Source organism: Myiozetetes cayanensis, unplaced genomic scaffold (assembly GCF_022539395.1).
Source record: "Myiozetetes cayanensis isolate MyiCay16 unplaced genomic scaffold, myiCay2020 scf1, whole genome shotgun sequence".
Classification (NCBI taxonomy): domain Eukaryota; kingdom Metazoa; phylum Chordata; class Aves; order Passeriformes; family Tyrannidae; genus Myiozetetes; species Myiozetetes cayanensis.
In genome coordinates, this window is record NW_026086604.1 from 30,321,929 (window position 1) to 30,466,107 (window position 144,179).

A 144,179-nucleotide genomic window follows, 5' to 3' on the forward strand; every position below is an offset into this window, starting at 1 on the left:
CAGCATTCTCCTGGAGAAACTGCCTGCTCATGGCTTGGATGGGTGCGCTCTTCACTGAGGGAAAACTGGCTGGATGTCCAGGCCCAGAGAATGGAGGTGAATGGAGTTACATCCAGATGGCAAGTGATGTTCTCCAGGGCTCAGTATTGGGGCTGGTACTATTTAACATCTTCATCAATGACCTGGATGAGGGGATTCTGAGTCAGTTTGCAGACGACACCAAGTTAGGCAGCAGTGTCGATGTGCTGGAGGGTAGGAAGGCTCTACAGAGGGATCTGGACAAGCTGAACTGATGGGCTGAGGACAACTCCATGATATTCAACAAGTCCAAGTGCTGGGTCCTGCACTTGAGTCACAATAACCCCATGCAGCGCTTCAGGCTTGGGGCAGAGTGGCTTGAGAGCTGCTCAGCAAAAATGGCCTTGGGGGTCCTGATTGACCATGAGCCAGCAGTGTGCCTAGGTGGCCAAGAAGGCCACCTGTATCTTGGCCTGTATCCAGAACAGGACTAGTGAAGCCATTGTCCTGCTGCACCTGGCACTTGTGAGGCTGCACCTTGACTAGTGTGTTCAGTTCAGGGCCTCTCACTCCAAGAAGGACATTGAGGTGCTAGAGCAAGTCCAGAGAAGGGCAACCAAGCTGGTGAAGGGTCTGGAGTGCAATTCTTACAAGGAGCAACTGAGGGAGCTGTGGTTGTTTAGTCTGGAGGAGATTGAAAGGAGTATCTAGTGAGTTGGAAGTCGGTCTCTTCTGCCATGTCTCAAGTAAAAGGATGAGAGGAAATGGCCTTAAGTTGCACCACAGGAGGTTCAGACTAGATATTAGAAATGTTTTTTTCACTGACAGAGTGGTCAGGTATTGGAATAAGTTGCCCAGGACAGTGGTGGAGTTATTGTCTCTGGAAGTGTTCACACGGCATCAGGATGTGGCACCTGGGAATATGGTTTAGGAGTGATTATGGTAGTGCTACATCAACAGTTGGACTAGATGATCAGGAAGGTCTCTCTCAACCTTTATGATTCTCTCATTCTGTGACAATTTGACTTTCACTTGGGTGGCTGGCAAGTAAAGGGGACTGCTTTCCAAGAGGGTGAGGGAAGTGGGTTGCCTAATAATTAAAGCAATTATCCAGGTTGCTAATTCTGCATGTACCACATATATCAGCAGAGTATTTACAAAAGATTGTAATAAACCTATGTTAAACTTTAAGGTTGTGATCATTATAGTGAACTCAGGCCTACAATTACAACATCAACATTCTGTAGTTTAATTTTTTCTGATTTTGTTGATAAAATACTGAAAAATTGTGCAGCTAATTATACTATGCTAAGAATGTGATCAAGCACTCTCACACTGAGAACTCACTGACAGTGACCGTAAAGTAAGCTAGTATTTAAAACATTATTGATCCCTTTTGTGATGTCAGTATAGACTAAAAATAACAAATTGACACATTTTAAAACCAGTTCTATAACAGTGCTGACAACAAGTTTACTCACTCTCCCGAAACAAAAGCATCAACAGGATTTTGCAATAATAATAGTTTACCTACCTGGTGTTTCCTCATTTCGACGCTGCAATTCAGTCTCAACCTGATCCAAAACCTTTTCCAGTTCATCCAGTATTTTCTTTAGATATTTTATATTATCATGATCCAGCAGCTTAGACTAAATATATACACAGGTTAGTGTTTTAATCATCATACAGAGTTTATATTTTTATCAGAGAATCTTTTACTTAAGATGCTACAGCGTTTATTCATAAAATGTGATTATTTTCTCCATATAGCTGGATACCATTTGGATACTGGTGACAATTCAGATAACAGAAGAAAAACATTAGAGATGCTACATATTGAGGTTTGCCTCACCCTTCAGGGTGCTCAACAGCCCAACACCAGCACTGATGTGTACTTACCTTTGAAGTCAGTAGGACCAGTCCAGTCCTTCAGCACACACATGAAGTGTGTAGCTGATCTGGGGGCAGACTGCTTCATGCCTTGAAGGGTTAAACCACTGCATGACACTACTGGTAATGACAGGTGAAACAAATGTTTACATTGTGACAAGAAAATCTAACACTAGCAAGCTCATAATAAAGTGGTGGAATACAGAGAGCTTCCTTACTTTAAGGCGCTTCTGTTTCGCAATGTAGGCATCTTGAAGATCTGGATTTTCTTCTGCAAGTTTCCTCAGTTCTGATTCTGTGTTACTTATTTGGCCTGATTGGAAAACAAAACAAAACAAAAACAAAACCAACCAAACAAAAACCAAACACAAAATACCACAAAAACCAAAGCAAACAAAAAAAGAAATTACAAATATTAGATATCCAAATGTACTCACAATGCAATCCACAGGGACTGATCAATAGCCTGTGTACAAACATCACACCAAACGGCATCAGCTCCAAGTCAGGACTTAAAAACATCATGTTTTGGAAAACTGAACTGCTGCTTAAATTGATCCCACCACACCTTCAGCTCATCAGTTTGCGATGTCCTCTATAGTGGTGTAAAAATGAGGAAATCTTGTTAATTCTTTTCTCTTATTCAGAAAAAAATATTTTGCTGCCAAAATATGTGCTAAATCCAAAAAATTCTACTACAAAGACATTAGGTCTCTTATGCTTTTGTACCTAAGTTCCTAACACACCTGTCATGCTGTGAAAGTGCAGACAAGCCCACACTGAGATTTACTGAAGGTCACTGCAGGTTGCATGCATAATTTCTAAGCAAAAGCCTAAATACCACTAAATACCTAAATACTATGGTGTTTTCAGTTAGCTAGAATGTGACACCAAAGTATGTGACCCCTTTTGGAAATGTTCGATAAGGACTATGTGGATGTTCTAGATAAACATTCATTACATGACTTAAAGAAGGAATTATGTGAAAAGTTTAAGATAATTTTACTGATTTCTACTACATGTGTATAGCCTTTGCTCTCCTTAAAATGGGACTTTGCTGGAAAATGTCATACTTACAGACCTAGAATACCAAAAGATAGTGAATAATAAGTCTTCTTCTAAAAATAAGTTTTTCTAGTAATAAACTGAGAACAAAAGAATAATTACAGAGCATGAATCACCTCTCACTGGTACTTGGCAATTAAGTTTAGTTCCAATTAAGTCTTATAAATCAAACTGATAAAAATTCTTTCTAGTGAATAATGAACTCACTGTTTTACATATTCACTTCAACTTGACATTGCTGTGAGAGCCATCCTTCAGCATAGTATATGAAGAAATTGAAGGATGTAATCACACAACTAAAATCTTACATATGCAATTACTTGCTTGGATTTGGCACACATAAACATAATACAGAACTGGCTCATGCCTTATTACATCTAGCAGTCTGAAAAAGATTAGCCTTTCAAAACTGAAAACTAAACCATCCAGGAGAAGTTTGAACATGCAAAGGAATTGTTTGGGAACATCCACGAGCTTTTTTAAAAAATGCTTCAAATCAAAAAAGTAGGCTATGCTTTAAGTATAAAAAGGTAAGAAAGTATCCCAATTTAGATGAGTGACAATTTTAGCTCAACCACTATGAACGTGTGCAAACTGACAACAATTTATACCAGCTAGAAGCTAGAGGGTAAGAACACATAAAGTGAGAAATGCAGAAGACAATGTTGTAAAGTGAACCATAATAAAAGAACTGACTATTAACATGTGAAAACAAAAAAAAATATCAACAATGTCTATGAGTGAAGCACAATTGCTCAATAAACAGTTAGTATTCACATTTGGGGGGAAAAAACCCACTAAACCAGACAGTACACTGATGTAGGAGAATAATTAATTTCTTGGACAAATGGGAATGGCTTTAAGTTGAAGGAGGGTATATTTAGATTAGATATTAAGAAGAAATTCTTTACTATGAGGGTGGTGAAGCACTGGAACAGGTTGCTCAGAGAAGCTGTGCATGTTCCATCCCTGGAAGTCTCCAAGGCCAGGCTGGATAGGCCTTGGAGCACCCTGCTCTAGTGGACGGTGTCCCTGCCCATGGCAGCAGGGCTGTAACTACATGATCTTTAAGGTCCCTTCTAACCCAGGCCATTCTATGATTCTATGTTACTTCAGTTACATAATTCATGCAACTATATGGAAAATTAACTGCCTGCCTTTACTTCTGACAACATAAAAGTGTGGTTAAGTTCTCTAATAAGAGAATTGACTTCCCAAAAATTTTAAGGGGGAGGATAACAAAATTTGTTGGAAATAGAATTTCTCAAACTAACACTGTATCACCATTTATGATACCATGAATTTAGTAATAGTATAGCAGTATTACATTTCAAAGTCTCTGCAGTATTTGACTGTTTTCTACGGAGCATTTTAAAATATCATACAAAAAAGTCAACACAATATAAACCACTGACATTGACAAAAAAATCAAAGATCTCAGAATATAACGTAAACAGGGAATCATCATCTAGCCATGTTGTTGGGATTCGATCCTTGTCCTAGAACTACTTAGTACTTTTGTAATACTTAGAAGGAAACATAAAAGCATTAATTAAAAGTTTACCATAGTACAAAAATTAACGCCACAGACACCTCAAAAACAACACTTCCTCTTTCCCATTTTCAAATGATAAGAGACTACACAATCAATAAAAAGTACATGAACAAATCATCAAGGACTGCAACTAAAATTCATAAACTGTGCTCAGTATCTTCTGCTTAAGGTGCATTTAGGAAGATGAATGTAATGCAAAAGCCTACAGATAGACAGTCAGAGCTATACCAGTACATACTACGAATTCTGCTGGTAGCATAGGCTGGAATCATGGAGTCCACTGTTAACTCGGGGTGCAGGATGCAGCCATGTGTGTAGGCATCCATAGGCAAGGAGTCTAAAAGCTCTCTATAGTGCTGTACCCTTGGATAATACATGCTCCCCTCTTCTGGCATTAATCTTGGTACTTCCTCTGCAATACAAAGTTAAAAATAAAGTTAAGAGAAGAAGAACCATGTAACTGACCAAAGTTCCTTCAATGATGTCCAACTGGCACAGATGACAGAGCCACAGTTAGGAAAGCTTCACTTGCTCCCCACTGTAACTCAATACTGTTGTTGCAGCTCAGAGAAATGTATATACACATACTTCATTCTAAAATGTTTTAATAATTCCAATTCCTATGGAGCAACCCACATAAACACATATTTAAGAGTTGTTCAAAACAGAAAAATGGATTCAGCATCTGTTATGTTCTTCTAGGAATAGGCAACCATGACACACAACCCTATAGTGCTCTCACAGTAGGGCACAGCTGAGTTTCCAGGAAATTGTTAAGGCTGAAACATTACTATTGTTGTAATGCTTGCAAAAATTACAGTATAGGAATCCTACTCAAAGCATGGTTAGAAATATTCTGCACACCACTGAGTTTTACCCTGCCTTTGATCTACCTGGGCCCTGACTCCTCCTTTTTTGATTAAAGCCAGCATTAAATACAAATTATGTTCTCTCAACAATCAAGTTTTCTTCAGGCCTTAGAAATCACAACCCTAAGTCCCTGAAATACAAAATGTTGCCATCTTCACACCTATAAAAAATACAGCTCTGCATTTCCTTCAAAAATTGAACTAGTTTTTTTTTTTTTTTTTGGCAATACAGACACAAAGAACTTCAAAAGCCTGCATGTGATCACTTCTGAGGTTTCTCTTCCTACTCTTTTACCTTTTCACTCCATTTTGGCTCCAAAAATAATTTGCTTATTCTACTTTCATTTTTCCATCCAAGTTTATTCTGGAATTAAGAGTGTTTCTTATCTCACAGAGTCTGGACCTGCCCGACAACCACGGTCATGCACCTTTGTTCAACACTTTATTCTTCATGGCAGTGTCACCTCAACGTTAGCATAGCACACTGCTGCTGCCATTCCTGCCTTTCCATCCTTCCTGAAGGGTTAAGGAGGACAGTGGCAGGTTTTACTTGAAAGGGTTGAGAAACTGCTGGAAGGCCTTCAGTTCATTTTAAAGGAACGTGTTTTCAGCCCCCCTGCCAACCATTAGGAGAGCCCATTTATTTTGAGACTCTAAGCATTTTCCGTCCTGAGTGAACCTTCCCGCAGCAACACAGAGCTGCCCCCAGCACTGCTGGCACGCTATGGGGCGAGGGGAAGGATCTCACACCGAAATGCCTGCGGGATTACCATCTACAAACGTCGCTTCCAGGTAATCGATAATCTGCGTCGCCTCACAAATGATGTTTTCCCCATGGATCAGGACAGGTACTTCTCCGGAAGAACTCAGGCGCATGAACCACGGCTCGTTGTGCTCGCTCAGCGGCAGGTTTACATCGTGCTCCTCGCACTTCAGCGCCTTCTCAGCTATTGCCAGCCGCACCTGCAAGGGCACCACGGCTCACCCCGGGGGCAGCACTCCCCGCACGGCCGGACCCGGCCCGCCCCGGCCGCAGCCACGGGCGCCTCCTCCCTCCATGCCCGCACCCCGCTCCCCCGCGGGCGGGCAGGGGCTCTCGGCACGGCGGGAGGGTCGATCCGGGCCCACAGGCCGCCGCCCTGCGCCCCGCCGCGCCCCTCACCTTCTGCGAGGAGAAGGACTGCGTCCAGTGGTACAGCACCAGCGGCGCCATCACGGGCTCGGCTGGGCCCGGCTCGGCTCGGCCCGCGGCGCCGGGCAGGGTGGAGGCTGCGCGGGCAGGAGCGGCGGCCGGGCCCGCCCCGCGCCGATCCGATCCGCTCCGCTCCTGGAAATCAACACAAGGGAATGCCCGGGGGATGCGGAGGACACCACCTCTTCCCCCGCCGCAGCGCTCGGAGGACGACCCTTCCTGAAGGGAAACCGCCCGGAGGACGACCCTTCCTAAGGGGAAACCGCCCGCAAAGCCTTCTACAGCATCCCCTAGGGAAGCGCAAGAAGATGGATGCGCAAGTGGAAAAGGTCACATGGCACTATTTTCCCTTTTATATTTATTTGTTTATTTTCTTGAACAAACGCTTCCACTATGAATTTCAGGGACGTTGGCATCATGTGCTTGGGGAAGAAAAAAAAAATACTACCAGATGACATCCTGAATTGGACCCTCTGGGCATAGATCCTCTACTGAGAAATACGTCATAGCAAGAAGGAACGAAGATTGAGAATAACTTCTTTTGCTTCCTGATGTGTTCTTTCAACCTCAAGAGGGAAGGTTTCTTAATTATTATGTTTTTCTGGACAAAATTATAAAATTGAACAGTTTGGGAGGGCTTTTTTTCAATTTCCCCTGTGTGAAGGTCCTTTCTTAAAAGCATTTGATAATAGCTTCCATCATCAAAAAATGCTTCCTTTTTATCTTACACTGGAGATGGTTTAGAAGATGCAGTTGCTGATAGTATATCCATTAGACACTATCAGCATCATCAGGGAGATTTTAGCAAACTAAAAAAACATGGTGGTATTATAGACTCCAGAATATTGCTCTCTTCATTCTGACTGCTGAATCCCCAATAAAGGCAAGTACTTCAGGCAACCCTGATAACTCACTCCCACGTGCAATTTCTGTGTAACAGATGAACCCCACCAGTAGTATCCCAAAGACCTGAACCAAGTATGTTGAGAGAGACGTCCCAATAACAAGTGCATTTAAGTTTAAGCAAAATTTTTACTAATGTTAAGCAAGGAAATGGATTTAAGTCACAAAGAGACAAGGTAATGGACAAATCTTATAAATAAAAGAGGAAAGAAACAAAAAGCCAGCTTCCAGCCCTGCACTGTTCATGTAAGTGGACATAGGGGCAGGCCGATGCCTTCCCCAGAGACTACTCCATGCTAGAGTCACAAACCAAAATAATCTCTTCGGAAGGTCAGGCATGACAAGAGGCTTCTCACAAATCCCAGCTGACAGCAGTCAATGTGTTACTGATGGTAAATCCTACATTTTTTGGCATTTAATTTAATTGGAATTCTTCAAAAAGTTGGAGAATGTGCTTAGAATGGATAATAAGAAAGCAGTTAATGGAATGAGATAAATACATTACAGCTGGATTTACTTCCCTTTAAGATACATGTCTAAGGTAAGAGTGCTGGAATATGCTCTAATACATTAGCGCTTTAATCTGTGACTCACTGATATATGGATATTCTCACGGGTCCCTGCCTAGGCTGCTATACAGCAGTTCCTCACAGCTAGATCTTACAATAACTCCAGGCAAGGAACTGGGATTTTTTTTTTATTATTATTATTATTATTTACATGCACTAGACACTCTTTCAGGTTTCTGTTTTGCTATTTTTTCCTTAATTTTGCCTTTAAATCAAAATGTTGTCATTTTGTCAGTTACCACATAGACCACTAATCCGATTCTCTTGTTCAGCTAAATAATTTTAATATCACACATGGACTTCTGAGTATGAGTTATGTTTTGTTACCTGGTTTAGATGCCTAGAAAGGCAATGAAAGGTATCTATATTATAGTACAATAAAGAAAAAAGGACCAATGCAAACAATATTTCCTACATCAGACCTGTTCAGTAACAGAACAGCTGCAATCATATTCAGGTGTTTCTTCTTCCTGCAATCTAGTCATCTGTATTGCTACGAAATACAGAAAGGACACTGACCAATTGGAGCAGGTCCAGAAGAGAGCCACCAGGATGATTAGCTGCCTTTCCTCATAGAGTACCTCTCCTATGAGGAAAGGCTAAGAGAATTAGGATTGTTCAGCCTGGAAAAGAGAAAGCTTAGGGGTGACCTAATTGCGGCCTTCAGTACCTGAAGGGAACCTACAAGAAAGAAGGAGAGGGGCTTTTCACAAGAGCATGTAAGACAGTTTACAAGAGCCTGTCAGACTTTTTACAAGAGCAGGACAAGGGGGAATGGATTCAAACTGAAAGAGAGTAGGTTCAGATTATATATTAGGAAAAAATTCTTTACTTTGAGGGTAGTGAGGCACTGGAACAGGCTGCCCAGAGAAGTTGTAGATGCCCCATCCCTGGAGGTGTTCAAGGACAGGCTGGATGGAGCTCTGAGCAACCTGGTCTAGTAGTAGTGTCCCTGCCATCGGCAGTGGGGCTGGTTTAAGATGATCTTTAAGGTCACTTTCAACCCAGGCCATTGTATGATTCCGCGATAAATATCACCCGTATGTCCATGTTAATAGTCCTGGCTTGCTGACAACAGCTCAGCTGAAGGAGGGAGTGCCTGCGGCCGGGCTCTCCCCAGCCCATCAGGCAGCTGTTCTCAAGCCTGACCACACGAGGCCTCCCTATTCCAAAAATACGATGCAAAGAACCTTCTCATTCCAGAGATTATGAAGAAGGGGCTGATTGCTTTTCGTTCACGACGAGCATCCAGCCATCCACCTATGTTTGTTCCCAAGCCCCTCTACCTTCTCATACCTGAAGAAAAGCAAGCAAAAGGCCCAAAATTATGAAAAAGCTCACTGCACGCTGGACAGCCTTGTTCCACGTGCATTTACACAAAGCTTTACACAACTGAAATTAAAGTCTCCATAAAGGCACCTTTAATGCATATGTGTCAGGAATAAAAAAGCAGCATACAGCTGCAAATCTGACTGGCATCTTGCATATGCAAGCAGCCCCCTAGCCCTGCCTGATAAATCATTTTTCCAACCGCACTGATGTTCTTGCCCTATTTGTCTACGTGGCCTCTCTTGGCCACGTAGAGAAATTACACAATTACAAAAAGTACACGATTACAAAAATGTATATATACACAACCCCCTGCAAGTGTTTTTTTTAATGCACATATTTTTACATCATGGAAAGAAAATAACATTTACAGCTAATACTAATAACTAAACAGTACAAAAATCAACTTGTAAACGGTTGTATAAATTGGGTCAAACATCTGGAAATCAGTATTCTGGTAAGCAGTTTTCTTCTTTACTTCACCTTGCACTCCATGATATTGACAAGAAACATTTAGGCCAGATTAAAGTGATTGATGCAATTAAAAATTACTATTTATTTCTAAACAGCTTTCATTGTGCATATTGAAAACCAAGTTTGATTAGACTGCAGGGGCAAAAAAATCTTTTTACTTTTTTCTACGCAGCCAGAGCCATTATAGCTAAAAATTAACTGGATTCTGTTTATGCATCAATAACAGACGCATTGGCTCAGCTCCGAGTGCAGAACTGGCCTAATTGACAGTGATGCAGGAGTTAATACTGGTTGGGAAAGTAAGACCAGTTCTGTTCTGGACCTTCTGTCATCAATAGTTATTGACCAAATTCCAGTAGCAGATGCTGCATTACTGTTGATGATACGAGTCAAAAGAACTTAGCATTGAATTCAGATACACAGCTGAGACTTAATATTGACACAAGAACTATCTTTAATGTGACTGATGAATTAGATATGCAACTATTTAGAAGCTGAGAGCAAAGATACATCTTGATAGTCCCAGCTGAGACCGTCTGTGCCCTAATTTAACTGCATATAAAACCATGGAGGGATGGCAATTTTAGATAACTGACGCATATTCTTGAGAAACATAATTAATGAGCTACCATTTTACATCCAACAAAATGAACTTATAATAGAATTTATTTAGTCATTTTCAAAGTTACTTAATGTATAATACTAGGTTTTATTCTGAGACTTCACAAAAAAATTCTGCCATGTTTTCTCTAAATACTATATTCCAACCTGTTCCATGCAGGAGTTTCATATGTAAACACTGCTTAATAATTAATTTTTCTATATAAAATTCTTAGAAGTTTTATAGAAAGTCTATTTCAAAATAGTCCAGTGATTGCAATGTAACATAAATATTCATTGTTCTAATGCTATATAAATTTCCATAGTTTTGATTATTGGAATGAATTTTCCTGAAATATTAGGCTTTTAAATCACAGAAAGATACTTAATGTATTTACATAAGGTGAGAAAAGTGTAATTTCTTAGCTGTCAACCTTAAAATCTATATATTAACATTAAAGCTTTATCCAGTCTATCACTCCTCAAGCTTTTATAGAAACAACATCTTCATTATAAAATCTAACATATCAGCCTAATTCAAAATATCTAAATCATGTTTTTATAAACTTATCCATGTCTGCTATCACTGTGCACAGGTGTAATATGCTGGCTCACAAACTCAGACCATCGCTGAGCTTTTAGGAACAGTTCTGTATCATCACTTCACGTGCTTCATGTTCCCACGCATTAACTTAGATGACTAACCCATATGAGTGACAACTCTATGAAAAGGCTCTCCTGTGCTCTGTTCCTCTGTGCATAGCATCCAGGTGTTGATTTTTTTATACTGGTTTTAATCTAACAGTGATGACATTTTGTTTGCACAGCACTGTCTGGCACACTGGGTTTTGGCTGCCCCTTAGAATTCACATATTACCACAACACAAAAAATGAACGTTAAAAAGAGTACCTTCCATTGCCTGTGGCCAAAATCAAAGTGTACAACTTAGAGCTAGTAAAATAGATTAGACAGACGCTGAAACAAAGTCCACCAAAGTTAGAGGGGTGATTTGTAGTGACTTCAATGGGTCCTCTCTCAGGTCTTAAGCAGGTTCAAATTCTACATCACACTGCAAAATACAAATATCCAGTAACTAGGATGACAACCAAACACAGAAAGACTTAGGAAATCTAAGGGGTTAAGTGCAATTACAATTTTGTAAATGTCCTCCAAAGTCTCATGCAGTATTTTCTCTGACTGGAAAACAATTTTAAAAGATCTTTCCTGGAAAAAATTATAGAAATCAGATTCTTTCCACCCCTGAAACAAACCCAAAGTTTAATTATTTTCAAAGATTTCTAAAAATCTTTGAAAAGGTTGTGAAAACTTAAAGTTAATTTGGAAATAAGTTTAAACTAAACATTTAATCCTTTTCCAGCCAACTCCTCACAAAAATAGCTTTAATATACTTTAAAGCATAATCATGCACTCTCAAACATTTTCACTGACAAGTAAAAAATTAGCTGCCACTAAGGAAGAGCCATTTCTTTTAACAGCATTAATCATTAAGACAACACAGAAATATAGTTCTCATTTAAATAAGGAAATTGTTTTTTCTTCAGTCTTAATTCTTGCTGTTTGCCCATTACCTTTCTGCAAACTGGACTAAATAACCAAACAGGACCAGGCAAAATATTTCAATTAGTTTCCCTGAAATCTCACTTCACGAGATAGTCAGAAAAATAAAAGTGCTTTGAAAAGCTTAGGTCACCTGCTGTCCCAGAGCACCTTGTGCCAACACAGCAGCAGGAAGGAAGGTTGTTCTGTCCTCGGCCATCCGCGGGCTCCTTACCTCCACAGAAAAATCATGGGGACTGTCTGGGTAACCCAGCTCACGTATTCTTGGGGAGGGGTGGGGGCCTTAAGTGTGGGTAGAATATTTTCTCTTGCTAACATTTTTTCCCCCAATCTAAATTACATAATATATGCATGAGTATTGCATTGTCTTTTCAAATTATAGTACAGCAGAAACAAAAAGGAATTTATAGTGGTCTGTTATGATATATCAATTTATTTATTTACTGAATTTTGAAAAACTGGAGAAATTTTCATTAAGTTCCACTTCTCACAACATCTGTATAAGCCAACTGGAATTTTCATTCCTGATATTTCCCAGTGGAGGGCCCTCCATATGCATGACTTCCTGCACCAGCTCTCATTTCAACGCTTGACAAGGGGAGACTCAGCGTTCCTGTTACACAACTTCCATCCTCTCCAGACAGACATCAGGATACTATTTTATTAGGTCTTCAGATAGATTTAAACAACTTCTCCTGCTTTTCTTCAAATTAACAACATTGCTACTCTGTATTTGATTGATAATTGTTCTTTGAGTTTTCCAGCCTCTTGGCATGTGTTGATGAAAAAGCCCAAAAGAATTGGACTGTTAATTGACAACAATTTGTAACTCCCTAATTTGAGTTCTGATCCAAACAGACTCCACTTTAAATTATTATTTTAGTCTGTACTCTTCTTTCTTAACCATGGTTTAGGTGTTTAAAAGTAAATCACTGTTTATGGTTTAGGTGTTCTGAACACCAAGAATGGTCAAACTCCCTTGTTTTATAGACAAAGGTATTTTGTGGCACCCAGGTATTTTGAATGAAGTTAACTCCAACACAAGCAATGATAATTTAAGAAACTGGGATTCTTTGACTTGATTGTTACAAACTATCTATGCCACTTAAAACCTTAAATTTTGAATGCTTGAAATAAAAGAACAGCAGAATGTAACAGTTGCACAAATTCATTATCAAATATCATGCAAACGCAACATTCACCTAACTTCTCCTGTAAGCAAGACCTTCATTTGTGAAAGTATAAATAGGACAAGATACAGTTTTGGGCAGCAATAGATCTGGGCACTGAATTGCTGTCTATGTTCTTTTGGCACTGACTGAAACATGCTGGCATGATTTTTTCTCAACTGCATAACGTCACTCACAAATAGAGAACAAATTCCAGAACTGCTGCTCTGAAAACATACTTCCCTCTTCACATTTAAAGAAACGTCAATGAGATTTTCTGAAGGAAAAAAGAGGCAGTATATAAGTGCCAGCTGAAGGCAGTAATACTTGCTATTTGACATTTACTGAGTTATCTGAGAAATAAAAAAAAAAACACTATACAGAGAAAGGGATGAATTTAAATCCTGTGTGTGTAACTGATACAAATGAAAGTATGAAGTTGTCTCCATGCCCTGTGCAAGTGCAAGGGAGAAGTGAGGGCAGCAGGCGATGGTATGTGTCTGAAATAACAAACCCTTTCCACTAACACCCTGGCTAATGCACCGGTGTGGAGGCAAAGCCAGAGGAGAGAAGCTGCAGAAGCTGAAGCGAGCTTTTCAGATTTTACAGAGACGCGCAAACTGGAGTGGGGGTGGAGGAGGACGCAAAGCCTTGGCTTAATTCCTGTAGCGTCTTGTCAAGTCCAGTGGTCAGAGCACAAAAGCAGAATTTGACCGGTGTTTTACAGTCCTCAGAGCAAAATAAAGCATTATATATAAAAGTTTAGAAGCTATATTAACACAAGGAAGTGAGACCATTCTCTTGGCCCAGAGGGGATAATCTATCTTTTCAAGATGAAGAAATTAACAGGTTTTTTCTTGGCCTTGGATAATTAAATTTTTCTCTCTTACATGCTAGATAGGCCACTGACACAGACCTTCAAGGCTATCTTACTTCATCTCAATATACTGCCCAAAGTGCAGAAATAACTGGGACTGGAAAAACCTTGCTCTGACTTCACTTTACAATACATTCTAACTCCAGTTTTGACATTCTGTATGACCTAAGCCAGTTGAACAAAGAGCTATTTTTCAGTTCACCTTTCCTCCTCTATAAAAGCTTCATGCTTTAATGGTTCTAAGTCCCTAGGAAACACAAGTTAACATGAAAAGGAAGTCTAACAAGTACACAGTTCGTATCTTGGTGCAGTGTTTTAATACTAGGATTAAATTTGTATTCCCCCTAAACTGCATTTTGTTTGAACTCCCTGGCTTGTGATCCCGTTTCCCCTGGTTTTCTTGATGTCAGCTTCTTCACTGCCGGCAGAAGATCCCTCCGAACTGCAGCTGCATTTGTAAATGTTTCATCAAAGGCTCTGAATGTCTGGTAACCAGCAGACCTGGTGGGTGCTACGAATGTGATCTGGGTCTATCTCGGGGAAGAACAGCATGACCATATTTACTGCCGATGCTATTCTGGGGGCTGTATGACGTGCTTCTCCCCTCTGGCTGAGCAACACTTGCCCATTTGTCTTTCAACACTCACTCGGAGCATGACAGGATGAAATAAAACAAAATTTACTGGTAGCAAGCCTACTTGCATATTGAAGACTTCCATTTTAACAATATGATCATGCAAACACACAGTCTTATTTCAATAATCACGTTAAACAATTTGTACTCTAGGTAGATTAGATTCCTAGGTTACATTAAAAAAAAAAAAAAGATAAATAAAAACTACCCCATAAAATAATTCAAACTAGCATGGGGGCACAAGCTTATTTGTCCCCATAAATGAAATCTTAACTAAGGATGGTGGCACAGTAGTTACAGATCTGCACAACACCTCCAAATGTGGACAACATCTGTGTCTCCCAAAAACTGGGAAAATAGGTGGGAAAATACTGCACTTCATGAAACAATCATGCACATAGGATCACCTCTTCCAAAATCAGGCAAGTAGTTTACAAACTGAAACTCACTCAGTAGCCAGCAGAATGAGCCAGGCACTTCCAGTGACTGCTTAAACCCAACCTAGTGCAAGATCAGTGCAAGACTTTGTAAGAGAAATGAGAGAGGAAAAAAAAGAAAAAAAAACCCACAAATGAAAAACCTAAAAAAATTTCAGATTAAAATGACATGCACATTTTTCACACTTCAAGTGTTATCATTTTACCAATATTAATATAGTTTTTTTAAAAATCTATGAATATACTGCTGATACTATACGGCACAGAAAAGATCACTTTTTTCTTCTTTTAAGCTTATACAAATAAATCTTAAGCACTAAAACTGGATACTGAACTTTTGGGTAGGAAAATCCTGATGTAATAAATTTTTTTAAAAGGCTAACATTTTCTAAATATTTCATTTGGCTCAATCTTTCAAATATGCAATCAGCTGTTAAAGATGAAATCTGATTAAAAGTTTTATTAGACAAAAACTGCAGTCTCAAACATGCAAAACCAAAACCATATCCCTTTATATATGAAAACAAAACTGCAACCCTCAGCTTCTAACTTCAGCATATTGTATAACAGAACCACAGTCTTCCAGCTCTATTAAATTCTTGTTTTCATGGCAGAACCTCATATAAGCAAAAATAGCAGACAGGTAACTGTGTGTGAATTAGCAAAATTTTTGCAGTGTTATGAAACAATGGTATTTCAAAATCAATTTTAGTTCTCAAATCAGCTGAAAAAAAATTTGTACCTAACATAGCCAAATATCACGCAGATTAATGCCACAGAAAAATTTTAAAATTAATAACCTAAAACACAAACTAATGCGATCTCCAAATGGGCTTCACAGCACTGCTGATTTTAGGCATACCTACAAGTGAAAGATTTAATGATAAATACATGCATAACTAAATACAAATGATTATTCTGTAAGTCAATTAAATTTTTTATGCATTCAGACATAATAGAACATCATGTAATTGTTTTTCAAATACACCGTATTATTAGGAAGACATACACTCCATGATTACAGCAGACACTGTCAGAGAAGAGATACTTGTATATTTGGTATGAATCTTAAATTCCACTGTTACATGCTGAATACATGGTATAGCTGGGTTACAAAAACTTAAATAATGGATTATTTTTTATAAACGACCTTTTGTACAAGATCATAAGCTTCTACATAAAAGGAATTTATTTACTATGACAACTGTAGTTACTAAAGGATGATACTTTAAAAAAAGAGCACTAGGAAACCTGGGTTAGACTTCATACCTAGAATTACATGTTTTCTACTAAAAAAAGACAAGATTACTTTTAAACAAAACTAAGGCTCAAAACTCTCCCAGTCACACAGTTTCTCTTTAGAAAAAAATAATGCAAATACTCATTTGTCCAATGTCTTTCTTGTACTTGCCAGAAGCAGAGATATACATAACTTACTCACATGCAGAGCTGCAAACACAATTTCACGTGACTTCACCAAAATAAAAGCATAAAAACTGTAGTGCACCTGCAGAATACAGAGAGAATCACCCAAAATTCTGCACTGGTGGTTGTGCCTTCCAAAGAGCAGAATCTAATCTTCAATCTGAAATAGAAAACTATTTTGCAGCAACATGATATTACATTAAGTGCATTTGCTAAGAAAGTCAGTTTTCAAGATGCAAAAGCGGCTGATACTGTAATCCACATGGCGAACGGGTTTCTTCATCATATAAAAATATCATGACATTATGTTATGAGCACTTAAAAAGCACACAGAACAGAAGCAAGTCAAGAATAAATGAAAACTCATACCAGCTGGGAGGTTTAATTCATTGGTTAGGCTGATTATGATGCACTAACCCTTGCTATATTTTTTCATGTAAAATTAAAAATGCAAATATGTTCAGGTGTTTGACTTGTGTGTTAGCTGTGGTAAGAACAATTTTCTTCCCCTGGACAAATGTTCCTGAATAAGCATAAGAAACTTATCAATAGTGTGCACTTACTTATTAACTCGGGCATAACAAGCATCTGTTTGTCTTTTACTGTTTTATCAAAAATCAGTTAGAGTAAGCCGCATTATCCTCACCAAAGTTTAAGCAGATTGAGGGAGTGGCTTTCTATTAATGGTCTTTGCAGTGCAGCCTGCTTAGCCCCATGGTAGTGTCCTCTAAAGCTCAATTCCTCTATTGCAGACTTTGTTAATAGAAACATATCTCAGAAGTGATTACACTGTGCATAAAAGTATCCATATTCATCATCAAAGAGCAAAACCCTCAGCTTTTGCACCTCTGGTAGCATTTGCCTTTTCTCCATCATCACCTGAAAGAAAACCCCAAAACATTGTCATAATTAGAATGATGATGATTTTCAATTAATTTCACAAGTGGATTCACTCAGAAGAACAGTTAACTAATCATGTGAGGTATAAGAAGCACCAACACTAATTTATTGGTGAAAGGCAACAGCTGTTTGTTCTGCTTCAGCACAGCAAAACAGGAATGTGACAGCCATGGCCAGCAACCTGTCTTTTAAAATTATAAATTTATATCTATTTGCTATTTTAAACTAAAAAAAAAAGGCATTTCCATTTTTATAAGAAAAAAAATAAGTCACAAGACAGACCTCACGTTAAGAAAAATTAGGTATGGATGCAGACAGACATGGCCTCATCCTTATGTCTGATAAAATCTGCCAGATGACATGGATACAGATCACAAGGAACAGCAAGGTCCAGGGAGCAGCTGGAGAGGTGTGATCCCTATAGAAGTTAGCACAGATGCCTTCTTGAGGTGCACTCACCATTGCAAAGGTCTCCTGGTGTGATCCACAGACCTCTGGTCTTCATTGCTGGAGTCAGGAGAGGGAAACCATGGAGCTGGGACTATCTGCCTGATGAAGGAATTCTCTCTGTGAAGGTCTGTAATCACTGGTGATGAAAATGCTAACTAATGAAGGAGGATTTTCAATTAATAGGTGGCCCAAAGCATGGCAAAAGGCCTAGATTTCTGGGAAGATATAAGTGGCTCTCAACAGAGGTATTCAGAAAAATAGCACCATGGTGAGCAGTAAGGCTGCTGAACTTGTTTTCCTATGCTACTAAAGCAGCATAAATGAAAATTATTTAACCTACTAGCTAGTTTACATGAAAATTACCAGAGGAATTAGGATCTCAAAGGCATGACATTCCTACAATTCAAAATAATGCAAAGCCACAAAATACACATCCAGGCAGAAGAGAGATGCTTTGCACACACTAATAAATATTAAACAACCCCAATTCTTACCTGATGTGAGAGCTAATACAAACCCTCCAAACAATTAGAAAAACTTCAATCAGGTCTTGGACCTCCTCAGGCACCTGGAAAATCTGTAGGACATGGCAATGCAGAACTCTAGAGCTTTGGGTGGTGCTGCTAGTTCTTCAAAGCACAGAACAGGATGAAGATGGGGGACTTCAACAACAAAAGGACCTGTTGGGGAGGCACTACAGGGTCATTACAGTAGAGAAACATAGAATCATAGAGTGGTTTGGATAGTAAGGGACCTCAAAGATCATCTCATTCCAAGTACCCTGCCACGTGCAGGGACACCTTCTACTAGACCAGATTGCTCATAGCCCGATCCAACCTGGCCTTGAACATTTCCAGGGACCGGGCATCCACAAACTCTTTGGGCAACCTGTTCTGGTGCCTCGCCACCCTCAAAGTAAAGAATTTTTTCCCTAATATCTAGTCTAAACCTACTCTCTTTCAGTTTGAAATCATTCCCCATTGTCCTGTCACTGCCTGCCCTTTTAAATAGTCTCTGTTTTTCTTGTAGGTTCCCTTCAGGTACTGGAAAGCTGTTGTACAGGGAAAAGTTTTGTAACCAAGCAGATAAGTGACTACATTAAATTTGGAATATCTTTTAGTTTTAATCAATGCGGGGTAAACCAACTAAAACGCAAGACTAAGGGCAACTTGGGTGAAAGATAATGAGAAAATATTATTTGTAATTCCTAGAAAAAGAGAATGGAATTAAAAAAAAAGGTGAACAGTAAAGCTGTCAGCTTTTCTGTCTGCTTTCAATTGCATTAGGGCAATTGTTTGTATAGATGCTCTGCAAACAGAGCAAAGGATTCAGCTTTAAGAGCAAAATAAAAATAAATCTTTTTGCAGGATTATTTTTAAGCTGGATTGGTTCCCTGATCCAAATCACAGCTCACTGAAGAAACAGTTGTGCTGGCAGCACGGAGGGCTGGGGACATGAGAATATCTCAAGCCACTGTCAGCCAAGAGTGCCCTGTAAAAACCACAAGCTTAAGATTTGCTCTCCACTAGGTTATATTTTCTTAAAAACTCCAAACAGAGCAATCTGTTTTCTTAAAGAAATAATGTGAAGGGCATAAACACAAACTACCTTGATGTGAAGGAAAAATGAGTATCACAAGATAAACGACTAAACTGAGAGCTCTTCAATGAAACACTAGAAGGAAGTATATGCAAGTAAAAAGTAGGTCAAATTACTAAAGGATAAATTTTAGGGAAGAGTGTAAGTATGTAGGAGCAAAATCAGAAAGGCCAAATCACAGAATGAATCTTGGTTAGGACTAGAAAAGAAAACTGAGACTGCCCTAGAGGAGGAGGACAAGGAGGGCAAAGGGAAGGGCTGTACCATGGCTCAGTGGGGAGGAAAAGCTCTCAGATGCACCAGTGAGATAAACCAAAATGTTAAAAGCTTTTTTGTTTCAGCCTTCACTAAAAGAGATACTACGTATTTTGATTTCAGCCAAGCTGCTAATGTTCATTAAAGGTGATCAAAGCAAAGCTGTAAGAGACTACACATTGTTTACAGTTACTAAGTAATGTTACTAATTAATAAGTCCCACGCCTGAAGGCTGTATGAAATGCTAAATCTGTACCACATCCTTTAATATTCAATAATCATTAATAACTTTGATCCTGGAAGAGTTCAGTTATTGTATATGCGAATGTGCAAACTGTTAAAAACACAGGAGGACCTGCAATATGGGGTTAAATTTAAAATTAAGTTGGGAACATAATCTTATGGAGGGAAAAAGAGCGTGCTACTGAAAACCTGCTGAGTGAAACTCAACTTCACTAATACAGAGTTGGAAGCAACTATGTAAACAATATTCTGTGGGAAAGGATTAGGACAACAGCAAATCATGCACTGAAGATGAGCTGTTACACATCATTTTGTGTGAAGCAGATTAGAATCATCATACTGCTGATTCCTGGCATGAGTGTAAAAGAATAATGTCATTTAGGAGTCATACAAAATGATGCTACTTTAATATGACACAATATTAACCAAATAGTGTGATTTGTTTTCAAAACTAGAAAAATTAGCAACTACATAACATAACTGGAGAAAGTCCAGACAACAGCAACTGTGACAATCATGAGGTCTAGGTGAAAATAATGAAAGACAGAACCTGCTTGGGCTAAAGGAAAGGGCTCAAGCAAGACAACACAAGCCACCTTCAGACTTAGGAATTTGCTGCAAAGAGGAAAGCCATAAACCTTTCTCATCTTTCCTGAGGAAGCAAGACTTGAACTGCAGCAATTGCAGAATTCCTATCATCATTTAGGAAAAACTTGCTGGGGATAAATCTGATTTTGTATATATTTTCCACCTACATAATTTGAGTGCTAATTTAGAGTAATCATTATGATATGACACTTTTCTTCAAATCAACTGTTATAAAATGAAACACATTTGGAGTTAGGATTTTTTTTAAATGGATCAAGGTATTGTGATGCACTTGTTTTTGTTTTGTAGAGATATATATAAAAACCACACCAATCAACAACACAACTGTAAATGCTGACAAGATCCAGAAGCAGTATTTTTTATTTTTTCCACCATTATAAAATATCCTAATACCTTTATACATCAAAAAAACCCCATAATCATTCCAATATACTGTATTATATTTGTATGGAGAATATTGTCACTCTTAAAATTACTTCAGAGACAAAGGTGATCAACATAAATGCTACATTTCCTTAAAAAGAAAAACAACTGCATTTTTATTTAAAATCTAATTCAGTTGCTTGGAACAATGCTGAAAATAGAAGTCTGGGTACAGAACATACTCATTTTGTTTTCAAGTTAGAAAAGGATCTGTATTTTTGTTTTTATAAGCTTTATCAGCACTTTTGCAAAGAAAATAATAACTATATTCACTGAGTAAGCACAATATCTCTGGAATTAAATATACTGTCTTGCTGGCTAGTTCCCAGCTTCAACTGCAAGGCAGAACTGACACTTACTGATGCATCTAGGAGAGTAGATTCATAGCACAACATTTCTCAAATATTACAGCAAATTTTTTGAAAGAAATAATCCTGTAGAATTATTATTTCCATATTTACACTATCTTATGTGGATTTACAGTATATTAGGGGAAAGTGATATAGAAGTCAGACAACATTATCTGCGTTGAAGTTATACAGAACTATATTTATAAACTTTAATTTAGATTCCAGACATAAAAATAGGCTCATATGGAGCCAGGAGAGACCTATTTGCCTTTGAAATTTCTACACTGTGACTTCTGTTACTACCTTTACTTCTCTATTTTTGCCTCCCACACAGTAGTCCTGTGTGTGAACTCCTCCAATACAATGTGTGCAGCTCATGGAGCTCATCAGCTAAGCATCCTGCCTCCATTCTGCAAAGCACTTGAGAACATTCTTCAGAGCTGTGCTTTATTTGAGCAGAGATATCTTGCAGATGTTTAATTTAAAGCTCATGTGTAGTCCCACTGAAGTAAATGGGATTACTAAAGTACTTAAAGTAATTCCCTGCTGAATCAGGCTTTTAAGGGGTAAGAATAAATGTGCCTAATTTTTATTCATGCATCAGATATCTACAGACTAATAGTTTAAACTCAGCAGTTTTGTATCCAGTTAATGTTAAAGCTCTGGAGTTAGTGTGTCTTCACCTGCTGCATCTACTATTTTTACATAAAACCCCGCAGCAGTTTTTGCATATATACTGTGTCATCAGGCACTTGTGTTTCACATACATACAGTGTTATCAGACCTGGTGCTGTGATGACTTCTTTGTAAATGATAAATAAACTGCATCTGGCCCTTGTATTTTCTGAGTATTACATGTATGAAAGACTTCAGAAAAGAATTCTTGTAATCTAGATTTAAAAAATAGCAGAAGTAATTCTATTTATTTTGAACAAAACTCATTCATATACCTATAACTGCTTACTTCCTCTATCTATGGAGTTGTAGAATAATTTTTAACCTAATACTGGGCAGAAGGAAAAGAAACAAAATCTATGGATCTAAGGTATTTAGCATGCATGCTAAAGATTGCATATGAACATTACTTACACCGCAGCCAGATGGAAACACATACTGGCATGAACTAAAGTTGAGAACTGTCAATGCAAAATCTGCAGGGGAAAAAAAAAACAAACCAACAAACAAAACCCCACAAATAATAAATCTACAACCTTATCAGCAATGAGACACCTGTGATGTCTTACATTATCAAGACCTGGTTGAGTGATGCTAAGAGTTCTCTGCAAAGCACTTCTATTCTCCCATCGATCAAAATTTGTATTTTCAGCAGGGGATAAGAAAAGGCTGTCAGTGATGAATTCATCCTGTCATCAAGTGTCAAGTTCATTCAAATTGATTACTTAATTCTAATGAATACACCTGAAAATATAAACCACATGCAAAATTATCACTGATTTTAGCATCATTTGTGGGTCACTAAAAAAGGAGCCACTGACACATGTGTGATAACAGAAGAAAAATAATACAATTCCTTCCTAACATTTTCATTGTTCATCTCTGGCCCATCTGATCTTGTTGGTTCATCTAATCTAATATTAAAACCTGTAAAATTTAAACCAAGAGGGTAAAACAAAGGACTAATAGGCTGATACCTATTTCATTTATGCAACAATACATCTTCTACTGCACAGATGTAAGGATTTAAAGCAGCCTCAATTAGTTACAGGTTTGGGATACCATAATACACATTAGATCAATAGCTTTAGGAATAAACAATTTATTGTCAAGTAACAATACAGTAACACATATGCATCAGGAGTGCAATTACCCAGGTCATTACAACAGCAAACCCAGTTATTCACTAGTACAACTATTGAGGTGGAAATGACAGGAAATCCAGTAATTCACTGATACCGATACTCAGGTTGGTTAAAGGACTTACACAACTGTGATTATTGTCCAGGCTGTTAGACAGCAGGAGATGGCTGCTTCTTCAGAGAAGCAGCTCAGATCCACAGAGGGGCTAAGAGAATCTCATACTCCCTCAAGAGACTACCTCTTCCACTACCAAGTTGCAGAAGCACTGTCTGGACTTGCTAACCTGTCATCACTCTCCACCTCTGCTCCCCCCTGTGCTGGTTGTGTCCCTGCTGTGCACAGGGTGCCATGTAAGGCAATAGTGGCTTTACACCTCTGTTGTGCACCCAGCACCCAGAAACACCATGTAAAGCAATAGTAGCCCCCCAATAGATAAACCCAATGCTTAACAGCTCCATTTCAAGTGGGACAACTCATGTACTTCATAAAAAACTGCTCATATAATAACATGCAGTTATAAACAGGGGACCTCAATGACTAGTTAATTGTATACCAGTACCAGTTATTATGCATGCTCATTTCCAACAGGTAGTTACACACACCCATATAAAGTATCTCACTCTTCTGAAATCCTGTTGAAATGTGACAGGGTTTTATCTTGTGTCAGAAGTAAGAAAACAGAAAAGAGATATTAATAGAGTAAAAATAGTAAACTCCTCAAAGCATATGTGTTGTCACAACTATTGCTTCCAATCTTTTTCTTGAGTAAGAAATGCAAGAAATGTAAGGCATAAAACCTGATGAGCTCAAGCAATACTCAGAGAATACTGTAGCACATCTTATTCAGCAATTCCACCCACTGCAACCTTTTTGGACTTCCTCTCCATTCTCAATAAAGGTTTTCCAAAACTCTCAAATTGCAGAGAAGGTCTCACTCCTTAACTTCAGAACGCCTTGTCCAAAGATACATTAAAGACTGCATGCTTGTGCTACAGAAACCACATTCCTGTATGGTTTTCTACACTCCAAAACTATGAAATAAAATTCCTGGGGAAAAAAGGGGCATTGACAGCTGCCTCATCTTCTCATCGACAAGTCTTTGACAGTGTCTTTTTTAATTTGTACGTATGTGTCCAAATACGTGCGCAGAGTCTTCTACCTATGCATGTTCAACCAGAACTAGAAATCCCCTTACTGGAACAGAAACAAGGCTTTATAGTACACACTTCTTACGATGAGAAAAGGCAATGGGAGCATGTATCAGTTATGGTGCTCAAATCTCCCCTAGAAAGAATAGAGGTACTTTGGCACTGAACTGTGTAAGCATGGTATAGAAATGTACACAGAACAGTGTGCTGTGAAGCACAAAGTTTGAAAATTTCAAGTTCAAGGGGTATGTTTAATATGGCCAATATTTTAATTCCATTTAAGTCAAAACTGCTTATAACTGGGCTGAATTTGGCATAGATTTCTGAAGCTTAACTGTTTCAACTTCTGATGATTTTTGTTCACATCTTCCATTTACAATTATGTTTCTGCTTTCATTCATTACTACTAACATAGCTATTGCTATTTCCCCACGTTTCCAAATCACCTGTGTCCAGATAGTACCACTCCCCATGACTGACAAGGAGGATTCATGCTTTTAACAAAACCCCCATTGAAGAGGAACATTTTATTTCATATTTTCTTCCAGTCCTGCACTGTAACTGTGAAAGAACAGAAAGCTAAAATGACAGCAGCTTTCAATCCCTTCTCCACTATTCTCTCTACGGTTCCTACTCTTCCATGTTTCTCCTGTCATTTGCCCTTATATTTTTATCTGATTATCAAATATCTGGCAAAGGAGTACTTGGCAGCATTTAGCGCCCATCAGTCACTCGTCCGCCGTGAGGCTGATGGTATAATGAGAGACTCCTTATGAAGTTCCCAGCAGCCTCGATACCATTCACGTTCTGTACACCCCTCATTTCTCCACCCGTGGAACACAGTGAGCTTCGCGTGTGGTTTGGAAAAAAAGCAAAGCACAACTCGGCTCTGCCCTGCACGAACAACTTCAGTTGAAAGCTAGTCTTCAAGATCAGGGACAGTGAAAAGTATATAAAAAAAAAAAAAGGGCAAATAAAGAATCACAAGTAGAACTCGAAAGCCCCCTCATTTTGCCTACGTTGCAGGTGCACCAGCAACCTGTTCGGGAATCCGGGGGACGGGCAGCGTGGAGTAAGGGCAGGGCAGGGCAGGGCAGGGCAGGGCAGGGCAGGGCAGGGCAGGGCAGCCGGAGCGCGGAGTCGCCGCTGCCCCCCGAGCACCGCGGGGGCCCCGGCGCGGCTTTGCGCGCTCCCGGCCTCGCCCCGCCCCGGGACACGCGCGCCCCCGACCACCGGGGGGCACCTTTTCCCGGGAGCGAAGGGCAGGCGGAGACCTCCCCCGGGGGCAGCCGCCTTTGCCCGGTCGCTCCTGGGGGAAAAGCCCACCCTGGCGCAGCGGCAGCCGGCGTAGCTCCCGCCCCGCCCCAGGGGCGCGCACCTGCCCCGCGGCAGCGGCGGCGGCCACACCGGGGGCGGAACCGGGCGGGCACGGAGGGGCGGGCGGGGAGGAGCGGGGGGCGGGCGCCGCTCGCCGCCGCGGGGCTGCGGCTGGGCTGGGCGCGGGCGGCCGGCCGGCGGAGCGCTCGCAGTCGCGGGGAGCGCCGGGGCTGTCGGCGGGCGGGAAAGGAAGGCAGGGCAGGGCAGGCGGAGCAGGGAAGGGAAGGCGGGCGGGAGGCGGCGGCGCCGCCGCGCTCGCCCCGCTGCCCTGGATGACGGGCGGCCGGTTCGACTTCGACGATGGCGGCACCTACTGCGGCGGCTGGGAGGACGGGAAAGCCCACGGGCACGGCATCTGCACCGGGCCCAAGGGGCAGGGCGAGTACGCCGGTTCCTGGTCCCACGGCTTCGAGGTGGCGGGCGGCTACACCTGGCCCAGCGGCAACACCTACCTGGGCTACTGGGCGCAAGGCAAGCGCCACGGTCTGGGCGTGGAGACGAAGGGCAGGTGGATGTACCGCGGCGAGTGGTCTCACGGCTTCAAGGGGCGCTACGGGGTGCGGCAGAGCCTCAGCACGCCGGCCCGCTACGAGGGCACCTGGAGCAACGGGCTGCAGGACGGATACGGCGTGGAGACCTACGGGGACGGAGGTGGGCGCCGGCGGGGGGCGCCCCGCGCGCGGCGGCGCCGGGGGACGGGCGGGCAGCAATGGGGGCGGGGGCGCGCCTGCGTGGGCGCGCCGCGGCAGCGGCCCCTCCTTCCATCCCCGCGCCCTCACCGGGGTCTCTCCCCCTTCCCTTGCCCGAGGCGGTTCGCCCTTCCCCGTGCCGTTCCCTCACCGCCCCCGAGGCCCGGCTGGCGGCCAGGGAGCGCCACAGGTGCCTGGTGGCCGCCCCGCCCCGCTGCGTGAGGAGCCGCCTGGCCCCGGCTGCGCCCCGGGCGGGCTGTGCTGACCGCGCTCGGCGCTTTCTCCCGGCCAGCTGGTAGAAATCCGTATTACGGCCGCCTGCAGGCGGCTTCCCTTGCTCCCCGCCCGCGGTAGCGGTGGCTGGGGCGGCTGCGTCGGGCTCGAGGAGCGGGCAAAGGCAGGCGAGCCCCGCCGCCTCGCCCCCTTCGCACCGCGGCCGGGGGGAAACGGCAAGAACTTAATAACAGAGCCCTTGTGTCGTGCTGCTGTGCGGGCACGGCTGGCTTTGTGCGCTCAGTGCGCTCGGCTGGTAAACAGAAGGCTGAGGGTAGTGGAGTGGGTACGCAGCTTGCGTAAAATCAATGAAACTTGGGTCCACCCTCATGTAATAACACCTATTTTAAACAAAATTCAGGATAGTTCAAAGCATACTGCTCAAAGCACGAGGTGTGTAGTGAAGTTACACAGACCTGCCTCTCACACCCTTCACCACGACAAAGCAAGTGTTCCGGGGCTGAGCTCCCGGTAGGAGTGCGGAGGGAACGGGGTGATCCGTCCTCCTGCCGAAGTCGGGAACGGTCAAGAAGTCAGGGTTCAGTAAGGTCACTGAGGACCGGACCCCACCGGAGCCCTCAGTTACAGTTATTGTCCCTCTGTCACTTCATGCTGTGCACGCATGTAAGCCCAATGCTCTAATTCATGCTTTGCTGCTGTAATGTCGTTGGCATCAGTGTGGAAGTGCCACCTGCAACTTCTGTAGAGTTGCTCTTCAACTTGGAACAGTGGAACAGGTTTGGTAATATTCAGAAAACGAAAAGTACAGGGGGTTTTGCACCTTTCTGTCGCCTTGTTTACGTTTTATACATATTTGTAGCCGTCTGAAAATTGTTTCCTGGTGTGGAAAGTTCTAATGTTCAAAGTCAGCTGAGATGTGTGTTTGTGGATTTAAAAAAAAAAGAAACCACTACCAAAATCAAAGTATGAAAGAGATCAGGATTTTCACTTTCACTATGCAATGCACTTTTCAATTTTTTTATTATATTTGTTTTGGCTAATTAAAAGCAGAAAAGTAGCTGAATTTGCAGTGCCATCTTTTATTTTATTTATTTCAATTTTTAAGTTTTTTTTCGTGGAAAAGTAAATTACCATTCCAGTAAATCTTCTAGAAATTATTTTCTCAAACTTGGATTCTTATTAATAAGTTCTTTTTTTCTTCAGGCTTCTGGTGGATTTTTTAAAAATATGGTACTGGTTATTGGAGGTAAATTCTCTAAATTTTTAGACTTGGATCAGCATATGACGTGTGCAGTTCACACTGTGAGATTTTTAGCCCTATTACCTGAAATCTGTTGTCATAGCCTCATACTTTTGCATGTTGCAGTTCATACGAACAGAGGGTGGGAAGTCCCATTGATTTTAATGAAAGTACTCATGAATGGAGCAGAGCAGTACGTCATAGATGTTTGCAGATGTGTTTTTGTTTTTGTGCTCTGGAAACAATAGCGGTGCTTGCACACCAGAAGAACGTCTGAAATGTTTTTATAAGGCAACCAGATTTACATACGTGTCTTTAACATACTTCAAAGCATTTGCAGGAAAGCTCTCTCTTTATGGTGACTCGAGAATACTGGCAAAGAGAAATAACTTTTTAGACTCTGTCAATTGCCAGTTTGTTTTCAAACTTGCTATAATCCAGGCCTTTCTGCTGCTATTTTTTTCTTTTTTTTTTTTCTTTCCTTAATATGTTATTTTAGAATGCATTAGTGGTATTAGGAGATGTGGTTTAGGGAGGGAGAAGGAAAATAAGCATTGACAGTGTTCCTCAGTGTTTCTGCACACAACACTTTGCACAACATGAGTAATAAATGTCATGCTGTGTTTAGATGCTTAAAATTGTCACTCAGTCTAATCTCTGGGGAGAACACTGTGAGTTATAAACCATGATCCTCCATTCATTGCATGTGATTATGCAGGGCCTCAAAGTGTCCTGTCAGACCGTTCCTGACAGCAGTCTGGATTTTTGTGCCTCCTTTAAACTCCCTAGGTTTGTTGAATCTGTGTGAATCTGCACATCTACCAGAGCTTTTCTTACTCAGGGACTGTGGCCTAATTTGAAGCTTCAGTATGTCTAAATTAGTTTTTTTATCATCCTTCCGACAGTAGCAATAACTGGTTGCGTGGTGGTGTTCCACAGAGGGACATCAGTGGCAAAAACACCATAAGCAGAGGTCATCAGTAGTACGTATGTTCATTGATTTCTGAGAGGTCTTCTTTCCAGGTCTATGAGTCTGAAAAGCATAGGAAAATCTTGATATAACAACGAATTTGTTAAACCCCAGTATATGTTGTAAAGGATAAGAGCAAATGGAGTAGTTAAATGGGTCGGTTTTTTTCACAGTGTTGTTTTAAATTTTAGCTGCAAGTGGGCAATGACATTTATAGTTGTCAGATGTACCAAAGGTGTTTTAGAAGGGATGGCACAATGTAACTCCAAGGAGACAGGTTATGAAATTATATCTTGGAACAACTTGCCAACAAAAAGAAAAGGAAAAAAAAATCTAGTTTTAGTTCTCAGGCTCAAATTGTGAACATCTTTTCAAGGGAACCAATTAAACACCAGATAGATGTTCAATAGAACTTGGGGCTGAATGTTTGAAAGGATAGCAAGCCTAGCTTTTGAAAAATTAGTGGTGAACTACGATATTGTTTTATGGTCAAATACCATTTTAAACTAGATTGTTAATTACACTGTTAATTAAAATTTTAACAGTTGACCCTTATAGGAACTGCTTTTGACCGTCAACTACAGTATAAGGTGAAACAGAATAAGGTGTACTTGTTGATATATCGTTCATATTTATATCTGTATAGAGAGGTAAATATTGCATATGTTTGTAACTTCATATGTGGGAAAAACTTTTTTATCATGTGTTATACATTGATTATTTTTAAACATTGACATACCTTGTCTTGCTCATTTAAAGATTTATGTTTTGGTTTTTTTTTTAACATGGTGATGCAGTTAAAGGCTGATATAGTCAGTCATATTACTGTACAAGTCTCTTGTATCTACATTCTGCCCTCCATATGCCATTAAAATACTTTTCCTTTAAAATATAAGTTGAAAAATAAAGGAAAACAAGTTAGCTTTCCAGCATTAGTATTGGAAGCCTTTCCCTTAATGGATTTGTAATGATAGAAAAGATAATTGTTACTTCCAACACTGTACAAAATTCAATCTAAATATTTGGTGCTTTTTGGGGACCAATTCAGAATGAATCTTCCATTTCCTCTTTGACTATTCTCTCTTTAGAAGAAGCTGGCATTGATTTTATTTCCCCAGTAGAAAGGAAAATTGGACTAGTGAATAGCAGCACATCAATTGTTCTTGTTTTAATGCCCTTATGAGCACTAGTGATTATTTCCATTTCTTTCTAGAGTAGGGGAAAATACAAGTCCTAAATTATTTAAGTATTTTTCAGCTTTCCATGCTTATTAATTAAAATATTAATATGAAAAAGGCTGACCCTTTCTACTTATATAAAATTTTGTACTGAAATAAATTGATTCTGCTTCAAGTCTGACATTCAAATAGCAACATGGAGAGCCATAATTATGAGTTGTTGCTCTAATGTAATATTGTGCTATAATCAAAATTAGACTTAGATTTATTATTTAAAAATTAAATTAAGTGATGCAGAATTTAGAGAGATTCTTATATGTAGCCATAAGTATGTGTAGCCAGATTCTTAGATCCAGCATATCATTGGAATACTAAGGGGATCCCAGGAATAATTAGGGACAAAATGAAGTAATTTATGCTCATAAAATATAAATGTATTTCTGGGAAACGTCTGTTTACTGAAACAAAAAAAATTACAGTGTGGCTGTATATTTGCAGTATTTACAGAATACGTCATACCAGTGCTTTGTGCTCATGTTTCTATTTGTTCTTCCCCATATGCTGAGTTTTTTAAAATAATCATGTTCCTAGATTCAACACCCTTACAACCAGTGCAGCAGTAGGTATCCAGGATACAGAGAATGAGAAAGAAACTAAGAAAGTTGTTTGTTTGTGTCAGCAGCCATCTGTTAAGACAAAAACCTTCCACTTGGTAGAATTTTCTACCAACACAAAATAGTTATGTTGTAGAACCTATCTCGTATTATATAATAAAGAAAACAGACTTAGCAAATTTAATTGCAAATTAACATTGAAATAAAACTTAGAAGAAGAGGTAATTCAATAAAGCACACAACCAAAACAGTATGCTTATACAAAGGAGATTAAATCTCAAAGCCAGTGAGTTTTTAAGATAGATCTAAAACTGCAGATATTTCACAGATATTTTCACAAAAATTTTATCAATCATTTAATTTGACATTTGATGTTCAGTTCTCTGAATAGTTAATAGGTGCTCCAATTGAAGCAGAGCAAAATAAAAAAAGATATTTTAAAGATTGCTTATTCATCCCTCCGTAAGAATAGTCAGATTTTAAATAGCTTTCTTAAAAAAAAAAAAAAAGGCAGCACTTGGTAGGCGAGAGACTTCATTTTGAGGAGCTTAAAGCAGTTTAATGGAAATTTGAGTGGAATTATGCCAGAAAGCGATTATCTTGTATTTGCTAGTTGTGGGGTTCCTGCTACCTTCCTTTGGAACTTCTTGTACAAATGGCTTTCAGACACCAGACACTGGCAAATGTCAAAATGAAAATGCCTTTTGAGAATATAAGAAAAAAATTGTTAGTAGTAATCTGTTAAAGGTGGGGTTTGGTTCAAATGCAGCTTTGGATGGATATCCATGACTTTTCATAACATATACCATGTTGCTCTTTCTTACACTGCTGTTTAAAAATTTTTACGAAAATAGTTGTGGTTAAATATGTTTTATAGAATGTTGAGCAATATTCTGTTTGTTACTGCCTTCTCTTTCTTACATACTGCAGAACAAATGAAAGGCAAAAAAAGGGCTAAAGGATTCATACTTCTGATCACTGTCACAACCTAATGCAGAATGCAGTGCATGTTTATGTACCATATACCAGAAAGTGTTGATTTGAAGATTTCCTAAAGAGAAAGAAGTACCAACGTTTTGTTCTTTCACTTGAGTGCATGCAAAAACTTTAAAAGATATAATTTTACAATAGAGGTTTATATGACCAGATCCAAAGGCCCACGTGAAGACAATTTAGTATATCGTCAAATAGGTCCTGACAAGAAGAGGTCTGTAGCCACCTTAAACCCAGGATAACAGGACATTTACTTCTACTTTCCCTTTCTGTGAGCAACTGGAGGCAAGAGCCATGAGTGTCCTGCTCTCTCCATCCGTTTCTCCCTCCTCAGCTGACTGCATATAATGTGGACCTATTTCTGCTGACCACTTCCCATCAGTCCACCTTAAAAAAATGTAGGAGTCTTGCTTTAGAAGCTTCTCTTTGAGTTTTCCTGGACAGATCCATTCAAAATGCCTATGATTATAGCTACTGTGTCTTAGTTGCCAAAATACATCAGTTCAGCTGTGAAAGTGAACGATTTGCTAAGTGGAAAAATAATTTATAAGAAAAACAAGTAACAAAAGTAGTTTATCTGCTGTGTCATATGCTGTGTTTTTTGCATCACTTCTTACCAGAACCAGAGCCGACAGTGTAGTATTGCCTGTAGCATACTGGATTGTAGAGTGCTAGGTCTTCTACAGCTTCCTGAACTTAACTTCTCCTTATTCCTTTAAAAGGTACATACCAGGGGCAGTGGACAGGAGGGATGCGACATGGATATGGTGTGCGTCAGAGCGTACCCTATGGCATGGCCACTGTGATCCGCTCACCCCTCCGAACATCTCTGGCTTCTCTTCGGAGTGAGCAGAGCAACGGCACTGTTCTGCACGACGTCACCTCAGACAGTCCGGCCGGAACAAGAGGAGGTTTTGTGCTCAATTTTCACAGTGATCCAGAAGCCATGGGCATTAAGAAAAAAGGAGGCTTGTTCAGAAGAGGATCCCTTCTTGGTAGTATAAAACTTAGAAAATCAGAATCTAGGTCATCGATATCTAGCAAACGGAGCTCTGTCAGGAGCGATGCTGCTATGAGCAGAATTAGTTCTAGCGATGCCAACTCTACAATTAGTTTTGGAGACGGTGACTGTGATTATAGCCCTATGGAAGATCATGTCGATGCCACCACTACAGAAGCCTATATGGGTGAATGGAAGAATGACAAGCGCAGTGGTTTTGGTATCAGTGAGCGTTCAAATGGTATGAAATACGAAGGAGAATGGCTGAATAACAGGAGGCATGGGTATGGATGTACCATGTTTCCAGATGGCACCAAAGAAGAGGGAAAATATAAAAATAATGTTTTGGTCCGTGGAATAAGAAAGCAACTTATACCAATACGAAACACAAAAACTAGAGAAAAGGTGGATAGAGCAATAGAGGGTGCACAGCGAGCAGCTGCCATGGCGAGAACCAAAGTGGAAATTGCAACTTCAAGGTATGTTGTCAAATGCAAGGATGTAAAAGTTGACTTTAGTGAATACCTGCTTAGCATTACACATACAAAACTTAGACCTTCAACTCCTTTGAGTAAAGATGTCTGTATATTTTCCATGATATAATGTGAAAGTAAATTTCCATTCTCAGTATGTTTCTGCTTTCGCTCAAGAGCTGCTGTATTATGCCTTTAAACCTGTTTGGAAAAATAAAACTGGTGAGGTAATGTCACAAATTATTGGGGTGACATGAGGCAAAGATTGAATATCTTCCCATAAGCGTGTTCCAATTATGCTTATTGTATAATTGATTTTTTTGGGTAGCATCTGAAAATCACTGAAGTTGCTTAATATTGGGTATCTTAAGATGCATTCTGTTTATCTGAGAGATGTTGCTATGAACAGCATAAGAATAATGGTCGGTGCTGTTGTTCTTAGAGGCTGTTCGTTTGGTTGCCAGGGCAGTATTTGCCAGAAGAGTTCTGTATGAGGACTCTTCCATTTTGGACCATGCTTCTCCTGCATTGTCTGATCATGAGACCACCACTTCAAATAGTGGTGCTTGTCTTCTCCCCATGCCTGTGCCAAGTGTTTGAGATGGGAGAAGTGTATGGGTATTAGCAGTGGTGAAAATGGCCTTTTCACTTTGAACTTGTAAATAACAACCAAGCAAAGTTGTTTGAAATGGAATTGTTACAAATTAAATCAGTATAGACAATTTTAATAGGTTTTATTATTAAGTTTGAGAGCTCTTTAAAAAGCTGTTTTATTTTTAATGCCTTCCAATAACTTTCTGTGGCAGTTTCTCTGTACAGTTTGTTTCCTCAGGCAGTCTTTTTTTGAAATATGCTTTGGATAAAAAAAAAGAGTCCCGAAATGTGCGTGAAAGAAAATCTTCATACTATTTCAGAAAGAGGATGTCACATTACACTTAGAGCTGAACAACTGATTCCTGATTTAGTTTGGTCACTAGTGTGTCCTCAGTGACTATCCTTTTCCTAGCAGTCAAAGGAATACAGAGAATACCAAAACCTGCATAAGTGGAAAAGCTTGAATATATACATGGCTCACAGTGAAAAGTAATTGAGACACTAATGTGAAGAATTCAGCATACTGGTAAAAAACCTTTCTGAGTACTGGTCACCTAAGTAACTAGAGGGTAGCATATACTCAGTTACTTCTATAAATATAGGTAAGGTGAACCCATACAGGCCATTCACTTCAGAGTTGGACTCGATGATCCTTGTGGGAGCCTTCCAACTGAGAATATTCTGTGATTATATGACAGCATACCATGTTAGTAAAGCAGATCAATAATAGGTAGCTGGAAGGAAGTATTGACAGTTCATGTTCTGTCAGTACATAATAAGCCCTAGTTCTGAAAAAAATTGGTGTGATGTGATGTGTGGAAAGGGGGAGTCAATGTAAAACTATTAAAAAATTGTAATCTGAGACCATTAGGTTCCAAGGCAACAGTGTATGCCCTTCCTCTTTAAGAAGGGATATGTCTCTGAAGAGTTGTGTTTGCTTTTCCTTCCCTTCGATTTTAGGTGGAGGACAAAGTTCAAATTACTTCTTTTGGAACAATTCATGAAAACAATGTTTATTTCTTTTCAAAATATGTTTTTGAAAGTGCAGGAACAGAAGGCATCAGTTGTAGAGTGTAGCTGTGATCCTGGGCTGTCTCTCTCTCCCTCTGGTTCCTTAACTGAGAGTCTCTTTGAAACAGCTCCATGACTACCAGTATGGATAGCAAGATGGCAGATTGAGGTTTCCTGTCTTTTGAGTATCCATTGCATTAACTGTACTCACACTGATTCAAAGGCCAAAGACCTGACGAGTCAGGCAATGTCAGGCATGAAGAATGCATTAACTTGACTTGTGAGTGCTTAGATGAGCGTTGACATAACCCTTCCCATCTCTCAAGTTTTCAGAATTACCTTTAGCATCAACGAGTAGGAGCAGGGCCATGGCACTGTGTGAACTGAGGGACTGTCATACTGGCAGAGTCAGTAGCACTGACTGTCTTAAGAGCCAGGTTATCTGGGAGACATTCTAGAGTAGCATTGAGGAAAAAGCGTCCAACAGTTGCTAAATTGTAGGTTGACCGACTTGGTACAGTTTAATGATGGAAGAACTTCTGTCTCACTGAAACTTGAGGACCAGTATTGGTTTGTGACTGCATTTTTTACCAAACTGATATATTAATAGCACATTAATCCTTCAGACAGTAGTATCCTGCAGTGTTTTCTCAGATGAATGTGAGGATGTTGGTCTTGTCTCTTTTTAATGATCACTACTACACAAAATGTCTGGAAGGAGGAGTACCTTTTATCATCTCTCTAATATGTAATACCAAGGTGGTTCTGCCATTATGGCTTAACCTCATTGCATGCTGGCCTGTAAAACATTCTGTTTCAGACTGGGCAGATGTCACCATCAATGTTTGCTTACTGTAGATTTCCATTCCATTAGTGGAAGAACTCTCTACATAGACCTTTTCTCACCCCCAAAACCATCTGATATCCAGGTTTTCATTCCGAAGGGTTAGAAACCTTGACTCTTATCCAGATACCTTCCTTTTCAATGCAGCTTTGAGTTGTGTGCTGTTCTTCCTGTATTATTTACTCCCAAAGTATTTGCTCATCCAAATGAAAACAGGCCATACTCCTCTTCATAGCTCCCTGCTGGTCATGACAGGTTTGGCTGGTAGTTTGACCTATGACAGATGTCCACACAGTCGTCAACAAGACCAACCACTGTTTTGCTTTATATTCCTGATATCTTTTTGTGTCTAAAAGTCTTCCATAATAATCTGTGTACTCTTTCTTTATCTAAAATGGCAGTTTGGTATATAGAAAACTCTAAAAGTTGGGGTAAATAGTGCTTCTCTGAACCTGAATTTACACTGGCTCTCCTAACTTAACTTTTGGGTTTTTGGGACATTTGTGCTGAGGTGTTTTGGAAGGCATAGCAGCATTTCTCAAAAGATACCAGATCACAAAACTGTGGGATGTATAAAAGGCTTCTGTATCAGGGAAATAATTACCAGCCTCTGCTACACAGGTCTAAATTCAAAACAGATTATAAGTTAGCAATGAATAAAAATGCTTTTGAAATTATAGTGCATCTTAATAGTCTTGATTTTGTATTAGAGTTTTACCAGCTGCATTTAAGGAAATGTATCTTGGTGCAAATATAAAAATCCTAGAATTTGAGAAAGTTCAGAACTATGTTCAATATTTTTCCCTTTCAAAATATTAAAAGTTGCTTTTTTAATATCATCATTAGAGGCACTAATTAATTCAAATTTGTCTTTAACACATTGTGCAAAAAGCAGTCAGGTTTGTATGCGTTTTTTGTGTCTTCCTTTCTAAAAAGAAAAGCTGCTTTCTAGAAACTTTTGGTAAATTATTTTCTATACATGTGAAGTGCTTCAAATGCTGGAAGATGTATGTTTGGAAGAGCCCTTTGGAAGATATTTAAAAGCCCCAAATGTCCATTTAACCAAGAGTCAAGTCGAAACTCATTTTGAAGTTATCACACAATTCTCACTTTGGAGGTTTTGAACTTCCTTTTCATTACTGTCATATGTCTCACTCAAAGGAGATATCTCTCTGCAGTTCAATATAAACTGGAGTTATATTGGCGTACTTCTTGCTTAGTATGAAAATCACTCAAGTTCTCATTATAGTGTATTATATTAACTTTGTCTTCATCAATGCTTACAATGGTAAAAACTGTAATGTTTCTGGAATTAATTTTCAGAATTTGAATATAAACTTGCCTTCAATACTCAGTGTTGCTGGATGGTTTTTAAAATACATCAGTCCTGTAAGTAAACATGTAGCACTGGAAGCAGAAGGAATGATGTTTGTTTACGTACAACTCTTCATGTACCAAATTCTTTCAGGAAAGTCAATTTTATGGATGCAGAATTGAGCTCTCAGAGCCAGGCCCTTTTTTTTCTTTTCCCCTCTCCAGATTTTTTTCTAGGTAATGTTCCCCTTAAAAGGTCTTCCCCTTTAAGTGTTGAGTCTCTGAGAAAAAACAAACTCTGCAGGGACACGAAGGGACAAGATGCAAGTAGAGCAAGGGTAAGAAATATGAACCAGAAGATAGTGTGTGGAGGAAAAGGGAGAAAAAAATCTTTCCTTGTTGATAGTTTCCTTATACTTATTGATCTTTCAGGTCATAAAACAAGCAGATTAAACAATGGTAATTTCTTTTTTTATTCTCTTTTCCACGGAAGCTAAATAGTTTTAATTACTTTGAAGTTTTCATTGAGTTTTAAATAATATGTATGTACTCTCATAGTGTGCCACAATAACTTCTGACCACCTTAAAAGCAATATTGTAATGGGCTCTCATTAAATGAGCACCTGAGATTTGGTGAAGGATAATGGCGCCTTTGTGTTAGGCACTACACAAACAAATTAGAGCTAGAGACCTTTCAGTCTGGGAAAATGGTAGTGCCCAACAAATGGAAAGAAACTGGCAAAAGCCTGAGAAAGGATACGAGATCAAGATAACAGTAAAATCAATATCTTGCTGCTAATAATATGGAGCAGTTCCTTGCTGTTAATTAGCTGTCTGTGCTCAGATAGCAGTGACTAACAAGCCTCTAGTCAGGAAGACCTCTTAAACAGAGCACTGTAAGGGATTAACTGCTGTGTTTTCTGCAGCGATTTCTTTTTCAGAGTACCCTTTTTAGACAGCTCAATTTCAAACATGTTTGTGTCTAAATCCACAGATGCTGTGGCTAAGTTTCAGCCTTTATTTTTTTAATAGAAACTACTGAAACTCTGTTTGGGATCCTGTCTCGTGACCAGGCTGCTTTGTTCTGCATCGCTGCAAAGGAGTCTCGAGTTGTTAGAGGTAGATACAGGAGGAAGGTGCTGCAGGATTTACTTGGTAGTGGAGACCCTGTATGCTGATTTCATTTGGGAGCAAACCCACTGCCACAGCGTGGACATTCTTTGGTCCCTGCTCTCTGCTCTCCCTCGCTGTCATAGTGGCTTCCTGGAGCCATTAGCAGGCTTGTGTAATGTTTAGTGGTGATGATGATTCAGAGGACCGCAATTTACCCAGCCTGGTGCTACCCCAGCCTGGGGCACTGGCCTCAAGTCACTGAGCAGCCCCTGCTGCTGAACAGCACGGCTCAGTTCTTCACCTCAGAGCACCCGTGTCCACAATACATCAGTTATTTAACAAACCCTGCTTCTATTTTTCGTCAACTTAATTCCCAGAAAGTTTCAGTAAGCTGTGCTGCACTTGGTGGGGTTATATGAAGCGTGTGGAACTGTCAAGAAGGAGTACTAAATGGTTCAGTAGCCAGTTCCTTTGTTGCGTTCATTGCCGTGCATGACCAGTGTGCTCAGCTTGACCTGAACAAACTGTGATTTCTAGGGAGAGCTGGAATTATATGCATGTGATAGTACAGTTTGTGTCCACGCTAGAAGGCAGCTGCCGGTCATTCCAAATGGCACTGAATTATGTGCACCACACACAGCTTTCCATGATGGATTTAGCTGACTCTACCAATCTCACTTTACTCAAGAAACTAAATTGGTCACTTGCAAGGTTAGTGCCTCACATGCCTTGGAGATGCTTTACTTATTATAGCTGAAATATGAATATTGTGTTTAGGAATAGCATCCAACAAATAACAAAGTTATTCATATAAGACCGGTTGCTTCAGTACAAAGAGCTGCCTTAGGTTCAAAACGAACTTTCATTACTTTGCTGCATAGGCTGTTTGAAGAAAACAGATTAAATGCTCTGGTAAAACTTAAAGGAACTCTTGAGCTAGTATGGATAATAATTTTAATGTTAATTCTGCATTCTTTAGAGGAAACCATATGTTCCTTGAATCCTGTGGGAGTTATACCACTAAGTTCAGTGGGGCACATTTTCACTCAGATTTCACAAAAAGCTAGTTGGTAAAATAATATGATCTTGGACTGTTCCTCAGTTATTTGGTGGGAAATGAATAATACATCTGTTTGAAATATATAAATAATATAAACATTGCTACACAGATTTGATTTCTTTTCTTAGTAATGCAGTAAGATTACATGGCTGAAAATACGCTGAAAATTACTCCTGTGCCATCCCTCAGCTTGAAATTTTAAAAAGCTTCAAGTATTTAACTATTTGATCAAAATACCTTTATCCAAGTATACCTGCTTACAGCTGTAAGTTCAAATAGGGATTTATATTTTTTTAAAAGCAGTTCTGGTGTATATCCAATCTTACCTTGTGTTTGTATTACAAAAGGAATTATTACTCCAGAGTTGCTTTTCTAAGTTCTTTAAGATCAGGAGATTGCTAATATAAGACTGAAAACTTTTTCTACTTTCAGAAAATAAATGAAACAATGCTGCACCACTGCTTTTAAAATAACCTTCTAAGAAAGCCTTTTTTAGTGTACAAACCTCCTTGAAATATTTCTTTGTTCAGATTATAAGTATTTTTTCCAGGTTCCAGAATACTTAATTTAGGAGTTGAGAGAATCTTTGCTGTCAGCAAATGTAGCCAACAGGTGTATATGACAACATTAATCCTTTTTTAATGATACTGAGATACATGAAAAGACTAATATTTTTCTGTAGCCACAGAAGATGAGCTGTTATGCAGATTCTTGCCTGGGTATTTACACAGCATCTTAGTTTTGATCTCTATTACAACAATTGTTCAAAAGCTAAGCCGCAAACAGCATCTGTCTCTACTGACTTTCCGGAGGGTTTCTGTGGTGGAAATAAATATCCATTTAAAAAATCTGGATTGTTTGTACTGGTTAGTCACACATAAACTGTAGTGTAAAATCATTAGACTTAAGTTATTGATTGCTATAAAAATATTCTCAAACCCAAAAAAGATCTATTTCTGGTGTATATAGTACAATATAGTATAGTAGTACTAGTCAGAGCTTGAGTAATTTGATGTTTTGCTCAAAGACTAAATCAATTTATACGGAACCTTCCCAGCTTATTTCTTCAAAGAATAAGAAAATGTACTATCATCTAACTGTAACATTGTTGATCATTATTCTACAGCGTAGGATGTTTCTCACTGAACAACTACAGCAGAATAGTCATTTAAATTATTTAGTTAATGCCCCATACGTTGATCTAATTGTATATTTCCCAAATCATAATGGAATAATTTTCTGAAATTTGGTGTAGTTCAATGGGTAGTGCTGTTTGTTTGAATACTAATTGATCCTTGATAACATGTTATGACTTCTGTTCATTTTTCTGTGATTAATTCGTTTTTCTGTTTTATGTATCTAACAGATCTATGTACACATCTGCATACATACATACATACACTGTCTTGCATTCTTTTGCCTACCTCACTATGATCTTCCTCTTTTAGTACTCCTCTGTTTGTACTTCATGTTTTCTGCTTCTTCGTTCTTCTACAGTTCTTTGCTCTCTTTGTCTGGGGAGGCAGAGGCACAGTCTCTGTGTGGCTGGTGTCCAGGAATAAATTTATCCATACGAGTTTGTCTCTCCTCAAGCCCATGTAAGTGTTTAACATCTAGAACAACCTATTGATAATTGCTTTTGTCCTCTTAAGATCTAGTTTTCCCAGATCTGATGAACAGAATCAGTCTTCCAAGAGCTCATTGATGAGGACATCTCAAAACCACTTACTTCATAAATAAAATTAGGGTTCTTCTGCCTTGCACATCACTCTTACATTTAAATTGAACTTCATTTGCCATTTAAGAGTGATCACTGAGTTTTGTGCAGCCCTTCATTGCAGTTGTCCATCAGACCTCTCTAACACTACCATTCACAAATTCTGCCACTTAGATGTTCACATCTTTTCCCTAGCGTTTATGAATGATGTGGGTTTCAGCCCTGAGCCCTGTGGGTATCCAGTGGTGAACTTTCTCAATTGGGAAAACCAATCATTTAATCTGTCTCATCATATTTTGTTTCTAAACTAATTTTTTGTTCACTTAAGCATTTCTTCTCTTTTTTTAATCTTAATTTCTAAAGAGTTTCTGATGGGTAATGCTATACCTGGGTCCTGTTACATTAAAACTAGGGATTGGTGAGAAAAGACGATATTATTACAGTTCTGTACTTAAAAGCTGGAAATCTCCTTATTAGTATCTGATTCATATGAAATCAGTTAAATGTGAGTTCTCAGTTCTTTTGTTCTATGAGGTTAAGAAGCAAGGCATATCCTTTTATCACTCTCAATCTGGTAGGTAAGGCTTGTTTAGTTACCTTACTACCATAATGTAGCACCTCCACTTAGTGCTTCCCTCAGTTTACTAACGTATATAAGACGAGGGAGAGGTCACTTTGCTACTGCTTTTACATTGCTTTCTGGTTTTGGGGTGAATCATTTCACGGATCTGTCTTTCTCTGAATATTTAGACTGCTTCATAATTAAAGGTGTTGGATCATGTCACTCTTAAAGTTATGCAAAAGGACTTAAAATCAAAATGTGGAAACAAGCGAGACTCAAAAGATTCTCACTGTTGAGGTGGTCTATTGGCAGATGTGGGCATACATCACAGTCCTGGTTTGCTCTTATTTGGAGCTAAGGTTTTGTACCCATTCATGGACAGAAACTTGACTTTCATAAGAAAAAGAGCTAAGACCAAGAAATCTGGGTGATCACTAATGTGAAGTGTCTTCATAGGAACTGAGTCTGTGTGTGTGTTCAGCCCAAGTTTGCTTTTTAATCTACTTCACTTACAGGAGTTTATGATGTCCATTGTATAAGCATCTTAGGAATACCCTGACAACAAAATAATGTCAAGCACTAAGATACAAAAGGTATTTCAGGAATAATAAGGAAACCATCTCTGGAGATGCTGAAAAGACATGTAGATGTGTCACTCGGATGTGGTTCAGTAGTGGACTTGGCAGTACTGTGTGAACTACTGGAGTCAGTCATCACTTCCAACCTAAACAATTCTGTGTTTAGGTTAACCAAAAGTTAAGAGTGCAGATACCTGTTGTGAAATGCTTTGTGAAGATGCAGTGGTGAGCCACCTTAGGCATTGGAAATCTTTTCCTTAGGTCTCCTGCTTGAAGTCCTGTCTTTACCTTAACATATCTTGACCAAGGGCTTATTTTCCATTTTACTAAAAATCCAGTAATTATGCATGTTCTGGAATGTTTGTAAATATTACCATTCATAACATGGTTTTGTGCTTCAGAGAATGGTACATTTTTGGAAATTGCAGATTAGCAACAAAGGTGGGAATGGCATCAGTTCTATAAATATCAACAGAATAGATAAGCTGGTGACTTTTTCTTATTTCAAAAATGTTTGATTTGTGCAAATCTGTTGGAGTAATAGTAGTTTCCAGTGAAGAGGGGCTAGATTCATTGAGAGCTAGATTTCTTGTGCAAAACTAATTCATGTTGGGAGGTCTAATGTTTCCAGGCATTTACAATTTCTTAATAGTGCAATGTGCAGTGTAGAAATATTGGTTTTATATTCCCAATTGATAATGAATTATCAGAAAAAAATCACATTGAAAATGTTACAATCCCAAGTGATGTTTGGTAATACATACTGTATCTGTGAAGAGTGTGGTTTTATTTCCTAATGCAGAGTTTATATCTGTTTCAGAAATTGTTTTTAAGACTGAAATGGGACAGATAAAAATTTTAGTGTATATTTCATAGTCTCAGTATTTAGACCGCCTGCACAAGATCTAGTTATGTTACTTGCTCATAATTGAACTTTCTGCTACTACTTCTTATCAGGAAAAGACCCTCAGCATTTTTAACTCAAAGTCTGTGTCTGTGATATGAACAGAAACGATGCATTTCTGATCGAAAAATTGTTGATGGAGCTCTGGGAATGAACCTTTGTAAGCAGAAGGATTAAAGTAGATAGCATTTAGCTTTTAACTTTGCTGGACTTGTGAACAATGACTGCAGAGAGCAATTGGTCAGAACTTACAGTTCTGAATAAATTCCCCAAGGTGTTTGTGCTAAATTTGATTTGATGTTTTCTTCAAATTTTAGTTCATCATAGTATGCTTTAAATGGCTTTTAAAAGTACACTCATAAGTTCCAACGTTGTAACATAATTGATACAGAATTTGACTTCATCTGCTCCTTGCACTTATGATTAAAACATTATAGAACTGGACATGAAACCTGTATAACAGTTAAGTTGTGAGTTAGCTGCTGACAGATGATATGCTCCATAACACGGTGAATTTTGGCTGTGGATCTTGGTGGTGAGTGAAAAGTATGTTAGAGTTGATGTCTCTTTCAGTGAACATGTAGATTTTTGGTGTTTCCAGCAAGGATGAAGCCAGACTGGAATATTTTTGATATAGAATATTACTAAATTTTGGACCATTATTTGAAAACAAGTCCTCAGAAATGTTGAATTGTGCCCTGGTGTTTGAGTAGGGGTTGCACAAGCATTGGTCTGGTGAAACCTATGAGCTCATTTCCTCATAACAAAAGTTCTTCCATTTATTTGCTATTTCACAGCATATTTAATCAACCCTTTGTAATAATGAAGGCATTTTTGGTTGGCAGTTCAAAGAACATACTGACTGAGTCTTCATAGGTCAGCGTGACAAAACTCAGCTTAAGCTATTGTCAGAAACCTTGCTTGCTTGTTCAAGGTCCCTGACCAGTCAAGAAATTCTGTTATGCTTTCAATGTATCTAATGTGATACTTGAAAAGATACTTTTCTTTGAAAAAGATAATTAATTTGCCTTGAATTTTCTGGTACATGAAAACACATATTTGAGCACATGTATAACCTAACCCTGCTTAATGCATTCAAGAAAATAATTCTGGTTTTGCATAGAAATTCACTTTGCAGAATTAGGGTGACAGTTTCCTATTGGATTATCTGCTTTTATGTGCTCACTGTTAAAACCATTTCATATCATCTCTCTGACTCTGAAACAATTTCTTATCTTTGCATTAGTAAAACAAACTTGCACCTTTGAGATCTTCTTTCGTCTGTTCGTTGACACTGAGTTGTCTCATTTTGCAAGTAAAAGTTTGAAGGGAGGTGGAAACTGAGCCTGCTTAGTTTCAAGTTTTGTACACAACTCTGACATTTCCATCTATTAATAAATGAAACTTGAAAATAAATGAAGACCTTTTAACAGTTAAGTCCATTGTAGTTTGTTTCAGATTACAGTAAGCAGTGGTTTAACTAATTTTTTTCAAGAATATTTGTTGTTTATAAAGATATTTATGTTGTGCTTTTGTTTTCCTATGTTTTCCATGCTTTCTGTTTAAATGTTTTGTTCCTCTCAAAATTAATTTGAAATAGAATATAAGGGGAAAGAAATAGCAAAGTTCTGTTTATATCCCCAATAGTATGCATTGTAAACCCACATTTTTTTAGTTTTCATAGTGGTATTTTTCTGTGGAAGATTTTAAATAAGACACCAAGGTTTTATTACTTAATAAGTATTTAACATTAATGGAGCAACAGTGTGTAAAAAGGAATTGAGAGAACAAATGAAAGTCTTGAGTTTTAGAGCTGTTAGAGAAGTCTGTTAGAATCCCTTTATGGTTGCTTTACTGTCATTTCTCCAAAAAGTTGGGTTTTTTTTCAGAAGAAGTAGAAGTTGCTTCAGGCTTCCCAGGTAGCATAAACTATATGCCACTCAGAATTTACCTACACACTTAGTTTTATATTTTCTTGATTTTCTTGAGTTGTCATCAGCTTGGTTTGCGTTATGAGATTGCTCTTTGAAGTGTTTCTGTGAAAGTTTTCCTTCTTTGTTTTAGTTCTTCTTACAATCTTCTATGTGTAAGTGTCACCCATTCCCAATCCCTGATAAACCTTGCTTAGGAATGGATGCCGTTAAGAACAATTTGAGATACCTTTTCTTATTTTCTAGAAAATGTAAATTCCTTGTCAATATCCCCATGTTTTGACCCTGTTATTGCTATCAGTGTAATGCATTTTCTTCTCTTGGAAAGAAATGCATTAGATGGATTAGCAAAGCACTAAAAATATCTTTGCTTAACCACTAAATTATATAACCATCCGATTTCTGTTGGCTGCTGGTTTCATGCTGTGGTACAGTTTAGAAATCTGCATTTTATGGCACATCAAGGGAAAAAAGTTTTTGGGTAACATCAAATCTTCTTTCAGAATTTCAAATATATCTTTTTTTTGTAAATATCATTCTTCATTCAAAAGATTAAGAGCAGCTTTACTGAAAGCTTCTGATAACTATTGTCACTTGAAAATTTGAAAATGCTGTTGCTTTTATACCATATATTCCTTCTATGTATTGGTCACTTTGGGGTGGTATGTCTGATATTTTCTTTGGGTCTGTTGCTTGTTTTGGCAGGGTAGTATTTTTTAATGAACAGTAATTTAGATCAGATGCACTGCTGAAGGCCATGGTACTCTGAAATAGGATGAGTCATTTTTCTAGAAAGTTCTTTACATGTGCAAGAGAAGATTTGATCACCATGGCCCGCTGTAAAGCTAAATATCACTTTTTTTCTTCCTTGCTATATCATTTGTAATAAAGGATTTTTAGAGTTAATCTATCCCAGAGACCTCTGTACGGAGGGAACAAGAGGGAAATTGTTAATCTTGCCTTAGATTAATTAAATCTTTGTAATATTTCCAGTATTTTTCTCTACATTTACCATGGAGATCTAAAGTGATTTATCTTTTAGTGTGCTACTGCGGTACTTGGCTGTATAAATAGGAGTAGTAGAAAGTTGATGCTGTAACTCACTTTGCACTGGTGAATGAAGAAAAAAGATGCTCAATTTAAACATGTAGATGATTGGCTGAAATGCTCATCATAAATATTTTTGATGAGAAAACTTTGTAGACCGATGGCTGTATTTTATTTCTCTGTGTCCAGAAGATCCTGTATTGCAGTGGAACTGTTGCCTGTGGTCAGGTGCCCTGCAAAAGGGCTGAAAGATTTTGATCTTTGTGAATGTGATAAGACAAGTCCACTTGTATCCTAAGGTCAACCAAGTGTCACCTTAGTCTGCAGTTACATCCTTTCCTGCTGTTTGTTTTTCTATTGTGTAGCTTTAATGAAAAAAAAAAAAAAAAAAAAAGACTTGAATGCCTGAAAAAAGGAAATGATGCCATTAGAGCAATCAATTTGCATGTAAGGGAAAAGACTCCAGTTATAATCAACTGGCTAAAGGGCATGAGAACATCCTGAAAGGTATTTGGGCATCTTTTGTTGGAATACTCTAATATATCCTATTAACTTGTTCGGTCTTTCTCAGAAACAGTGCCTATAGACAGGGGCAAAATAGTGGGTCTTTGTTCAATGCCAAAAACTGCAGTTGTCATAGTGTACAGCATCATCTTCGTGCTCTAGTACTGTTGGTCTTCGATTTGCTCTCACTTAATTCTGTCTGGAATACTTGTCTGCACGTGCTCCATCTCATCTTTTAAATTGTACAGACTTTGGCGTCTTTTCATCAAATGTGTTTTAAATTGCCGAAATGATGGAACCTTGTCTACTTGTCATCATGCAAGTATTAGCAAAATATACTAATAATAAGAGGAGCAATGAGAAGATGATTTCCTGGGGTGTTTGGGTTTTGTGGGGTTTTTTGTTTGTTTGTCTTTTTGTTTGTTTGTTTGTGGGGTTTTTTTAGAATCCTGTTTTCTTTAAATTCAATAAAGTTGTCTTCAAAAGCACTGAGCTGGAAAGAATAAACAAGTTGGGTTTTTTTCCTCTCTCTCTTTTCCCTGTCACTTACCAGGAAAGAAATTACACATTTCTAGTCTTCAAGTCTCTAGTTTCTTCTCAAAAAGAAATAACTAATCTGCCCATGGATGTTGGGGTGAATGTAATTGCTGCTACCCAGTAGAGAGAATGCTGTGGAGGCATTATATCAGTCTCTTCAGCCATTCTGCTGCTGAAATACGGTTTAATATTTATGCCAAAGAAAATAGTCACAGGTCTTATGACAAAAACCCCTGAACTTCGATAAGAGCATTATGTTAAATCTAGTGAATAAGCAGGGACTTCAGGAGCAAGCATATTAAAGTTGAAAGACCTATGTTTTCCAATAGCAAGAAAAAGAGAAGCTTGGCATGATTCAGATTCTGGTATTTCTGAGTGAAAGCAGGAGGATTTCAATAGGGGTCATCCTTGTTGTACACAGAGGGGATTAATAATATTAATATGAGAAAATTATTTTCTTATGAAATTGTTCTGAAATATACCGTCAGAATGAAGTTTTGTGATTTTAATATGAAAATATGCAAATACTTACATTTGATAATGCTTATATTTTGAAATAGCCTGCCCTTTCTTGACCCTGAAGGATACCTTCAAGTTTATTTGATTAATCCTTGAGGTCAGTTATGAAAAAAAAATGACAGTGAGACTATGGTAGTAATGTAAGGTGTTTCTTCTGCTGCTCTTTATGATACCTTTCATTCTAAAGGAATAAGCTGAGTTTCCATGCTCTCATCAGCAACTCATCACTGCTGTTACTTGGCAAATTATGAGGTGTAGAAAAGCTGGAGAGGAGCATACAGCTTGCTGCTCAGTGGGCGTAGAGGGAAAATTGTCAAGAGTTTTTAAAACACCTTACTATTGAAATATTTTCTATGATGTTACTTTTTTAGGAGCAGAGAAAACATCCCTTTCTAAAGTTCTAATCAAAGAACAAGATGGCTAGCTTACAGTCCATTTACCCTATTGCTTTGGAAGATGAAAGTGTGAGCTGAACCTGGCTTTTAATTTGTCCTTTACATAGTCTGTTGGTGAAATATGAAATGTTGACCATGCTGACATCAACAGCAAAACTCCCACTGGTTCCAGTGATAGCAGGGTATCAGTGATGGAACAGTGTTCTTTGTGAGCTGCATGTTTTGTGGGAGTCACAGGCAGTTGAAAGGCCAAAGTTGAGATACTAGAAGTTCCCAGCTGGGCAAAGAAGGGATAATCAAGTACAAAGACTGTTCAGTTACCACTGAAGGAAAGCTTTAGGTTCTCAGTATGCTGCCCACTTCTAATTTCCAGAAAAACTAAAATTGAATTATTTTATGAATTGCAAAGGAACTAATAGTACCTTCTGAGATCGTCTTTCCCCTTTGCCCACAATGAAGCTTCTGTAATGGATCCATATGTCACATTCTGTCTGCCATTACTCATGCTGAATGGTATGCTGTCCCCAAATCTGAGATATGAGTGTGGTACAGCTCAATATGAATAAGGGTGACAGACAGAACTTATTCTAGAAGAATATGTCAGCTCAGTTGCTGAGAAAATCCGTATATCTGGAAGTCATGGTGAGGGTTTACTTTGAAAAGCTTAACTGAGAATATAATTTTGTTTTATTGCTCTACTAGTGAATCTGGTTTCTGCATTTACATGCATGAAAGAAATATTACTAGCAGATTATGTGGTTTGCAGTGGAAATAACTGATTATAGAGGTTGCTGCTTCTTTCTTGTTTTTGTGGTGCAGCTGCTTTTGTGTTACAAAGATCCTCAGTGTAATAGTTAACCAGATGAAAGCATCTTATCAATCATGATTTGTTTCCCTCAGCTTTGCTTGTTCAGCCCATGTTTCTGGAAGGTCATCTGGATACTGGTGCCAAACTTCCCTGGCTGGATGCATGTATCATTTACCTAGTGGCAGGGAAAGATACGTGGCTTTGCTGCATGTGCAGTACAGCACAGGCTTCCAAGGAAGAGAGGGTGCTGAAGCCATTCAGACAGCTGGCTCCCGGCTGTGCTTTTTCCCAAAGGATCTTTAGAAGCGGGTGTGGAATGTGCTGTGAAATTCTGGTAGCGACAGCCAGACAGCCTTGTGGTGGAGGCAGCAGCTCTGGGAAAGGCAATGATCGCGAGTGGGCTGCTGTTACTTCCAGAGTAATTCAGTCAGCAAATCATCTGTGTGTTGCATCTCCGCAGGCGTTTGTCCATCCAAAAGCTAGCCCTAGGTTTGGTGAACTGGCCTAGTGAGCTGCAGGCTCAGGCACAGGCAGGATGATAGTCCAATGGATCTGGTGCACAGCAGAACTTGGTTGTGTGAGTTTGCTTTCCAGGCGTGCCATAAACTTCAATGTGACCTTTCAGCAAATGAGTTATGGTGAGGCACCATGTTAGAAATACCTGACCTGGTACCAAGTACTCTCCTAGGTTTGTATGAAAGAAAGCAGGGGTAGGTGGTGAGTGTACAAGCTCAGATTCTGTCTGAGGCTGTGACCCCCTTGCACTTTCACTGTATTGTGGAAAATCAGTCTTACTTCTCTACAGCTTTTTGCATGAGAACTAGCTCAGGCCCAGGACTGTACTGCTACAACTATACAGCTTCCAGCTCTGGAGCAGACTTGGTTCAGTGTGTCATCATATGTACTCTTCACTCAAGAAGTGTGCACAAACTCTCCCCATATACAAAGGAAGGTACTGCCTATTCTCTAGATGGCATGCTCTAAGAATAAAATCTGATGAATACTGGTGTACCTCTGCAGCATTACAGGCCTTACTGTCTCTACTAAAAAAAGTAGGATATTAACTGAGTGCTTTAGCTAACATGATTAATGGCATTGTGCAATACAGAGTGCGTTTTATTAGAATATATTATCATAATTCCAGAGGGAGCTAAATATGTGACATTCAGTGGATCCTCCTGTATTCAAGAGCTGGCCTTTTGACAGTAGCTGTGCAACACTGTACAGCAGAATCTTGTTAATTCATGCTAATGACTTAAAAACCCATCACAGATTATATGATTTTACAACTTAGCGAGTAAGTGAAACATGAGTACAAAACTTCAGAGGTGCACACTTTAACAGTTTGTTCTCTGGTAATTTATCTTTATAGTAGCAGTTATGCTGTAGACATATTTGTAATAGATGAGTTAATGGACAGTAGCATTATTAATGAAAATATAGATTGTTTCCTGAGATAGTGCTTGAGAACAGCAGCCTGTTATTAAATATCTTCAATGAAATAGGACTAATCTGTGAGTGTGGGACCACTGAAACGGTTCTAAAGGTAACAGCTGTTGGTTTTAATATTCATAAAAATGTTCTCTTCTCATGTGTCTAATGTCATATAGAGTAAATGAAGCTAGAGTTACTTGGGAAAAGAGTTATCCTGACTATCATAGTAATAGTATACAGGTATATATGTAGGTAAAATGTTCATGAAATTTTATCATCAGGCTGAATTACTTCTAGAGAGCTAAACTGCTAGCTTATGCTCATTCTTAAAATAGTCATTCCAAAGCTACAGTCTCATGGAACATCTCATATGTTCCAGTAAATTCCATAGTCTTCAAAATACAGAGTAAATATCTCCATTATGAAAAAACCTGTGATTTTTTATGGCGATTTTATTTTAGTCTATATTGTGTTTCCACTTTAAGTACTATTAAGAATGCAGTTTCATTACTGGAATTGTGTTCTTAAATGAGAAAATAAGACTTTTTCAGTATGCCTTAGAAAATGACAGTGAACCATTTAATATTTGTTGTGCTCTGGGTAAAAGAAGGAGCTGCAGCCTCTCTGTACTGGAATCATCATATGCACTTGTTACTGTGCATTGGTGTGTCAGCAGAGAAGTCTGACTAAATAAGGCAATGCATGAGTAGAGCTTATCAGCGTTTGACAGGAATATAGTCCTCTAACAGCTGATACAGTAGCCCATCTTTTCTGTGCTATCATCGTCTCTCTACACTGCACACAAATGTACGTTTATCGCCTGCTCAGTTGCTGATAGTGCTCAAAACTTAGCCCTCCACCTTTTCTTTTCAGTTAGTTTATTCTGGAAGTAATACAATGAGCTGAAACCCTTAGAAAGCCAAATGTATTTGTATTTTTATTTATATGAAAATGTATGTGGAGTGGTCAGCTTTCAAAGTTCGGGGAAGAAGTACACTGTCCCTTCTGTTTCTTCTCGTACCAGATAGTCTAGAGTGGGTGATTATTGTTTGATAATATAAATAAAAAATATGAAAATTCATGCATTTGTGTGCCCTTATGGTACTACTGTGTGTTAAGCAATGCTTGTAAAAAGTATCCATAATTTCATGAAAGTGAGTCCTGACTGATATTGCCTTCCTCACTCTGAGGGTCTGATACTACTCAAATGAGTGGCTAAGGTCCCAGTGATCTTTCTGGGAATAGTATGACACCTTACATATTTGTAGATGCTTCTAAAAAAAATCCAGAGTAAAATATCTTTAACATTGTTTCAGTATCGATTTCCCTGAGTTTGGTTGTCAGACTTGATCCCTGTGTTGTACAAGAGTTTGGGATTTGATGATTTTATTAATAAAGTTATTAGGCCAATAAATACATTTTAAGATTTGATGGCACCTGGCCTGCTCCAGAATGTCCCCAAACAGTCAAACTGGTGACCTGCAAATGTGTTTTGATACTGGAAGTGGATGTAAATGTCTGTTTTCCTGTTTTCACAACAGTATCGTCAATGTTCACCCCCCGACTTGTTCTCCTGTGTACAGGAAGCTTGCTGAGGAGTGGAGAATGCTTGGCATCATTCTGAGAACATTCAGAAGGTTCAAAGTTTGTTGTGTGGGAACCTCACATTTTGTTAAGTGTTCAACATATGGTATGCAAAATCATTAGAGAAAGACAAAAATTCCCATAGCAGTTTAAGGAAGAGTTTTCTGGTAACAGTCGTGGGAAAGCGGAACAGATAAATCTGAAAAGATACACCACGAGGCTTTTAATTTTGGTTTGTTCTTTACCTTGTTCTTCCTGTTATCTCTTTCCTAAGCTTGGAATGAAGAATCAGGTTTCTTTCCTCCAAAATTTACTTTCCTGTCAGGACAAAGAAGGGACTTCCATCTCAGTCATAGAGAAAATGCTTACCTCTGTACACTCTAGCTAACTTAGTTTCTGGTACACCACTTAGTGTCACAGAAGAATAGAGTACTCTGTTTCCTGATTGGGAATCAGGCTTGCAATCCTGTTGACATAGCATGCACTCTTTGCTTTTCCAAATTTAGTTGTTTTCAAAGTGTCTTTTCACCTTACCTAGTGCAACACTTAAAAAACCCAAACCCCACAATCTTAGTTGAGAAATGCATCTTCTTCAATTCAGTAGCCTGGCTTAAATGTGCTAATGTGAATTCACAGTTCAGGAGCATTGTTGCATGCAGTATATGTAACAGAGATGTCATTCTGTCCTCTGAATCCGTCTCTGATGATGGTACTGAGAGAATAAGCAGTTCATTGGGCTGTTTGCCATGAGGGCACATCAGGAGGGTTCACAGTAGATGTGCTGTGAAATGGACTGTTCACCGTGTGTGTAATAGCTGTTACACATGGCATCATATCTAGCTCCCCTCCAAAATAAGAGCTCTTTTGCAGTGCAAATAGGGACACTTTCAGGCTGCCTTTTTGACACTTCTATGCTGTGCCCAAAATACACTGTTAGTTCTCTGGGATGTGTCTGCAAATCCGCAGTATTGAGCTGGATGCTATATCGTACATCTGTGTGATCTGCATGGAAAGCAATATGATGTGTCCACAGAGACAGGGAAGCTGTATATCCCTGAATTTAAGTGCAGTGACTATGCATGGTAAAGCCGTTCAAATTTTTTAGTCCTTCAGGACTACTTTATTTTGAGGCATTTTATCAATTACTTTTATCTTTTTAATATCTGAAAATGCACTTTGAAAATAATTGTTGTGATAATATTAATTATGCAAAGAAATTCAGCCATCAGGGGCTCTGCAAAATGGGCATTGTAGCACCTGAACATGCTTCTATATAAAAGCAAGTGTTTGCTAAGCTGTATTATTATATTATTAATAATATATTATAATGGCAACTAAACCTTAGTCAATAGTACTTGAACTTTGAAGAATAACATGGTCAATAGCAGTCTTTTAAATTGCTAAATGAGACGATCAGCTTTTCTAGAAACTTAGTTAATGTCTACACTGAAGTTAAGAAATGTACCAGCATCATACATTCTACTGTGTAACTTCTAGTGAGTTATAACTTTAAACTTTTGTTAGGATATTTTAACTTTACTATTCATTAACTATGATTTATCCTTTGGATCATATTATACGTTAACGAAGTGAGTCCCCCATGTGTAATAGATCATCCATTCAGAATTTCCTTCATCAGGTTCCTGTGTTTACTGCTTATCCTGCAACTCCAGAAGCAGAGTCTTTCATGTACAGATGTGACTTCATCTTTTTAAAATGAACATTTTGAAAACTTTCATTATGAAATCTATGAAAAAATTTGATTTATACTTTCAAAACATTAGTTTACATTCCTTTATGTTTTTTTGCATAAAACAAAAAGAAGTTTGATGGGGAAAAAAATAAATACATTTTACCAGCTGCTCAGGCACAATATTAGAATCCCAGAATGATAGAATGGTTTGGGTTGGAAGGGATCTTAAAAATTGTCTATTTCCAACCTACCTGCCATGGTCAGGGATGCCATTCACTAGGTCAGGTTGCTCAAGGCTCCATCCAACCTGGGCTCAAACACTTCTAGGGATGGGGCATCTACAACTTCCCTGGGTAACCTGTTTCAGTGCTTCACCATCCTATAAGTAAAGAATGTCCTCCTAACATCTGATCTAAACCTGCCCTCTTAGTGTTCAAAGCCATTCTACCTTGTCCTTATATAAAGTCCCTTTTCCTCCTTTTTATAAGCCTCCTTAAAGGTTTCTGGAAGGCTGCACTGAGGTCTCCCAAAAGCCTTCTTTTCTATGGGGTGAACAGCCACAACTCTCTCAGCCTGTCTTCGTAGCAGGGGTGCTCCATCCCTCTGGTCATCTTCAAGGCCCATTATTGTCTCTGATTAAACTTCTAAGCTTTTGATGGATGCAGTTTTCAGCACAAATTCTGATTTGGGGCACCAAACCATTTCTCATAGGTGCCTAAGTGCTAGTTTTTCTAACCAGACCTGGGACCTGACGTTTAATATCCTGCTTCATGTATTGCAGACTATGTCTCAGAGTAAAAGAGAGGGACAGGTCCTGGGTGTAATGTCTATGTAGTAAAGAGGCTGAAGTCAGTTTTCTATGTGTAAATCTGTGCTTTTCTGAAGATGAAATTTCTCGAAAAGTATGGGGTATTTTTCTTATTTCCTCCTGCAGATTAGCTTAATTTGAAATATTTTATCTGTTTCTGCTGAAGCTGAAATTGCCAGAATTTTTTTTTTGTGATAAAAATCACAAAATTATATAAATAATTGTCTTCCTTGGAGTAGTTTATATTGTGGACTAACTATTCCAGTATTTTCTGTAAGGGCTGTGAGGGAAAATTATTAAGAAACTTGGGTAGTTCTGTGAAACTCCCTACGGGAGAGGTAGTCTCTCTGAAGAACCTATTGCTTCTAAGAGGAGGAGCAATATTTATCTCTCCTTCGCTATGTAAAGTATGTGAGGTTTGTAAGGGTGGTCTGTAGTGTGCTAATATGGAGGGATACTTTTTCTCTCCTGCGCTCGAGTTACAATATACTAAGCAAATATTTATTAACAGACCTTTCAGGGGCAGTGCAGTGTCAGCAACTCCACTCACACATCCTGGGTAAGTAGGAAGCTTAGTTGCTTCCTGCCCCTCTCACAAACACCACCTTGGTTGCCTCACTGTGTACTAGCACCATACATTAGCTCTTTGCCTCCACTCCCACTGAATAAGCCACAATTAAAGATACTGATATGCATAATATGCTCCTTGTCTCTGATTCTTTCCCTGAGTCTCTGGGAAATTTTTTTAGCACTGGAAACAAATAGCTGCAGCACCATCTAGTAGTTAGACTTGTGGCTATGCCAGTTGCTGCTGGGTCTTGCTAAGTGTATAAAACAATTATTGTAGGGGTTTTTGCTTCTCTGTCGTGGCATTTCCTGCGAGTGTAACAGTTTATTTATAACTACGTCTTTCCCATGGTTTAATCCAGTGCTTTTTCTGCAACATAACATTTTTGGGAGTGAGTCTTTCTTTATAGAGCCTTACTTCCTCACCTGTCTGTTGTAGTCCCTTCCAGTATTGGTGTGTGGTGGCTGGCTGACTTGCAAGTTTTCTCCATTGTAGAGGTTTTAAATAATCAGGGTAACTGGGGAGATGCTTGCTTATATTTTCCTGAATTTTTTAATTTTTAAGGATTCATTGCATTGTCATTCTGTGTTTCTGTCACTATTCCTGTTACCTTATTTGTAGACCCTGGTAAGATTGGTACTGCAATGTGCACCTGTTCCTCTAAATCTTTCTCCTCTTTTGCATCTTGTCCTTTCTTGAAAATGCAGGGTGAGAAGGGGTGAGGGAAAGAAGATCTGCCAAAGGAATTTCTCTTTCAGGGTTGTATTTCACTTTCAAGTTTTTACCTTTGTCACTGTAAGATCATGTGCCTGAAATCTTGGCAATGCAAAAGCCAGAAGTTGTTAAGAATATACTTGGGTGTGGGGGTGACCATTCAGCCTGTCTGCAGCTGGCTCCTCAGTGTCCTTGAACAAGAGGGCTTGAGAGTAGGCTGGATGGATTGTCTTGCTGACAGCAGCCCACTCCTGACTTCCAAGTGTTCTCAAACACAGCTGAGAGTGGGTAGGATGGAAATAATGCAGATAGGAAACATCAGATTGGATGACTTACACGTTTTATACTCTCTCTGTGTATCCAGCAGAGTAGTGGAGTGAGGAACCACTACTGCCATGTGCCATGGTGACACAGTCCCTGCCCTGCCACGGTAGAGCATTTAGACGCCATTATTCCATGGCATACAGTCTTAGGAGCAGCAGGAGAGCAGGAAAAACATTTTTCTCCACTTTTCCGTTCTCTGACTTCCTGAGTGTCAAGTGATGGACAGTAAGTTGTTGCCAGGCAGGAGGGAATTGTGTCTACACACATAGACGAGGCCCTGCCATGTCCTTTGGCCAAGTGCCATGCCATGGCTCAGCTGCACCTGTCCTGATCTGCCCAAAACCAGGAATGGGCTTCAGGCATAACTGACAGGGCTGTGTTTATTCTGGAAGATCTCAATTGTTACACCACAGCCATATCTATATCTATGAGGTTCTGGATGTTTGAGTGCTGCGGCAGATAATGACTTATTTGCATGCAGTTTTTGTGTGACAGCATGAGCACTGTTGATCCCTTTTCCCCTGGGGTGCTTTCATACAGCTATGTTACTGACACTCATGAGTGCTTTGTGTTTGCTCTTTTCTGTAGTGTTTTTTGTTGTGTTTTTTTTTTTAGCTTTTGAAAGTGATTAAACCCTTTGTACATGAATATCCTCGTTATGTTTCTGACATAGTAGTGCTAGCTAGCCTTTTTTTATCCTGCTTTTTCTTAAGGCACTTTGATCATCAGGACTAGTCTGGCATCTTCTTGTAGAGAGATTGCTTTAAGATCTCCTTTACCATTTTTGCTGTACTTGGCTGCATCATTCCTTACTCCATTGAGCTCTCTTCAGGCTAACTAACCCACTCTGCACAGGTTTGCATGTTCTTGTAACTAACTTTAGACCTGTACTTCCTGTATATTGTTGGTAAAGTTTAAAGACTTTTTTGCTGGTTTTTAATAATTTTTTTAGGTAAAAAAAAAAAAAAATTCCTGTCAAAAGCTTTACTGTTCGTGATTCTATTGCAGCACCATATGTTAAGCCCAGTGCTGGGAATGTTTCTTTTCACTGATCTTAGTTTAGTCAGATGTAAAATATATGATATGTGGTGCAGTAAAAACTTGAAAAAAAGCTTACGTGATCTTACCTAGATGTTAGTGCCCTGTGATGTTGCTTTGTGTAGGTCCTGCAATTGCTGTTGCAGCACTGGATTGGGGTTTCTTTACTGATTTCATTTGGGTTTTTTCCCCTGAAATTATGTACATTAATATAAACACAAGTCACATTGCTCTCTGACTTCCTTTTTGAACCAACTGTGCTTGCAATCCCGGCAAGAGAGTGGCTCATCTTCAGACAAAGAGGTGAGCATTGATGTCCACAGAAGAACTCGTCAGTTTGGCCGCTTGTTCTCCTGGTATGTAGGTAGAACAGATTGAAATTTGAAGCAGGCACACCCACAATTCAGGTTTCACACTTCCCGAGCTGGTGTTCTAATTACCAGAAGAGACACAAAGGATGTGCAGGACTACAAACTCTGCCTTTGGCAGTGTTTTCTGAATACTGACCATAAGCCACTCATCTGTATTTAAATGCATGAATTTAGAGCTTAGATTCTTGACAATTTATATGACCTGAAACTTATTATCACACTTGCATAAGTACACATGAGAGAATGGGTTTTGAATATGTCTCTGAGCATTTCCTTTAGGCAAGTTGAAGCTTCCTAATGTTTAAAGTGCTGCCAAGTACCTAATCTGTACATCAGGTTGTCTTCCATTCATTGTGAGAGGATCTAAGTATTATTTCAAAGCGTTCGGATTTTTACTCCTTGTATCTAAACACGGTATTGCTGAGCTTCATAATGCTTTGCTCCTGATCCCTGTGTAGTGTAAATGTGAGCAGTTTAAATATCCCATTTTTCCAAGGCACTTTGAGGATAAACTGTACGTGCAGCAGAGATGGGGTGAAAGTATCCAGTTAAAATAATGAGTGGGTAGATAAGCTTAGTGCCTGCCTGAAAGGCTCAGTACCCAACACAGCTAATGAAGACTCCAGTGTCATTCAGTTTGCTTCAGTGGCTGCTGAACAGTGGCTGCTGAATTAGTTCCTCGCTGTGCTCTTTTCATCTTAATATATCTGAACTGTATGGACAATACTGAAGATGACTGAAATAAACTTCAAGGTGATGAAAGTTACAAGTGTTGAGGTGTTCTTGTGTGCATAGAGAGGAGAGGGGTGCAGACAAGGGGAAAACAGTTGAAGAGCATTGTATTTATACACATTCTTTCCACGTCACACAACAAATAACTCCAAAGAAACTTAAGAAAGCATATTTAAATAATATTTTTAAATAATATTTTTAAATTATCCAGAGCAGTAATAGATAATGTTATGTTGCTACATATGTAATATTTATTTCTTTTAATAAAAAATATTAGTTTAAAATAAGTTAATAATATCATTTAGGGTTTTTTTTAATACATGAATTTTTTCTTTTAATACAAAAATACATTGCTGAAAACAAGCAATTTATATTTTTGATTCATTGCTATTTCACTGGGATTCCTCAGTGAGAGGAATTCACTGTTTTATTCCTCAGTAAGACAAGATTTTCCCTAATAGCTTATGCTACTAAGGAGAATTTTTAATTAAAATCATCCCTTTTTTTTTAATTGGTACTGAATTTCTTGTCCTCACCGATAGGACTAACGTATGATGCTGAATGCAGTGCTATAATACTAAGTAATACAATTTTTCACTATTTTCAGTAGTGAAATCCTCAGTATTTTACTGAAAGAACAAAATACATTGCTGAATTTGAGAATTTTGAGCCAATACTGTTTACATGTGCAAGTAAGAAGAAACGATGCACCCTTCCCCCTTTATTGTTAAGTGGTAAATTGTTGCTATGGTGATGGTTCTTTCCATCTCATCAGCTATAACCTGGTTTTCCACATCAACTGAATAGCTTCAAGCAAAGCATGATCTTTATTTTTTATATATATATCAGTTAATATTGTTTTGCTACATAGTTATTGTCTTGGGACTTAATGTCAGCATCAAGATACAGTGAATATAAGCAAGATAGTTCTAATTTTGCTGCACATAAATCTGTTCACTCATTAAAACAATCTTCATGTAGCTGCCAAGAACTTTCAAGTAGATTTATTAAAGGAAGCTTATTTTTGCTGTATACAGTTGATTATTTTCCTTTCATTATTTCAAAGACTATAAGCTTTTGTGGTAAGTATATGGAAAACTTGGTAAATCTCTGAATAATGTCTCAGTTAAGCAATATGTTGTTTGTTATCTAGGGTGGTGAAAATAGGGTAGTTCTAGTAAAATTTCACAGGGCAGTTTTATTTTCTTGCAGTGTAAATTGATACACGTGGTTCAAATGAAGAGAGATGCCTGCATGGTAGTGAGAGTAAGCCAGATGACCTGTTACGGAGTCACCAAAGGGCAAAACAGATGAATGTGGTCTGAATGTGGTCCTCCTATGCATATACACAATAGATTTGCGTCAAGAAAAAAGGCATAATGAGCGTGTGGGCCACCAAAATATTGCCTTGAAGCAAGAGGCACCTTCTCTTATCACCACCACCAGGTTTTTCAGCAAATGGGCCAGGTGTCATGGCAAGCCTTGGAGCCATAGGTGGGACACTGGTGTGTAGCATGATAAACAGGGATTTTTTAGTAACCTCTTTGAAACTTAAATTGATGCTTTTAAAAGACAATGTTTGTCTAAGGTCACTTATGTATTGCTCATTCCAATCAGTCTTTCCTTTTCATCTAAGATGTGAAGCATTTAAAAATGTAACCATATTCAGTTCTGGTCTGCATTGCTAAACAGCCATATGAGCAGCTCTGTGTTTCTGATTTTACTTGTATTCCAATATATTTAATTTCCTTTTTTTCCTGGGAACTTCTTCTGTCTGCTTTATTCATGCTATTTTAAGTTGTATGTCATGATCAATAAGGGAGCAGGACCGTATCTCTCTGTTAATTACCAGGAAGACCTGAAGAATAGATAAGGTTTCTCAAAGACTGTTCAAATATATAATTTCATGTAAAAGCATCCTTAATTATCATATGCACAAATGCAAATAGTAGTTTCTCTGTTAGTAGTCTTTTTGGATTCTGGATAGGGAAGAGTATTATTCATGTCTCAAATATGGTGCTACCATAAGCAGGCTTCCTTTTAGATGTTTATGACCTATATTTGCAGTGAGGGATGTTTTGCTAAAGAATGTCAAAGTCCATCTCTCAACAGAGCAGTCTCTTAAAGGATATCATGAGAGTTATGGTATAAACATAAATGCACTACCTATGGAGGCAAACTAGGAATTGGATTGATATTTCAAGTAAGAAGGATATCTTTTCACAGTGTGAGTCTAGGGGACAATATCTTGAATTGCTGAACTGCTCAGATTTCTGGGAAGTATGTACTGCAGGACTACCAAAGTATTAATCCTTTTGGCTAAAATAAGTTCACTAAGCATCCTGACAGAAAGTACAGCGTGGAAGTGAGGAATGTCATATTTCCTTCCAGCTGCAGAGGATGAGAAGTAAGTTACTGAGAAAGCATATTGCAAAGTTGCCTGAGCCAAAACAGCCATTACAGGGTTCTTGTAGTAACTGTTTGCTTTGCCCGACTTTATTAGGTAGTATGGTATTTCAGTTGTGAATCTGCTCATCTTAGTTTCATGAGCTGTCTCATTGCTTTATTTCCCCTCACCAAATCTGTAGGATAATGCAATCTGAGCACTTGCAAAAGAATATATCAAACCCTCTGTGGCGTGAAGTCCTTGCACGTATTTCACAATCACACAGAGAGACCAGAGAAAGACTTTGTTGTCATGTACTGATCCTTTTGTTGTTGGGGGAGGGATACAAACAATTCCAGCATTTGGAGCAAACACTGTGGTGAAAGAGAAGCAGCTGTTCCATGTTGTGTTGTTGCATTTTCTTGAGTAATGTTTCCTACAAACCCAGAAATAATTCATCTCTGAACAGGAGTAGAATAACCCAAGGCTTAGTAGCCCCCAGTACCAAAAAGATAGGTGAGTAGTCTTTATACCAAGCTCTTTATGTAGTCAAACTTCTCACTTCCTTACTTCTTTCCCAGAGTCTGTGGTTTCAAGTATGTTTTTAGCTTGTAGTACCAGGAATCAGTACCAAGAATCAGCTGCAAACAAGAGACACGGACTGATCTGAATGCAGGAATGACTGAGACTTGGGGAAGAGAAGATGGTTCCTTTCAGCTATGCTCTTCCTTAGATTTAAACATGCATGAAACCATAGCCTTGCTTTACCTGAATTTTGTTTCCTACTCTGTCCCTTAAAGGGATCTGTTCCCTTTGTTGTATGAGTGTAATCAGGAATTTGATGACCTGGAAAAATGTATTCAGGCAAAATGCCAACCAGAGAAGAGAATCCTCTGAACAGTAGGACTGTGCACATGGGATCTGGTATTTCTTTCTATATTATTTCCCTTTACAGAAGTAGGAAGGGTTTTTCTTAATGCTTCTTGCTGTTGTGTCTGAAACCATGTACACATTTATATGTAACAAAAATAGTTCAATAAAAGGCAAACATAAAATCAAACCCACATTTGCCATGTAAAAGGCCATAAGGTAACTGATCTCAATTCCACTCAGATGTGTGAAAGTGTGCACCGGGTGCCCTGTTTAATTCTACTTGTTTCCTGTAGCCAATATTCTGTTTATTTAACCATTTAATAATTCAAATAACTAATACTAAATTCTTCTGTATGTAGTGGTAAATAGATTTCACGGCTGATACGTAAAAAATATTACTTTTAACCTATAGCTTGGTGGTGTTGAAACAGATTCAAAAATACAGCTACAATAATAAACAAGTTCTGTATGTGAATTTATTGTTTGTGTAAAAAAATTACCAGTTAAAAAAAATTACAGTTTTGATCATCTTAAGGATGAATGTGCTGGCGAGGAGACAGTGCTCTCTCATATAAGGAAAGACAGACAAAGAAACTGTGAATGCTTGATAGAAAATATCTATTTCTATAGATTGAAATGCATAGCTTCAAACAGTTTAAGATGGAAATTATGGTGTTTAAAAATTAAAAAAAAAAACAAACAAACATCACCACCACCACAAAAAAACCCCAAACACATACAGAAACCTCTCCCTTCAGAACCATTTAGAAGAATTGAATTTTGTCTTCTGCCTTAAGTGTCAAGGATGCAGTGTTTTGTGTGAGTGAATGTAGTTCTACCCCTGAACAGAGCCTACCCTTAATGCTTTTCTCGCCTTCGGAATTCACAAAGAAAAAGACAAAAATGGCCCAAATAAAAGGTCATGTGGGTATCAAGGAATTTTCTAAGCTCTGTTGTTTATTGTATATTTTTTTATATTTATTGGTAAAATTTATCTGAGGATACATTTTTCTGATTTGCAGTTTTTATTTTCTTCACCTTGACTCAGGTTTCTCTGCAGATACTCTGAAGTACTTTCATTTCTTCCATCTGTCCACTGTATAGCAGTTTGCTGTTTTCACAGCTTAATCGCTGCTGAACATGTTTTATTTCCTTACTAACCTGTTTGTCTTCTTGCCTTGTAACATTTCTGTTCTCTGACACAAGCCTGACACTGTTAAGAGGCAATACCATTGTTCAGGAAACTTACCTAAACAAGATATGCTTTATTCCTTTTAAGCACTCCGAAAAAAATGTTATCTGAAGGATAACAGAGAAAAAAACTGTTAGACCTTCCATAAATATTTTCATCTGAGATTAGTGGTACTGCTTCTGTGTTCTAAACCTTTTCATCACAGCAAATTTTAAGAGAGAAACACGATTTGCTCAATCGAAAAGCATTATAATAAAGGAAAGAAAAAGTAGTGCTTTAATTTAAAAAAAAAATCTGATTTGGAATAGGTAAAACAACAGACAACATGGAGATTGTTCTCCTTAGCTAAATTACTTTTTAGCTACGTAAAATTTCATATATGTAAAATATTCTGGATTAACTATTCAGAATTCCCTCCTACACTTCCAGGATAACAGTGCCTTTTCCTAGTGTGGTTTGAAAGTGCTTGATGCAGAAAGCAGTTGGCTTCATGGATTTACTCAAACTAACTGTTATATTTTAAATGTAAAATAATCTTATTCTGGAATCATTTTTATGTGTAGAAAGGGACCACTGAAGAGAACAGATGGATAGCATTAGCACTGATTATTATTATACTGTATTAATTGACCCACATAACATACCTTTTTTATTTAGTTTAATTCAAGGAGAGATGGATACCAAACATCTCTATGAAAGAAAAAGTAAGGGTATTTAAGTTTCTGAATTCCGAACTTCACCTTGTCAGAGTTTTTACGGCTTGTGTTAGATGTAATTCATACTCTTTAATGCAGAGATATTGTAGGAGGAAAAGTAATTAGCTGGAGGTGGACTCTTCTTTGCTTAATTATCCCATCTCCAACAGGGCTAAATTCAGCTCTGACATAACACTGGCAAAAATCTCATTCACACAGCAGCAGCACTGCAGTACATCATGCTCCAGTCTCACCAGATGGCATTTCTTCTTCAGGTGTGTGTCACTCAAGGTGTGCAGACACTTCTGACAGGCTAGACAAGGGGAGCTGTTTTGTTTGGTTTTAAATGCAGCATATTTTCTGCACGACACCCAGCTTAGGCTTTTTATTCCTCAATATAGGATAGCAAAGTACAAGATGCATAGAACTTCCATGTAAAAGGATAACCTGAAGGGACCTCCTTATTTCCCTCTCACTGTGAGAGAATGTGGTGGGTATTAAAAATACTTGTTATCAACTCAAACATTCCCAAAACCTTCAAGAATATCCAGAATTCAGACTCCACCCTAATCTATTATTCTCTGTTTCAGATGCCCACAACCAGAGATTCATAAGCTTTAAATGTAATCCACCTTGCAACTAATTCTTTGCTGCGCAAAATAAAAAAGTCAACAGGTTTTTTTTTGTGAGAGAAACTGCATGTTCAGATATTTCATATGGCTGCCCTTATCTGCTGTAATTCACAATATGTGAGGTTGATGACTGAAACTCTGTCTTCTGCAGCAGCTCGTGGCCTCATCAAACCTTAAGCAAGCTCCAGCATTTCTATTGCAAGCAATTAGTGTCCATTAAGTACACCACTGAGAAGACTAATGCCTGACTGCCACAGCAAAATGTCACAGAATAATAAAGCATTAGCAACATACGGATGCTCTTACACCCTGCTGAGGTATAAAAATTTCAGAATGACAGCACCCGTGATGCTCTCAACATGGGCATCAGTAGCTATAGTTACTGCAGGATGGGTCTCATTATTGATCCCAGTTACAGGGAGATAGATGCACTTAATCTGGATTTGCTGGATTTGATATAGCAGCTAGCCCAAGTACCAAGTGCAGTTGAATCTATGCAACATTCCTGGAAGAGGTTTGGTTCTCTGGTCTTTGCCCTTCTTGCTCAACAGGGATCTGCTCCACTGTGCTCAGTGTTCTACCCAACAGCAGCTTATTTGGCATCTTATGGGAGTGTCCTGTGAGTGACGCTCAGGACTGACTGAGAGGGGGCACGTCAACTGTCCTCCAATCAACTGGTACCTCGCTTTTTTCAGGCACTGTCTTTTAGGAATTGGTCTGCACCAATGAGAGATGGGAGTCTTACCCTATCATAATCTGAGGCTTTACCATTGAGGAGTGTGCCTGTGGAAGAATTGGGTCTCATGGCACATGATTAATGTGTCTGGAGATTCAGAAGACTGAGGCACGCATGGATGGTTAACATCAGGGAAGTCATGTCAATTTCTTATTCATGCAGGCTCATCTTCCACATTAATGAGCGACTGCTAAATTCCATGAGAGTACTGTAGTAGACACCAGCCAAAGAGATGAGATTTGTAGAGAGAGGCAAGAAAAAGAGCTTGAATATTTTGACAGTGACTCCAGTTGAGCCTCCAAAGTGGTATGAGTTGTACAGAGGAATTCTGTCAAGTAAAAGCACGCCTAAGGTGAAAGACCTCAAGGCCTGTGAGGAACCTGTACCTCATCTTTCCACAGCTGTTTGGCTGACTGCTATGCCTTGGCTGGCAAGGAATCATCTGTTCATATACAGTGGGATGACACCTTATTCTCATGACAACAAAAAGGTCAATTTTGGTGAAACAAAAGGGCCCACTGTTAGTCCAGTAGCTTTGCAGAAGATATGGGCACAGTGGATATCCTGACCATTCATGGTGTAACGGTGTAGCTTCAGGTGCTCTGGAAGAAGGGGGACCTTTTGGAGCTCATAGTTCCTCAGCATGGAGATTTGGTAGTGTATACTCACCAAAAGAACTGGGACCTCTTACTCTGGACAGTAGGGGAGCAACACATTTGCACTCTAACACAAGACTATACGACTGCTGAAAGAATTGTCCCAGCATTGCAGACAGAGTCTTATGACAGATGTTTCTGGGATGCTGCTGTGGAGTCAGCCTTCCTTTTTCTTTGACACGATTACTGTTTCTGAGACTACCTCGTAGATTTAACAAGAAAGCAGATAACTGTTTTTAACCAACACTAGAAAATATGATCTCTCAGACTCTTATCTTGCCCTGTTCCCTCAAGACTAATTGTTAGGACCTCAGATGGCTGGGTCCTTAAATACAGTTTTTCTTGACCAGTCGATTCAGTTTCTATTTTCCATGCCAGAGACAGCTTTTATTTCTTTACCTTCTCCAAAGACTTTTTTTCTCTGTGAAGTCTTTTTCAAACAAAATTGACCTTGTTGTTTCATGTAAGATCTTCAGATGAGGGTCCTGCTTTCTTGACACTGGGAACTGTGTATTTCCTCAAGGTAGATAAGGCAATTTCTTTCCTGTCCTTAAAAAGTCCAAAGTTCTCCCCATACTGTCTCACTTGTAAGCTGGTAATATTTGATTTTATCATACTGTGTTTAAAGTATAAGACTGATACATTGTTTCTGTCATTTTTACAGAGATAATGTATTATATACCTAAAATTATCAGTAAGGGGTACTGCACCTGGAACTTTTCCATGATGTTCTCACTCTGTAAAATGTATGGTGTATTAAAACAAGGAACCCACTTATTTTTTTACCCAATCAGCCAGGTGGTGAGAGAGAACTGTGTCACAGTGATTCGTGTTGTGACCTGTATGCTTTCTGTCCAGATATAATGGACTTGAACAGCACTGCCATTTGAATTGTTATTCAAACCCATTAAACATGAGTGAAGGGTATAATTTTTCTCCCCAGTGATCACTCTTTTAATGAACTTATAGAGAGGTTGAATTTCTGCACAGTGAAGCTCTGATTAAAGTACATGAAAATCCTAGACCTAAGAATTCCTAAAAGCTTTCTTTGTATGTCTACCCGTTCTGTGCAATTCCAGCTTGATCATCAGGTTGAAATGTAGTTTCCATATTGATCCTTCTAAAAGAGGTCATTTTGTATCCTGTTTTCTCAGTATTTGAATACTCAAAACAGTACTTTGCTACTATACAGGTCAGCCATTCAAGAAAAAGTAAATTGCAAGACTTTATAGCTGGACTCAATTTCACAAGAGTTAGAAAAAAAAAAAGCTAAAAGTAAATTTCGACATATGATGAAGGATCTCCACATAATTTCTTGCAAACTAACCCATTGCAGTACTTCAGCAAGTGTTTCCAGCACTGTACTTTGTGGCAAAAGTTTCCTTTATCTCAGCAGGGCTTTAACTGTAGGTCAGTCTCACAGAGAAAGAAACATTATTTGTTTAATACAATTGCAGAGTAAGTCTCTACTTGTTACCAAATGACTTCTACTTTCCAGTGAGAAATCATATTCCATATGCATCCACTTGCTGCCAAAGCATGCTCCTGAGGGAGTAGCAAGACTCCTATATGGAACAGACCCTCACATTTTCTTAAATAATATCAACTAAACATAATGGGAGCTCACATTCCATGTTCACTAGATATACGCTTCATCAGTAGATCTAGCTGAAATTCTGGGAGTCATTTGTTGAGGGAGAGATTTACATTACTGTTATTATTTTGCTAATCGTGTTAGATGAGTTAATCTTGCAGTGATCATCTTGAATTATCAAATTCTTCAAGAAAGCATGTGTTTACTTTCCCTGTCCTTCCAGTGGCTCTTCAGGTATGTCCTCCATTCCTCCTTAAGCCCCCAGCAATGCAGGCTTCAGCATGACTGAAGCCTTCCTGGTTGATGACCTTTGTATTTCCCAGTGGGATTCGTAAAATAAGATATGTGTTCAGGTGAAGGTGGATCTGTATGGACTCTTTGAAGGACCTTCTTATCTTGGTATACAGCCTGGCAAAATAAGTGGGTTTTTAGGATATTTTAGCCCAGGGAAGAGAAGGGTCCAGGGAGACCCTCTAGCGACCTTCCAGTGCCTAAAAGGGATGTACAGGAAAGATGGAAAGAGACTCCTTATCAAGGAGTGTAGTGGGAAGATGAGGGGGTTCAAACTGAAGATTTAGGTAGGGTATTTTTAAAGTAGATTTAGATTAGGGTATTAGGAAGAAATTCCTTACTGTCAGGGTGATCAGATGCAGTAACAGGTGGCCCAGAGAAGTTATGGATGTTCCCTCCCTAGAAGTATTAAGGGCCAGATTGGATGGGGCTTTGAGCAAACTGGACTAGTGGAAGTGTCCCTGCCCATGGCAGAGGGAATGGAACTAAATGATCTTTAAGATCTTTTCCAATCCGAACCACTCTATGATTCTGTGATTTAAGATAATTCATCGAGCCCACAGGGTTATTCCAGGACACTGGCTGTCCCAGGATTTATCAGCCCTTTCCCTGCCAAGATGCATGGCCTTGACATGGTGAGGCTCTTTTAATGTCCTCAAGAAAAATAGCGGGTGAAAATATGGTACTGTCACTCTCTGGTGTTCAGACCCTCGCAGTTACCACTGGCTGGCAGCGATATGAATTACTGTAGTAGCAGCAGTTACCCCTGTAGTGTTAATTTATTGAAGACATGAAGAGTGCAGAACTTAGATGGGTGTGTATTTAGTAATGCCCAGCACTTCTGGAAAACACTGCCATATGTGTGCAGCACCATTATTCAGTGCAGGCAGAGCAGATCCGGTGCTTCTGGCAAGCTGTGGTAGTCTTGTTATGCAAACAGGAGCAACATGTGGCCTTTCTCTGATTCTCATAAAAGCTCAGATACCTGCGGTTTAGAAAGGTAACTCATTTATAATGTTTTACTAGGAGACTAATTTTTGAGGCTCAGGGGTTGATTGCCAATCCTGATCTCAAGCACAGATCTCAAGACTGGGCTTTAGTAGGAAGAGCTTTTTGGTGGGAGGGGGAGCACATGGTATTGCCTAATAGGAGATTCTTGTCTTACCAGCTGCTCCAGTGTCACAGTCACAAGTGTCAGTAAAACCCATCAATCTTTAGGTAGATGTTGAATAAGTCTGATAAATCCGTGTTTGTGTGAAGGGAGGACAAGGAGACATTAGAACTGATTTTTTGGGGCTTGCTGCCTCCTTCATAGCATGCAGTAGTATTTATGCTTAAATTCTGCTATTAGTGACTCAGAAAAGAGAGCGTTTGGTTTTTAGAGGAGACTGGGAGAGAATGTCAGGGCTTCAGACAAGGCCTGTAGTAAGGAGAAAAAAAAAGGAGCAAACAGACCATGACCAGCTCTGTTCAGAGGGTCTCAAAACAGTAGACTTCATGAGTCTGCAGAAAGTTGTTGCCCTCATGAATGGTTAGTGCCAAATATGTAATACAACAGTGAATCCTCAACCTTACCATGCAGATCTGCATGACTTCAGCAGAACAAAGCAGTCAAGGACCGCTCTAAGCAGGAACAAATAGGCTGCTGTGAACTCTCAGCAGTGTCTGGATGCCACAAAAGCCTTCTGGGCATCTAGGCAAGATCATCAGCCCTATGGGAACCAGCAGAGAGCAACATTCCTGGGTTTTCAGTTTTTCTGGTGATGGTAGGACATGCTGGTTGTTTATTCAAAGTCTGTGTTACTGGCAGCCTTCTAGATAGCTACAGAGGGTGGATATATACATAGATGTTTATTGGAGGGGGTTATGTATATGAGAGAAGATTATTTTGAAGCTGTTAGCTGCATTTGTCATAAACCCAGGTTTTGCACTTCCTTCATGCTGGAGATAGCAAAACCTGTGAAATAGCTGTCAGCTGCCCTATGTCTGAAATGATCTGATGTTATTTTCAATCTGCAGTGCTCTTCAGTTAAGAGGAATTACATGTTTACAGATGGAAGGATCATCAAAGTCTTTCCTTTGCTTGTTGAACCTGTTCAGTCTCTTGATGTTTAATGTATAAAATGAACAGCTTGATTCATGTCTGCCAGCCTGGAGAAAAATCCAATCAGATACAACCAGCCCTACGCTTGAGCACTTGTCTTTTGTGGAGAGCTTATGCCCTTTGTTAATTAAACTGTTCAGTTATAAGGTATCAGTGTTTTCTGTTATTCAGGTATTTCTGTGAATTTTTATAGCAGTTATCTTTAAAAAACTGAAAATGGAAGAACTTATACCAGAATGGTTTGCTAGACGTTTTTCAATTGGTACTATTTTTCTAGACATCTGGCACCTAATCAGGGAACAGTAACGAACCATGTAAAGAAAGATAAGCCAAATTTAGTCTTGGCTCTAAGATTGCTAGGGACACAAAAAGTAAATTTAAACACACATCGTTAATGCCTTTAAAAGGCTGAAAATACTGCATGCATACAATACAGTATTTTTTCCCCACTAGATTTTAAGGACAGTTAAAAAATCCCCATAACATTGATACAGATTATTTGAATGCACATCAATATGTTTGTCATTCAAATAGGTTAATTACATTCTTTCTTTTAATTACAAATGCATAATTGGCACTATTATATGTCATAAAGAATTATTTTGTTTGTCATTATGTTCTAGATAGTGTTTTCATTTTTATTATTTCCTAGATAGTTTTGTGCAATGCACAAAGCCATTTTATGCTTAAACTTTATTCCATGATCAGTGTATCCTTTCTGTTCCCGTTGTTTTGAAGATTTCAATTCCATACTCTTTCTATATTTTGAGAAAATGTCAGAAATAAATGGTTTACAGCTTTTGTAATAAGAGAAAGCCAAATAAGCACCAAGCCACTAAGCGAGTAGTTGGGACCTTTTTCTTAGTATATTTTCCTCCATCAAGCACAGTATTGAAGTCTTTGGATTCAGGTACTGGAACTACAATATAGTAAGTTACAGACTGCCAAAGTCACTTAGGAAAAGCACGAAGCATGCACCTTGAACTATCTATGAATGTGGAGTTTACCTTACACTTTTTGAAGCCAGTAAAACCCACAGAATTTTAAATATTTTGTCAGGTTTTTCCTGTAATTTTCGGTAATGTAATTTTCATGCAACAAGTGTGTTGCAAGTTACATATATTGTTATGTGAAAAGAAATCAGATACTGGGTTTAGATTATGCATTTTACTCTAGAAAACCATTGGTATTCTTTGCTAAAGTATCTCTAACACTGTGGACTTCCTTTTCCTTGAAAATGAAAGTAATTCATAAAAACACCCACATCAACTCTGTATAGGGGAGAGATAAGAAATAGGCATTGTCATGGATGACATTTAACATAATTTTCCTGAATAAGTTTACTGATTAATGGAGCTTCCAAAAGTTTTCTAAGTACAACTATTGTAAAAAAAAAAAAAATCTAAATAATGACATCTGATTTCATATTTTCTGATTATTTTTTTATTGTTTTGAAGTAATTGAAAGTGGTAAAAATCAGAACACTGAAAAATATTAAGATAATGTTTTGAATGGAAAAAACAGTCCATTTTTATGCAAAAAAAAAAAAAAAAAAAGAAAAAGAAAAAAATCCTAGTCTCTTCCTGTAAGCTGTTCTTATTTTTCATCTAGCTGTATCCCTAGGATGATGATTTGTTGTTACTTTTTTATGCTTAGAGCATAGAGTAGTTGCCAGATATTGATGTTGATGATAGCAGTCATCATACCTACCATTTTATTTCATTTGTCCCAGTTGGAGAACAGTTTTTTTAAAAAATTTGTTCTGGGGGAAGAGCAATGCACTAAACATACATTAGAAATTATCTGAGCAAATGATCACAGTGGTCCATGTATTCCCATTTCCTTGAACAGGATTGCCTTCTCTGTGCAGAATCCTTATTACATGGAGTTGTTTTTCCACGAAGCTTGAATTTTATGATGAAGGGAAGAGAAACTTATTTATCTCCTTTTTGTTTGTTTTTTTTTTTTCACTTCACTATGTCATCAGGAGCAGCTGAAGCTCAAGTGTACATCTACATTTTTGGGCTTCCAGCTAGATTCAGAAGATGTCTTCAGTGAAACAATATAATTGGCTTTAGTGATGGGAAACAACAAATTGTTTGCATCTATTCCTTTACCCCTTTCAAAAAGAAACCCCTCCTGTCTGCAGGAATTAATATTATGGGGCCAGGGAACTGGAAGAAAATATTGCTCACTAAGTTGACTTGGTGATAAAATAAGATAGAATATAGTCTGTCCTGTAAAGTAAGGTGGACAAATATCCATTTAGATTTACACTTTTGTCTAGATGTACTTGACATTTAAGAGACAAGAAAAAAGAGTCAGTGAATAACCATGGGCAAAAATGAGCCCTAAGAGCATAGTATATAGAAGTGTATTTTGTCCAAAGTGTAAATTTTCCCACAGGAACACTTGCATTCTGCTTGAAGTGATGCTGCTCATCTTACTGAATTTGAAGACCATGCCATCTTTAAGATACAGCAAAGTGGATGTCAATCTTTTCTAACACCTAACAAGCACTAAGACAAGAGGAAATAACCTCAAGTTGTGAAAGGGGAGGTTTAGACTGGATATTAGAAAAATTTCCTCACCTAAAAGGTTGCCAAGCATCAGAACAGGCTGCCCAGGGAAACGGTTGAGTCACTATTCCTGGTGGGTTTTAAAAGACTTGTAGATGTGGTGCTCAGGGATGTGGTTTAGTGGTGGACTTGGAAGTACTGGATTAATGGTTCAAGTTGATGATCTCAAGGGTCTTTTCCAGCCTAAATGATTCTATTTCTGTGCCAGTGCTACGGTCAAGTACAATCAATATGAAAGCAAAACTCATTCATTCAGACTGCTGACAGAATGGTGGTTAAAACTGAATACATCGTGTGAAGAGCCACATCCTTTATTCAGGGGCAGAATATCTGGCATGCACATAAATAGTGCTAGGCTAGTGGAACACCTAAGGTTGTGGAGAGTACCATGTAAAGCAACTTCTCTAGTGATGCTTAACAGCAATTTAAAACCACTGTCAATTCAGACATCTGCATGTGACCCTTTTTCCAAAGAGATGAACAGGTGTGAGGGCCTGGAAGACAGACTAGGCTAGGGAGATTGAACTGATCTCTCAATTGCTAAAAGTGGATTTTCAGAAATACCTTCTTCTGAGTGTGCTGTCCTTCACCTAAAATCTTTCTGAACTGCTGTGTATATGTGTCTAGTAGGACAGAAATTAGTACCTTGGCACTCCTGAGTTGTTGAGCTGTTCTGGTTTTATTGATATGGACCAGAGAGGTCTAAAGAAGAATGCAAACAGGTTCTGAGTCTTGACTTAAGAAGGCAGCTGATTCCTCAACAAACACATAGATTGATGTTTACTGTTAAGAGGTTTCCTACATTTGTAGGTGCAGCAGGGAACATTCATGCCGACTGCTGCAGCAGTGTAACATCCACACAGTTCAGAGGTCCAAACTGCAAATAGTTCAAGTTACTTATTTTTAATGGAGTAGTGGGTGTCTCCAATGAGATCAGAACCCTTATGTCAGATGTCTAAAATACCTAATGTAAACAGCCCCTAAATCAGCTAATCTCACTTCCTGTAAACAAAGGACTATGTCATTCTTTTCTCAGAAAACGGATTAAAGGAGACATTTATTACAGTGCCTAGTATAATTGCAAAGGCTTAAAAATGTCCATTTTTTTCTCCGTAGATTACACCTATAACATTTTAAGGTTGACTGTGCCCAAATTCAGCTTCTAATTGTTGGACCAGCTAAATCTTTATCTGAAATACTTTTCCCCATTATGTCTTCCCCATCTTCCACTGTCAGATACCCATATGTACAGAGTGGTAAGTGGCTTCTCAGTGTTTCTTCAATAATGAGTAGATAAGAGACTCAAGAAGTTTAAGTCAAAAATCTTGTCTTTTAAGAACCTGAATTATTCTGTGGTGCTGACATTTCTCTTTCCTTCTTGAGATGTAGATGAGCTGGGCATTGTTCCATTAATGGTTTTATGGATGCTGGATTATGTAGTACAGCAAGAACAAATTCCTTAGGTTATACTTGATTTTCATCTCTACATGTGTTAGGACCAAATTAACCCTTCCTTTTGCATCAGTATGTGAGTTTAACCAGCATGATGTCATACTCCTTCTGTGTTATTTTCCATGCCCATCTCCCATATTTGCCTGGTTTTTTGTGTTCCCAGTGTTCTATTTTGGCACACTTAAACACAACGGGGTTTGGAGTTGTTATTATTGAACTTAATGTTACAGTAAACTGTAGATTACAGTAACTTAAGGTTACAGTAAATTGTCCTTGGGCGCTTTTAAGAATTCAGAAGTTGTGTAATCTGCCAACTCTACCATAGTATGTTTTAGCTTGTACTGAGACATTCTAAAAGTAAAATACTAAACCACCAAAAACTAACTCCTAATGTAAAATGCACATATCAACCCTTTTCTTTGATGTCTTCTGCATTAAGCTTTGAAATGTATTAGAAAGTTAGCTTTTAATCCATTTTGATGTACTTTATTAATTCCATGTAATTTATGCTGTTGTTTAATTACATTGCCATAGGGTGCAAAATCAGAAGCCTTGAAAATAGTCCAAGTATGTTAAATCAAGGCAAACTAGATAAGGTATAGGACCCATAATCTTTACATGTGTATGAAGTGTTTGGCACAATACTTTGTTGAAGCGGGATGCCTGGCACAATATACTGCTAGCCTGTAAATCTTTATGGATGTAGACCCAGTTTATTTATGCAGTCATTTATGCCTAAGACTAATATATAGCTTACCAGTCATTATCCCCAGGTTATTTTTTCAAGTACTGAAAACAGGTTGACTGTTTGCCAGTTGTACGGAGTTTCCTCAGTTTTTCAGGAGTCATTAACTGAAGGTTAGCATTTTTTCAGTTCTTGTAATATGAGTTAGGACTGAAAAATATGAGAAATGGATTTAGGCTGTGAAGGAGGAGTTTTCAGAAGCAAAATCCATTAGGCAAGATGATACGGATTGATGTGCCAGCAGTGTTTGCGTAATAGATCTGCTTATGCTTCACTACATCAGACTTCACTGGTAGTACCAAGGTAGTCCAGTTCCTTCATGAAGTCAGTTCATGAAGAAGGAGCGGCTGATTGAGATTAAAATTTAGCAAAGCACAAAGGAGATTGATGAAGTAAAGCACTTAAAATTGAGTTCAGACTCCTTAGTTGAGGACATATATCTCATTTTGTTACTTCAGTCTGTAGTTGAGGAGGACTTCAGGTTTCTCTCTGACATGAAGTTCTTGTATTGCATTATCTGTAAGTCTGTCTTTTTCCTCTCTCTGTTTCTCTCAGAGACTCCCATTTCATGCTGGTATTCAGCAATCTACCCTCACTTCTGAGCTATATTACAGCAGTGAGTTGCTGAGAGTGATGAAGCCAAGAGTTCCTAGGTAGCTCTATATAGTTATGCATTTATGTATTTTTATTCCTACCGAAGCAACATATTGTTTTGCACCCAGTATTATCACTGAAATAAGCTGAGGAGGATGATTAGCACACTTGATAAATGCCACTCTCTTACTTGCAGTGTTAAAAAGTGCAGAGAACCTAAATAATTACTGAGCATTCATTAGCAATGTATATTATCAGAAGAAAATGGAAATAAAATGGGGGCAAGGAGAAAATTAAACTACCAAAGAACTTTGCTTAAAGTTTTCCTCTTCCTCTCAGCTCCTATTTTCCTGGAAATACTATGGATCTCTGTACTAATTTTACCAGAACTCGGTTTTGCAAAATTGAGCATCTGACAGATAGAAACAAATGTGAAAATGTTAGCAAGTTTCATACCTGTAAGAAAACCCCCAACATAGTGTTCTCTGCTTTCTGGAAAAATCACTGCATTTTAGAATTTAGGAAGATGGGATTGATTTTAGAGAATTCCAGTATCAAAAAGGATGTTAATGGATAGTAACTCACAATAGTTAACGTAAACAGACGAACCTGATAGATATCATTAATAAAATATATCTCTGAGAACTTCATGTAGGGTTAGCCTTTACTGATTTTTGATTTTTTTTTTTTTGCTTTACAATGTAGAAATCTGTTAATAAGTAACATTGTAAATATTAATGGTTTAGGATAATTTGATAGGAGCATAATTTGGTTTCATATATTGGGTAAATAGGAAGCAAAATTATTTTTATAATTTTGAGGAATAGGAAACAAGCTCCTGGAAAGCTTTATGCTGGAATTACTGTGTTTAATAGATTCTGAAACATGAAACAGAATAAACATATGTTGCTTACATTTTTAGTTGACTCTGAATGAGGCATCATTACAAGTGCATTGAAGGATACCATGGAAATGCAAAATAATCTGGAGGGTAATGGACAGTTCTAAATGGGTTTTAAATTTAGATAAACATTACATAATGCATTCCAGGCACATGGCATTATATATAAGCATTGTTGCTGCAGAATGGGAGATAATACTGCTTAAGCTCTTCAGCCCTCAGTACTCCTTCTTTGAGTCATTTTTCATATATAAGTAGTTAGAAATCTGATCATAGCATTGCTGAAAGGGGAGACTGCTTGTAAGGAGCCTCCGGCTCTGTGCTTGTAAATTTTGTGTGTAATTAAGAGGATGTGTCCATGTTTACCTACCAAACCAAGCGCAGAAAACAAAGGTCTCAATAGAGACCAGTTGTCCCACAGTCTAGAAAGCTTAAGCTTCTTTCAGAATCAGACCCTGATATGAGTCTGAATACAGTTTCTCACAATACCAAAGTTACTCAGCCATTGGTCCTCCAGCCCTCGCTCGCTGACAACAGAGACTGGTAAATATAGGAACTCCACATCCTGCCACCTGGTACCAAGACTCTGCATGAGCTGTAAGTACAGGTTCCTCTTTAATGTAAGTACAGTTTGATTGCTGACACATGTAATGCTTAATGTAGCCCCTGCCTTGATTGAACTTCCCACCACTGTGGTCTCATTATTGAAGAGATAGGTTGTCCCTGTAAACATGAGTTGGTTTTGGTAAATACTTTAATTTTTATATTGGTTTATTTGAAATCTTTCAAACATGTGCTTGAGACATCATGTGGAATATCAATGGTAGGATGACACTTTCAAGTGGAAAAACACATGGTAATTCAAAAGTTAGTAGTGTGTATTCACTATTACAGTTACTGAGAATGAATTTTTACCAAGAACTGACCTGTGCACATAAAATAAAAAATCATTAAAGGCCCATTCACCTAAATTAAAAAGTCGTTAAAGGTCCTTTGCTGTGGATTGGAACCTGAATGCAGCATTGCAAAGCACGTCACTTGTTTTCTTGTACTGCTTTGCAGTCTGCGTTGCTACCCACTTTCCTGCATAATTTCTGTTTTGCTGCTGAAACTTCAGATCGATCCTTCCTGGAAAGTGTGTGGAACAAAATGAAAAGCCTATTGCAGTCTTTTTCTTGGCTGGGGGAGAGAAAAGGAGACGCTTTTTTTGAGTTTTGCTTTCTACAGTTCTCTTAAAGGTCTCTTGTCATGGCAAAAGATGTAGAGTTCTCTGGGGAAAAAAGTAGAAAGTGTTCATTCAAATATAGGTCATTTTGACATGATATATCATGGACTTAAATTTCCACGAACAATTGCTGATAACAAACAAAACTTCAAGACTTTACAGTGACAAAATTGCTCCAGAAATGAAAGGTAAAGAATGCTTTCCCAAACTGTGTGAAGCATAAATGGAGCAAATGGATTCTATTTCTGCTTTGATAGTTCTCGTTTATAAACAGTGTAGTTCAAAACTAATATATTTCTCCATAGTGTCTGATAATAACAGTCTGATAGTGTGATGGTCAATGCAAGGCAAAATAAAACAAGTACAAACAAAATGTAGTGTCAAGCAGCAGTAGTTGTAAGCAAGTAATTTGAAAAACATACAGACAAATCAAGTGTGGAAGTCAGAATAAAAAGACTCAGGGAATTAAACAGCAACAGAAAAGTTATTTAAATCTGACAGTTAAAAGTAAGTTTGCAAGAAATGAGAAGAAATGTCTGAAGATACATTTGCAAATTGAGATGATAAAAGTACACGTTGCTGAAGTTAGCCAGTAAAGCATCCAAATGCCAAGGTGATAACTAGCAAGCAATGCAAATAATGAAGAGCCTGCATTCACGGGTGAAGCACATTGCTGCTGTTCTGTGGAGAAGGATCATCTCTGCTGCTTTCTCCTTTTCACTTTTGCCATTTGTCATCAGTGATGCTTGTTGAAGAGGCTGTTGGGAAAGCGTCTCATCACTGCCGTGTGCACACACTCCTGTTTGGCTGGTTGAAGGCCTGTTCAGGAGCATAAACACTGTTCTTGTGCCTTACCCTCCTGTGCCTGGTTAGTTCCTCTTGCTGCGTCATCCCTCAGCACAGCACTGAGACTGCTCCAGTGTGTCGCTGGGACATGCCTTGGCAGTGTTCACTTCTGAACAGTCGCTCCTGTTCTGGTCTGCTGGAACTCCTGACTGTGAGGACAAAAGGGGCAGAATAGCAGGAAGTGCAAGTTGAAAAAAAGAGGTGTGAGATAAGGCAGCCAAGGAAAGCTGTGCTCGTTTACCTTCTGTTCCCTTGGCTTCATCCTGTTGTGACTTGCTTTGCCCAGCTTCATGAAACAAAGTTACACGAGCTTTTTACTCATGTCATCTTTAATTCCTTTACTAATTCATACTGTATATTTGAACAGGATGTGTGATTTGCTTCTTGGATATAATAATGTAGAAAATTCACAGGCATCAGTAAATAAATGTATTATCCTGGCAGTATGTTTTCCTGGTGCTGGTCATTCAGTATATTAGGTTTTAAAATGTCTGTTGTAGCAGTAGCAATAGTGTTAGACTATTTTTATATGGGAGTAGTCTGGTTGTTCTTTCATCACAAAAAGATGACCACTGTCTAGTTTATCTATGTGCAGACTACATTATTGTCTCACAAAACAATGTCCCAGTGCTAGGATTGCTTCATTAAGTTTATGCTACATAGACATAATTATGCAGGAGCTAAGAATAGCTCATCTAATTGAAAATAATGATTATAGAGAAAGAACGGGTTTGATAGCTGTTACTAAGCAAGCACATACCATACACCCATTCATGAACTGCACAGAACACATATGGGATTATACGGTGTGTTTGTTTTTATTAACAGTTTCTTTCCCCCATCCTAAGTACAAATTGAAGGTGTTACAGCTTATTTGCTCATTATCTTTTTTTCTCACAGACCTAGAGGGACCTGCAAGAAGGCAGCATAAGCTGGTATTTATCCAGTAAATTATGACAAGATAAGCTTTGAAATAACATTCAACATTTATCCCCGCACACATTTTAGGGAGGATGTAACTTAAATAAATCTTCTCCAGGCACCACAGATGAAACTGTCTATGTGGTTTTTTTATGACTGTGTTTATACTAGTACCCTAAGGGATTAAACATCCTTTTAGAAATGCAAAGTCTGCCGTTCTATTAATCTCTTGATGCTCATTGTGGCTAATGCTAACTTTTAATTCTTGCTTTGTCTAAAACACATAGAACTCTTCTTTATTCCTTGAAAATAAAACTGACTTTTTATGATGAAGTTGTTGAAAGTTTTAATTTATTTGGTTGCTGTTTGTTATTATCACCAGGCACACAGGATAAAAGTTGGTGCTACTGTTGTTCTCTTAACTCAATTTTTTTCTTACTTCAGTGTCAGTTTTCTACTAGAATGTTACAAGAAAAGGGAGGAGATCATGAAATTTAATGTATCTTGTTCAGAAAGGTTATTAATATCTCTAGAGTCTCAAAAAATTCTGCTGGTTTGCCATGTTTAGCTTCCCCTCTGTTTTAACGAACCATTTCATAGCTGTAGGCTATGTGCTAATGCTGTAGAGGCACAGAGAGATCACTGCCATCAGGAATTTTTAAACAGATGACTGTTTGGAAAATGAAGTGGTGAGAGAAGATGGGGCAAACATAGATGCAAACCTGCAGTAACACAACTATCAGTTTGCAAAGTCTGGAATCAGAGGGCTTTGCACAAGCTGTTCTTGAGACTTGGAAGAAATAGCGAAAGGAAAAAAAGAGGAAGCAAAGGGCAGATCGCTTTACCAGAGTATTCCAAACTGTTGTCTTGACTTCTGAAAAGTTACCTTTTCATATTATTTTTGGTTTTGAAATTCAGTGAGTTACAAGAATTTAAAACTGTTAATAAACTGTTGCTTATACAAATGCCTGTTGAAGTGTCAGACACATTTTCCGTGCTATTCCTTTGCAACATGATCTGATTGTGATGTGATTTCCCATATTTTGGGGCCAACATACCTGAATTTTGCCCTTCAAAAGTTTTTTACGTGGCACCCAGCATTGAGCATTAACTTTGAAATGTTGTAAAAGTATTAGCAGTTGAACACCATGCATCCTAGTCTCACAAAAACCTGTTCAGGAGTCAGTGTGGTGTCCCAGTCTGACCTCCTGTACACCTGTGTGCACATTCTGGTAACATGGAATTAAATCCTAACCCCAGATTTCTGTCAGATACTATTTTTTTTTTTTTGTAATTTTAATTATGAGCTTGGGCTGTAGATTGTGTACCTGCAAGTAAGCGTGATTCAAGGATGAGCAGGACTGAAGAGCTGAGAGGAACAGTGGTTTGATTCTGAAATACTTCACTGGTTCACAGTTACAGGTGGGCATAAGAGCTCACTATACAGGATAGTGTATGATAGCTGAGGTCCTTTGCTCTCACATTCTTGATAGAATGGATAAAAGACTCCTCTGCATAAAAACTGTTTTCTACTTTGTACAGAACCGCACATGCAAGAGCTAAAGCTGATGCTGCGGATCAGGCTGCTCAGGCTGCTCGACAGGAATGTGATATTGCAAGAGCAGTTGCCAGAGAACTTTCACCAAATTTCTACCAACCAGGTAACTGTAGACTGGGGGTTTTTGTGGCTAATTGTTTTGTTGCAGTGAAAAGATTTTTTGTTAAGTTAAAGTGTTGATTTCTTTTTGAATGTTGTCATTTAAATGGAAATAATAGTCGTCGCAGTCATGAGCAGTGTACATTGCTAAAGGAGATTTTGCTTTCAGTTTTTAATCATTTGCTAACTATAGCTTTGTATTAAACAGTTGTGTGTTGAAAAGTACCAAGTGTATAACTTTGCCTCAAATTAATAGTTTACTCAGGACAGTGTCAAAGATAGACTTCAGAGAACATAAATCAACAGAAATTTTGGTTAATTTTAAAATGCTTTTATTAGTGGAAAGATCCTTAGCTTTTTTACTGTCCAGTGGAATCCTCAACAATCTGGGTGAGCTAAGGTCTGAATTTTGGTGAAAAGTTGCTATCAAAAGAAGCAAAGCTGGTTTTGCTTTATTTTTCTGCTCCCTTTCCATGAGGCTAATATTTTTGAGTGCTGCTCTTTAGCTTAAGATTGAATTGATAAAATGGAACTCCATTTGCCAATTTAATGTCTTTTCATGTCTGCCCTTTCTTTCACCTGTCAAATTGATTGAGTCATATCTTGTTATTACTTTTCAAGGACCTGCCAGCACTTGTATGCTAATATAGGTTATAGCTCTGAGATTCATTTTCACTTACTGTCATCTTCTGCGTATCCTTGTTTCAGACATAGCCTGTTTATTCTTAAATGTGCCCATGTAGTGAATGCAGGCTAATTTCATGACCCATAAAATAAAAGCACAACAACATTCTTCAACATTTTCTAAAAATCATAGAATCATAGAATCATAGAATAGATTGGGTTGGAAAAGACCTCCAAGATCATCAAGTCCAACCCCTGATCCAACTCTAATTACTATATCATGGCACTAAGGGCCATGTCCAATCTCTTTTTAAAAACTTCCAGGGATGGTGAATCCACCACCTCTCTGGGCAGGCCATTCCAATGCCTGATCACCCTCTCTGTAAAGAATTTCTTCCTAACATCTAACCTAAACTTCCCCTGGCAGAGCTTGAGCCCATGTCCCCTTGTCCTGTTGTTGGTTGCCTGGGAGAAGAGACCAACCCCCACCTGGCTATAACTTCCCTTCAGGTAGTTGAAGAGAGCGATGAGGTCACCTATTCCTTTCAATTTTTATTTCAAATGACCATGTATATAACTTATTACTAAATCTTTACTGTCAGGAAGTTTAAAGAATACTCGCTTTTTTCTTTATTCCTAACTACTTGGTTGTATTTTGGGGTTGGGAGGGTTGGGGCACTCTTTCTTTATTCATTTATTGCATAAGTTAAGGTTTGGCCATGTGATTAGAACCTCCATTCCCCTTCCAGTCTTGCAAACTTTCTTTGTACACATCCTGATGTAAATTCATCTTTCTTGAACATGGCAGTCCAGAAGGCAAAGTTCAACAGAACTATTTCCAGTAGTAAGACTTCACTAGCTTTCAAACAGTATAAATATGTACCATTCACTGTTGGAAATTACCTCAATTCTACCTCTCCTATGGACTTGTATTAGCGGCCCATACTTCTATGATAATCAAGTCTTTTTTCTTTTTTCATTATTTCATTCTTTCATCAGCTGAAGAAATTCCAATTTATAGCAGCAGGTCATCTTGCCAGTCATAAGTTAAGAAGTCATAAGCATAGCCATGCAAAGAATTGAAGCATTTGGAAAGAAAGTATTTGAAAGCTGCCAAACCCTTGAAATAAAGAAACGGCTGGAGCACTCAAGTGAAAATGCAAATATCTGATGGTGTGAAATTTGACACCAAGAAATTGCCCAGATCAAGAATTTCTCAGATGTCTTTTTTTACTTCCTGCCACAGGAAATGAAGTAGAATTGCTGACAAATTGGCTGAGATTTGGAGAGAGAACGTGTGGGATCTTATTTTCCTTTCATTTGAAACTTTTATTCCAATTACAAAAGAGAAGCATTTGTATCACCTCTCCAAATGCAGCTGATATGTGTGCAATGATGTAACAAAGCATTTCTGAAAGTTCACTTACTCTGTTCTTTATATGGAAACATCTCTCAGTTTATATGGAAACATCTCTCTACCTATCAAGAGATAAATACCTCTTTTGGAGTCTAAATTTTGAATTTCCTAATTATTTTCAAGATGGCCAACTACATCAGGTTTGTATACGTTTGAAAAAAATTCCTACTCCCATTGCTTAGTATCTTGCAAGAGGCCAAGATGTTAACTAAATTTCAGTTATCCCAAATAAGCTGCAGCAAACCACCAGGTTCACACATCATTGTGATAATTTCAAATACTATCATGTCTGAGATGTTTTCCAGACTCAGTGTGCATGATGCCTTTTTCAGATACATTTTTTCTGTGTGATACCAGTTAACCCTGAGACTTACTTGTCCACATGTTTGTTTACAGATTTCCCAAGTGTCATGCCAAGACTTACTGGACAGTGTTATCATTAGATTTTTAGAATTTTTCATTATTTACATTCACTCACACAAACAACAGTAAATAGCTGCTCTTTGAATAATATTTTCATGTGTTTGAATGAAAACAAGGTAACTGTTATTGCTTCCTAATAGCAGCTTCTTCGTTTTCCTCTGTTGATTCTTGAGCTTTATATTTTTACAGTATCTTTATAGGTCTCTGTAAATGCTACTAAAAGGTAATGATAAGTTTTGTGTGTCAGTCTCTCAAACTATAGTTAAGTGAAAGCTTTCTGTGGTACTAAATAGTCCTGAAAATAAGTTATGAGAAAGTTAATTTTTTTCTTATTTATTTAACTGCTTAGTACTGCAAGCATGCTGTCGGCAGTAAATGTATGTAGTATATCAATAAGCCTCTTCAAACAATGAGACAAAAAAAGTCGAATGCAAATACCTCTCTGTAAACAACTGTGAATTATTTTTTTTCTGTCTTAATGAGGGATCTCTGAATTACTTGTGACCTAAGTCCATTGATAAAGCTCTTAAATTTAGGTTCTTAAAAAGCAACCTCCTGGGCCATATAGCCTAGAATTACACACAAATTGTAATTACAGTGGATATTCATCAGTCATTGTACCATGGCAGTTCCTACTTTCCAGTTACGTTCTCTCACATTTCACTTTTATGTTCATTAAGATATTCATCAGAAGCTGCCAAGATGTTCTGGCTTTGTAATGTAGTTAAAAGGAGATTAAAAGGAGAACAAAGCAGTAGGAAGTAAAGTAGCATCCAGCAGATAAGAATAATAATGTCAGTAATTAGGTACCGTAGAAATCTTGAGATTCAGGTTTCGCAGTGATTGATTGCCTTAGTATTTGCATATGAGGAAAGCCAAGTATGACTGAAAAGGTCAGAGCCAGGGTATAAGGAGTTACAAGGTTGCAGAGAGCTGTTTTCCCTGAGTTTGTTCACCATAGTCTCAGGCAAGACCCTGCTTCTACTGTTGCTGTACCAGATATTTGGTCGAGTGATTAATACTGATGAGGATTCATATCTTTTCAGAGCCCTACCCACAAGACTATACATTTTGTATACGTTTAACAAATGTTGCCGTTTTTACAGAGGCCATATTTTACAGGCCTTTTTATCAACAAATAAAATGAATTTTGAGAAATCCCAGCTCTGACCTGTTTGTTTCCTCCAGGCATCACAAAACTTGTAGATGTGTCAAAAGAGAGCATAGCAGGACAGAAACAAATGAAACCTGAGTCATAGCCTCATTCAAGGGAGTCATCCAGGGACAGTTTGAGATTTGTTTTTGCTTAGAGAAAAAATAAATGCTGTTTTGTGTCTCTTGTTAAAACGTAGAGAATAGCAAATGACTAATGAGAGTGCTGTATCAAAACTCTAACAGAAAAGAAAGGATTTTGTACACCCAGTAAAAAGGGGAAGTATTGTTCTAATCTTGCACAAGGTTACTGGATGCTTTGGCTTACACATTCATTCTAAATTCCACAGACCATCTCTAGGATATAGTCTTGTAAACACACTATCAGGAGGTAAACTGAAGTATGAACTGTACAGACTGGACAGCTAAGCCATAATTGTCTGTGTGCATGTATATCCTGCAGCAAATGGATACTGCTCTTTCATTCAGTTTGAATGAATAACATTTGATTAAATGAAAGAAGGGTAAAACTACTTTACTGCGTGGTAAGAGCAGTCTGGGCACTTTGACACAGAGGAATTAAGGTCTGGAAATTCAAATCTGAATTGTTTTCTGGCAGATTATCTATCAGGCTAGCCAGCTGCCAGATGAACATACATGGATCACCAAAACAATTAATCCAGCCTTTGATCTCCTAAACAAGGCATGAGAGAAATCAAGGAGCAGTTTATCTAATAAACTAAAACTGTTTAAAGAGATGGACAGAATTTGTACAGGTGAAATATATGAGCAAAGATTTTCTAATTATAAGAATTTGGCAGATTTTAGCATTATTTTTTATTATGATGTTTGGTTACTCTTAAAGCATCAGTCTTAATATGCTGAACATTGCTAGTTTCAGAAATAAGCATTTTAAATTTATGATAAGGCAATTTGTAATGGCCTCTAATGCCTCAAAGAGCAACTGTGGTTTACATTCTCTTTTGACCAGTGGTGGATGCCTGTAGCCTCAGAAAAAAACACATCCTTCCCATCTTCTTCCTCTCTGCCATCACCACCTCCTCCAGTTCTCAAAATGAAAACTCCATATGGACAGCAAAGAGAGATTTCTGGCTGATGCTAATTAACTAGAATGTCCTGGCTAAATGCATATGGGCCAGACCAGATATTTGTATTTAAAAAGCCAATTACAATGAGGATTTTGCCTGAAAAGTTACCAGCCATGCCATCAGTTTGTGCCTTAGAGCATACGCTCACTGCTCTTAGTCATATAAAAGCCTGTTCATTTTCTGAATTTAGTCTATATGTGACTTCATCATCCGCACACAACTGTTGTTGGGATTCTTGCTATGCCATTTTTTGCTCTACAATTTATTGCTTCCATTCTCTTTCTGCAGAACTCTGGAGAAACCAGAGCCTATAGACATATCCTGATGCTCTTCTGTTGTATCCAGTAATCAAAGAAAGAAGGTGCCTTAAACAAAAAGATGTCAGTTTCAAGCTTTATTCTTGTTCTCCCCTTGTTCTGTACCCCTTGTCATACCAGTCTTCACAACTTGCCTTCCAGATTTATCGCCAGTCTCACCAAGATGCCCCACTATTTCCTCTTGCCCAGTGTGAGGTCCATCCAGCTTGCTGGCAGTCCTCATCCATCCTGCCCCATTGCCCTACACACATGCTGGTTCAACCCACTCCACAGCATTCCTGCATGCATGTGGGACAAGAGAGCATGTTTGGGAGAAGGCAAAGCAAAGAGAGTTTGCAAAGGCTTAGCCTTAATTCTTCAGGATGCTTTCTCAATCTCTCCAAGACACTTTTGAGTCACGTAATTAAATGATTTGCTTAGGAAAAAATGTGCATAATTAGTTTTGAGCAAATTAACTTTTAAAACTAATAACAGAGAACCAGTTTCCTGTAGAGAGATAAAGCTGTTACAATCACTGTAATTTTCACGGTCTTGCATTAAGTACTGAGCTAGTTAATTTGCATCTAGATGAAACTCGTTACTTAGTAAAGGCTGCATCATCTGTCTGTGAAGCTGTCTGGAAGCCTGGACAACTTCAGTGCTGTCTCGGCAATGTTACTATCTTGAAGTAACTTCGTTAATTCTGGCCCAGGTATACACCTATCTAATCTGACACCATGGGTGTGTTAATTACAGATATAATCTGGGAGAAAGAAGTCAGTGCTACCTTAGAGTTTTAATTGCCTCCTTTCTGCTGTTAAAAATTATTCATTTGCTCTGAAAAAGAATCACTCCTTCCAGGACACAGAACCTGCCCACTGTTGGCCTGCTCCAGTGAATTTCTATATTGGTCTGTCACAGTGTCCAGCCAAGGACAAGATGAAGTAGGGTCTATCACATGGGAGTATTATCACAGTGTCAACATTTCCATTATAAATCCTATTTATAACTGCGTAATAAATATTTGTTCCATGTTGAAATTCAGCTAACAAAGTCTGTACTGAGAACTTTCCTTACAGTGCTAATTTTCACTAAAGTATGCTGATCTATTTTGAAAGGATTTTATTAGACTAGTGAAGGTTTAAATTATGTTATAAAAGGCTGAACTTCTCTTGTTATAATTTTAACACATGATGTGGACCATTAGAGAAAAATCATCTTTGCAGCTGCATTCTGTGTTTGTCAGGGCGACAGAAATAGATGACTAATGTAAATGTCCTTTTATTCCAAGAAAGCGTGCAAAATTTAAGGCTTACTTAAAAGTAGAGGTACTATAGAGATCCGAAAAAGAAAGATCTTATTCATATTATAGACCTGAGTAATGTAGAGTTGTGTAGTATTGCTCAGTACGACATGAAAACCATGCTGAGAATTTAGAGAAGATGAAGATTTCTACTTGCTAGTTTTGTAGCAGTTATTTACTCAGATCATAATCTGAACACAGAGTCAAACCTGGAACTGAAACATAGCCAGCATGGAATTGGTAGTTGAATTTTTTTGTATGGTGAAATTAAACAGGATAAAGATTGTAAAAAGATGAGGTAGAGAGACCAAGAACAAAATAATGGGAGACTATTTTCCTTGAAAGTATAGTTTAGAAATGAAAGAAAAATAAAGGTGAAGTAAAAGAAGAAATCACAGATGTTAACAGGGGAGAGTTGTTCCAGAAGAGGAGAATGGCCATCTGTGTCAAAGGTGTATGTGAATAGAAGACTGATACTGAGACGTGACTAAGAAAATCACGGAGGCTCTTCAGAAAGTGTCAGATGAAGAGCAGAAAGTATTTTGTCAGAGGCAGTTGCCAAACTGTGAAGAGCAGAGGATAGATTTAAGAAGAGGAGCAGTAAATGGATATTGCAAATTTAGACTTAAGAAATGAAGACTTTCAGTGCAGATGTGAACGGGAAGAATTATGTGAGGTCAGAATAGTAAGTGGCACGATGATTGGGATTTCTCTTAAAATATGAAGGATCAAGAGCATATTGGAAAGAAGCCACAATAGGATGCAAGACTAAGCAGCTCACATATCCTAGTTCTACCATAATTAAATTGATTGTTGTATTTCTATAGTTCTGGCATTTGCAATGCCAGAATAACATCCAGCTCTGCTAGCCCACTTCAGTCTCCTAGGCTTTAAAATTAATTTCAATGCTAGATATAAGAAATTAATTTTCCTGGAAGTGTGGTGCAGCTTAATGAGTACTCTTTCTGAAAAACACTGGATTAACTCTCAACCCTTCAAGAAAATTCATAAAGCCATATATTTTAAAAGCAGTAAATTTTGAGTCTCTTTAATTTATTCCTGGTTTTGCGTCATTCGGGTTCATAATTTGAAGTGTTTTTTCTATAAACACAGGCAGATAAAGGAGACTTCTAAAAAAATTGTATGATATTATCATATAATCATGAATCCCTTTGAAATGTATAGAGTTTAGGTAAAGACAGTAATGCATCTCCAACTCTCTTTGTAGAATCAATGAAGTCTGAAAGTGTCTAGTTATTTCCATGTCATTTTCTTCATCTAAATCATTCAGATGCAATTTTGGTTGGTGACATAGTTATCTTTCATGTCTTCCCAGTACTGAGCCTCATTGGCATGTATTCCACAGGCATAAGAAGTGCTGACATAGCATGTCCTAGCCTCTGCTTTTTTCTGTAGTGGAAGAGTAGAAGGGTGTTCAGAGAAAAACAGTTCAGGCACTGTCACTTTATGAAATAAGAATTCTAAAAGAGGCAAAAGTTAGAAGGCCTTTGGCAAAAATTTCACTTGGATATTAAATTTACTAAAAATCATAATGTTGCATTGAAAGGCATCTGACAGTGTCAGTGGGAACTGGGTTGTTTATGTTAAAAGTTTTGATGTAGAGTAGAAAGACAAACCCAAGACCACTTTGCGAGAGGAGAGGTTATACTAAGAGAACAATAAGTATCAGGAGTCATAAGAATTTTGTTTTTACTGTAAAACATCACTGCCAAGTTATTTCCAGGTTTGATCCTGCTATTAACCAAATATAGTGTATTCCCTGATTCAGCTAAAATACAAGACATGACAGTTACTCATCTCTAATGTTTTCAAAAGGAGAATCAAATGTGTTTCGATAGTTCTCCTGTCTGATTGGAATAGGAATACTGGAGGTTGTTCATGAGTTAAAAATACTAAATGGAAGTGAAAAATGGCAAGAGAAGCTTGATAAAGTTACAGTGCAATTGGCAATGTTCCCATCTGTCTAACGACTAACCAGGCATCATGGGTGATATGTGGTATAGTTGTATAATATGGTTGAAAAACATACTTAAATCAGCAGGTAAGGGAGAAGTGGCATGTTGCAAACAAAGCTACAACAGAGGAAAACTGTAACAAGTGATAGGATGAAAGGCAATGGCCTCAATTTGTGCCAAGGGAGGTTTAGATTGGATATTAGGAAACACTTTTTCACCAAAGAGGTCATCAAGCATTGCACCAGGCTGCCCAAGGGAAGTGGCTGAGTCACTAATCCTAGAGGTGTTTCAAAGATGTGTGAATGTGGCACTCAGGGACGTGGGTTAGTGGTGGACTTGGCGGTGCTGGGTTAAGAGTTGTAGTCGATGATCTTAAAGGCCTTTTCTAATCTAAATGATTCTACGATTCTATGGAAAATAAAGTTGTCAGTAACATTCTACATAGAACTCAAAGTGAGTGCTACCATTTGCAGCAGTACTTTCCAAATACAAGCTAATTCGCAGGCATAGTATTTCAGCTAAAGACAGTGGCTGTCTCCTCAAAAGTGCTGTGAGAAGGTCTTAAGAAGGGGTGACAGACTTGAGGGCCAGTTGAGAGGAAATCTGAACCTGCTCCTGTTGAGTTGTCAAACTCCTGTGGAGCAGGATGATAGCCACACACTTGAAATGTGATACGGTAAGAGTAATAGCCAATACCCTTTCAGGCTGTATATTCAGAAGCACGTCGTGGAGAAGAAGGGTCATGGATCATCATCTGCATGATCCCAGTGACACTGAGTGTATAACTTTGGGGATCATTATATCAGAAAGATTTGGACACACCTGAAGAAGTGTAAAGAAATTTGAATTCTACTGAGTAAAGACCGCTATTATGCCACATTAACAGTCTCTCTGTATATTTAAAATTCACTTTTTCAGAGATTATGCAGTTGTGATGAGAATAGGATTACAGCCTTTCACTTCTGCCCATTCTTTAGGAGCTTAAAGAACTGCAGCAGTTAACAGCTGCCCCAGTGCAGCTTGGATGAAGAGGTTTCTAGATTTTCTGTGAAAAAGCTGAAACCTTACCTTCTCAGTTATCGCCTATGAAGCAGCCTGTAGGCTCAAGGCATTCAAGTAGATTATACTACATGTGTTATTTAGCCAGGATCATTCACATTAAATACAATGTGTTTATATTATCTAGCCTGGAAAAATGAGGCCTGTCCTAGATTCAGGAGTCATATGCATCACCAGGTAATCTTGACAGATATTTTTTTGAAGTTCTGTCAGTATTCGTTAACAGAGAGGTAGGGTGAGTAAAGCAAGCCGTAACTAAGATTGCTGGTCATGAGCAATTTCTCTGTCCATAAGCTGATGTCCCACTGAGGTGTTAGAGGTAGCTGTGCAGCACTCATAGTGCCACCTATCAGGTAGGATAAACTTGTTACATTTTTCTGATGGTACTGAATCCAGAAGTATAAGGCCCTACACACTGTAATCTGCTATGCAGATACAATTAGGAAATTTTGCCGTGTTTTGGAAATATCACAGCTACTTCAGTCACCTACTAAAGCAGTAACAGAAGTGGAGCAGAGATTGATTTTGTAGTCAGAGTAAATTCATTGTTCTTTGTGCTGACTCTAGACAGTTTTTGAGATTCATTAGTGTAGTCTTTCCTGACTTCAGATCTTTCAGTGTGGATATGTCTACTCTGTAATGATGACTTCAGAAACCTTTTGAGGAAGAAGATCCTACTTGTCAGGGATTCTTTTATCCTTAATTATTCTGTAATTATTGGATAATACAAAAATGCAAATTCCAAAACTGCTGTTTAGGTTCTGTATGCAGGTGTGTTAATGGCAGGATAACTGAAACGAATTTCAGATTTGGAGGAAGTGACAGGGACAGAAGAGGCAGTCTGGCTTTCATACAGATAGAAATTACATTAACATCTCTGTTTCATCATCCTTTTGCTAGACCTACATTCGTGATGTTGCTTGTGATATGAACTGTTTGGTGGAAGTCCATTTTCTGTTGCCATTGCTGTCACTAACAACTCAAGTTTGTGTTCTTTAGCATACATTTTGGTATATTCAAGAAGCACTGTGTAATAACTTTTGTTATATACTTATATTTGTGAGTGTCGTATACTTTTCAACAAATACCTGTGTGAAATGCAGAGAGACTAATGTGGTAGTCAGTTCACAGGTCCCACCAAGAGCTGTCTTGTGCTGTGTAAATATTAGAGCAGAGTAAACACAGAGGCATAAGAACTAGCCTTGAGTTTGGCCAAAGTGTATGCGTGTCTCTGTATGTGTGGCTAGTAAATAAGTAACTCAAGCACTTTGGATCTCAGTCTAGTCTGTGACAGGAGGCATTTGATGTGAGTTTTGAGAAGGCCCTGTTGCTTTCATCAGTGTCAAATTCAGGAAAAAAAAGCACTGACAGATATTTTAAAGATAGTAGATATATATTCTAGCAAAACTACACAGAAGTTGGTTATAATACTGCATGAAACTGTGCAGTTATACCTGTTTCCTGAGCAGGTATAAAGATACACAAGAATTTGTAGTCCTTGGTGGGAAATTTGTGTATTTTAACTTTTACATCACTGAATAATGATGTGGCTTTGCTATATTATAGCAATAATATAACATCACATTATGCACCATCTCTGTGTCATATTTTTTAGTCATGTTGGTAGTACATGGTCTGAAGGACAGCAGGCTGCCAGATCAAATCACAACAGTTCCATAAAATAAAATTTAAAAAAATCATTTAATGAAATGTAGGCATCATTCTCCATGACGTTCATGGATTTAGTGAGTGAGTAGCTGTTGGGACTTGCTAGTTTCAGTGTTGCTGCCAGTGCAGCAGGAGAAGGAAGACTAGCAGTAGTACTCCTTAAGGAAGCAGCAGTGCTAACAGGAGACTGAGAAGCCCTAGAAGTGCAAGCTGGAAAAAACTTCAGCAAAGGGGAGGTATTTTCAAGGAGGTAGGAAGAGGAGATGAGGAGTTGTGAGCAAGAGTGAATTAAGAAGAATTCCAAATAGTAAACATTATATTTTAGAGTATTTTTTGAATTATTTGGATTTAGAGGAAAAAAAGAGCTCTTCTTCACTTTGTTTACATTATAGTTTGGTCTTCTAGGCAGCCGTGGTACTTCCATGCTGGTGGTATTAAGTCCAGGGAAAAAAAAAAAGTACTGTAAGGTGACCAAGTGGAATTTTAAAATTGATTCGGGCAAGATTTTTGATTTGCCCCTAGCTAGAGAAGTTGTTTACTAGCTTTTAAAGTATTGATCATACCTCACCAGAATGCAGTTGCCATCAGAGGATAAAAGTTAATCAGCCATCCAGATTTGGATTTCTTCTACGTCTCCCCAGATAATGTCAACAATCCCTTCTATTTAATTTCTTTTTTCTCCTTTGTGTCATGTTTTATTTTTAAAGTTTAGCAAATGTCGTTTTTATTCTCCAAAGCATTCTCAGGTACAGTTAAAGAGAGCCATTATTCCAGCCGACATAATCAACCTTACATGCAGCTGAAACAGAGCAGGAGGGCCTACATGTGTGATTTTGAATTAAGGAGTTTTTAAGTAACATATGTAGTCATCATTAGGAGTAATACATTTCTTGCCTTGCTGCACATTGACAGAACCATGAGGGAGCTACACCGTTCCATGCCCTATTGCCGGGTCACTGTATCGACCAGAAGGGTCCTGCAAACATCTGGAATGACAACCTCTTAAAATACCAGTAGGAAGTCTTTCTCCACTGGGAGGGTGGTCAAACACTGCTTTTCTAGAGTAGTGACTGATGCCCCAAGCTTATCAGTGTTCAAGAGGTATTTGGACAATGGCCTTAATAACAGGCTTTAACTTTTGCTCAACCCTGAATTAGTCAGGCAGTTGGACAAGGTCATTGTTGTTGGCCCCTTTCGACTGAAATCTAAGTCAGGAAGAAGTGTTCTCTCAGAGCCCTGTGGCTCTTTAAGCACCTTGTCTTAGACCCATCAGTTTCTTTCTGTCAATAATCCTTACCCCTTAGTTTACAGCCCTACTCTGTCCTAATACAGTCTGCCAAACATTACTAAAACCATAACTATATCTCTGCTCTGCTGAGTTCATCAACACATTTTACACATGGCATTGCACAGTCCTGCATTCAGCTGGTCTGAATTCAAGCCAGCAGCCTAGCAGTTCAGAGATTTTTTTTTTTTGTTCACTGTTACCAATATAACCTTCAGAAAAATAAGAATAAAACGCAGGAAGCATTAATGATATTAATTATAGTTCTCCCTGCTTCCTTCACATCTCCACAATGAAGAAATAATAATAAATCCTGTCTTTCTAAAATTTACTGAATAATTTGCACTTTCATAATGACTCATTGAATCACTTGTTTTAGGAGACTGATAGACGATCATTTTTATTTCCTTCATCTAGAGTTACCATCCTGAATGCTGAGGAATTCTTCTAAAATGGATGTTCTCTCTCTAAAAATCCTAATAAAAGAAAAAAAGATCCTATATTAATTGATCCTCCAGTCAATCACATGGCTTTGCCAAGTTTTATTAAGTTTGTGAGTGTAGCAAATAAATCTTACTATGAGAGCATAAATATTGTTGCCAACAGTGATACATTAGAAAACTATCAAAAAACGTCAGAAGACAACAAGTCAGGTAGTTTTCACTGGCATATTTCATGAACAGTATATATCAACCTGCAGCACCCACATCAAGCTATATATTTTCCTTTTTTAGTACAGTTCATTTAAATACAAAAGACTTCAGCTTTTACTTCATCCATATCACGCCCTGGATTTGTATTACAAAACAATGTGGAGTAAGAAACTTACTCATCATTTACTATTTCCTTCTCTTGATCTTTGGATTTGGGTTCAGTAGACAGTTTTCAGCTTTTTCAGGAAGATGACAATTTATGACAATAGGTGACAAACTTACGGCCAAGGTGATGTGTCGGCTGTTGATTACTCCGGAGACTTACACTCCATTCCTCGTTTTAACAAAGGCTTCCTGTGCATCTTTAGGCTTGCCAAAGATTTTACAAAGTTTTGAGCATGTTGGTACTTTTTTGACAGCTGACCACTGAATTGAGAAGGGTTGTTCAGATGAAACATATGCTTTGGGTCATGATTTCCCTTTGGTTTAGCTTCCCCATCAGTAAAATAAATGGCTTATTGGTATAACCTTTCCCATTGTACTTGCTGATTGTGAACTTTTCAATCAGGAAATCTCTCTTTTTGTTAAGGAAGTGTTCAGTAGTGTAGTAAAGGGCACCTCTAATCTTGGAAGGTTTGTGTATAGACTGCAGAGTTCTGGATGAGCAAATAACTTTGTGTCACCATTACCCCAGAGACAATCATTAAACCTTACAGTGAAGGTGGAGTGACTTTCCACTAACAGTTCATACACATAAACAAAATTAGGAAATATCTGCTTCATGGGCGAAATTTATCTAGAAGTGCAACATAAATTTTCTTGTAATCACAAAATTATAATGTCATTTCTTGCTTGGGTTACTCTTTATAGCCCTGTCTATTTGTTAACTCTATGTAGCACTAAAGGCAGTTAGGTTACATCACATTATGTGTACTGTAGTTTAAAAAGCAGAAATAAGTGCATGCTTACCTAATAAGTACTTCTAATATATGTTGAAATTGAATCACATCATTTCAGCATCAACTGTACTTTAGATATTACATTCTTTAGAGATTATATTCTAGAGCCTGCATTAATGGCATTACAGTCTTTTTTTTGCCTTCTGTAGACTAATAAAGTTGTAATATGGAATGCTTGTTTTTCCTGATTTGTAAGAATGGTAAGACTGGGGACAAAAGAGTGGAAGAAGTATCATGAAGAAATTATAGGATGAATATAAAATTATAAGGTTGCATATATGCCTTTTTCTTCACTATCTTAGGTGTATTCTGCAATCCCTCTCAAGCTTCAGATTTCATTTTGAATCTGATGAGGCACAAGGTCTCAGCCTTCTTGGGAAACAGTGGCTGCCTTTACAGTACATCCTGCAAGATGACATTTTCAGACACTGCTTGAGCCACAACCTTGCAAAAGACCTATGCTGCCTCACTGGACCATGGGGAAAAGCATGTGGCTGTCACCTCTTCAGAAATGCTGTGGCAGAACCAGGGCATCCTTCTCTTCGCATTTACAGGGCTGGCTGTGCTGTCACATCACTTGCTGGAGCCCTTCCAGGAGGAAGGACATAGTACACAAGAACTTCACAAGAAATTCTAGATTTAGACCAACCAGGAGTGTGTCTTCCACCAAACCAAAACTTCCCTCACAGCCATCAATGAAATGCTGTTCAAGCAGAGCATCAGACTGTATGAGACTCTGTGTGCATACATTGGGCACATCTACACAATCCTTTGGCTTTCAGAGGCTATTCCCCCTGGATACTGGCTAACTCACACTTTGATAGTGCCACGCAGTTTCTGACATCACAACAGCTGTGTGAGCCAAACCCACCCCATGGCTTTAGCCTACAAAGGTGCATCGATTTTGATCTGACGGCAGCACAGCCAGCATGTCACCATAGGAAAACACACAGGTTCATCCACAAAGAAAGTTTATCTTTACTTGGTTAGATAACATTTCTTGGTTCTGCTTTCCAGACCAGGTTCTCCTTAGACACTCAGACGTATCATGTCTGCGACTATATCTACTTGTTGCTTGAACCGTGAACTGAAGAACCAGAGCTCTGTGTTTATATCCTAGGCAGATAATTCCACTTTCCTTCTTCCCACCCTCAAATTCTGTTCTCTTCCTCATTAATATCAGTCAGCTGAGAAATCTTACAGCAACTCTCTTTCCAAATTCCCTTGGCCCCTGTTCCTTTAAACTTGTGCTGTAGATTGCTCTTATGCTGAAGAAAAGGACCCCCTTACCCATGTCTATGGTGTTAGATAATGCCTTTAATGAAGGGGCCAAGATAAGTCCTGCAAATTCTTAGTCCTCAGAAGGGAACGGGAACTGAGTTCTTGCTGCTTGGAGTCAGTGGCTCAGACAGGTGCATAATCCGATTGTATTGGATACAGGGAACAGACGTTTAAAAAGTATTTGGACAATCTCCAAAGCTAACTTCAGCATAGAGCCAAGAATTTCAGTGTTGGAAAGACCTGTCTGGCAAGACTGGAGGCAAGGGATGTATCTCTAATATCCATATGTGATGTACTGGAGGGTGGGAGGGAGGGCTGTTGTGCTCTGTTACAGCAGTTGAAGAATGTCTGGTCAGACACCCTCAAATGTTCGTAGGAAGGGGGTGGAGAGAGATGACATCTGTGAGGTCCAGATGTTTCTTTATGGAAGTGTCTTCAGTTCATCAAATTCTGTCAGATATTAGTAAAAGTAAAATTTTTACATATATGGGGCAGTGCAGAACTGTCAAAGAATGTGAATTTTCTAGGAACTGATCAGATTCCATTTAAGCATTGTTGTAAGACTGAAGAGATATTATTCCAATTGAATGCTTTGACCATAGCAATCAGAAAGAGCAAGCTGACGTGAATGTGGATCTTCCCATAACAAATAATTACTGCAATTCAACAGTTCTATGGCTTAAAGATTAGTCAGAACTCTTTTGGCTAACCTTTTCTCTTTACACCCCTAATTATACCTAATGTGAAAAGATAAGGGAAGCAAAGTTCATGTGTGTTAAACCCTCAGCATTACCTTATGTATCTCAGCAGAGATGGAAGGAAATCCCCTACATGCCAGAGAATTTTCTGAATGGTGATCATACCTGTAACTTTATATATGGAAACTTTTGTGTTGTCCTGCTGTTCCCTTTTACCAGGAAGATTATAAAAAGCCGTAAGAACCAAGCCTCTAGTTCTCTCCCTCAGTATGGGCTTAACTCCTCAAGGCTTAACTCCTCAAAACTTCCTCCTCAAATGTCACTTGAGAACAAATCCTGCCTTGTCTATGACTAGCTTCTTTCTTATCGGCTCCCTATTTCCATCCCTGGTTTTCAGAGATGCCAAAAATGTTGTGATTTTCCTGCTCAAAAGACCTTGCATGCCGAGTAATTCTTCTTCTTAGCAGTGCTTACTTACCAGATGACTCAGTAACTTCCAAAAGCTTCATGCTGCTCTTCCTTCCTCTCATCTTCGCACTGTGTAGTGATGCATATGCTTCTGGCGTCTGTAAAAACACTGTATCTGCCTAACACAGCTAGAGCCTCCTTTAAACTCAAAAGCAGAAAAATGTGTGCAGACGTTCTTCTCTGGGCACAGGATTTCTCTAGGACATAAAGCACAGATAAGCCTCACTTACAGAAGAGTAAAAAATTAAAGGAAAGTAGTGCTATCAGGGATAGAAGTGGAGGAACAGTTGCCATGCATTTGTCAAAAGCCATTTTTGAACATACAGAGAGATTATTGCAGTTCTTTATTCACAGAGCCCCTCAATTTGTGACTTCTTAGGGAAACTGATCCTGGAATCTGGGATGTGACCTCTAGGAAGTAAAACAGAAAATGCTGCCCACGATACATACAGATTTACAGCTATTTTGTTTCTTAAACAATGTTTGCTCACATCTTACCAATAAACAATTGTATCAGACAACCAAAACCTGGAGCACAGCACCTCAGCCCGCTTGTGTTTATGTTAACAGCTGTATAGAAATGCACCTTGTGAGTCCTAGCAGTGAATGTGCACCATGGGTGTTTAGGTAGGATTTGGGTAGAGGATGTTCTTCACCCTGACTGGTCTATAAGTATTTCTCTAGTGAATATGAGAGAATTTGTCTTCCTGCCTTCTCAGTAGACATTGTGTTACCAACTAGAGCGGTTAACCTGGGCCTCTGTGTGGTGAGGAACACAAAGCCAATGTGTGAGAGTTCAAGGCACATATATGTAAGACAAGCTGACATTCACAGAAAGAGAAAAAAAGTGGTTCAAGCCCTATTTCCTGTAGCATATAAGAGATGTTTCATTCTGATGGTTAATTACTTCCATATCAAACAGGTGTTACAATGGTGAGGGTAGAAGTTAAACGATTGGGGTAATTAAGCAAAACATACTGCAAAACACATCTCTCAGAAAAAGAATGATAGACAGGTAAGGTCAGTCAGTCTTCATTCGCTCAGACTTCGCTCAGAGACAGTTTACATCCTGTGACCCATTGCAAAGCTGAAAACATAAAGTGACTGAGCCAAGTTAATAAGTAGTCCCAACAATTACCCAAAAAAGTACAGTAACTTCAACAATTTAGCAATTTAGAGTAAATCACTGTGGATGTCAATGAATTGTTGGTAATATATACCAACAGCATTTTAGCAAGGCAGTCCAGTCTGATATCCCAATGCAATAGTTTTACTGTGAAGTCTTATTTTTGTTTTAATCTTAATATTTCTATTACACTATTTTTCAGGCCCTGATTATATCAAACAAAAATTTCAAGAAGGAATGGATGTGAAAGAAAAATCTGAAGAAAAAGTTCAGGAAAAACCACCTACCCCAAAAGAGTCACCTCACTTTTATCGAAAAGGTACTACACCCCCTCAAACCCCAGAGGCAAGTCCAAGGCATAGTCCTCTTCTTTCTTCTGACACTTCTCCTTCAAAACAACTGAAAAGGCAAAGCTCCAATTCTGGGGCAAGACTCAGTCAAGAAAAAAAGCTTATAGCCACTGAGAATATAACACCCACAACTAACAAGCCTTTATATTCAAAAGCACCAGTGAAGGAGGAAGTAGCTGTGAAACACCAGCCAAAGTTTTCAGCCCGGCACAATCCCATCAGCACAGAGAATGGGGAGCTGCATGGTCACTACCATGGCTATTATGTAAAAATGAATCCATCAGTGCTTCCACAGGAGCTCAGGGAAGAAGATGAATATGCCAATCCATCACCATCAACACTTGCACGAATACCACCCTCTCAGAAGCCAAGTCCTGCTAGATCTGGGGGTAAGCCAGATGCCAAAGAAAACAAACCTGACACAAAAATTAAGAAAACAGAATTTGCTGCACCAAAGAACCCAGCTAATAATGAGTCACATTCAGCAGTGGAAAAAGAAGTAGGAAACAGCTCGGTAAGTACTGCAATAAACATTTTCACTTTCACTGCCCCTTTGCCTCTGAGTGCTGAGCTTTGCAACCTGAAGACAGGCAAAGCTCACTTCTGTCAGATCTTCATCTGGATACAGTCTGCTAGCTAAAACCCACTGCCTAAGACTGGAGTGAGGAACAAATATTCCAGTCCTTTATATTATCTTCTTTGTAAACTGGGAAGGGATAGTTGATAGCCAGATACTGACAGACTTCTGAACCATGAGATCCTGTTGCATCCGTGATCACAAAAGTGTGTTGCTGCGTGTATGTACATGCATATAGGTGTGATTTGCATGTGCATAGATACGTACTCACAGATACACATTTTTTATAGAGATATGTATATAGATATTCCCCCCTCGCCCCCGAAAAGAAGTCCCACAATGTTAATTGTACTTCTGTGGAAATGTGGACAGTACTGAAAGTCAGACATACACTCTTCCCCAAAGGTCTACTTTTGACTACTGTTGGAGACAGGATGCTGGCCTGTGGTCTGACCCAGTCCAGACAATCTCCCATTTTCATCTTCTGCTCCATGTTGACTGTGGGTTCTAAAACCAGGAAATTTGAACCAAAATACATAGTGTTTTCAAATGTGTAGTTTGTAACAATGCTTGCGTTTTACAGTGACATGAAAAATTTTACTTTTCATTGGGAAGTAGAGAAGGAGTTTTAAAATTATACATTCAGATCAGTGTGAATCTTAATTTCATTCTTATTTATTCTTATTATAAAAATAATAAAATTATCAATAGCTATGCAGAAAAGGAGTGATTACTAGTAGCATTTCTATTCCATGTTAGAAGGAGAAGCCAGGTTATGAAATTCAGAATCTCTGATGATGATTCTATGATTTCTGGGCCAAGAGAAACTCAGGAAAGCATTAGTTGTAGATCCTAAAATTAACCTTTAGCAAATGAAGAACTCTAGATAATTGTCATAATATTTCTCTTTTATAAGCATTGTTTATTTGAATCATCTTTTGTATTCTTCTACAAAACAAACAGTGTGTCATTATTGGTGTGATAAACACAATGACCCATTTAATGGGATCCAGATAGCCTAGCACCAATTCCAGGCAAAACATTTGACTAATTGACACCAGACTTCATTAATGAAGAATTTAAAAATAAAGAGAGGGAAGAATTTCCAATCAACATGAATTGTAAATGGTCTTGTCAAACAAGTTTGGCATCTTTTGGTGTGACAGAAGAATCATATCCTTGATCAAGAAGGTCACTTGATTTGCTTTTAAATGGTCATGTATTCTGACAAGGAAGCCAGAGGAATGCAAAGGCTAAATGTCACATTAAAATATTCTTTTTAAAACTGACTGATATTCTCAGAAAGTAATTATAAAAGCATCAGTTATTTGGTATTATTCTGGTGAGGTCATTCTTACATCAATCCTGCTACTCTTATTTTATTAACATTCTCATTAATGACATACAAGAAGACAAAAGAGTATTGCTCAGGAAGTTCATAGAAGACACAGAGACCAGGAAACTGGTAAATAATTAAGACCAATACAAGCTGATCCTAATCAACTGTTAAGAAGGGTGCAAGTATAATTATCCATGGGTAGCACAGCAAAATACAGTGTTATATATGAAAGACAATTAATAGAGCCTAACCATGCAGGACCAGAACTGGAAAAGGCTGGTGAATCAGGAGCAAGAGAGGCAACTGAACATGAGCTCCCAGTCTGCTGCTGTTGTTCAGAGATGTTAATATAATCCTTAGATTTATCAGCCGAAAAGATTAAGCAAGAGTACATGGGAGTCTGTTCTATCTGCTTTTGGCACGGGTGCAACCACTTCTGGAATAAAATACTTTGTCCATAAATCGGGGATTTAAAATGAAAAAAAACCTTGAGGGGAAGTCCCACAAAGAACTGCAAGAGTGATTAAAACATGTCTTACAATGAAAGATTCAAGGTAAAAAAAACCCTGACATATTAAATCATTTCCTCTAAGTACGCTTTATAAAATGGTTTTCCAGGCTAACAAGCAAATGTATAAGAAGATTCAACAGCTTGATAGATTCAGATAAAAGTCTTGGTTTAAGTTGCTTTTAATGATGTTAATGAAATGTGACATCAGTTTTCCGATGCTGAGGTTTTGGACCCATCACTGAATAGTTCAATAATAAGCATTTTGCCAAGATGATATTCTCTAGTTCTGCAGGAAGCTTATATTCTGTTCTGTGCGGATCAAAGTAGATGTTCACAGAGGTTTTGTAATCTGCAAATCTGTATTACAGCTGATATCAGCCCTTTAACCTTTCAAATCTCACAGATATGACTTTTATATAGGGTAGCACAAAGCTGTCAGGCTTGTAAATGTTGAGCAAGCATGTACAGAATTTTAGCCTGAATTGGAATTGTTTGTCCAGCTCTGGTGAAATTAAGTGACTAGAAATAGTGCTTATTTTTCCTGCATTCCAAATAATGTTTTGGAGCAGAGCAAGTCCTCATCTTAACAAGTAGGGCACCTGAACAGCAGTTTATTGACCTTCTAGAAAAATCAGGATAAGGACAGTGAACCTACAGCCTGTTATCAAGAAAGGTGTAAAAGTGATGAGATATTGTGCATTAACTACTGTTTGTTTACTGATATTACAGGTCATCTGGGAACCGTCCCTCTGTTTCATTTGCAGCACTCTAATTGCACTATTCCTATTACCAGCATTTCAATAAGGAAGGAAGGTAGATGTTAGGAATTAGTTTTTAATATAAAAGTATTCTAAGATATATGTAGCTGTACGTGGATGATTTCAAATATGTCTCCCATATGTGTCTATAACTTTATCCTTATAGAATAAATTTCCTACATGCTTATTTCTTTAAAGTGCTGAAATGAGTAAGAATGCTAAAACAATTAAAGCAGAAAAGAGTAGCCTACTGTCCTAGCAGTTTGAGGGAGAAACAGTATAGAATGACTGTTAAAATTGCCTGGAGACTTTTAATTTTTAGTATTGCCTTTCAGCTTCGAAAAACAGTATCCTGTTCTGCAGTGCTCCTGGACTGAGCTCAGTAGTGTGCTGGAATTATGCAGTGACTAATCTGAGAGTGCACAATTTTTGAGGAGAAGCCAGATTCATAGAATCATGTAATAGTTTGAGTTGAAAGGGACCTTAAGGATCATCTCGTTCCAGCCCCACTGCCATGGGCAGGGACACCTTCCACTAGACCAGGTTGCTCAGAGTTCCCTCCAGCCTGACCTTGAACATTTCCAGGGATGGGGCTTCCACAGGTTTTCTGGACAACCTGTTCCACTGCCTCACCACCTCACAGTAAAGAATTTTTTCCTAATACCTAGTCTAAACCTACTTTCTTTCAGTTTGAATCCATTCCCCCTTGTCCTGGTTAATGTACTTCTCTTTATCCCAAACACTTCTGAATGTTGAGAGACTTCAGAACTCTAGAGTTGCATTGGGGAATTATTTTATTTTAGTAAGAAATTGCAATTGCTTTTTAGTCATCCTGACAAATGATTTCATTATGCTATGAAATGTATTTGCTAAGGAATATAAAGTGAAAAGAACCCTCACTCTCATGAAAAGAGAATGATAAAACATGTTTTGGGAATCCAAAAAGGAATCTATAGCATTTATTGAGCACTTTCATTAGATTATCTGAAAGTGCGTTGTAAAATTGTGCTGTGCTTTTTCCAAGTTTCCAGTGATAATGCATTAAGAACATATATACAGAGGGACGATTTTCAATTCTTCCTTCCGTGTATCTAAATCACAGCCATATCTCACTTCTGAATGAAACATCAACTTTAATTTGGATTAAGATCTTCAAACAACTTTATTTTCAGCAAAGCTTGCAGCAGCTGTTTTAAGTAATCAAATTCATGTTTTGTATTTTCTGTGAATCTGTTACATCCTGAAGAATGTCATTGAGTATCATCTGTGCAATAGGAACAGTACTGATTCTCTAGATGTCCCCTTTTCTGCCATTATACTTGAAAAATATCAGCACATACTTCTTATGCCACAGATTTAAGTGTTTTTCTCTATATACTTACTCTGTGATGTTCAAAAATCAAAGTTTAAAATAATTTTGGAGCTCATAAGAAAGGGTCGGTTTATCAAGGTAAAGTCATGTAAGAACCACAATGACAAAGTCACTGTTCATCAGCTGCTCAAAAACAGCTGTCTGTTTGCAGGAATTACCTGTCATTTATGAGAGATAAATCATCCTTGTTTCACTGAGAACTAGGCCAATTGTATAATTCGGTAAATTATACTTACCACAGTGTGAAGGTTATACAGAGACACTTGACCATAAACCAGTACTGTTGTTTCTAACTGCTTGTTAGCGCTTCTGGCTCCAGTTTCAGTTTGCATGCTGCTGTCCCACCTTGAATATGAGCTAATTTGAGATTGTCTTGGATTTGGGTGAAAAATAGGATTGAATTTCACAAAACACCATTGTATTGTACATTTATGAATACGTACATGTGTTTGCCCATGTGTGACCATGTGCTGCCCTAGGACAGAACCAGCCCAGGCACAAGTCTTTTACTGTATTGTAATTCTTTTCATCTTGCAGGTAAGGATTTTTAAACCACGCTGAGTGTTTAGCCTGGTTTTTACCTGTATCTAAAACTTTATGCTTTTCTGAATCTTACCCTGTGTGCTTCTATTCCCATCTTCTTGTTCAACTCTCATGTCTTTGTTCACTTAGCATCCATTTGGTAAGGGCTATAACTACCATGATATTAAAAAAATACATCAGTATTTGCCTGATCCTAAATAAAACCTCTGAGCAGGAACTTTATGCTGAATTTAATGGACATTCCTAATGCAGTGGAATTACAAGACTAGTGTTAATACTTCCTGGCATTATATTTTAGGAAAATAGCTAACTTTCCTCTCCAGATGAAAACTAATTGTATGGTTATATTTTTAACTACGTAAGTGTCTGACTTATGAGAAGCTGAAAGGGCAATTTTTTAAGCAGGACTGAAGATTTTCTACTACAGCTTCTTTAGTGCACCTGTTCTAATCACTCTTGAACTGTTCAAACTAATTGTGGCTTTGGCTATTTTAAGCCCTTGCAGGACACTAAAGTCTTATTTGTGGTATTTGTCTTAAAGCACTAAATGCTTACTTCATAGGTGTCTACAAAAAGGGTGGTAGTTCATTGCATAAGAACAGTGTGCTCCACAAATATTGTTGGATCATTTTTTAGTGATTTAGGAAATCCTGCTTTGGGCTGAAGGGCATAGTTGTCAGAAGAGGAAACAAAATGCACATAGCAGGCCAGAGTAGATGAGATTTATGTCTTTGGATAAAGCATAGACTCAGTATCATAAAGAGATAACAATTTTTCTGTGATCATCATGTAAAATCAACAGCCCAGTTCTCAAGTTGTCACTTGCTTCTGTCTTTGTAGATGAGATTTCTTGATTCAGGCCGTAGCCCCTAGGATTTTTAGCCCAGTTCATCTATATTATTCTGGTAAGAATATTATATCTAACCTGACTGACAGATGCATCAAAAGAGAAGTCCCCTCCCCCTCCAACAAGCTTAGTTTTGTAAGACTGTGCACTTATGATACCGAGCTGCTGTTGGAGCTGCAGTACCTGTTTGTCAATCAGCCAGAATCTGTCTTGCAGCTACCAGGATGCTTTTCCACAATATATTTCAGGTAATGAATGAGTTCCTGGCTCCTGTTAAGTCCCGATAGGTTCAAATATTTTTTTTTCAGTCATAATAAATCAATGTGATTTCCACAGATGTTATTTTCAAGTATGCAGAGTACTAGGTGGCCAAATCCAAATGAATTCTAATGGTATTTGGCAATAATCTCCTTCCCATTTCCTTGCAATTCCTTGTGCAGTATAACTGTAAAATCTTTAGGTGAGATTCCAACCCATAAGGGAATTATTGGCAAACCTAAGGGAACTGTTTTGATCACATAGGGAGTCCCTATTTGAATCATAGGATCATGGAACCATAGAATGGGTTGGGTTGGAAGGGGCATTTAAAAATCATTTAGTTCCAACTCCCCTGCCATGGGCAGGGACACCTTCCATTAGACCAGTCTACTAAAAGCCCCATCCAACCTGACTTTAAATACTTCCAGTGATGGGGCATCCACAGCTTCTCTGGGCAACCTTTTCCAGTCTCTTAACATCAGAAAGAAAGATACTGAATCCACATCTTAGTGGAAATCAATAGTGTAATCAAATCACACTTCTTGTAGAGAACTTTGCAATATTAGCATATTTGTCATGAGATTCTGGGAATTTCTTTGCAAAAGAAGCAGTCATTAAATGGAAGGTTCACTCCTAAGGGTGTTTACACTGACATTCCAAGACAGCAAAACTGAGATATTCTCAAAGTAGCTTTTGTTTCAAGTAAAACATGTCTTGTTGCTCCAAGTCTTCCAGTATGGGTTTCATGCATAAATCTCACAATTGCCAAATGCATTTGGTGGGAATCCTGGTAGGATCCTGGATTTCCTTCACAGTAGAAAAGCATAGAAGTACCCAACCTAGTGTAATTATGGCCGTGCCAGAAAGAGAAAGAAGATATTAACCTTGAGTTACACAGTATTACAGTGACGTTGCTTACAGTGCTGTGCCCAGAAATGTAGCCATATCTGGAGCCATGCTTCCCTTTTATGCCTGTTCTCCATCACTAAGTGTCTCATATTCTTTGGCACATGGTGAGTCACTTCCACTAAGGAGGAAGGAACATGGTTCCACTTCTGTTCTGTGACCTGATGGTTAAGGCATACCACTGGTAAGTGGGAACTTGTTATTCAAAATCACTTTGACCAAGGTGCCATTAAACCCTGTTTTCAATTTCCTGGTCAATATTTAAGACATTCTGCCATTAAGCAAAATGTGAATACTGCTGCCAATACCATTACCCCTCTGGCAACATTTAACTGGCATCCTGGTAATCTAATCATTGTTTGAACTTGAACACCTAGTTCCTCAACATATGAAAAAATACCTCAGAACTGGTGCAAATGGACAGGGGTGCTGATTTGGTTTAGACTCCCCAGAGATTTAAACAGTACTTCACATACATATTTTATGACCTCCTCAAGAACTTAACAGTCCACATCTGGCCTGCCGTCTGATGTACTGTGTAAAGGTGTGTTCTGGTAGAAGGTGTTTAATAAGACTGTTTCAGAAGGAGAGCATGTGGTGTAATAATGACACAACTACTATTCAGTAGCTTCCCAGTTACATTGCTGCAGCAAATTACTAATAGCAAGTTCTTACATCTTAGCATTGCAGAAATTACATAGCTAATGTTAGTATTACGTTGTCATGAAGCATAATAAACTTCTGTAAGGCATGCCTTATGTGAAAAGTGGAAAATTTTCATCATTTCTAATGAAATTCATGCCTTCCTATGCAAGCCAATGATTTTTATGTAGTTCAGAATATAGTTTTCTGCACAGATTTTTTGGTGGGCTTTGTGATTTGTGATTTAGGAAAGTGTTGTCTGAATGAAGAGTTTCTCTGTTTCTACTGACACTACAACCGTAAAATATACGAGTATACAAATCTTTATAAAAATATGTTGTAGTAAATCAAGTATGTTAAGAGGGGAACAGAAGAACTGAGAATTTTCATCTATTGGGATATCTTTTCAAGTTGATCATAAGAAAGAATCCATATTTTTTAAAAATATTATCCAAAATTGCTTAAAATAATTAAAAACTTTGTTCTCTGGACTCACAGAAAAGCTAAAATTGTAATTACTAAGTTATATAACCAATTTTAGCTGTAACTACAAAGGGAAGGATATTTTTGACTTCTCATTTCTTCAGTACACAAGTCTGTAAGAGAAGTGTCTGACTAAATCAAAGGAAGTTTAATTTTGCAGCTTTAAAATGGGGTTTAATCTGTAATGGAAATATGTTTGCTAGTGCTATGGTAAGTGATGTTTTTTTCCCCCTTTGGTTGTCAAAAAATGTATTCTTTTTGTAAAACACATTTGTTTTGTCTGTTTTGAAATGAGTCGGAGAAGGAACCTGCTGTAAGGATGAAGATGAGCACTCCGTCTTCCCTAAAGTAGTTCACATTCTTTGTTTTGCTTTATTTTAAGTTGACATTGCTTTTGTGTTAATAGGTTTGTTTTCTTTTGTTTATATGGTCATATTTGTCACCTGACAAATACATAGGATCTCAGTGTGATTAAGAGCAGCGTGATTATATACTCTAACCTGTATTTATGAAGCTAATTTTCACAGATGATACTTAGCTCACCTGAATATCAAGGGTAGTGGCTTTTTTTTTTTTCAGGAGCAGGGTCTGTATCCTTCAGATCAAGGTCAAAAGTAATAGAAATTGTAAAATCGGGTCATGTTCATTGCTGTGCATGTGTGGAAGGCTGCATTAATTCTCATATCTTTATTTTATTTTCAGGGCCCTAACTCAGTCATGATCGCCCTGGTAATGCTGTTGAATATTGGTTTAGCCATTCTTTTTGTCCATTTTCTAACTTGATTGGAATTAGGAAAGGTAAGAAAGGTCTTGTTTTCGTATAAAATCACCATATCCACCCCACGTCAAATGATAAAGATTTAATTTCTTTTATACTTTTAATGTTCCCCACTTTAATTATAGCTATGCCTGAATGTGATTCAACATAGTTATTTAATATTGTAACTGTTTTGACCCTTCAGTGAAGTCATGACAACTAGTGGTGTTAGCCCACAGTTCTCTGCAGTTGTGTCATCAGCCTTTTAAATGGCACCTGTCAGACACAGGGAAGGAGGCTTGGAATTAGGATGGGACGCAAGAGAGATGAAACTTGGAAAATTCAGCCAGGGGCTCAGATCAGTTTCTCTGCTGATGGCTCGTGGCTTTGGGGTCCTCTGAAAGCTGAAGCAAGCAGCCATGTTGGAAAACAAACAAAATAATCTGCTGAAGCAGCCCCGCCAGTGAAGTGCGTTGGCTTCTCCATCTGTTCCAGCAGAGTGTGACTAAACTGGAAATGTACGGAGCTGCACTTTTTGTTGATGGAAGCTAACAGCTGCCTTACTATTTTACCGTCTGATGTTTTTAGTGGGGAGATGGGAAAACGACTGCCAGAGGAATGTGGTCAGAGGATTCTGTTGCTGTGGAAGTGATTCCAGCGTTCACTCCTATCTCATTAGAAGAAATAGTTAGCAGCATCAGTCACCAGTCTTATTCCATTACCTGCTGCTTTTAACATCTCCTGCAGTGTTCTGGGAGATCGAGTTTCATTTGCCTTTGCATGATTCTGTTCATGTGTTGTTTATGAAATTTGATGTATAGCCGTAACGTAGTGTTTGGTCCAACCTGGAGAAAGCTACCAGTTCTGCCTCGCAGCAGAAGCACAAAACCAAATATATTTTCCTAGGCCGAAGATAAAATTCTTAAATTCATTTTCCTAAACCTGAAGAGTCATTTTGCTTTAAGGTTTAGGAAGTAACATACCATTACTGCAAAATTGAAAGACGTTGATATCTTCCTAAAAATGCTCAAATACTTAGGCCAAAGCAAGCAAAATTTTTCATAATAAAAGAATAAGAATCTTATGTTGGTATCAGCACATTCTTAACAGGAGGTGGAATATCAGAGTAAGCCAAGAAAGATGAGCTGTAGGGTTTGCATGCTAACTTTTTTTTCTTTTTTCTTAACTCTGGTGCTGTGGTAATTGGTGATTTCAATTATTATGTATCAACACTGAGGTATTTTTCCAGCGGTTAAAATAAAGTCTCGTCTGGGTGCACCTTAATGCCAGTGACAGTTAAGCTAGCTAATGCTCATAATAAATCATCATAATTTTAAAATACTAGATTTGTGTTGAATACATTCAGGTAGAGCGTTTAAAAACGTTAAGTGATTGTTTATCGATTTGATGCCTCCAGTGTCTTTAAAATCCATTTATAATTTTACCTCAGCATTAAAAAAGCCTCAAAATTTTTCCTTGGGAAGGTTTGTCTTAAGTAGTTTCATAGCCCTTTGTTCAAATGATGTGATCATGTTTCTTTTTATGTGCCATTATACTGTAATTGTTGTACCCTATATTAATCAAATGCATGCTTATTTACTGAAGATGTGGTGTGATCATTTGGCAAGTAAATATTTTAATTTAAACCTGCAGAAAGCAAAGGGCTTGTATTATGGTTTATTTTAGCTCTATTAGAAAAATCTTTCATACAGTATAGTTTTTGAACCTGTTTGTAAACTTTCTAAGTTTTTGCATGGTTTAATGGGCAACATTCTTACAAAATACATTAGCTATTTTTTGATTCAGCTTATTAAAGTACCATAGGTATGGACTGAATATAGTGCAGCAAAGCAGCTCTGAGCAGGGCAGTAACACCATGGTGTTTTTTACAGAAGTATGTTGAGAATCCTGTGTTTTGACCAGTGTGGATAAAGAAGAAAGCAGAAAGAGAGCAAATGAAAATAAAACTTGTATATTTATTTTTTAAAAAAAAAGTTTAAATTGTGTTTTAAATTTAGGAAAGTAATTTTTAAATAAGAACAACATTTTAAAAGTTACTGTGTAAGCCTTGACTTAATGGATGAAGTGTTCCATCCCACAGTTAAATCACCCCGTGTCTCCTGACATGAGGAGGTAATTTTGTAACTGACATATTTAATTCCTATTAAATGTTTATTTAAAATACTTTATGCTCTGGAAATAATGGGTAACAAAGCTTATGAAAAATGTTTATAAATTTAAGTAAGCATGTTAGTACCATTTATAAATATGTATGATTTATAAGCTTTTTTAAAACAAAGCTCAAACAAATCGTTGGTATTTTTCTAAAATGTGCACAGTTGTATTTTACATGAAAGGCTATTTATAATTGGTTGTTATACTGTACACTACATTTTGGACAGCACAATGAAGCCTGCCAATGTACTTAATATTATGTCATTTTGTCTATTTAAAGTTTCTTGCTGTCAAAGAATGAACTCTTTATCTATGAGTTTATTTATAATAAATTCTTGACCCAAAATGTACAATGTACAGTTTTCACAACTGTATTTGCTCTAATAAAAATAAGTTGGTTATTAATAGAGTTTCAGACTACTTTTTCCTGTTTATGAATTACTTTGTTCACTCTCTGGAAGCAATTTTTCTAACAAATTCAGCAAATGAGGAGTGAAACAGGAAAATGGGTGAAGTCCTGGTCCCTTTGAAATCATTGTGAGTTACTGTTTTCAACAAAAGTGATTCTGGGAAACAATTAAAAATAAATAATTTAAAAGAAAAAAATTCAAGCTTCCTTTTGTGTCTTCTTTTATCTTCTGATACAGGATTTTTGTAGCTTTATAAATTTAGTATCTTGAATTGCACTTCCACTACAAGACTGTTTAATCAGTTTTGTTTTAGTGAGTGACTGGGCCATTAACAGGTGTTCTTGTAAGTGAATTAATTTTTTTAAACTTCACTCCTCCTCGGGGTCTTCATAGGTTCAAAATTAGCATGAAGTCTGTGAGCCAGTGTTACACAGAGAAAAATGACCATTACAACTCTCTTAAAGCCACCACATTTGTTGAACTACTCAGTCAGCTGAAAAATTTATTTTCTGTAATTCTAGTTCAGATTACTAGCCAACTGTACTGAAATCCTAATGTTTAGTTGAAGAGGACTGCAAGTTTTATTAGTAGTTCCTATATCATGGAAACATATTTTTAGGGACTAGTTATTACTGTCTTGTTCTTTAAAATAATTCTACCAGCACGATGCTTAAATTTAAGGATTTTTATTTTCTGCAAAATAACCTGCTCCCTAAAGAAAATTTTTGCTTCTTCAAGTAGAGAAAAATACATTTTCAAGAAAAATAGACAGAAGTAGCTACAATGCCAGAAAATTTTTAACTGCAACAAGCAAAGGATTTGTGCAGAAATCGAAGAGAAAAAAAGTTTTCATAATTAGCAGATGGTCATTCCCCATCTGAGATGTTTTTACCAGTGGTTTATATCCCTTGTAAACTTACAAATGGCGTTATGTAGGAATGCTTCTGCTATGCCTAAGGGTTAAAAAAACCCCAAAACATGAACACACAGTGCAACTTAGTGCTTCAGGATTTGATCTAGCATGGAAAACTTTACCCCACTTCAAACACAAGGGAAGTTTTTCTTAGGCAAAGTAGTTTCTCCTGGCATAGTTGTGTTGTGTTTGCCCATCGATACCAGTAAGCAGTGAGCTCTCACCTTTGAATTTGAGGTCTGGTTTCTTGGACAGCTCAATTTATCTGGTTAAACCATATATATACTGTACACAGAAAAACAGCAGGTGAACAATGATGAGGTGCCAAAGGCTGAAGAAAAAAAGAATTGTCTGTCATCATAGCTTTTTAGTCTATCTAGTCCTTTCTTTAGGGCATATAGATATGTTTATAGGTATATATAAAATCTTAGTATATATTACTTTGCCTTCCCATCAGAAAAGCAATAAGCAACACAGAGAGTGAGGAACTGTTTGCATTTGCTTTCCAAAAGGAGAGGTTGGCTTTGAAAGCAGAAATTTTGTGACATATGGCTACAACTTGCCTTTCAGATACAGATGTATGTTAAAGAAAATCATTAATACAACCTAGTGCTGACTTTAAAGGGTGTAAACACCTCTTTATGAGTGCTGAATTAAACATCTTGAAATAGCTATTTACATAACTTTTAGTGGCGTGTTATGTGATTACATATCTATTAAAAGCTCTGTTGAGATACAGTTACACAATGTTAAAAGATTCTGACAATAATGCAGATGCAATGATAAAAGCCTGCAGAAATTCACTGCCTACTGAGCTACAGTAGCATTCTTAGTTGTTATTAATAAAACATGGTTGTGAATTGTATCTAAATGGTTTTACTCATAGTTCATTTGAACCGTTTAGTCAGGGGAGCTCTACAGACCGTTCTCCTATGGAAATGGAATTCAGTAAACAAAGCAAATTAAGAGAAGGGAGATTAAATAAGACTTTCAAATTAAGTGGCTTTCTCTCATTTAATATTCACAGAAACAGGAAAAATAGAAATCATGTTAATTCTGAGCAAGAAGCCATGAATGCCCACATGCTGTAGCTGAGCCATCTACAGTATCCTTCTCTATTTTTTTGTACTGGACACAGAAACTTTAAACTTAAAGAGACATTACACTGCCTCCCATTGTAGGAGGTAAATATAATTCCTGCACACAACATCTTTAAGAAAAGCTACCTATAATGTCAGTGGCTTTAAACTAGGAGGAAAAAACACAATTCATCTATCTCAATAGTTTATGTTGTGACCATTACTGTAGCAGTTGAACAAATCCCTCACCCTCATAAAACCAATAGCAAAAATGAAGCTGGTAACAGAATTTGTTAAAATCTCTCAAGCTTCTTCCTTCCAGTTGTTAAAAAGAGGGGACGGAGGGGGGGATGGGAACAGGGAACAGACAGCTTTTTTTAACCTGATAATCTAAATTTCATGATATCAGTATGTGCTTCCTTCAGCTAATGTTTTTCACAATCCCTTGGAACTGGTTATCTAGGAGGGTTTAGGTGTAAACTGGCAGTATATTGAATGTTGATTTTTTTCTCAGTAATGAAAAAAACCATGATTTTTCCTATTGCCTGCGAAATGGTTTTGGTTGTAGTTTTTCTGTGCTTCTACTATTTTTCTAAGTATCTTCTATCCTTCACTACCCACCCACCCCCCCAGCTCTGGCAAATTCAATGTAATCACCTTTCCCCACGTGTGGCCATTGCCCCGACACTTCAGCCACTCACTCCAGGAACTCGTATGTTTTCTGTGGGGCACTTGTTTAAGGAGCAAGTTTAGGTCTCTCTTGCTGTGGAAGCCATCTCACCTGCAGTTTGCCCTACACCAGGTTGCAGGTGTCACATATGACAGTTTTCATTTGGTCCATTTTCTGCATACTATCAATGCTGGCTTATGCAACTGTATTATAATTTCAAATCTCCTCTCGCTGTCTCCAGTGTCAGGACAGTGATTTAAATACAGTATGTGGGAACTGAAAAGAAAATTACTGTAAGTGATGCTATACACGGAGATTTCTAATGTCTCTTTGTAATTCATAGAATCCAAGGTAATGCTGACATCATTGAGAGAAAGTCTGGTATCAGCTGGGTTAGGAAATGTCCACATTAAGATTGTGAAAAAGACTGACAGTACAAGTGAAGCTGATTCTCAGGTCAGAAGATGGAGGGGTCCTGTTGAGGTTTGTGATTTACAGTGTGAGGAGTTCTGGCCTTGATATAGGTACATGTGGATTGTTGGACAGAATAAAAACACCCTCTTGTTGGAAATCTGGAATTGGTCACCTGCCTGAGCTTTCTTATGTCTTCCTTCATGTCTTATACTGATTAATCAGAGAGCTCTGTGGAAATTTGGGCACATATATTTAGACAAGGACTAGATTTTATGTTCATAAGTGCCTTCAATACTAATTAAGTAAAGAGAAATAAATGACAGGTGAATCAGAGGCTTTAAACCATAGATTTTGAACTCTGCTTTTTTTTATGTCGATTTATACAAATTGGAAGAAAACACAGAATATAGTCAAAGAGTAGAATATCAGGTGTTATCTTTCACAATAATAACATGTATGTTAATCCACCACAGTACCTGAATTCCTTTGAGATCAATGCATTAATCTGAGAGAGAGATGTGTCTTTCTCAGCTTTCCAGACTCTGATTCACTGAATAGCAACTTGACAGAGACACTGTATTAGACCACAAAAGACAAATCTTCACCAAGGGTTTTGAGAATGGCTGTCTATACTTAAATTTCTTGGTCTACACTTAATGACCCAAGTTTAAAAACATCCCAGCTCCTGAACGCCTCATGGTCACTATTCAAAGACAATTTTGGGGAGGGAAAGGGGGGAGGTCGGATAATTCACTGAAAACTGAAGTCTGCAAAATGTTAAATTTGACCTATAAATATACCAAAGGTTGACAGCATTTTGATCTGGGTTTTGAGTCAGCTATTGGAGCTACAGGATCTAATTTTGGGATTGCAGTCAGAATCCAAATCCAGATCTGATTCCAAAGGCATACAGGTGAAATGCATGAACGAGGAGTGCTTTCAAGAAAGGGGCTGGGGGGGAGAGGGAGTTACTTAAAATCAGGCTGCCATAACTCTGGGTTAATTAAACTGTTACATTCTGTACTTCTGGAACAGTGTCATTAACTTCATTTAACGTTGCAATTTTACTGTATTCAGGACATGTTCCACAGAGTACCTCTGAAAGTATCATCATTTAGGGTGATGGTGCTTAATTACTTATCCAATTTTAGCTGCAAAGTACTTTTATCGTGTAATACCACCCAGACTTCAAAAATTTTGTAAACTGCCTTCCATTTAATCATGACAGTTCTAGATTTTGTTTAGGCCACTGATGAGAAAGTCACGAAAGGATGGGATCAGCTACCATGGAAACAGTGAAGGCAGAAGTGCACCAGCAGCCTTTCACAGGGGCTGGGACTAAAAAAGACATTCTGCAAAGAGAAGGTAGTTGAAAGACATTTACATCACATCAGATGGCTTCCATGCATTCCTGCCATACCAAGACAACACATTCCTGGCATAGATTGCAACGAGCCTCCACATGCAGCAATGATACACAGCAGAACAGGCATTGTCAGAAAAATTGGAAATGGGTCTTCAGGAACAAGGAGGTACAGACATGTTGAAATCAAAACTAGAAGAAAGCAGAAAGTATGGAGGAAAGGAAGAAAGGGAAGGGAAAGGAGAAGCCTTGGAAACCTGTATGTGTTAAAGAGAGGGAAAAGGACTGTTTATCAGAGAAAAAAAGGAAGAAAATAAACTATATTGGACAGAGAAAAAAGTGATGTTTGTTAGATAGGAATATGAATGGGATAGAAGACTGAGAAGTAACTGTCCTCAGTACACAAACAGCTGCTCTAGAAAGCTGCTTTCCAGGCCCCTGGGGATTAAGAAAAAAACAGATGGATTTAAATTGTATGAAAATTGAGATCCAAGTTAGGCATAAAGAAAAATTCTCTAATTGTAAGAATAATATCTTTGAATTAGATTACCACAGAAGTCAGAAGATTTAATATTTTTACTCTGGACAAGATTTCAGATTGAAAGATTGCAGAGTGTCCCTTAATGGCCGATTTTCTGTGATTCTATGATAATTATTATGGAATGTAAACATAAGACAGGTGTGGTGGGAAGAAACTGGGGGACAGGGAAATAAGCCCTTCTTTACTTACAAAAGAAACTTATAAGAGGGTGTATTGCTAGAATAAAGTAGGAGGATGTTTGTACAAAGCAGATGGTAGGAACAAGAAAACGTGAGCAGTAGAGAGTAAAGAAGAGAGTCAGGATTTTGACAGAAACCACACATGAGTGAAGGGGATAATTGGCCAGAACCTGTAAATGTGGGGTTGCAGTGCAGGATACAGGCAAGAAATGGTCTGGGAAGCCTTAGGCAGTCCTGCAAGAACACCACACTGAAGCACAGCAAAGATGGCTTAGGAGTCAAAACAAAAGACCCACACACCAAGGAAGCATCAGGTCTTCAGCCACACCACAGGTGTCCATCTCCTTCATTTTCTCAGCTGAAGATACTTGGTGGCATTTTATACAATTTTTTAATTGTGGGAATAATTGAAATTATCAGGAGATCTTCTTTTATTAAATGTTCAAGGAAACGTCTGTGTCCAAAACCTGCAGAAAACAACAGCTTGCTGTTACAGCCGGATGGCTTGAGTTCCACTGAAAACAGTCAGTAATGCAGACATGGTAGCAATACATTTTAATAACTCCTTGTGTAAAATTGCTCCCAGAAAAGTACTTTATACAATGGGATTTTCCTGCTGTTAACAAAGATGTGATAAACCAAAAAAAAAAAAAAAAAGTTAAATCACTATATAATCATACAAGCTCCCCATTTGAAATGAACATTAATGCAAATTTGCAGGTTTACAGTCTCTGTGAGCATCTCAGACTACAAAAATGTTGTTGGTATTTACACTGATTCTCTGCTGTACCCAATGCTGCATATGCTCTATAGACTGTGGTGGTGTGAGTCACGCAAGAATTACGTAACATTTGGAAATACATTCAGTCATCTGTTTGCTACAGTAATACTGCTAACAGATTCTTCACTCTCTTTTATCTCTACAGTCTTTATCATCCTTGTTAAATGCTATTTTCATGCAACTTCCTCAGGGGGAGATGACTCAGCTGGAGAGTAAACTCTAATGCTCCGTTGACACCAATGGCCATATGTGCTGGTAATCAGGTGCTGCCATCCCCTCATCCTTGACAAAGCTCTGTTGCATCTGTTTTTAATTGCATTCAGAGTAATATTCCACACTACATACTAGTGCAAATGTTACCATGAACAGAGTGAATGGCTACAAAACATAATCAATAAAAGGCACGATTCATTATGCAACCCTTCTTCCAAACTAATGTCAGTTCTCCAAAGAATCAGTTTTCTCTCCTGGCCATGCACCTTTTGGCTTGTCTCCTGCCTGACCACGCTGAGAGGAAACATGGGCTTTTCCCTAAAGATGAAAAAATGCAGGATCAAGGCCAACCTTTAGCCATGGACCCCTTCCAGTAAGCCAGACCACTCAATCTCCTCTGATTTACCTGAGTGCTAATTAGTTTATGTCAGGTCCTCAGAGAGCTGCTGCACACCTTGGAGAGCTTAGGGCCTCATCCAAGCCCCACTTCTGTGATGGAAGGAGAGGATTGGGGTCTGCTGGTTTTCACACACACACACACCCACACACCCACACACCCCGCGTGCGCACACGCTGTTGTTCAGTGTCATTTCTTCTCAAGCAACAAGAAAGAGCAGTTTTACTATTTCCTGCCAATAACTGGCCATTTCTCTCAATCAAGCAGCCTGAAGGCAGCAGAGATGTTTCAGACACTCAGCGTGGACATGTGAACTTCATACTTTGCCCAGGAGACTGAGCACTTCTGTAATCTGTGTTGCTGCCAGATGTGTACAAATGCTGGATGCATAGATCATATAACCAGCTGTAAAGTCTGTCACTAGTGCTTCTGGCCACTTTTACAAACTTTTTTTTAATTTTATTTTAAGCATCAGGGTGTCTTTTATGGTTGTTTAAATTGCAATTCTGTAGTGGTTGACATAAAAAATGTCGGTCGATGGATTTGGCTGCCAGAGATATGTGCTGCTAAGTGTTCAGATATGTGAGATGTCATCTCATGAAGAAAAAGAAGGAAAAATATTTTCAATTCACCTTATGACTACTAGCTAATTGGCTGACATTTCAGAACCCTGTGTTCACCTATCTGACATTCTTCATAGTAAATGAGAGAAACTGAAGAAAATGTTTTTTCAGGTAAAGGGATTTTCAGGCATCATTTGAATTTATTTTGAATGTAAATGAAAAGTGCTTTTTGATTATGAGTCAGAGAACTTCAAAGACCATTTGTATACAGTTGTGTTATGTACACTGCAGCCAAGCCTATGTCTCAAGGGCCGGCTAGACAAGCTGTACACAAATACCCTACTGAGGTCACCCTCTGTGTGGAGACAAGGCTTCTTTCAGTTCACTGCTTGGATGGTATTACAGCTGCCAGCCGGCTGTAGGTGTGAGCTTTGGGGTAGATGTGACCTACAGCTGGAAAGCAGGAGGTGCTGGAGCAGCACCCTGGGCTCAGCCACCAGCAGGCAAAGGCCTCCTGACACCTACACTTGCCCCACCAGCACTGGGTCTGGAGCACTCCCTGTATCCTGGAGAGGGCAGTGGTGAACAATGGCACCTACAAAGAGGCCTGCACACATGCCTGGCTCCCACGGCTGTGCCAGCTCCTCAAAGCCAGGTACTAACAGCGTGCCATTAATAGTTTGCATATTACAGCAGGAACCGGTTGATGTATGTGGGTACCTACGGGGTTCTTTCAGTATTCCAAATAGGCTTCTATAAAATCCCCATCAAAATATGTGGAAATACTGGTGGCAGAGTAAAATAAACAGGAAGGAGAGCAGAAAAAGTTGCCATTTGCAAGACAAAAACAGAAACAAGAGGCGCTTCCGTCCTTACAGTTTGTGCACGTGGCTTGGGAATAAGGCTGGTGGCCAAAACTGCCTGATTGTGCCTATCAAGTGTCCCAGTGTTGGGAGGGAATGTCCTGAGAAGCTGGCTGGCCACTGACATTTGGAAAATGAATGTATTGTACTTGCCAGGTGCTTGGGAGCAACTTTTGGCATGAAATAACTGGCATGATATGAGCTTGCAGGCAGTGTTATTATTTCTTATTCTTCTAGACTTCCCATTGTATCAGTGGACTAAACAGAAGCCTGTTTCAGAGCACATCAAATATTCCAAGGGTACAATTACAGATGTATTTACAGTATATTAATTTTATTAACATAGTTAACTAGAGTAGAATTGTGTATGGAATATTATCCCAAATAGCAGTGAAGACCTGAAATGAGTCTGAAATGTACGCCGTGGAGACACTGGGAAAATCTGGGAAAAGTCAAGGTAAGGAAATGTGAAGAGTGGCATTCTGTTGTCTGTGGTGGCTGAGCCAGGCTAACAGTTGGACTCTTATATTCTTAGAGGTCCTCTCCAACCTAAATGATTTTATGATTCTGTGATTGCACACTTCTGTATTTCTCTTACTGCAAGCGCCTAACAAATAAAATGCATTAGTCACATTTCATAGCAGGAATCCATTTGATGTAACTGTTGTTTCCAGAATTTATGAAACAGATGAATGAATTTTGCAGTCTTGAGCTACTGCTGTTGTTTAGAGACCAGTTTTAACTAGGAACCTTAAAGCCCTGCTCTCCTCCATCCTTAACTGTTCCTTCTCGTGGATTTTTTTTAAGTGCAGCTGCCAATATTTCTAACCTTAATACTCACCATAGCAGAAGTAATTGAAGTCAAGCATAAGATCAGATCTAGTGCAGCAGTCTGTCACACATTGCTCCAGAATGACCTTTAAATCCTTAGCAATCTGTGTCTTTTAAAGAAGACGCTGGCTTTGTTCCTGGAAGCCACAGGTGCTGCTCGTGACACATCTACACAGAAAGACACAGAGACACCGTTTTAACCTGCCATTGTTGCATTACTCAAGTCATATAAGGTAGAAATTACTAATTCAGTGGTAATGGTGGTTAAGTTGTATCTTTTATAAACAGTAGAAAATTCAATTGCATTAAACAGATCTGTATAGCTGGAGAGGGAGCTCTTACAACCTGATTTGTTTTCTTTACTTGATCTTGAAAGAATGTTGGCTCGTGGCTTTGGATGAATGACGAGAGTAGAAAAGCCAGGCAAGAAACATGAGCTACCTATTTTCTACTGACATGTTAAGGTCTACCTGTCTCACCTGAGTTTTTCCATATTCTTCAGAGATTCACACAAGTTGACTCCTGGTCTTTAAAATAAAGGTGAATCATCAATGCAAATTTTAACATTTTATTACTGAATATGTAAGAGGCTCCACTCTGTGCTGATTTTCATTTTTAGTACACAGAGACAAATTCACTCAGGACATGGGTGTAAAATGTGCTGTGCTGTCACAGCTCCAGAGAGAGGCGGCAGAATGGTTTGATAGTAAACATTCACACTATTCAGCCTGGAAGACTTCAAAGGTCTACATTTTCATCCTGCTTTCAAATTAGTGATTTGAAAGTTACAAATTACAGTCTTAACCTTAGCCTTTCCTTAATCTCCCTCTGGCTCACCAATAAATCTCTGATATTTTCTGAAATCTACGGTTTGTTTAAGGACAGAGGGATGCTGAATGTTGTTTCTCATTGACTTCAGAGACACGATTCTTGTCAGGATTTTATGATTTCAAAATGAGTACCATCCACTTGATAAGTTGGTGTAGACCAAAATATTAGATTGCTTACATTTGCTCACTGACAAATTAACAGTTTTCAACCACAAGGAGTAGGAAATTCAAGCTTTTATACCATGTAAATAAAACCAGAGTATCATGAGGGTATAAATAATCACTTGAAATCTAATGAAAAGATAGGTGATCATTTATTACATTAATTCAATTGCATTAAGGATGTTAATTAACATCTGCCTAATTATAGTGTTACTGCAACAAGCGAATAAGCAAGCATTCATCTAAATGCAGGAATGCTGTCTTTTGGGGAAGAGGGGACATGTGCAGGACATCACAGAGAGCCAGAGAGCTCAGACTGATGCTGCCAGTGAGAGTCAGTCCTCTCTCCTCCAGCCCAAGATGTGGTGAGCATTCCAGCCATTTGCCCATCTAAATCTAATGACTCGCTACCCAAAGCAGTGGGGTGGCATAAAACATCAGATAATTTATTTTATGTGACAGAGATTTCACTTAATTATTAACAGAATATCAAATCAATAGATCTCAGTTCTCAAACCACTGTCTTGCAATGACCACATCCCCTTCACCTACACAAACACTACAGTGGAATGGACAAAAATGCTCGAAAGTAGCAACTAGTCAAAGACACCAGGATAACAAATCCACAGATCATCCAGGCTATACATACAAGTATGGCTATCACATTTAAATGCATGGGTGGATCTGGGTCTAATTTATAAGCCATTGTACAAATTCAGATTTTCACTAAGTTTCCCTGTTTGTTTAAAACTTAGGGGTTTTTTTTGAACTTTTAAACAAAAGTTTAAAACTTTGGTTTAAATCTTAGGCGTCAGATGGGTCTGCTTTCTCTTCCTTTAAGTGAAAAAGTAAATTAGAGCAACAATTCACTTCCTTTAGTCTTTTAAATAGATGTATACGTTTCTGTCATACTCTTTGGCTTATTATACTGGATTGTCTTATTGCTTAAGTTTGATATTCATATGACATTCCATACCTCCAAGTCTTTTCATCCATCTTCAGCTCCCTTGCTCCTGCAGTATCCATTTTTATTTAGTATCACTGCTGACCAGGTTGCATTAACCACCACTGTGTTCAAGACCATTCTCTATCCCTTTCCTGTTGTAGACCATTCTCCTTTTTGACCTGTGTTACACCTCCCAGAGATCTGACTTACTCTAATGTCACCCTCCACACCAGCTTTCATTTCTCATCACAAACATGTCTTTCACATGTGCTGCTCACTACACACGTGCTCAGCTCCCTGTATCCCCAAAGCCTCCTCCAGTTACATTTCACTGAGTTAACTGCAGCCTCTGACTCCTGGATTTCCCCCTTTTAGCTGTGAATTGACAGCATTTTGGGTCAATTAAACCATTCTGGGTCAGTCAAACCATTTTGAGCTGCAGGGCCACAGGATTCCATCTTCAAACCTCTGTGTGGGACCAGGGTCCAGTTATACATCCTGATCTTGATCTTCATCTGGTCTTCCAAGAACAGAGATTTCATCAAAGAGTCTGTGAGAAAAATAAGGACAATAATGCTCTCTCACACATCTGTATATATGCAGAACTAACATATATGTATAGTTATGAACCTTAAGAAAATAGCAGGCAACAAGACTTACAAAAATGCTCCTTTTTTTGTGAAAGAATGACAAGCTGACATTTGGCTGAGGTGGATCACTTGTTGCAGACCTTCAGCTAGGTGCTTGCAGCTCAGGAACTGGTTTGTGGAAGTCAGGTCTTGCACCTGCCTACTCTCCACCTTATGCCAAAAACAAAGATAGGCTTATGGTGGAAGCCAGAGGTTGAGACAGCACAAATTGTCATTGCACATTAGGATGAGGTGGAAGAGCAACTGAGGGCTTTCTTGTGTGACACAGGCAGTGGTGCTCATTCTTGGGGCTCCAGAAAGTTAGGACTCACATGCCTGTGTTTTGGAGGTGCACATCAGCATGGGCTGGTCAGACCTGCAGTAATTGCTGGTGAAGGCACGATACTCTTACAGAACCTCAAAGCACTGGAGTTTATGCAGTGTATCCCATGCTCAGGAGCTTGCTGCACTCTCTGCAGCTTGCAGCTTCCATACTTAGCACTTTAGATCACTTTGTGAGCCCTGCCACTTGCACTGAAGCTGAGCTAAGAAGCTCCTGCATCCAGCACCCAGAGCACAGTAACAGAACAAGACCATCAGTGCAAAGGAACCAGTCAAAGGGGTCCATAACCTCTATGGTGGGAAGGGGGCACGATGGGCAGCTTTGGCTAGCAGCCTCAGAGGCCAGCTAAGATCAGCAGCTGCATCAAAACTGCATAAAACTGCTGCCTAGAAGGTCTCACACCACAACCACACCAACATCCTCCATCCATGGCAGTGGAGGGAAGACCCCATCACACACACATCTGTGCTTCAGCCTTTAAATGGAGAGATTTAAATGCTGAGACTCCCTCCAGCTGGGACAAGCTAAAGCTATCAAAGCCAAACCTCAGACACTTCTCTTTAGTTAGGCATAGAACATCCTGACCGATGCCCCCTGCCAGCATGACAGGAGGGCACTGGACAGGTCTGCTCCGTGGTTACTTTCACAGATAGCTGTGCTCTTTGCATGGTCATGTTACTGAGACCTTCAAATTTATTTCACGTAGCCAGCGCTCATCTATTTTCCATAGTATTTTGAAACTGCCTGGCATCAAAATTCTTACTATTTATAGTTTTACATGCAACTTAATATTTACTTCAACCTCCAATAGGGGTGCTTATTGTAAATGTCAGCAGTTTATTTACTATGGCGAATTAATTAGTTGTGTAATGATTCTCTTTTTAGGGAGGAGAGACTGTTAATACTTGTTGGATTACTTGGGCATTATGACCCTTTGAAGTTCTTCAGCATTTTTGGATATTTAGTTCAGGACCATGCAACTTTAAAGCAACCGGTGCAAACAATATCCAGAGCTCAGGCATAAAGAGAATTATTTTGTTTAACTCAGGTATTAACAGTACTTTGTCTCAAATGAACATGTCAGTTGTGCTAAATTACAGTGAAGTTCCAGTTGAAGCGTATAGGATGGGAACATTTCATGAATTTATTTTGATGAATGCTATTATGATGGCTATCTGCTGTGTTAATAATGATAGGACAACTGAAATAATGTATTACCAACTGTTACTGGTAACCAACTAAACAATAGTTATTTTTTCTCCTTTTGCCCTAAAATAAACTTGAAGAAGAGAAGGATGAATACTGAGAAAAAGAAAATCACATTGGTTTGTACTTTAACTCCCTTTGATGTTTTTGGAGTGTTTTTGAGAGACAAATGCATATGCAAATTAATGATTGCTAGAAAACCCATAACAATATAAAAGAATTCAGTTCCCTGTGAAATATGACGGGTTACATACTCAGAGCTAGCACCACAGTTTTTAAAAAATATTAAAAATTACCAACAAAACCCAGCTGCTTGCTAGGCTGGCACATGCAAAATGGATTTTCAGGTGCAAAGTGCTGAGTTTTTATATATGACAATGCGGAGACCTTACTGAAATTTTGAAACTGGAGATCCCACTAGGCAGCCAGATATGCAGAGAAGTAGTAGAGGGAAGTTCTCTGGCATGTGATGAGATGGGACTGACTGAATACTTTTATTTTGTACAGTATATACTGCGCTTGTAGAGCTCACAAGTAAATATCCACCTTTGTCGTCATCATTTAGCACCTATTGGGGGAGGCAGTTTTTCCTTTCCAGTGTAATTTTACTTTATCCAATTGACAAAAAAAGAATCCTATTTTTGTTAGCAGATTTTGCCAGTCCACTCTACTTTTAAATATGCCTCAAGATCAAGAAGGATGGGAAGCTGTCAGGAAACAGACCCAAATCCTCTTCTTCTGCAAAGCTAGAGAAAACACATCTGAAGCAGCTCTCCCCAGTGGCGATGGTTGGGGCAGATCTAATGACCAGCCCAGAAGAGCACGCAAGCAGGAAATTGGGGAAACAGATGGAGCCATGAGACAGTGAGAGGGGAGGGTGGAAAGCTGGTGAGCTAAGCGAATGGGTACCATTGTTTCCAAACCCAAGAAGCTCTTCTGCCGGAAAGATTACAGATTGAAATTAGCATCCGAGCTCTTTGGTGTCCTGAAATCACTGCACTCAGGGGTCCCATTGAGGGATCTGGAAGCACAACTTCCTTTCTTAGAAATAATGGGAGTTGCGAGGATATTTTTGCCGTTAGATTTATCTGTCTGAAAAAATTTACTTAGTATACCCAAAAGAGCTTATTGGAGTTCCCATCTGGGGACAGAGATCCTGGGTCCTGGCAGATCCCCTGTCTGCAACTTCTCAGGTTCCCCTACAAGGGTGCTGTACCTTGAATACCCAACTCAGAAAAACAGACTCTGGTCCGATTTGAGTATCTGTTTGATTTGAATTCAGTTCAACTGTAGGCATAGTAGGAACATGAAGAATATCTTCCACCTGAGGCCCTACAAGATGACAGGATATCCATACTAGAGTTGTAAGTTCACTGATTATATGTTTGGACTGTTGGTTCTACTTGTTCAGAGTCATCATTGCTCAGAGTTAACATCAGCATCAACACAGTTATAGTAGGAAGGAAAAAATAATTGGCACTGTCTGGTTACATTCTGGTTTGCATTCAGCAAAATAGCTGTCTAATACTGGGAATAATTAGTGAATTTAAATCACTATTTCAGTTATCGTCACTTCATTGATGCTCCTTGTTAACTTCAAGGCATCCTGAGGGTCAGGCACAGTGTAGCACTGTTCAGGAAAACAAACAAACCAATAGGCAGCTCTGTTAAGCCAATTTTTCATCTCAAGTCTATCAGGGACTTCAGAGAAGTTGCATCCCCATTACTGAGATGAGAAATTGGATCATCAGCTGATCTGGTTGATGTGATTGGACATGGTCTATTCTTCTCATAGCAAGTCTGTATCTAGCTGTGGAAAATGAATCCTAAGAGATCTGCAAAGGCCAGCTTGGAAATTAACAATAAAAGCTTTAGAGTCAATAATGATAATGTAAGTACTTGGACTAAGTTTATCAAGCCAAAAAAAAAAATGGCCAAGTTCATAATTCTAAGACCAAATCATATATTCTGCATTCTGGATTTTTAAATATACTTGAATAGATTTGAGTAGTCCTGCCAATGACTACTGAAGTGTTTAGAGTATGGGCTATTCTCTGATGTCTCTGTGTTATATGGTTCTGACATATCAGCATAATTTAAAATGAGATGTGTATGAATCATGTCACGTATGTATTCAACAGGAAAGAAGCATGTAACTCAGCTCATGCTGCTAGCAGAAGAGAGAAAGGATATCAGTCCATTTCAAGTACAATATTTGACAAATTATGCCATGAAAGCAAAAATTGCAAAGAACCACTCTGTAGTGGGTACAAATTTTCAGTCCCTTCAAGACTTACAAAAATCATTCTTCTTGATTGCATTAGCAGCAATTGACACCCTAAGATCAGAGGAATGTAAAACTCCATATTATTTTGACCACTTCATCAAGCATATATTTAAGTTAATATCTATTTGATCTTTTCCTAAATGACAAGTAATCAACCTGAACATAATTTACGAAGTTCTTCAGTATCAGCTTAAAAACTGCAATCTCTACACATAAATCATTTTAGAAGTAATATGTATTGGCCTGAAGTAAATAAAAGACGCTACATGAATAAAATAGCAAATTTTTATTCTAGACACAGAAGTGACTGGGTCCTAGGTGATCTCTCCCTGATTATGTAGTTCATCCATGGCAGATGGCATTGTCACAAAGAATTATGAGTTTTGTAGTTTGAACTCTCCTGCAAATCAATCTAGGATGGAATGTAATTAGACTTGCAGCCAGCACAGGTACCTTTACCCTCAGCTTCCCCTTGCAAACATGGAGAACCCAGGACAGGCTCTGCTGAAAGCTACTGTCTCTTAGCTGATCAAAGTGGTACCATCACACAGAAAACCAGTTTGCAAAGGATCTTGAGGCGTAATCTCAGGAGGTTCATGCACCTACATTGCAGCTACAAGAACACTGTACCAGCAGCACCTACACTGCTTCCAGTGCATCTGCTCACCAAACCTCCCCAGGGACACAAATTCCCCTACTTCATTCAGCAGCCTGTTCAAGAAGTCCTATGTGGGGAAAAAAAATGTTTGAAATGTCTAAACGCATGAATGTTCACACATTTCAGATGAGATTACTTTAAATTCAGTGGAATGAGCACTCAAGCGGAGTAAGTCTCAGAAAATTCATGACCAGTCCAACATGAAAGATGGTTTAAATACATCCTGTAATCAGGCCTGTGCTTACAAGATGGGTTAAAAAAGCCTTGTCTTATGATGATGCTTTTTTATCAGGTCACATAGTGCAGTGAGCAGGAGGTTCTTGCCAAAAGGTCATTTCTGTTATCTCTAATGTCCCTTGTGACAGAGCCCCTGATAAAGAAATCCTGCAAACTGTTGATCAAGATTCATTCTGGGCTTGTGATCTGAGAAACTTTCCCCTAAGGGGTTCAAATTCGTAACATTTTCTTTCTATATTCCTCTAGTTATTCTGTATAATGCAAAAAGGGAGCTACTTAATAAAATACTTCAGATATTCATGTCTAATTCTGAATGAAAATACTGCATAGGAAGAAAAGGGAACAGGTGCTGAAGATAGAAAATCTCAATCACTCCCAGTTGAAGACTGGCAGTTGTCATCAATATAGATCTCATGATGCTACTCCCAAAAATGGAGAGTAAATACGTTAGCCGAAATTTTTCTGTACATAACACTGATGTTATTCTTGCAGCAGTTTTCACTTAATGTCATATTTGGTACTTTCTGACAGAGATTGTTATGTAGGATGCTGTGAGCTCTCAATCTGTTGATGCATTTCTTTCTGGAAGTGAGTATATTTAAGTGATGAGTGTAAGGTATAGACAAATAGAGGCAGAAATCTGAATAAATCAGTCTCATAACTGGGCACCACTGCATGCCCAGTCGGAAGTCTTTATGTACACCCAAAATCACAGACATGCTCTTCCCACAGAATGTGGCTGCTTTGGTTTAACCCCAGCCAGGAGCTAAGCCCCACACAGCTGCTTGCTCACACCCCCACCAGCAGGATCAGGGAGACAATCAGAAGAGTAGAAGTAGAAAAAAAACTTGTGGGTTGAGATAAAGACAATTTAATAGGTAAAGCAAAAGCCACGCTCACAAGCAAAGCAAAAAAAGGAATTAATTCATTTCTTCCCATCATCAGGCAGGTGTTCAAACACCTCCAGGAAAGCAGGGCTCCATCACACATAATGGCGACTTGGGAAGACAAACACCATCGCCTGCAACATCTGCCCTTCCTTCTTCCCCCACCTCTATATGCTGAGCATGAAGCCATATGGTATGGAATATCCCTTTGGTCAGATTGGGTCACCTGTCCCATCTGTGTCTCCTCCTAACTCCCTGTGCTCTCCCAGCCTGTTCGCCGGTGGAGTGGCATGAGAAGCAGGAAAGGTCTTGGCACTGTGTAAGCACTGGTCAGAAATAGGGAAGTCATGTCTGTGTTATCATCTTGATGCTGTTTCCAGCACAAATCCATAACACAGCCCCAAACCAGCTACTGTGAAGAAAATTAACTCTACCTCAGCCAAATCCAGCACAGTCTCTTTACAACTGGCCTGCAATAAAGTGTGCGCTTTTGTTCAGCAGCACAAGCAGCTGATCATCAAACATCCACGAGGAATCAAAATCTCACTATTGCCAGGTTGCTGCTTTCATGTTCAAAATACCACCAGAGAAATTAAGTCAGCATTGCTAACTGGCATCAGCAAACTGTCCTCTTTGGCAGAGTGAGTATTTATACTGAACCTTTTTTCTAGGCCTTTTTCCAGGCCTGTCTTTGGTAGTACAATTTATTTAGTAAGATACAGTGCATCCTGTCAAAGCTATTTATTTCTAGTCTCCTTCACAAACAATATTATAAATTTACCTCTATTTATGTCTAGAACAGAAACTTCAACAGAAGTCACAACTACTGGACAGTCATCCTAGAGAAATTGCACACACACCCTGGACAGATGAGTGTGAACGCAACCATTAAACAACCTATTTTACCACAGCCCTTCTCAGAGTTGCTTTGGAAGTTGTGTTGCTGAGCCACGTTAACAGCACATAAACATGCTGCTGCTTTATAGCACTGTGATCAGACCTGCAGGTCAGTTCAGTGCAATGGGATGTGATCATTGGCTCATGTGTGGGGTCTGACAGGACCATATAACAGGATTTTCGTATCTTTTTTCATGCCCACCAAGCAAAAATGAGTAGAGAACGAACATTGTTTGGGACAGTAAATCAATGTCAGATTGATTTCCCAGTGCACACTTCCAGCTTTCTACAGAATTCTACGTTACTGGCTTTCTAGAAGCCAACAGGAAGAGTTCAACAGAATTGGGAGCCTTTTCTCAAACTAATTCCAAAAGGCACAGTCTCCCAGAGACAGCAAAATCTGTGTTCATCTTTGAATCCCAAAACCTAGAGAAGAGCAGGACCAGCTTTATTCTAGGCTTGGCAAAAAGTATAAGAATGTAGGGGGAAAAGCAGTACCTAACCTCTCCAGGTCTGGTCACAACCTGGACACCACAACCCAAGCAGTTAAGGCCAAGTGAGATGCCAGTATTGCTGCCATAGACAAATCCTGCACAGAACACCCCAAGAATCACACCATATATCTGACAGCTTTGTCCAAACACATCTTGAACTTTGAGAGATTGGTGCTGTCCCCACTTCCCTGGGGAGCCTATTCCAGTGCTCAGCCACACTCTGGGTAAAAAACTTTTTCCTGATATCCAACCTAAACCTCCCCCAACTCAGCTTCATGCTGTTTCCTTGAGTCCTGTCACTGGTCACAAGAGTGAAGAGATCTGTACTTGAAGATACAAATCCTCATTCTTGATTACTGTTGTAGGTACAATTTTCTGGAGTTAAATATGAACTTTTAGGAGAAGTTTGAAGGAGAATGTCTAGGCAGCATGGTGGGCTCATAGCCGCTAATGGAGCTATCAGCACCATGTGTTTAGGAGCTCATACCCTGAGTCTTGCCTGGAGACGGCTGAAGAAGTCCAGCTCTCAAACCCCACATCAACCTCACAGGCTTTGGACTCCTGCCTTCTTTTTACACTACCTATATGTCAACCATCCAGCTGTGAGCTCACTTTCCTATTGCAAGTCTTGGGATATTTCATATTCACAGCTATTTCATTCATATCTGCCAGGACCAGGTACCAGACAGTGAGACTCAATTCCTGAAGCAGCTGAACTGCATTTAAAAAAAAAAAAAAAAAAAAAAAAAGAAGTTGATCTTTTGTGGTTACAAAGAAAAGATAGAAAATATGGCATTTTCAAGCTCAAAATCCAAGAAGGAAAAAAAAAAACCATTATTTTAATGTTCTGATTCACACATTTTGAATGTCCAGGGCTGGCAGTTCTATACTATAAATACAAATACAAATAATATAAATACATTTTAGCTTACAGGCTGTACATCTGAAAGGAAGCCAATTTAATCAGCTTAAAGAACATTTAATATGTTTCTTTTAAAAATGTGGAAACAGTGTCTCAGTTCATCTTTAGCTGACAGACCAATTCTGACATAAACAAGAAGTGCACCCTAGTGCACCCTGAATTCAGCTTTTGCTTCTTTATGCATTATGTTCATGTCTTATAACTTCTTACCAGTATTTAAAATGCCAAGTACTGTATTTATTTCTTAATCCCACTGTCTTATTGTTTTTAAGGCTGAAGTAGAACTCCCACAGATGTCAACAAGACCAGCAAAAACCAAAGTGGTTTCACAACTGGGCTCAAGTGCTTAAATTTCCCCTTTTTTTTTCTTTTTTCTTTTAGAGAAGGCTGTAATCTTTTTTTGAGAAAGATTATGATCCACTTCAAACACTAAAAGCCCCTACTTCTTTTTTCCAAAAAGAGACTGTTTTTTCTAAATCACAATTTCCCCAAGCATTGAAATAAATTGATATTTAATCTGGAGGTTTCAGAGTCAACCTGTTTAAAAAGTCAGGTTTCTAATAACATTTCAAAGGACTTTACTTTGATTTTCTCCTTCCAGAGCTCCCAAGAATACACAAATGTACTGAACTTTTTTTGCATCGCCAGCGCTATAAAACAGAGTTCTGCAACTTAGTAACAAAAATAATGAAAACAATCTGGTTTCTTGTTAGTACTTCCAAGACCTCTGATAATCTGTGTATCTGTTGCGTCACCACTGAGTCCTGTGAGCTGACACTTTGCAAGATCACAGCAGCTCCCCAAAAATCTCTTTCTAGTAGATTATGCAAGTTTGACACATAGGATGTAGACGAACCTGTGAATGTCTTGCCATTATCAGCACTCAATCTCATCTGCATTTTTTGACTTGCTACTGTGAGATCTGACTGTGGTTCTTCATAATAAATTCAGTTAGAATATTCTGGATAATTTTGTATCTTTTGCTATCATTATCACTGTTATTCTCTCTATTTTCTTGTAAATATAAGAATATATTGAGATCCTAGTGATGTTCCACCAGCTAGTTGCCTTCGCTGTATAAACTGATTGTGTACATAATCTCTGGATCCCAGTTGATTTATTTTTTCTTTTATTATTAACCCAAAAGACAGTCACAAGTTCCTTACAAGTAAACTGCTGAAGTTGTGGTGCTCTCTTTGGTCTGTTGGTCTGTTTGTTTCTCAAATCCATGGTAAATGCCAATCCTGAGCCCATCAGTGACTGTGGTAGCGCCGCTGGGGTAACAGATTTAAGATGAGGAGAAAGCTACTGCACAAAAGCAATTGCAGCCAGAGAAGAAAGGAGAGATAATATGTGAGAGAGAAAACTCTGCAGATACCAAGGTCAGTAGAGAAGGAGGGGGAGGAGGCACTCCAGGCACCAGAGCTGAGGCCCCTGCAGCCCGTGGTGCAGACCATGGAGAAGCAGCTGTGCCCTTGGAGCCCATGGAGGTCCGTGGTGGAGCAGAGATCCACCTGGAGAAGCCCACGCTGGAGCAGGTGGGTGTCTGAAACAGGCTGTGACTCTGTGGGAAGCCCAAACTGGAGCAGGCTCCCAGCAGCACCCATGGCCCCATGAAGAGAGGAGTCCACCCTGAAAACAGTTTGCTGGCAGGACTCATGACCCCATGGGAAGGACTCACGCTGGAAAAATTGGTGGAGGACTGTCTCCTCTGGTAGAAACCCCACACTGGAGCAGAGGAAGAGTGTGAGGAGTCCTCCCCTGGGGAGGAAGGACTGGCAGAGGCAATGTGCTATGAACTGTGACTGTAACCCCCTGCCCCCATCCCCCTGCAACCCCTGTAAGAAAACCCTGTGAAGAAGGGAGGGATGGGGGAAAGGTGTTGTACAATTTGGGTTTATTTGTCAGTTTTCTACTCTGATTTGATTGGTAATAAATTGAACCAATTTCCCCATTGTTTTGCCCATGACAGTAATTGGTGATTGATCTCTCCCTGTCCTTATTTCAATCCATGGGCCTTTTGTTATATTTTCTCTCCCCTGTCCACCTGAGAAGGGGAATGATAGGGCAGCTTCAGTAGGCACCTTGCAACTGGTGAAGTTTTGAAACTGAGAAGAATTTAAGGCCAGGAAGCCTGGTGTTGCTGTCAATTTCAAGATTTTTCCTGTTCACAAAAAATTATTGTTCTGCTCTCTCTCATTTATGTGCACAAACTTGCAAATGCTTCTGTTTAGATATTATCACCAGAATCCAGAGTTCTCAGAGGGACATGAAAAAGCTCTACCTGTATTTATAGTAAGATTTCAAGAGAAAAATGTTGGAATTTCCTTTACCATGGGACTCATAACATGAACAAGACCAAGAACTCGCTGAGTATAATTGGGTTTTTTAACTTGCTGTCCCCAGGGACCTCAAAGACTGTTCCCAAAGGGTCTGAAAGAATTATTTTCAGTGGTGTTTACTTTATGAGTCTGACCTAACACTGGGAAATTTCAAGGGGATATAAATACTATAAACTTATTTAGAGGCCCTTGTATACAGCATAAATCAGAAAACAGGTAGAATAAAGGCCTCGGATTTCGATTCACCCTTAGAAATAACTAGGGGTAGCACTGAGCAGATAAGTTTATGTAGATAAGGAGAAACCTGTGGAATGGAAGAGAAGTTCTCATTTTACTTAAGACTCAGCTCTGGCATTGCACTGCTCGAACTGCCAGAGGCAGCAACGAGAACAAGGAAACCCACATGAGGGATAGAGCTTTGTGGTAACTTGCAGAATAGCAGAGCTGAGAGAAGACATCACACTCACGGTCTCTCTCTCAGTACTTTACAAATCCTTCATCTCCTGGGCTTTCCTGTTTTTCAAGGCAGCACAGAGGAACCCAGGGAGCAACCCATTGCTGAGCTTCAGCTGCTGCCCGATACCTCTGCTGTACCTGATCTGTTCACCAGCACCCTGCCTGTCAGCCACAGAGAAAACCACGCAAAGAAGAAAAATAACTTTAAGGAGGAGAGGGGAGATGGAGAGGAGGACTAAGATTTTAATTTTTTTTTGGACTAGAGTAAAACAGCTATTCTTTGAAAACTGTTCTTTATAATCCATGAGAAATACAGAGTGACATGTAAGATGCAAATGATTCTGAAAGCTACTAAGAAAGTACAAATAATTTATGCTGTTTCAATTGGAATTGGAGTCTAGTTCTTCTCTTTAGCTGTGAAAGCAAGAAAGCCCAACCCTAATTACTACACACTGCCTCTGCCACAAGAAATACCATGTATTTTTAAAAAAATAATTGATAGTTTTGTCAGTCATGTAACTTAAGACTTCATCCAGTCTATGAATCAATTGTTCAATTAAGTTGTCTCCTGGCTTCCCAAGCTTGTCAGTTAAGCAAAAATACGCTTGGCTTCTCCCCCGTTCACAATGGGGGCTTACACTTATTTTTGTTTCCAATGCCTGGAGATACATGTTGTAGGAAGAAGGCTATGCTTTGCGGTTCACTTACTCCAGTGGAATTTGATTCCATCATTTGAATCAGAGAACTGGAAATCATTGATGAACTGACTGTATTAAATTAGCATTCTTATAAACACATTTCTCTGTGAAAAAATAAGCCAATGCTCTCTAGTTAGGCTTAGAATATAGGAGAAAATATCTTCCTGAGAAGTTAACACCATCAATTTGAAGAAAAAAAATAGATGTAACCAGAGTTACACTGAGTCTTTAGATGAACAGACAAATTGACCTTTCAGTCACTTCTGAATGTCACCACTATTTTACAAAGTAGAATTTAGCAGTTATTACACAGTGTGGCTCTTGCCCTACCGATCACAGCAGTCCAACCATGAGCTTGACCTGCACCACTCGGGGCAAGAGCACAGTGGGGGAGAAAAGGTGAGACCTGGGGATGAGAGACCAGAGCAGGTTTTGGGCACCACTGTGTGCACGAGTCCTGCCCTGCCCTCCAGCTCCGACAGAACCAGGGCCTGGCATATGCGTTCACCAGTCCTCTGGCTTGACTCCCTCAAAGAAGATGGGTGACCAGTGGGTCCCCAAAATTTGATGCCCCTTATTCACATGGGCTGACATCAGAATGAGTGGGTGCACAGAGAACACCTTGGGAGTCAAGACCCTTCTCTTCTTCACTCCACACACAACGTCTGATTCTCTCATCAGAGAATGAACCAGCCAGTCTTTATGGTAGGATGTTTCCACAAGGAGGGCTAATTGCTGAGGACAAGAAGGAAGAGCTCAGCTGATGTGTGTGTGTTGACTAATACCAACCCAAGATCTGGCTCGAAGCATCTTTTAACATTTTCTCTCAGTCAGGAAAGAAGGAGTTTTCTGTATTCATCACTTCATGGCACAAGGAGAAGTAACATTATTTAAACCAGTGCTGGTGTGCTGCTGGGTGCTGGAGATGCCAATAGCAGGAGGAGCAGTACAGCTTGAAGAAGTCCTGCTCACCCTACTGCCAAGGTGGCAGAGATTCTTGACTGTTTCATGGAATTTCTTCTCTGTCATGTGTTGAAGGCACAGTGGGCAGGAATCATGGCCTGCCCACAGTATCACATATGAAGGCAGCTGTACTGACAGTTTGCAAACAATCGGAGGGAGATGTTATACAATTCCACAAGGGTAAAACAGAAGCCAGTGACTTATACAGAACAAACAAAGGCATTGCCCAGTTTCTGTCCTCCCTCTGCATGCATGGATCATACTCCACGCAAATTAGAAATAAAGGGAGAACAAAGAATCTGTTCAGTATCAAGTTTTGTGCATCAAAGGGACTCTATTTTAAGTTTTTCCCAAATATCAAAAGATGCCCATATGGCACAAAAACAACCTAAAAGTGGTACAGAAAAATGAGAATCATATTCACTGCAGCAAAATAATGGTGGCAGTTCAGAAACTAACAGATGTCTCTGGCTCAGTATTTTGAAATTTGTTACTCTGTCACAATGACATTTACAGTATGGTAACAATAATTCTATGACTTGATCAACTTGAATTACTTTTATTTTTAGCATTTTTAATGTATTCAATCTTACCAAAACCACTTTTGATACATACCTGCTAACCACTTCTTTACCAAAATAGCAAATTATGTATCTTAAAAAAAAAAAAAAAAAAAAAAAGTTACCAGTATAGGTGATTCAAAAATTTTTCTCAAAAGAAAATACAGGATACCAGTGATTCATCACAGAAATGATGGGTCTGCCATGCCTGTAGTATCATGACAGTGTTGCCAAATCCTCTCTTTTTCTGAACCTCTAAATTTTAAGGTATCTCTATCTTTTTTTTTTCTCTAAGACTCTGACTTTTCCAGAGACATTTGTGAATAGCACAGCTTGTCTCTTCAGTCATTTACCAAATAAAGATTTAAAGACACATATAAAAGAGATATCACTGTTCCTATGTTTAAAACACTGAACTAATCAGTTACATACATTTCTCTAGCTCAAATCCTTTAATCTACCATCTTTTTTGCCAATAATTTATAAAGTTCTACTTTCAGTGTAGTAACTAATTTAGTAAATTAATTTAAAACAAACCCAAGAATTAGCTAGACCTGCCCAGTAATTGTAATTGATGAATAATTTTTCTAAGATGTCTAAAGAAGTCATCTTTTTACATACTCACATCATTCTACCTTAGGCTATTCCATCTGTACATTTGTCTCCTAGACTAGCTATCCCCTAATAACGCATTATTATTCCATTATTCTGTCACTTCAGGCTTTCCAAATCATCAACTCGGCTTCTCTTGCAGCGATGAAGGCCCATGGGGCTTGGAGTTGCTCACTTCAACCAAAACAACAGAGACTTCCAAACAGCAAAGGTAGTCAGGAAGATGACAGAGGATGTAAATCATCATTGCTCACTGAACTTATGTTTTGCTATATCCATACAAATCTGTTTTCAAAAGCACTGAGTACCTCCCTCTTTCACCAATTTTACCAACACTCAGGAGGAAACCTTTTACAAACTAGACTATTTTATGACAGGAATTGCAGATATGAAAAGATGCTGGTTTGATTTATTGGAGAGTTGATGTTGGTTTAATATAACATTTTCCAAACAGCCAACATTCTGGCTGCAGATTTAATTTCTGTTGGCTATCTATCTGCATTTAAATAAATGCATTTGGATGACTAAATTCAAACTCCTCAATTTAAGAGCCGTTTCAGCCATTTCAGCCTGGCCTGAACTCCCAGACCCCTTTACTGACAGGTGCTTGTGTTCTTGAACAGAAATAGCAGTAGCAAATGCAAAAACAGCAGCAACACAAGTCCCCTTGCAGAACAGTGGCACAAGGACACAGGGTCTCATCTCTCCCCCATCTCCAGTGCTCCTTTCCATAGGGTGCTTCCAATTGCTGCCAAGCCCTCAGGCAGTGTTAAGTCCTCCAGCTGTGGCCAGGACATTGTATTTCCCACCTAACCACCAATGACCTGGCAATGACCTGCTGTACCCAGCTACCTTTCCCCATCCAGCTGCTTTCTGCATGATGGGAAAAAGCGTTTGAACAATGATTTCGTTTTTTGCACAAGGACTTGTTGTCCCTTGTGCTGAGACTCTAATTGGAGGTGGATTTCCCATCAGGGCTCCAAAAAAGTTTTCTTTCACACGTACCTGCGTTGGTTTATTACCAATTTATTATGGAAATGCAATAGAAATATTGCAGTACCCTGTAGTTTCTCCACTGTGCAGAAAACCCACGCTGTGTGCCGTAGTTTTTTAGCTGTTCTTCTTCATAATTATGCCTGCAAAGCTTCATTAAAAGGAGGATAAAGCATTCTCTGCTGCTTCCTCCTCTCCTTCCTTAACCTCACACACCCTCCTTTTATCTGAATTGTGCCAGCAGGCTCACAAAGGGGCGGTTTTGCATTGCCATCAAAGGATCCCGAGGCAGAAGGGCACCTGAGGTCACCCCGCCCTTCAAGAAGTGCCGCCAGCTTCCTGGACACTCACGGCAGGAACAGCATCACCCACAGTGATGTCTTATTATTATTATCGTCCTCTTACCACCATCATTTGCAGTTTAAATTGTGAGCCTGGCCAGGGCTCTGAGCTTGTAAAACCAGGCTACATTATCAGTCGTGCCCAAGCCCAGCCAATTCTGATTCCCATCACCCCCACACCACCGCCAGTTATGTGGCTTCTCATGGTGCCAGAGCAAGGATCTCCCTCCTTAGGATAACACAATCACATCTGACATTTGACAACCAGAGAAGGAGGAGTGGGCAGCGGAGGAAGCAAAGGGAAAGCTCAGTCTTCTCTTTCTTCCCAGCTGGGAATCTCAGGATGGCATTCAAAACAAAGCAGGACAAAGCGCATGGAAATTGTGGGACAGCATCTGATGAAGAGGCTGTTAATTCAGATGAAGGTTATACATTTGGTAATGGTCTATTTATGCCATTGTAGGTTCTTTTTGAGAAACAACATAAAGAGAGAAAAAAAAAAAGCGTCAGAAGGGACATGAAGGGCCTGTCAGAGGAAAAGCTGGGGAAATAAGGCAGATGGTGATAAATAAACAACCACCTTACAAAATACAACATATGCACCAGGAGGGAAGTTTCCCCTATTTCAGCCCCTTCTAGCAAGAAGTGTCACTGAAAGCCCCCTGTACATCCTAATACAAAAGCTTTTCTTTCTGTGTATTTATTATTTAACTGCCTTAAATTCAAAAAGAAAGGAGAGGAAAAAAAAAAAAAGGCAAAAATTACTTTCAACCCTAATTTACCCCTTTGAAATACACAGGGACACTATCACAGAATTTTTCCACGCTCATTAATGTCAGCACACATTTGCGCTTCCAGAGAGGGAATATTAAGAGCTCCTCCTGACCCAGGCTGCTTTCCACAGGCTCCCATGAAACAACAGGAGGCGAAGGGCCCCCGGGCGCTGCCATCCCCTTGCAAGGACTATCAGCTTGCATTAGTCACAACAAACCTCCTCCCATCCTTTGCTCGGGAACAGTTGCTGGGCTGAGGCTGCTCTGCTCTTATCTTTTTAGGGTGCCAACAAAGGAAATTACAGGTGACTGACAGGCAGTACCATACTCCATACAGTTTGGGGGGTTTTTTGCAAGAGACTGTTTGTCCTCTGGAACAGCAGCCATCAAGCTTTAGCCCACAGATTCCAGACACATGGAGGACAGTTTCTAAATCTGAAAGGCAACCATAAAAGCTTGATTATGAGAAGTGGAGGGCATAAAACTTGATTATGAGAAGTGGAGGTTTTTTTCAAATTTCCTGACCTTGAAAGCTATTTCTTAGGAGTCTGCAGGGAGTACAGCTTAAACTTCACGCCTGATACTTTAAAACACACATTTTAATAAATTTTGGGTTTTCTTCTCTCTCTCTTTTTTAAAAAAAAAAAAAAAGAAAAGGAGAAATAGTAGTAAGGACAAGATCCATACATGTTTTCTAAGCATTGCCTTTTCCACAAGTAAGTTTTGGTGCTTATATGTTGAAAAGCACTCAGCTGGACCATTTTGAGAGTTTCCCAGAGCACAGAACTTCTATAGCTGGTTCCTGAGTTCATCACCTTTCCCCACCTTGCTCAGGTCTGTGCTTTCTATTCAGTTTATTTCAAAGCCTGTTATTTCCAAGAACACAACCTTTTTGCTGTGGTGAGTGTGGTCACACTGAGAAAGCTGGTCACATTTTAGCAGATGTTAGTTAAACCCATTCCTGTAATTTCTGACTTAGACCAGACACTAACATTTGGTTTTAATTCTATTTAAATTTAAGATAAGGAAAACTGTGCTATTTTATAAATCAGGGTTTATATCACTTGTAAATATCACCAGTAAATATTAAAACATATTCCTAAAAGTGATTTCAGAATAAGTACAGAGTGACAACAAAGACAGAATGTGAAGTTTATTTGTGGTGTGGTGGTTTTTTTTAACCAAATAATGAGATGATGGAAGATGATGCCTCTTTTTCCAAGACAGTAGCAGTGTTTCAGCCTATTCTGGGAGATGATTACCTTGTCAACTCCAAAGTGTATATATTTGCATGAATGTGTAAAAGGAGATAACTTCGAATCCTTATATAATGTATTCTAATACTGATTCAAAGCACTAACATTTTAACAGGTTTATATCTTGCCATGGATAAAAGAAACCTGAACAACTAAGTTAATGATAGCCAGAAAAACATAAGAAACAGAAAAAAACACAGCAGAGATCCCACAAACAGCACGGGTAAGGAGGTGGGGAAAAAAGCAGGGGTAAAACCCTCCAAGTTCATAGTAATTTCTGTTGTGTAGAATCATAGAATGGCTTGGTTTGCAAGGAATCCTAAAGATCATCTAGTTCCAACCTTCCTGACATGGGCAGGGACACCTTTCACTAGACCATCCAACCTGTCCCTGAACACTTCCAGAAATGAGGCCTCAACAGCTTCTCTGGGCAACCTGTTCCAGAGCCTCACCAACCTCACAGTAAAGAATTTCCTCTTACTGTCTAAGCTAAACCTACCCTCTTTCAGTTTAAAACCATTCCCCCTTGTCCTGTCACTGGTAAAGAACAGCTCCCCGTATTTCCTGTAGGCTCCCTTTCAGTGATGGAAGGTTGCTATATGAACACCCTGAAGTATGTAGGTATAAAGCATATATTTTTATTTTTATATGTATCCTTTTTAAAGTGTATATTTCTAAAGTAATTACCTCCACATAGGAATTGAAGGAACTACCTAAGAATTACCTAGTTCAGAAAAAGCACTGAGCAAAAGGCAGAGAAAAGGGAGGAGGAAGCACATTAAAAATCAGCCTATTGGTCCAGGCTCTGTTTCAAGACATTTGCAGCTTCAGGCTCAAGTGAGGTCCATGTACAGACAGCACAGGAGGGAAAAATCTGAGATGCAGCATCAAATCACCACTGACATGTGCTTAACCCTCATCCCTTGCCTACCTGGCTGGTTGTTTAGACTTGCAGCAGCAATCAAGCTGCTTTGATTTGTGAGATGCTACTGTGTCCCCAGTGGTTTGGTTATGGTTTCCAGTCTCACAGACTTAAACCTCCCCACAGTAGCCTCACTCCCAACAGTTGCCTTTGGCTGACCTCTTGGAGGAAGACGAGTCACAGACCACAGGCTGAGGCTGCCTGCTGTAGGCTGAGTCTCCAGATGCAGAGAAGGGTAGGATGGGCAGCTGAGACATCCATCAAGGAGTAGCAAAACCACATTAATTCACACGAAATGTTGCGAAATCAGTCATCGCTACCATGCAAATAGGCATATTTCCTGCATTGGTTTTAGCAGAAAAATGTGCCAATTTCTGTAGCACTGACATTTCTAGATAACACTGATTTTACCCAGTAATCATATATATTCTCAAAACTTCTTGTCCAAACAAAGGGACTTCCAGGGCAAGAACGCTGACTCTCTCTCTCCTCACAGTTAGTGAACCATTACTGTCCATATAACTCATGGTGCAGAAGGATCACATGAACTGAGAAAATGTTATCTATTTTGCACTATTTCCTACTTCTGTCATATTGCATTATGCTTGCTGTATTACCTTTATTTACATTTAGAGGATGATAAATTAATGAATCAGAGCACTAGACTGACACCTCATCTTCTTATGTGAGGGTTTAACTGCTGGCTTAAATGTTATCCAAACCCTCCATTTTTTATTCCCTGGATGAGGAGTGTAGAACTGTGGTGTAAGGAAAATCACTGCTATGATCAGACCACAATGTGTGAAGTTGTCTGCTGCTTCCTTGTCCTCTTCCACCTGAAGCCACTCATTTTCTCGTCCTCTGTACAGGGTGGGAACTCCCCTCCCAGCAGGTGTACAGCTCGGTCCTGCCCCAGAGCTGCAGCTCCTGGTTAATAACAAAACCCATAGACATGTCCTCACAGCAAGTCAAGAAATACAGTCCTATTTATTTCGTAGAAAAATACCTTCTTTTGAATATCTGTAAGCAAACAAAGCAGCTGCCTGCAGTGGGGTAGCCAGAAAACCTTGACAGGTTCATCCAGCACCTCTCTCTTGCAGCAGGACCCTTGTGCCCCTTGCACTGTGGGTGATATCCAGCCTTGCTCTTGAAACACCTCACCCAAACCTCCACATGCTCTAGGGAGTTTTAGTATCATAATACTGACAGAGTGAAAAACTGTGAGCTTGCACTTTGAAAGCTCATCTTACCGATACTTTATCCCCTCTGTAAAGCCAAGGGGGATGAATTGGCTGCACTCCTCATGAACACTCCTTTCCACCATCTCCCCAGGCTGCAAAGTCATTACCAGCAGCTCTGTTGCAAGAAAACTGGACAAACAGCCAAAACTGGGCACTTTTTTTCCCCACACCTTGCTCAAGTCTATGAATGTGGAAGTCTAAGAAGACATCACTAAATCATATTGCTCAGTTCTTCAGCATGAAACTTTCTCTACCTATAGCTCACTGGCAATGCTGCAAATGATCTGCTGCTGGTTTTATAAGTCAGTATAAAGACAATTGCCTGCCTTCCTTGGAAAGACATTTCTCTAACTTAGATCCAGGCCTTTCAGGTGGTTATCAGATCCATTTTTAACTCCTGTTAGCCACCTGAAAGGTCTGGACCTTAGAGAAATGGCTTTGCATTAAGACACCAGGTACTTAAACAGCTTATTTTCTAAGAGTGAAAATTTTCACTCAGCTAAGAAGGACAAACTACAACAAAGAGAACACTGGAATCTGAGAGTCTCTTGAGCCCTTTCATCAACTTTTCCTTCAGTGCAGTGCCTGACTCTGAGACCCCCTGCGACAAAGCCCATGCACCCACCTCCCCACAGCAAAGCCAGCCTGCAGGGCTCATCAAAGCCCATGCAGCACCTGGCTACAGGGGATACTCTGTGGAGAGTATCCTTGAAAAGGGACTCTGGCAGCCTGCTAGCACCCAGCCCAGCACTGCTTCTCATTCATTCACAAAGTACCACTCACTACAGTTTGGCTTCTCCTACTCATTGGTAATAACTGCATTTCAAAAAACTGTACATGCAAAATACTGAAAGATTGCAAAAGCTGTTTTCCACTGATTCCACTGTGTAGCTTCTCACATAAATCTTGTGTGACTCCCTGTGATCCAGGTGAGTCTGTGGATGTGTCAGCGTGGAAGCTGTGGACAGGCTGAGATGTCAGTCCTGGAGCAACAGATGGCCTGCTCAGCTAGAGAAGGCATCCCACTAAGACCATTGCATATTTTAGAAAGGAAAATGAGTATTACACACAGTTAAAGGACCACAAGAGGTAGCACCAACAGAGAGTCATATTAAGTAGCAAAAAACTCATTTAAGTATGCCAGCCTCTCTAGCTAAACTCATTTTGTTAGGGCTGGACTGTTCATTTTGCTATCCCACTGCAGTTCCCACACAGTAGCCCTGCCCTTGAGATATCCTATCCCCAAATCAATAACCACTGGCACCAGCTTGCTCTGGCTTCTCCCAAGCTGCTTTGCAGGAATCCATTCCTGATGCACCAGCACGTATTGCTGCTTCCATTACTTTCTCTGACCACATAAATCTGCATTGCTTTAGTTACGTTCATCTGTGATCTGATATTAAGGGATACACAGGAGGCCACCGAATTCCCTGGGCTAAGCAGCCCAGAGGGAGTAGGACATTCACTCTTTCCAGGTATCAGGCCTCTCACACATCTGACAAAGTTACAGAGGAAATGGAAGAGTGAATTTGCTTTCCAGGATGGCTTTTAAAAGCCTTCTGTGCTTCAAAATATCTTTTTTTTTTTTTTCCCATCAGAGGTAAACATCCTATTTCCCTTGAATCACTTTTTGCTATTGGACTGTTTACCCATTTCTAGCTTATACTATTGATATTTCTCAAACAAATAGTGTGCCCAGGCTTTCATAATTCACTTGCAACTTGAACTTGCAAGCCCTTATTCTTCTATACACTTTGGAGATATTTTTCAAGCAAAAATCTAGCTCTAAGCACCTTGATTCTATGGATGGAACAGTTTGATAAATACAATTCTTAAACACTCTTACTTTCTTCCCCAGGGTAAACATAACGACTTATGAGGTTATTTTTAGACTTTATTAAGTTCTTTTTTATCTTTGGATGTTTTGACCACTACAAGTGTTATCTTTATTGAAATAATATTTTCACTTTCAGGGTTTTTTCCAGTGAATAGAACCTATATTCATTTATTTATAATTTTGTATTTATACAAATATATTTATGTTCATATTCATGTGCTCATTTTATACTCAGCTTAATCCTTTTCATATGTGCTTAAATTCTTTGTTAACTTGAGACTGAAAAGGAGGAGTTTTTTATGTCTTGCCTGGGTTATGAAGACTAAGAACAATCTCTTCCTAAATAATCATATTACATTTTTCCCCAATCTTTGCAGGAATTTGGAGATATATGAAACGTTTTATTACCCAATTACAATTCATTATGTGTTTTAAAAGATTCTTAACTATTGCTGGAATTTTAGGAATTATAAGACTAACTCTGAAGTACTGAAACTCATTGATAATTTAACTGACAATTTAAATTGCTTCCAATATACAGAATCAAATTTAACACCTGTCAATTTCAAAACTCTTTTTAAAGTTAAAAGATACAGTGGTAATATCTTTTCTTGTTCTTCAAATACATTACTTTCTTTATACAGCTAGAATTCATCTATAAACCTATTGCTGGAAAGATTTTAATATTGCCTTTATCTTTTCCATTGGATTTATGGCAATTCATCCACTGCAAGATGGTCATATACCCAGAGAGTGGTATTTTGAGTTATCTGCAGGCCAATTACTTTGTGGACTTACATTCTCAGAGTCTTAGGTCTTCTCTGGTTGAGAAGACCTATTTGTCAGGTTTAATAATCCTATTAATAAAGGATTAAGGATCTAAAGATTAAAGACACTAGGTGTGTTTTAAAAACCCAAACAAACAAATAAAGCAAAATCACTAAAAAATAAGAAAAACACAATAATTTCAAGGACCAGAAAAGAGGATTTATTTCTCTAGAGTTGGAGGCAATCACTGACTCCATATGGTATCAAAAGTTCTGAGACTTTTCAATACCGGATAAAAATACACCATGCAAATGCTCATTTGTACAATACTGATGCAAGGACAGATGGCAGCTGCAGTCCCAGTGCTAGTCTTCTCTCCACAGGGTCTGGGAAAGGCTTACATTTCACTCCCGAGGATTTCATGCCAAAGGGTAAGACATGGTATTCAGATGAGGAAAAGAGTTCTGTTCCAAAACACCTGTATCAGGAAAATCCCCTCCTAGGCTGGCAGAGGGCACAGACACCTCTTGGGGCTCTGCCCAGGAAGGTGAGGGCTTTACCCTGAGCATCTCATCTCAGATGAGCACACCACAGGACTTGCTACCCACCCACAAACCCTTCTGCCATCAGGAACAGCCCACAGCTGGGGCTCAGGGAGAGAGCCTGTGACTGCAGAGCTTATTTTTGCCCTCAAGCCTGGGCACAGCCACCCTCTGAACTTTTGCTCACCTGGATGTTAAGAGGTTGCTCAAGCCAAACAAGTGGTCTCATGTTTCCTTCACTTCTACAGGGGTGATTCCCTGACCAAGCTCTCCTGCTTCGACTGTGTTATATGAACCTAGGATTTTTTGGATTGACATCACAAAATCTATCACCACATACTCCTGTATAAAATAAACTTCTGTCAAAAGTGTCTATATATGATAGTTAACCACAATTAAAGGCATTTTTCCTTTTCCTGTTTGCTAAACACAATACTAGAAAGTATCTGTTCAGTCCCAGGATACCACAGGCAACCACATCACGTAATCCCGTTCATCAGCTGAGGGAACACCCTGCTAGCATTCATATTTCTGTCCTTAAACTGTTTGGATAACTATTACAGAATCCCATTTCTCCAGCATATAGGAGTGTGGGGAAAATACTGAGAAACAAAGTTCAGCAAGAAAGAATGCGGGCACTGGTTACAGTTCACCAGAAACAAACTGTCTGCACACCTTGGGAGCAGGAACATTGAGGGAGCTTGGTGTACTGCCCTGAGTCAGACATGGAACAAAGGATGGAGAGGCACAGAGGTGCTGCAGTCATGCTCTGTTTAAAACAATGCAGTCAACAGGAGCTAAGACAAAGGAATAACCCAAATGGTGACTGAAAGCCGAACTTTGTTTCATTAACTCAAAGATGCATATTACTTTTCATGCCCTGGCATATGCTAATGAAGTAAAACCTGCACATGCTTTACAAGTAACTCAAACTCCACCTAAAGATGAAATAACACCAATTATAATTTTACATTTTTCCCTCCCTCAAAGAAAACAATATAAATATAGCTGAAGTGTGGAGGGGGAGGTCAGAGGACATTCCATCTTCGTATCCTGGGATGGTCAGGTGTAGCTGTACCCATCTCCTCCCCCATAAGAACATCCATTGGTAAGACTCATACATTCAGCTATACCAAACAGTTCCTTGGGAAATTCGGAAAGTAGGCTTGGTGATCATGCTATATAGTCATCTCTCAATTTGTCGGAGGATGTAT

The 144,179-nt window shown here is 38.8% G+C and overlaps 2 protein-coding genes across 5 annotated transcripts in view; one reads left to right on the top strand and one right to left on the bottom strand.

Moving 5' to 3' along the window:
* Positions 1 to 6,895, bottom strand: part of GDAP1 (ganglioside induced differentiation associated protein 1) — a 13,324-nt gene extending 6,429 nt beyond the window's left edge. For both annotated transcript variants that reach the window (XR_007630489.1, XM_050328749.1), the window contains exons 1-5: positions 6,560 to 6,895; positions 6,168 to 6,360; positions 4,767 to 4,940; positions 2,127 to 2,221; positions 1,553 to 1,667 (exon numbers count right to left, since the gene is read on the bottom strand). Coding sequence is in view for 1 of the 2 variants with exons in the window: in XM_050328749.1 (XP_050184706.1) it covers positions 1,553 to 1,667; positions 2,127 to 2,221; positions 4,767 to 4,940; positions 6,168 to 6,360; positions 6,560 to 6,610 (628 nt within the window). In the remaining variant the exon portion in view is untranslated. The remainder of the gene's footprint in view (positions 1 to 1,552; positions 1,668 to 2,126; positions 2,222 to 4,766; positions 4,941 to 6,167; positions 6,361 to 6,559) is intronic.
* A 19,069-nt stretch (positions 6,896 to 25,964) lies between these two features.
* JPH1 (junctophilin 1) lies at positions 25,965 to 109,351 on the top strand. 3 transcript variants are annotated; one of them, XM_050328465.1, is made up of 6 exons: positions 25,965 to 26,408; positions 32,398 to 33,154; positions 79,817 to 79,935; positions 97,631 to 98,292; positions 106,717 to 106,812; positions 106,977 to 109,351. In XM_050328465.1, exons 1-5 carry the CDS (start codon positions 26,030 to 26,032, stop codon positions 106,795 to 106,797), a joined length of 1,998 nt encoding a protein of 665 aa, XP_050184422.1. In that variant the 5' UTR covers positions 25,965 to 26,029; the 3' UTR covers positions 106,798 to 106,812; positions 106,977 to 109,351. The 3 variants fall into 3 exon arrangements, with proteins under 3 accessions (XP_050184422.1, XP_050184574.1, XP_050184505.1); XM_050328617.1 differs by having other exon boundaries at positions 107,360 to 109,351; XM_050328548.1 differs by having other exon boundaries at positions 108,664 to 109,351.
* Positions 109,352 to 144,179: the final 34,828 nt, after the last annotated feature.

Bases quoted from the DNA above. Each gene is read 5' to 3' on its own strand.
- JPH1 (XM_050328465.1), top strand. From the start codon at position 26,030: ATGACGGGCGGCCGGTTCGACTTCGACGATGGCGGCACCTACTGCGGC. The intron at 79,936-97,630 runs GTAACTGTAGAC...ACTATTTTTCAG, and splicing joins ACCAAATTTCTACCAACCAG to GCCCTGATTATATCAAACAA. The intron at 98,293-106,716 runs GTAAGTACTGCA...TTTTATTTTCAG, and splicing joins AAGAAGTAGGAAACAGCTCG to GGCCCTAACTCAGTCATGAT.